This window comes from Poeciliopsis prolifica, unplaced genomic scaffold (genome assembly GCF_027474105.1).
Source record: "Poeciliopsis prolifica strain line A6 unplaced genomic scaffold, Auburn_PproV2 SCAFFOLD022, whole genome shotgun sequence".
NCBI lineage: Eukaryota > Metazoa > Chordata > Actinopteri > Cyprinodontiformes > Poeciliidae > Poeciliopsis > Poeciliopsis prolifica.
This window is the reverse complement of record NW_026562397.1, coordinates 2,079,426-2,183,419: the sequence shown is the minus strand read 5'-3', so window position 1 is coordinate 2,183,419 and position 103,994 is coordinate 2,079,426. Positions and strand designations below refer to the sequence as shown.

The following is a 103,994-nucleotide window of genomic DNA, read 5'->3' as shown; positions in this document are numbered from 1 at the left end:
CTTAACGAATTTGACTAACAGTATTTTTTATAGCACAACAAATGCTATGGCCAAAAACCTCACAAGGTCAGTTGTGTAGGAAACGTTTGTAACAAAGTACCGTTACTTACAAAAGCTGGCTGTTCAGAGTGTGATATCCAAGCATGTCAACTAGTGGTGGGGCTCCATTCAAATTTTCAATAGTTAATTGTAGAGTCTGTAATTAATTAGTTCTTGTAGCTATTGAATAAATAAATAGATGGATCAATAACAATTGTTTCTAATGTAAACTGGTGCAAAGTGTTGTTCTGCTTTCCAGCGTTTCATTCATGGAACTTCTTTATAGAAGTGGACTGTGATCTTTGACGTTCATACTGGTGACATCTGTGCTGCTGCTACATGTGTAGCACTGAGATGCCATTTTTGAACAACTTCACTGTTAGGGTAACAACAATGGTCTCTTCTCATTCCATCATATTGTTTTATTGAAGCAAATGTTAGCCCAGAGTGAGCCAAAAGAAGGGGCTTCGTCGTCTATTGCTGACTGCAGATGTCGGCTGTGCGTCAGATTTACGGACGTAGCAGAAACACACGAACACGAAGGTTCTCCTTGTATGTAAAAAGATGAATTGCATTAAAGTTTTTAAACATCCTAAAATGGATGTGATTGATTTATCTAAATGAATGCTTCAAAGTCCTGACTGTAACAAATGGAAAGAAAATGTCAGAAAAAAGGCTCACTAGTAAGAGGTAACTACTAGTAACTAGTAGTTATTAGAGATAATTACTAGTTACTAACAGATTGTGAAGCTAAGACTACTTCCATACATAACCAGGACCCAAGTTGCAACCAGTGCATTTCTTGCATTACGCAATTCCTGAACCAGATGCAAAGGGTTTAAGCTTGAAGTAAATTGTTTATGCATCACTCGGTGCCACATTTTTCCTTTCACTTAACCTTCCACTGCCAGGCTTTGATAAAGCACTGAGAGCAGCCAGCAATTAGCTTTTGAGACTCCATCCTACATTTGGGTGGCATCAATGACAGAATGGTGGGGAAAAAAAAAAAAGGATCTTATATCCTTTTATTGTGTTGGCCATGATGTAACATTTCCATTTTCAAACTGACTACATGTAATGTAATGTAAACATTATGATCTCAAATACAGAATTGAGGATTTTCCATTAGCTGGAAACAATGACACTGAAATTAAGTGTTCAAAATGATCCCTGTTAGTTCTTTTGAGCTTCACCTCTCAAACTAAATGTTTTGGATTTACTTTTCAATGCTAATTTAATTTAAATGAGACGCATAAGTAGGTTTCAATTAATTGAAAACTTTTTTTTTTAATCTTTGTTTTTTGTTTAATATAGCTGGACTTTAAAGCAAGAAAAATAACAAGCATCCAGCACGTTCCCCATTTTGTACAGAGTGAACAAGTATTTAACATTAAAAAAGAAATGCCCTTACCCTAAAATGTGATTGTCGTTTTGTAACATTAGCAGATGTGAATTCCATCCACAAGTCTTTATTGTTACACTTTGTCTAAATAGTAACATTTTGGTGTAGCCAAACCTCTAACTACCACTTCTGCTATTGTGTATTTAGTTCCCCGAAATGTATATATTCATCCTTCTAGACAACAAATAACAGAAAAATCAGTACTTGCCAGTTGAAAACAAAAAAAAAAAGGAGGAACAAAACACAAGAAACAGTGTGCATTCATTTGAATTCGTAGGCTAGACAGCTAGGTAGTAATCAAAGTAACATCAAGTTTTTTCTATGCTGGATAACAACACGAACCGAGCAAACACTAAGAGCATATCAGTCAAACAAAAGTGAAGACATGCAAAATGTCTAATTGTAGAACGAGGAAATAAAATAAAATAAAATAAAAAAAATCCAGAGGGAGAAACGCTTCCCTTTCAGACCAGCACAACTTCCTGCAGGAATAAATAATACTACACATTCCACTGTACAGACCTGCCCCGCCGCGCTCCGCTTCAAGCGCTGGACCGTCGAGCAGAGGAGGCCAGACGGTGGGTTGCTCCCACAGTCCAACGCAGGCGTCGGAACCTACAGGTAAAACGCATCGTGCCATCTTTTTGACCGTAATTAAACTCATGACATTACAAAAAGAAGAAGAAGAAAAAAAGACAAATAGAGGAATACAGTCAAGCAGCTTTGATAGCCTTTTTGGTTCACGTTGCTCATTTCTTCTGTTTCTTGAAGATTTTGAAGGGGTGTTTCTTGCGGATGACGGCGGAATCTGTATCTTCTCCTGTAGAGCAGCTGTCCTCCTCCAGAGGACTCTTCTTGGAGGACAGCTGCGGGATGCGACTGCTGCCCTTCCCCCCCGGTGCCATCGCTCCCGCCTGGCCACCTGTCGGAGACGGCGTATCCGGCTCGGTCGAGTTGGGGCTGAAAGACCGGGAAGACTCGGAGAAGTTGTTGATCTCTCCCAGGCTGGGCGACTTCTCCATGTGGTGGATCTCCTTCATGAGGATGGGGCTTCCGGAGACGTTCTCCACAGCGCCACCGTCGTAAATCCGGTTCCCTCCATTAGAGTGCAGGGAGACGGTGTCGTCCGCCCGGCTGGAGAGGCCGTACATCAGAGAGGTGGGCTTGATCAGATGGCTTTTTGAGCCGTAGGCCGAGAGCCGATCGCCGACTTGTGAGAGGGACAATGAGGAGTCAGAGTCGGAGCGGTTCAAGTCCCTACAGGGGGAGCCAAGCGTAAAATAAGAAAATTAGATGGGGTTGGGGGGATTGGAATAAGCATAGATTTTATAATTATGCATGTATTCCAAATAGGGCTGGGCGAAATGGCTTAGAAATAAACTCTTTATTTAGAGATGCACAGACAAATTGGCCTTGACTTACTTAATTTTGAGAGATTGGTACTCCCAAAAGTATTGATGCATGTATCAATACTTAAATCGATACTTTTAAGTATCAATTCGTCGATACTTAAATGTTCAGACTGTTTTTAGCAACATTTCAAACACTGCTGATTGGCCAGAAAACTGCAATCAGTCCATTCATAATTTTTTTCTTTATTATCAGATAGTATTTTCTAAGGAGAAAATTACAAATGACTAAATATTTTCAAAATCTGGCTGTTATATCCATCGTCCCTACAACAGCATATTAGGCCCAGGCTTTGAGAATTTTGATGTGTTTACAAGAATAGTCTCAATATTAGCAGATTTAAGACGCAATTATACATGAATGCTTAAAACTGACACAAGAAAGTCATTTTAATGAGAAAAATTCATCCTGTAAGCAAAATCTGATCAGTTTGTTTTGATCTTTATTTGAAATACTGCATGACGGTTTTAAAGTCCTGCTTGACAGTAATCTGACGCTAATGTGTTAAAAGATGAAGTATTTCCTTATCTGTAAAGCTAATACCAAATTATCATTCAAATTTTTTTTGGAATATTGGGTTCTCATAAAATTACTGCTTCATCTTCAAAAGATTACGACTTTATTATTTTCATAATAATATGACGTTATTCTTGTAATTAAGGAGAAAAATGGAGCCTGGTCCTAATAGGTCCTAAAGTCCTAATTAATAGAAGCACGTTTGTCAAATAAGATTGCGGACTTGGCTCTGGACTCTGAACTTGGAAACACAACCAACCCATTGGAGGGGAAAAAAATATAAGTTTTCCAAAAATAAAATCTTCAAAAGCCAATTTTAATAGAATAATAAAAATCTATCTTTCGCCCAGCCCTAACTCCATGCTTGGGTTCATCTGCACTATGTCTGCAAAGCGGCATGCTGAGCGAAGCCTGGGTATTGGAACTTCACGCTTGTTAATAGTGGAAGGCAATGAATGTCAGGAGCTCTGCAAAAAGGTTGAAAAAGGAGAGTAACTGTTTTAAAAGGAGCAGTGATGATAAACACAATGACTTCAACTACTGAGAGTGACAAAACCCAACACTCTGAAAAAGTCAGTCTTGCAAGAAATGTAAAAAAAAGAAAAACATGACCAAAGGTGGTTAGAAAAATAAAGAAATAAAAAGAACCACACACATGCATAGTGTAGTGTGAGACGGGTACCCGAGACTGTCGCTGCATGTGGAGTGAACTTTGGAGATATAATCAGGAATTGGGTCCATGGGCTGGAAAGCAGCATGATGTACATGGGAGGAATGAAGGGCAACACCGCCAGCAACGGTGCTGGGCAAGCAGGAGGAGGAAGAGGACAAGGACGGCACAGACTGAGGGATTGGGTTGAAAGAGCAGATGACTGACGGGTGAGACACAGCTGAGGAGAGAGTTTGCAGAGGAAGACATTCGAGTTGCCCGAACGAATGGCTTCGGGACTGTCTGAAGGCAGGCCTAGGCTTGGAGGGGTAAGGGTTTCCCTCCCCCTGCTGCCCCGCAAGCAGGGAACTCTCTACCAACCTCTGGGAACCCAAAGCCAGCTGGGGGTCAATGTGGCGTTGGCGCAGGGACATCATACTGGGAGCTGCAGGGAAAAGCCACAGCATTAGTAGCAAACACTGACAGGAGAGATTTTGATAAACAAGGGAAGAAAAGAAAAAAATTAACAGAGGAAAAGATTGTTGGGAGGTTACACGGCGATGCACCAATAAGGCCGTTGTTGGCCGATATATTTCTTTTTTTTTTTGGTCCAACCTGCAGATTCATTAAATAAAACAGAAAATAGAGAGAAGATGGTTCTGCGGGTTTTTTGATGGAAGTAACAAGTTTGTAATACAAAAAAAGACTAATGAATAAATTCTAAACATTTATTATGTTTAGGACTTTGTTTAATTCAAAGGTTTATTGGGGCTGGAAGAGATCTGTGGAGGGAAGCTGATGAATGAACAGATGACTGGGTGAAAATAAAGAGATGAAGGGAATAAATTCTTTACATTTATCAATTTTTTATTAAACTGACAAAAAAAAAAAGCATGATTGTGTTTGATGCATTTACAGAAAATAGGAAGAGTTCTTAGTTTTGATGCATTTAAAGAACAAAAATGCAAAAATAGAAAAAGGCCTATTTTTTTGTATTGACCAATAATAATTGCAAAAAAAAATGCCTCATGAGATTTTTTTTTACAAAATTTTAAGCTAAAACTAAACTTGAGTTTTTGTCAGAACTTATGTCGAGACAAAAGGTTTTTTGTGTGTTCATCTGAAATGCAAACTAGATATAGTGCTTATACAGTTTTGCTTACTCGCTGCTCAGAGTGCAAGTAAAAATACTATTAGTTTCAAATAACCTTTTTGAAACTATACTAAAAAAATAAAATCACTAAATCATGAATTTACTCATAAAATTTGTAAATTTAGTCATTTTAATACTAAATTTTATTACCAACTGAGTGGTAAGATTTACTAAATTAGTTTACAACAACATCAATAATTAAACAGGTGTTTAATCAATAAACTATTTATTTGAATTCATCACAATTAGTCCCATAAATGGCTTCATCCCTAAACAAGACCAATTCAAACTTTGCATCAACTTTTTAAATGCCTTATTAATGCATCTTAGGAAAATCGCAAAACAAATGTATCCTAGCATTTCCAAACAAGAAAAAAATATTAAATGGAAAAAACTGAAACTTTTTGAATGTTATTGAGATAAAACTACAGGAGTGCATCAAGTACAAGACACATATGGAGATGGGAGTTCATGTGGTGAGCAGGTACTAAGAAAATATTAGTAGAGTTCTCTGATGAACAGCATTGGTTGTTCATTCAGCTGTGGCCCAGAACATACAGGTAAAAAGAATTACAGACGGGTCAAAGGGAAAGGCAGTTTGAAGACTGAGTTTGGGAACAAATAACTGCCAACCAGAATACTTCCTTATGGACTGGCATTCTGAAGCACTGGGCCACAGGTCACCGACTCGCCGCCTCAGCTGCAGTGTGCTGTCTAAAGTGAGGTCAATGGGAAAGTGTTGGGAGCAAAACAGAAACAAAGATGGTGTGTAAAGAAAAAAAAAGGGGGTGGGGGGAGTGAGAAAGGGAGTGCAATTAATATTAATAAAAAGACTTGCATGTGTTAAAACACATGATGTAATGCTTAAGGTTTTGTCTAAGTAGTAACTTGAGACGTTTTAATAATGTGACAAAACACTGCAGTGGTTTGGGAGCCTGAAATGTAAGAATCTAATATCACACAGAAAATCCATGTTAGAGGAATAGATGGAAAGATGATGGACAGCAGGATGTGCAGTGATGATTACACTGGGATCTGCCACAGAGGCAAACTGAACATTGCTGCAGGATACATTAAAATATCAACACAAAAACTTATTCTTATAAAGTATATTTTTCTGAACAGTTCAGTTTTCAATAAAAAAAAATAAAAAAGTCACAGAAGGCCTCAGTGTTAATATTAGCCTAGAGTTTAAGTAAACACTTAGAATATTAAGAACATGACTTTCAAGGTCAGGGCCATTTGAAAGTGGCCCTGACCTCTGAGTGGCCAGGAAACAAGTAAAACAATCGGATGTTTTTTTCCGGACAGTGTAAATCCCTGTCTATGTACCTGAGAGCTTCCAGGTTGTGGTAACATCCCTCAGAGATGTTGTCTCTGCTTCTAATGTCAACAGTAATGACAATAATTAAGAGAAAACCCGCTGAAGAAAAAAAAAAACATTTTATGGCCACTCTTCCTATCTTACAATTTCTAAAGAGAAATCGGAATTGCTGAAAATCAGTACCAGAAAAAGATTTACTAAAACATGTGATTGGAAATCTACAACAGCGTGTTAGGGCCATTGTAGATACAAATAGAGTACATTTCCACCAATAGAACTCAGAAATTTTTAGATCAATCTCAGAAATTTTCTAGAAAAAAGAAGGACAAGTTTTAGCTTGAAGAGTCAATTTTTTGACTTTTGAAACTCAGATTTCCAAATTATTTCTAGAAAATTCCTGAAATTAATCTAAAAACCTTTCTTTCTAGCAAAACTACAACTTTTAAAACAGATTTTTCTTTTGTGTGGAACATTTCTGACATTATTCAAAAAAAATTTTTTGTTTGGCAGAAATGTACTTTTCTCTATCGACAGTGACCCTAATAAGTCACTATTGGTAGCATATTAGCCAAAAAATTCAGAAAAGTACAAAAATCATGTAAACTGCAACTGTTTTTAAGAACAAGACAGCTAAAGTACATGAACAAGTCCAATGGTCTTGAAAACAAATATTCACAAAACAATTAGTACATCACCTCCGTCACCAGTTTGAGATGGAGGCAAAGAGGCAATTTCTCCAATTGTCATGTGGTTGATTTTGTTTTCTTTTTTCAATTCCCCACCACGGTCTTTGGCTGTTTAGGGAGTCGTTTGCTAATCCCCGAACTTTGGGGAACACATTTGAATGAATCCTTACATTGGAGGATTCCAGACATCATGCCTTCGTCCAAGTCGTCCATGTCGTCAGACATGACGAAGTGCTGCGGTGTGGCTCTGCCGCCCATGAAACTGGCGTCGAGGTTGAGAGTGGAGACAAGCGAGGGAAGGCCCGGGTTGTTGACGATAGTAAAACCTGTGAGGATCTCAATCTTCTCCCAGCGGTGCAGCCTTTCCCTCAGAGCGGCAGTCACCTCACCAAGCGCTTGTCTGGCAAAAAAGTTACAAAGAAAATACATCTATAAGGATGCACAACAATCACTAAGATATTTTATATAGTTTTTCTGTACTGTTGTTCAGTCCGACTCACTTTGCAGCCAAGATTTTGTGGTCCACATCATCCAGTGAGGAGCTGTGAGCCACATGGAACGTCCCAAAGAGAGTGTTCCTCTTTTTCTTGATCTTTTCTGCCTGTGAAGCAAAATGCAAAATTTATTGCTTTGTTTCCATATATGTAAAGATGAAATTTCTCTTATATTTCTAGAGAGGAAACAGAACCAGAAAACAATTTTTGCTGGTGCTGGTCCCATTAGAATAATGGGTCTTGTATGGAAGTGGATTAAGGCCAATGAAAAAAAAAAGAATTTTGGCTTTTTTCCTCTGAGTCAGATTTGTTTGAACAGTTTAAACAATTCCGGCAAATCCATTCTTAAAAATCAAATTTATCAAATAAATTTTGGATGGCTATCAGTATGAATAATGTGCAAGTTTACAAATCCTACAGTAAAGAAATGTTTGTGATTATTTTGCTAACATAACATAATTGACACATAATCACAAGTTAAAATTCAGAGGAAACAAAAGGTAAAAGATCTAAGAATAAATCTTTTATTTTTTAGCAGAATTAATCTGGTCTGCCATGTATCATCATTTAAAAACCAAATTCAATAAATTCTACTGATACTGTTGTTGTGCTCACCCCCTCTTTGGCCACCAGGAGCTGTCGTTCGGCATTTTGCTTCTTGATGTTGTAGTACTGCACCTCTACCTCATGGGTGAGCTGCAGCCACTTCTGAAGAGGTTCTGGAGGAGACCAGCTGCTCCGAGACTCCAGTTCCTTCTCAGCTTTCTTTAGAGCCATGCGCACCTACAATAAGTTGTTCTCAAGGTTAAGACATAAATGTAGCACAACAATACATTAACAACAACAATCTGGAAACAACTAATGTTTACTGTTGTACAATTTTCTAATTTCTTTATAGTAGATATAAGATTTCATTACTTTAAAATGACTGTGCCGAGAATAGTTGGGTGACGAGTTTGATACGTGACTCATTAAAACAAACGTTAGCCTCTCCCAGTCTGTATTTTGGGGAATATGTCAGTAGCCATTTCTGCATTTATTCATGGGCTTGGTGACCTTGCACAAACAATTTGACAAATGGAGAAACAGTGCGTGGAAAAGAAAACATCTGTTAGTTTCCAAAAAGCCAATATTACAATAGCGGATTAAACACAAAAACTTGAATCCTGGGTTTTCTCACAAAGTCTTTTGATGTTGTGTAACGTCTTGGCCAAAGACGAGAATTAAAATAACAGAAGTGCTGTATGAAATCCTGTTTCATCACGCTGAAGGACAATAAACCACACTGTCGTGTGCAACGCTCTGCAGAACTGCCCCGATCATAATGTCATCACACACTTTCAGAACCAGAACCAAACATGGAGAAACAGCATTTAGTTTTTATGCTAATCCGGAACAAACGTTCAGAAAACTGCAAAACAGCCGAAACACTTCGATCAATACCAATTACTCCAATTGGTGTAGGTGATGTTATAACTGAAGCACTTATTATTTTTTTGTATATTTACTTGATAATATTTGTTTCTTGTTTCATTATTGGTAACTATATTATGTTTTCATAGAGTAAAACACTTTGAACTGCATTGATGCTAAAATGCACAACAGTACAGAACTGCTTCTGCTCCTCTGTTTAAGGAACTACAGATTCTGACAATTTAGAACATTATTATATTTCAAATTTGTGGTTTTATTTCCAAAACAAAATACCAAGTGCATTTCATTTATTATTTTAAATCAAATTTGCAGTTTTTTTCTTAACTCAATGCTTCATGTTCCTGATGATCAGACCAGCAGTTTTTTCAAACTTTGGAATGACTCAGTGAAAGACTGGCCTTCTGTAAATTATTAAAAATTATACTTAAAGTTGTGATTTAAGTACATGATATGAGTTATTGATAGAGATTTTATTCAAATTCTCACTCATTTTTAAAGATGTTTTTTTATTTTTTAATGGTTATATTTCATAGACTTATGATCAATTGATGAAGGATTGTAGTGTTGGACATTTTCCTGTAACATTTAGGTTTTATATAAAGGAGCTTTTGCCTCTTCTTGTTGCCAGCGTGTGCAGGGAACTTTGCTCTACAAAAAGGACATCTGGAAATGATTTCCTAATTACCTGAATGACTTTATTAAATCAGAGTTGCATCTGGCATCAATGTAGAAAGGTCACCATGATAAAATATGAGCATGTGTATGTATCAATTTCACTGTTATGAATTAGAAATAGCAATTATTTAATCATTGCTATCCATTTAAAAAATTAAGCTGAAGAATGAAAAGGGAATATAAATCATGTTTACATTACAGGAACTGGAAAGTACCATCTATACAAGGGAGTAAAAAAAAATTGTTTTTTTCATCCCTTGCATTGGACCTTTAATATGGTAAAACTCAACCTGACCTGAGAGAGACAGTACCTGTTCCAGCTCTTCTTCTGCATACTTCTGCCGACTCAGCTCGTTCTCGGAGCCTTCTCGCAGCTCTCGCAGTCGCTGAGCTTCTTGCTTTGCAGTATTTATCTCGTCTCTCAGCTTCTGCTCCAGGTTCACCTTCTCCACTTCAACCGTGCGATGTTCCTCCTGGGCAATCTGCAGCCTTCACGCAAGATCAGGGGCAAACAGAAAAAAAAGTTAACTTCCATTTAACTCATCTTAAAAACCAAGTCATCTGCATGCAAGTGCCACCTTGGTGTGGAAGGTGAGCAGTGAATCAGCCCTGCATCACCGGAAACAATGGCTGACGTGGAAAAGCAGAGCAGCACGCTGAGCTGCTAAGCTGCTCACAATAAAGTGACATCAGAGAGAGGCGAGCCAGAAATGACAACAGCTGTCAGTAAGTGGCCTCAGAATAGCACAGTGTAATTCCAGACACACCTGTGCTCTTTGATTTATGAGATAGGTTTTATCTCTGTTACATTCTCTAATCAAGTAATTTAAAAATATATATTTCAAAAATATTTAAGTAAGTTGCAAATGATAATTATGCCAAAAGTGATTTTGTAAAAAATAAAATAAAATAAAAAATTAAAATCGCTTTTGGCAAAAAGTGACCTATCCCATCATTTTAGAAATTTGCTAGTTGTATTAATCACGGAAGGTAAAGTCTTTAAAAAAGTATTATTTGAATCATCTTTGAAAGAGTGATGTAATTTCCTCTGTTGGTCACTAGGGAGCAGCAGTCTCGCCCGGTCACATTAAAGCAGAACAACAGAGTCAGCAGAGAACAGCAGACAAATGAAAGCTGATCCAGAACACCAGCTGTGGAAAAGGTGGCTGGTTGGCAGTCCAGCTAATAAACTCAACCCTGACCTTAACCACACTTTAGCAATTATTCAAACAACCTTTGACATCCAGAGAAAATCTGTTACTGTACACTGGTCTTAACTGTACCTAGTTAGAGCTAAGCAAACGGGGCAAAGCTGGATTTAGGTTTTTACATCTTACCAGGAAATGGTGGCATATATGAAAACATTTACATCTTACATAAGTGTGCCTGCCAACTGGCTTATGAACATCCCTCACAGCTAACGCAGTCCTCGTCTCCATTCAGGATTCGAGTCTGAAACACCAGAACCAAATTCTGATTCATATCTAAATGTGGGTGAATTAGCACTGCGGTGGCTACGCTTACCGCCATCTCCCACCAGAGCAGAGGAACTTTAAGGCACACAGGAAATCCTGCCCTTGTCAATGCCGCCAGTTTCCTGACGGGGAAGTCATGTTTGAGCCTGGCTACTTGATACTGCTAGAGGATCTGCTGCAAAGTATGGAAAGAGAGCAGCTGGCAGCCGGGATCAACTACACACAGAGGACATACCTCCATTCTTCTCGGACAGAAAAACACTCACAGCAAGAGATGCTTCTCAGAAGTCTGCAAATTATGAAGAGCAAAATATTACTTGCTCTTTGCCAAAATAAAATACTCTGTTGTAAAGTAGGGTTGTGCGACCTATGATTATTTTAGCAATTGATTAATCAGTTATTCTCACGATTAATCGGAAAGAACAAATGCCACATTCTACAGCTTTTATGTTTAATTACGTAAACCTTTTTGGTAAAATACAAGAAACAAGTTGAAAGATGCAAATAAATGGTCCAATTCCTTTTTTAAATAAGAAAAAAAAATTATGACAAATATGCAAAAACAGAGTTTTTCTTTAGTGAATCTGAAGCAGGTGAAGTTAAAACAATTCAAATTCAAAGTACTTTGTTGATCTCAAAAGGGAAATTAAATGTCAACTCATTCACTCAACATTCTTCAAAGAGTTATTATAGACGGAGAAGGCTGGGGCAGGAAATAGCTCCTGTTGCAGTCTGTATTACAGCAAATTTGAAGAAACTATGCCACTTTAGGAATTTTGGCTAAAACATATTTACAGACAGTTGTTTTTATCTTAAATGCAAAATGTATTGTTTGTACAGTTTTGGCTTAAATACCAATTGATTACCAAAGTAGTTGATGATCATTTTAGTAATCGATTGATCACGATTAAGCCAATTAATTGTTTTAGCCCAACAGTAAAAGTTGCAACACATGGAGTTACTTGAATTGTTTTGACCTAAACAGCAACATAATGAAGACACATTTCAAGCTTTGAGCAATTAAAAGGTTTGCATACGCACGCACACACGCAAGATTCAAATACTCACAACTTTGCAACAGACAAACCTTGACTGATATCAACCAAATGCAAATACTTCTGCTGCTGTGAAGCAATATGATTACAAAATGATTTTTCTAAAAAGTAGGAAAATCAGCCAAGAGTATACCACCTGGGTGGATGGCAAGTTATAAATTGCTCTTTGTTTGATCAGTAGCTAAAATATTAGCTTTTGATCGTTTGGCTAGTTAGCATGACAGCATAATTTTCAATCTGTCTGAGGAAGAAGTGTTGCACTGAAAGGAGAAAACAGCATTAGCAGTGCTCAAAACTAATAGCCAATCTATTAGAGGAGCACAGTGTGACCCAGCTGACCTGCCCTCCTAGCAGAAGCATGTGGCTCTCTTGGCAGATTGATGGGAGGATAATTTAAAAAACATGTTTATTTTTCTGACTGAACAGCTTAAAAAACAATGTCTTGTGATTACCATATGCAGAGTTAAATTAAGGTTGTCAGTGAAATCAGCTAATCAAATCTAATGTATTACATTTTTTTTTACAAAATTATTCCATCACTTAAATGCCACAATGCATAAACTTTCTATGCATAAATTATTGCACATTTGTGTTGGCAAATGTTTGGTTTACTAGACCAACACAAAGTATTCATGGAAGATTGTAGATGAGTACTGCATAAAAAAAATATATATATATTAATTTAAAAAAAACAGCATTTGTCATCCACTCCTCTAAGAAGTAATAAATTATTTTTAATAACCTATGTATTTTATGATATCAAAGGGCAGCAGCAATCTAAAAAACAAGCAATTATAATGGGTAAAATAAATTAAACATAAATAAATGTCAAAAATTTAGGGAAAAAGTGTACTCAGTGTCTTATTTCTTATTCTAAAGCAGCAGAACATGCTGCTGCTTACCTACACATTGTAGGTGTGTTTCTATCAGATTTGCACATCTTTGTGCTGAATAATGAATCCAGCTCAGACTAGATGAAAATGCATCTCAAATTGTGACACAGATTCCTAATTGTACTCAACTTTCATTTCAATGCTTTAAAAAAAAACATTCTGATGACCACATGATGCTGCCCCCACCAAGATTTTTGTACAGTGTGTTCTGCAACACGTAGCACTACTTTTATAGGCCCAATGTTTGGTTTATGTCTCATCTGACCGGACCGTGCTTTGTCACATGTTTGCCGTCTTTTACGTGCTTCACAGCAAACCGCAGATGAAACTTCAACTTACTTTCTTTAAAGTTTCTTTTTCCCACAGCTCTTTCTGAAAGCCATATATTTGGCCAAGCCTTTTGGTCTCTTCTTTCAAAGTTTCAAAGCATTTGAATAAAGAGGAACAAAGCATGGTATTAATCTAAGACTTCATTCTTTTCATAAACCTTCAACTACCACTGCACTGACAGCCATGTCAAATTAGGCATCTAAAATTAGAGATGGAAAATCTAGGAAAACAAAAAAAGCCTGACCTGTGTAGAAAATGACCACGTATCCTTTTAAGGTATAGGAAGATCAAGTGCAAGCTTTGAAGCACATTCTCAGAATTCCTCCAGGCAATTCAGAGAATTACCAGAACCAATAAGATGGATATCTTTTACAACATCTTTGCTAGATCTTCAAATCTCAAGTTGCTCTTGCCAATTAGGCAACTGCTATTTTGCTCAAATTAGGAACTTTATGCTGGAATGAACTAAAACACAACATAAAAGAATCAGAGTCATGTGCCAATCTCATTCCTTCTTCAGATCACATGAACAGAGGTTTAGAGCAAGCGACCAAAGAAAAGCTGAATTTGAGATGAAACACGGCAACTATGTTTACCTCGAAAGAAAAACTTGGACAAGGCCAGCGTTCTTGTATAGATTTTCACACTGTGTTTATAAAATATCCTATTATCTGAATGTACTATAAATAACTGCAGCCTTGTATTTAAGAGACCTTGTGATGAAGAAGCAAAGATCTGTTTAGATTTCTGATTTTCTGGTAGACAATAGCCCTGTTCCTGCTTTAAAGGTGCAGTATGTAACATTTATAATCACTGTGTTGTGATAGTATAGTGTGAAACAGATCATCTGTGCAATAAAAAAATAAATAAGTCGAGCTCCTCTGCTTCCTCCCAGTGCTTACTTTTAACAACCAATCAGAGCAAGGAGGCGGGTCTTAGTGCTGTCAATCACGCCTGTGCCAGAGTTGTTTGTCCGTTATTAACACATTTAGCACTGTGTTCACTAGGATGATTGACAGCACTTAAGCACGCGTCCTGGCTTTGATTGACCGTTTCTTATTTCTTCAGAAGGCAGCAGCAGCTCAGGGAAGACAGATTATCTGTCTCATTGTCTCACAACATGGTGGAAAAATTGGATTTTTTACAGAAGTTATGGACTGCAACTTTAAAGCTTTTGTCCCACAGACTGATTAACGGCAACAGATGTTACTCCAAGAAGAAAGTGGACGTTTTCTTTACCTGCTTTTTCTTACCAGAAACCAGAAGGATTTTGACCTGCAATTTATGATTATTATTTATAATCACAATCTCAAGAGTTACCATTTCACCTCAAAGCTCAATAGAACCAGGATGCGGGTAGTAATTTTCAGAAATGCAGACTTCATTTTGACCTAGTTTTTCCAAGGATTTATAATACACATGGTGCAGTTGTTCATTTTATTTACCAATTTAAAGAACAGGCTACGTTTCATTATTTCCTATTATCTTGTGTGCCTAATTGCTTATCTGTTGTCAATCATGACAACAGATATATAATTAATACTGTCCTCTAATCTAATACAATATAAAGCTCCAGCCATAAAGGGCAAAGTCCTTGCATCATTGAACAGTTTGTAGTGAGGATGGTGGGAAGAGCCCTTACTTCTGCTGTAGATCATGCAAACTCTGCTCAGCCCGCTGGAGACCCTCTAAGTCCTTCATCATTTTCTTCATGTGGTCCTTCGAGTAACGATTCTGGATGTAGGCAAACCAGCAGCCGCCCATTCCGATCACTATCGACACCACCAGCATGAAATCTTTCAGGTGGTTGTGTCGATTCACTGAGGGAAAGAGAATAAAACAAGGTTCATTTTAGTCTAGGCCTGTCACTATACTATGTTTGCTGCTCAATAAATTGTCCCAGTAATTATTCTGATGAGTGATAGCGATGCTGTTTTGGAACAATTTTCAAGTAATATATTTGAAATGGCATATTCACTCTTTCAAAGACCAATAAACTTAAATTTTGTAAAGAACATTTTAACTCGAAGATATTTAAAACAAAATGAAACACGACAACCAAAAACAGTAAGAAACAGGAATAAAAACTAAACACAAACAAAATGGCAATAAAATGGATATTAGTCATCAGAATGGAAACTCAACTAAATTTATTATGCAGTTAACTGCTTAATGCGACAGACTTAACACTGCAGTTTTCAAAAGAAAATGTTATCGATGGTAATTTTCAATTGGTTTTATGCATGCCGTTTTGTCATGGCTGCTGACATAACACTATCAAGAGGGGAAGTCACAATAGGTCATTCCTAATGGAAGAAAAATCATACAAAGTAACCATGAGGTCCTGCACATTTTATGCAGTAATTCCTGTAAGAAGCCTTCATGGGTATGGACTGCATATATGAACATACTTTTCAGTTGTAGTTAAATCATTTTCATATCATTTATGAAAATGATTTAATGTGACACCAAACCTTTCTGAAAAAAATAAACGCATTTAGATTTTTTTATTAGTTACAAACTGTAATCATCAAAACAAAGATGAATTAATCGCTTTGTGTTTACATATTGTATAAAACATTTTCAACTTTGTATAAAATCAACATTTTCAGTCACATTTTAATTTAGATGCAGCTGCTGAAGTATGAACAAAATCTGCATCATAAGTTAAGGCTTTTAAACAACGTGCAAGCTTCACAAGGATGTGGTGTAAAGAACATTTCAAAGTCAAAGTGCAACAAGTGTTGTGGATTGACACAAATGGGGTCAGCGTCACATATTTAGGTTGCGGTGACGGGGGCTAAATTAAAAAGAAAAGAAAAAAAACCTAGCACTGTCAACTGCAGATAACAAAGGCTATTTAAGTCCGGGAACCAACGCTTGCATTCAGCAGAAAACTTTTGTGGGTACATTTCATGAGCTATGAGCAAAGCTAGAATTTATCTAATCAATGAATGTGTAATAATTCTGCTAATATAAAGAGCCAAAGCCATCAGAACTAATGTCAGGTTAAAAAGTTAATGTTGCTTTTTGTGAAAAGATTCAAATTTAGTTCATATCAATCTTCTACTAGACACACAAGTGGCCTGGTTCGATCCCCATCCATGCAACAGTTACAAAGCCATCCACAAAAAAATGTCTACTTAATGTTACAAGTTGAGGCAAGCTTTTTTTCCCCTGGTAAAACCTGATAAAGGGCATGCAAGTACATCAAAACTATGATTTTTACTTCCTGGAGCAAGACGAAAGTCTAGGAAAGTCCACAAGTAAATCCCAGAATAAAAATAGATCATGAGAAATATACTTTGTTTGGTCTCTCAAGGAAACAGTTTTGGGTGAATGTACACATTGTATTGCGTGTGATTTAAAAAGAAGACCCTTCCTTAAAAGTGTTTCGGAGGTAAGCCATTAAAGTCCCACATGAAGCAACAAAACTTTTAAAACTGAGACTGAATGTTTTTTATACCTGCTTGTAATTCTAGAAAATAGACAACAAATAATGTGCACAGCAACCGAGCGCAGAACCTTATTAGCCTGGCAAAAAACTTCATAAAAGGGTCTGGAGTCTCAGATCTTCAGAAAGAATTGCTTCCTGGAGCCCTGGACTCTGTTGAAGTTTGAAACTTTAAACAATTGTTAACGGTTGGCTGTGATGCCAAATGTTATGCTAGTCCATGGTATGAGTCTTCCTAAAAATTGTCTGCACTGTCAACAACCATCCTCCATTGCGAAGAGAGAAGTGGTGAGCTGAACGTTTGATGTCGTTTCAATATTTGGAAGAGTGGCAAACACGAACTGAATGTTTACTTCCTCCTCTGCCTTTGTCCAATTGTAAGCAGACTACAATTATAAAATAGTGCAAAAAATCTTCCTCATCCTTCACAACTTCTTCTGTTTGCTGATTGGCCTGGTTGAAATTTTACCAGAAGAATCCAAGTTGATGGGTTAAATCCCAAATGGAGCAGTGAAGAGAAATGAGAATTGAGCAAAACTGCATAGGAAGGCAACGGCCAGGGTAGAAGCTCATGAATTTTAAATTATATAAAATTCCTCATCTTTAATAGCCGTAAAATGGGTACTGACTTTCCCCTTTTGTATGCTATTGGAGCTTGTGTTACTATATCATCTTAAAGCCTGTTATGTCTTTGAACAAACAGGTAGAGAAAACAGGATGATATTGCACATGGCTGACCTTACCAGGGATAGGCAACACAAAAAAATGCAGCCAGGATCATCATCTTTAGAGAATGTGGACGCTCAACCAAGCCTGTGTGACTAAGATGGCCTTTTTCTCACCCAGAGAAAACAATCCCTGCATTGGGAACACTTTTAGGTATAGGTTAATGAATCTGTTACAATCTGAGATTAAGGAAAGTCACAACCCCAATCCAAGGAATTAGTTAACAAGGCTCCACAAATGGTGTCAGCAAGAACTGAACAAATAAATTATGATGCATTAATATGTGTTGTGAGCACAAATGTTATGCTATAAGAAAATGCTTATTTTACAGTGTTTTTTTTTTCTCTCAGTGAACATCTCCTAAGCCTTTTATCCAGCATTTTTACATCACCACCATATTATTACAACAGGAACAAAAAGCCTGGACACATTCTACTACTTAAATCATTAGCCAACACTAACTGCGGTCCAAACAGTTCTTCACGATATACATATTGTGTTCAACATTGCAGCAAAACCTCGATTTGACCTTTCATGAGTCTACTGCCAATACAATGCATCTGCAGATGTCACCAGACTATGTTGAATCAATAACTGCCCTCTTCAAGTGAATCTCCAGCATGTTTAGTCACAGTAATTAGCTCCAGCTGTCACTGTCTATTTCCTCTGTCTGAGCAAAATGAAGGAGATAATATTTAACTGCAATCCCAGTCAGATATGATCACTACTTGCATTTCCCTTCCATGGAGAGTAAGCATGTAGCTACAGTTGTTATAGCTGGAAACTAGTAAACAGGTCTGAAACCTGGGTGTAGTGATGGAGTCAGATCTGAACCTTCAAAGACACATAAAAATAAGTGTAATGTCATCTTGCTATCACCTAAAGAGCTTTCCCATGACTAATGTTCCAGCAAGATTGAGAGGAACTCATCTGTTATCTTTAATCGTACTGATTAACGCAGCGGTGTTTTCACAGGTCTGCCTAAATCAATTCTCATTAAGGCAGCTCCATCTGATCCAGAATGCTATTGCTCTCAATCAGACTGAAACCAGGAAGATGGAGCACATCACCCAAGTTCTAAAGTATTTACACTGGCTCCCTGGAGCTCAGAGAACTTTAAAAAGTGTCTGTTTCTAAATCACTGAATAGATTAGCACCAAAATACATGAGAGATCTGCTGTTGATGTATCAACCCTCCAGACCAATCAGGTTTTCTGGTGCTGGTCTGCTCTATATCCCCAGAACGAGAACCAAACACTTATTCGTAGACAGAAGTCTGACTGCTTTTAATTAGTACTCTGAATGATCACAAAAAAAAAACAAACAAAAAAAAAAAAACAACATTAAAAGCACTTTGGATTTCAGCAAAAAAGAAAAAAAAAATTACAATTGAGCATCAAGACCTGTTTTGTGAATGTAACTTAAGACAACCACTACTGCTTGTCAGGCAACACTTCCTTTGATTTCCTTGATGTCACCGGTAAAAATTGTCCATTTATGAACTGTAATGGGGGCTGGACACTTTAATCAACTGGCAACTTTCAACAACCATGCTTCCCAGCATGCTTCTGTACCTATCATGAATTACAAACATGCTCACATCAGAGTGGAAAAGAGTAGGTACTCAATGACACTCTGTACAGAGGTGGAGCTTTGTGGCTGACTTAGATCAGTTTCTCAGCTGGTACAAGACAGATGTTTATACTACTCTGAGTAACCTGCCATCTGCCATTACATACAATCAACAACACATGTAAGCCCTATCTAAAAGGTCATTAATGCACAAATCATATTTAACTCACCCGCAACACGAGTGAAAACAACCAGCCCCAGATTTGTTTGGGTTGATCATTACCTAACAGTTACATAACAATCCAGCCCTTCAGCCATAACCTTTTGTTAAATATGTCTTATAATGCTGCTGCTCGCTACAGCTAGTCTGTCAGATGGACTATTTGTGGAAGCTACTTGCTTTGACACGTTGTCAAAGACAGACAGTCCTTGCTAATGTCTTCCTTAAGGTGTTAGGGGGATGTTAGAGGGGTGGGAACACAACCACAATAACACATGCCAGAAACAGACCATTACACACACAGTTCCTGTTCAAGCTTTGTCCAGGGCTGATGCCTGCTTTCTTGAAAGGCTCATTAAATCTTCTTAAAGTTCATTAGGGATTAGATGAGCTCCAACAGTTATTATATAAATCCAAAGATACCATCCTAAGTGATATTTTGCTTTTTTTTTTTTCTTAGCTGAATCATTTAACATTATAATAACAGATTTAAGCTCTAAGCTATAATGGCTCGAAGCACGCCCTGTTCAAAAGGAATAGCAACCTGAACGGTTTTAGTTTGTGAATGCAGAAGTAGAGTGACACCAGAGAGGAAGACAAAGGGGATGAGAATTGTGTTTGCCAATGAGAGTCAACTGGAGCACAGACAGCGAGGTTCATCACACCCTGAAACTCATACAAAGGGTATCACATATCAAAAGACGGGTGGTGCAAGAGATTAAATGATAAGGATGGCTTATAAATACATGGTTGAATCAAATAAAATCAAACATATCTTGAAGAAGCTGTTTAAAGCAGAGAAAAATTGCAATCATGTTTGTAATGCTGGAAAGTTCTTAATAAAAGTTTCAAGTTAATAAAGCCACATTGAGCTGATCACATGATAATTGTAGATTGTCCCAATAGAGTGCTCACAAACCCTCCTCACCCCCCAGTATTTGAAAAATTATCTTTGACTACTGTATTTTCCGAACTATAGCGGGCACCTCAATATAAGTTGTACCTACAATTTCTTTATTTTTTTAAACTGGAAACGCTGCACAGGGCTATAAGCTGCTGGTTCCTCCGCCGCTCTCGGTTTTCATACTTTATAAATCTGCTGGATTTATTAAGGACGCAGCCTCCGTCTCCCAATGCTGAACCATGGACTCAATCATGACAAGTTTATGTGCAGCGGCTCTATTTCCCTCTTGTACTGCCAGATTGATAACCCTCAACTTAAAAGTGGCATCTTTATCGCCGTGTTGCTTCCATGATGAGGGGGTAAGAGTTTGAAGAAATTTCTCCGTCTTGCCTGCTGCTAGCATGTGCTTGTTTTAAATGAAAATCAGCTCTTTCTTCTTTGATTTCCAATTTTGACTTCCAAAGATTCACTTCCTGCTGTAGGATTTGAGAAAAAATCCACAGGAAAGCCGCACCGGGCTATAGGCCAAATGGTTCAAAGCGGGGGGGAAAAGTAGCAGCTTATAGTACGAAAAGTATGGTAGTTAAAAGTACAGATTACAACAAATGACAAGAAAGCTACATACTGAGGGGTGGTCCAAAAAGCACCGTGTCCAAAGCTTTGAGCTGTAGTTTCTGCACATGGCTGCGGTCCAGAATCTTCAGAATGGAGACTGTCAGAGTGGTATTCTTCACAGCTAGCCTGAGAGAGAGCAGACACATCTTTACTGTACAGGAAATAGGAAGAAGGAAGCAAAAGGCATTATCCATTGTCAGCTATGTCAAGTGATTCTACACTACTTCCAAACTCATCCTTTTTTAAAGCAATGATTGTTAAGTAATCAGTAGTTTACAAGTTATTTTTTACAAGTCTAGTCTCCAGTCACCAACATTTGAAATGAACATTTTGGGATCAAATTCATAACAATTGCTGTGTCTCTAACCCTGTATCGCTCCAAATTAAGATTTCAAACTTGTACACTTGATTTCTAAAACTACATGAACACTAAAACGTCTAAAGGCCCCTTTCTAATATTTTGAAAGTGATGAAACGTCATATTTGCCCAATTGGAAATATCAATAGGCATTTATCCTCAAAGAAAATCAGTAGAAATATTCTAAAACTTGGTAATGTTTCATTTCTGGATGAATCAACCAGATAGTCATTGCAGGGACAAAAAAGAAAAAAATAGAAAAAAAAAATATTTATTATGTCCACTCAACAATATGTTGCACTTAATATTGTTTGGAAGCTTTTCTTCTCTTCACTCCAAGCTTGAGAATTTTCAGCAACTGAAACTGTTTTCTAAATTCACATTATAAGACCTTTATTGTTGATTCTACAAAGTAAAGATGTTGAAATTTCAGGTATAAGTGAAAACACAACAACCAAAGCAAGCTGTCAATACATAAAAGTGTTGAACTTCTGAGACTGAAGTGAAGTTTCGAGTCTTTAGGACACAAATTTGTATTGAGTCTAAAATCTAATCTTTGTGATTTAAGCTTGACTCAGCTGGCCTCCTCTAGTCTTACCTTGGCATACTACTTCCATTGAAAGCCAGCTTGCGAAATGCATCCACATACTGAGGTAATTCTACATAGGAGATGAGCCATTCCACCACTTCATCTACTGTCCAATTATACACTGAAAAGAAAAACAATGAGTCAGACGAAGTCGTTCAACTGATCCTGTATTTTATCAAATTAAAGTGTGAAGACAAAAGATGTTCCTGCAACCAAGAATTGAAAAGACATACAGAAAATCTTCAGCTAAAAAAATATTTATTGATGTCTGAGATGCAAGTTTTGGGGATTTTTTTTAATGATGCAGTACTATTATAAGATGAAAAAAAATCATATATCATGGATGACTATGGATAGTAAGAGGAATATAATATGATGGCCTGTTCAGGATAATCAAAACAGATAAAATTTTCCTTGCAACTTCTACACAGAACCAAAAATACCTGCTGTCTGGGCTGACACATTACATTTCAAGGAAATAAAAATAAACCCAGCCCAAAAGCTCCAGAGCATTATCTAGAAACTGCAATGCAGGGTAAGTGAGCATTACAAGCAAAGGAAAGGAGGCTCTGAGCTACATGAGTAAAAGATACAGCAGAGCTCTCTGTACCAGTCAGGAAAGCCAAACTGATAATCTCAAAGAGGAGAGTGGAAGTGGATTTTGTTCTGACAGAGTCAATGATGTCCACTCTGCCACTATCTGCAGCTGATAAGACCACCCGTTCCTTAGTCCACATGAATCTAATCAAGTGCTCTGCTACTTCATTAGGAGAGTGAGATGCTTCACTAGGGTGTGTGAGCTTAGCTGTGAATCTGTTAGGTTATTAAGGAAGATTCCTAAACGTCATTTCCTTAGCTGTGTTTCTACAACAAATGTATGCAAAACTTTGTCGATATTCTGCTAATGTTTGAAGAAACACAATTTTGCAACTGCAGTATTTCTATTGAATAAGAAATGCAATTCAAATTGCATGTTAATAAGTTTGTTCATTAAAAATCATGGCAGTGACTGATGTAAAGCATTACATGAGGTATATTCATATTCCAGCCATGGAATATGAATATCATCAATCCGCCATCAGAGGAGATGTGGGTGTCTTAGTGAAACGTAGTGACAAGTATCTTATATTTGGGAGTGGCATTTTTGTTAACTGTAGTCAGGGACTTTACAGATGAACTATCGATTCAAAACTTTCGAATGACAAACCCAACGTTTAATAAACTGTGTGTAGTTGTGGAGCTCTGGATACAAACTGGTGTGATTGTGAAAAAAGTCTTTCCTTGGCAGTTTTGCAAAAAACACACCTATTTTGATAAAGCTAAAATATTCTAGCCCATGCTCCCGTGCTGAAAATTAGCAGATTTCCACTAAGTGAATTTATTTTCACAATTCCAATTTGTGAATCTTACGGTCAATGGAAACACAAGTACCAATAAAAAACTGTATTAAAGGTCACATAGAGACAATAACAAATAAAACAGATTTTTTTCCCCCAGTCTCTCTTCTGTACACCATCCTGAATCATAGAACACAAGTTTCATCTAAGGACAGATGGTGCTGAAAATTATTCCAAGAGAAACATACAAATTAACTGAATGGTGAGCACTCTAGGAGAAAAAAGAACATAACTTAAAAAAAGGTTTTGGTTCTTAGTTTTGTGCAACTCCAAAAAACAATAGCAATAAGAACAAAAACAGAAAATAAACAAATAAATTTGAAGCACAGCCTTAAAGCAGTACCTGCAGAACCCTTCCAGGCGTTCCACAAGTCCTCCACACTGATGAACTGGTCATCTCCATGGAAACTGTTATGTTTGGCTTTGGGGTCATGGTAGTTAAGATCTTCTCGGAGGAACTGCAGGACGACAAGGATTTTTGGAGCCATTACAAAAAAAGACGTTTTACAACGTAAAAGCACTCTTAAGAATGAGTGAAATAAAAGAATTGGTCAGGGTCGCACCGATATAAAAATGTGACCAAAGCACCCCCACAATCCTGAGTTGCTTCTCTATTATCGTCACCGAATCTTTTTCCCAAAGACTAAAACAATCATACATGCCTACAATAAGAAGCTTGAGCCTAGTTTTCAACAGCAGCATTCTTCTTGCAGTCTCCTGGCATCCGATAAGTTTCTTTTTTTCTTCTTCTCTCCATAATGAACGGACATGCGTGCTGGACAGCCATGCAGTTTGCACTGCCAACCATAATTTCCTATATAGCAATACAATCTCCATGAACACAATTGTTGTGAGTTTTAGGTATCACCTAATGGAAGAGAAGTAAATCAGTTTTTTTTCTGAAGCACCACTTAAATGCAATACAAATGGAAATCTTAGAGGAATGGTTTGGGACATTCTCCTGTACACACATTCTCTTAGTTTTCTGACACACATTTCACTTGAATGCATAACGTCACACAGCTCAATCACCTCAAACTAACTGTTGAAGATGACTGTACTCCTGTGTCTCTGCAGCCACCAGATACTAATGTAACGGAGCCTCTTGGGGATGCAGAGAAGCAGGAAGCTGCCATCATGATGGCACTGGCAACAAATATGCAGCAACTGCATGGTGTCATCATGACAATGTGGACCAAAATATTTCAGGAATGTTTCCAACACGTTCTGGTGCGGTTAGAAACTCAATACTAGCAAAATGCACTAAAAAAGATGACTAGAAAGTCTATGTTATTTATTTACTCCTAATACGTTTTTGCTTTATAACAACTAAATTCATAGCATTCCTTTGATTTACTCTGATCCTGTCATGTAATGTTCAAGTTCATTTTACTGCAACTTTAATTTTACTCCAAAAATTGTTTTTTTGGAAAGAAAATTGGATCTAAAATTGATCATTTTATTTCACCAACTTATAAACACAACCACTTTAAAACCCACTAGAACAGTAGTTACCACCTGACTGGCTCCACAGCCTCACTAATGAATGTTCACTAGACTGTAGGCCAAACCACCCACTGAACCACCGACACTCTTTTTAAAATGAGCCCCACATAGCACTCCCACTGCAGTGAAGCCAACAGAGGTGAAAGACAGTAATAAGGACTGATGCTGTTCCTTCTTGATAACATGATGTAGAAATATTTTATGACTGTTTTGTGATTGTAAGATCACTGTGCAACAGAAAATAAATTCACTTCAAGCAATATGATCAAGATCTTCAATCTGTTCTTAAAATCCAGCTTCCTTAATATTGATTTTAAAAAAAAGCATTGGTTCCAGATTATTCCACTTATAATAAGAGAGCTTGAGCCTTGGGGAAATAAGCTTATTTCATCTATAGTAAGTGAAATAAGACATCTTCCTCCTTGTTGAAAATGAAAACAATCTCGCTGAAAAGTTATTTCTAAGTTAGATTTAACTTAGTCTAAGTGTACTGAGATATTTGCACTAGAAGCCAGACAAAAAAAAAGTGGTAAGATTTTTGCAGTATTGAGTACTTACACCATCAGTCTCTACTACATCAACGTTGCCGTTTGCATCATCATCCATCTGCTTATGGATATTACAGATGGCCTCAAAGGTGAGAACGGCGTTGTGGTCTTTGCATAGTGGTTCATCGATACGACAAAAATCTGAAGGAAAAAGAAGATTCAACATCAGACATTGGGTTGCACTCTTCCTCCAGGCCTATACTTTCATCTGAAAAGAGAACTTTTGACCCCTGAAGAGCCACCCAGATAAGGTGTGTGTAGAGTTCCTGGTTCAGGAGTAGCTTGATGCAAGGAATATAACAGTAATTCTCCATGTCTTTTATACACACTTATATGCAGAGGCTCTGCAGAAACAGCCATCATCCATAGTGGTAAAGAAAAAACATTTAAGGCTCTTAAACATGTTTTCTTTATAAACCCTCAAACGGCTGCGTTTATCACATTTACTTATGTATGTTTTTCCCCCACTTTTTCCTTACATTTAACTTTCCATTGGCTTAAAATTAACAAATAATATGCAAGATGCACTTATGCACTTTTTTTACTTACTTTTTGGCACTGAATAGAAATACTGAAATAAATTAATTTTAAATTACATTCTAAATTATAGATTAGGATCCAGACAAACCGAATATAAAAAAAATGTTTTGTACACCATTCATAGAGTATCCCGTCTCTTTGTTTTAAAACAATACATAATTCCACCAGTTTTAATATTTTTTTAACTTTGGAAAAATGCCAGAAACATCCCCAAAGAGGCTCTATTCTGCTAAAATAACTAAGGACTAAATTCCTTGGCTGAAGAGAAAGTATTGTTTATACAAGGCATTTCAGTCAAAGTCTCTGTGCTACAAAGAAACTAAGCATTGTCTGAATGCAACTGCCAGAAATAGCTGCAAACGAATCACTGTCGGATCTAAAATAGCCGTTGTTTAAATGTTTGGGACTTTAATAATCGAGTTTATTTATGAAAATAGAAGTTAAAGGCATCGAGGGAAAGGTTTCTGTGGGCAGAAGTTTTTAATTACCGCTGGATAATTCTCATAATTCTATGATTAGCCCCTCAACCCTCAGTGTCTTTGTGGTTCTTCCTGTGTTATTAGAAATCTTGAACCATCGATCTGAGAGGGAAAAAAATACATTTAGGCTCTTTCACAAAGACTCTTAGGTGTCGTTTGTTATGACAATGCACATTACAAAATGTTCCAATTATTGAGAACATTTTTGCATTCTCATAATGGCATTATAGTACATTGCAGTGCAATTCGAGATTTCTTTTGTTCTTACTTTTTTGATTACTTAAATGCTTCACGGAAAATTATTTTTAACATTAGTAAAAGAAAACTAACGTAAAAACAAAAATGTTGTTTCCAAATAGTGATTTTATTTACTGAAGGAAAAAAAAAAGTCTTCCAAACTAACCTGATCCTGTGGACATGTTGCATGTTATTGTTACATAAGGAAACTAATAAGGAGCCTATTTTTTACGTGGCATCCATAATCACACTGCTATGGCAGAACAATTCCATTAACAAAATGAAATCTGGAGATGTAGGTATTATTAACTTAGTGCAGCAAAGGGGTTAATACTACAGACAAACTGTTGAAGAGTAACTCAAACCCATTCATATTTTTTCTTTGACTCTCAAACCTGTTTCTGTAGAAACTGACTGACAACAGTTCCACTTATACATCAGAATTCAGCAGCAAAAACACACAAACATTTCCCTTCCAAAGACCAGAATAAGGTTCACCACTATTGCATGTTTTCTTTACTTTTTACTCGCTGATGTTAATTGGACCTCTGAGCTTTAGAAATGGCTGTGTAAGGTAATTTTAGACAAAAAAATTGTCACTATATCAATATTAGTTTTCCACTTGTTGCTGCATTTGTTTTGATCAGGACAGGATGTTCTGCTTTTGAGATCATTTTTATCCAACTTTATGCTGACAGGCACATTCTGTCTCAGAGATGTATTGATTCTAAAAGTAGGAATCAGGCATGGATATGCTTAGAGAAACAGACATTAACAAAAGTAATTATTGGTATTACAAGGGGGAAAATGCTTTTCCATTTAGAGTCAGGTTAGTCTTGTCACCTTATAACTTCTAAAGGTTTTTCTTTGTCAACAGGTGACCCTTGAAAAAAGGATGGATGTTTTTTTCCTAAGTAAATAAACCACTGTACACTAAAATGAGTTTGATTAAAACATTTAAGTGGGATGAAAATTATGAAAACTTTAAAAATCTGTAAGCGAGCAAAAACGTTTTCATACACAAAATATAGTTTACATAATATTACGAGTTTATAATGACAAATGGCTGCTTTCATCTTTGATTTGAACATTTTTATTTTGGTTAATATTTATTTGTACTTTTAAGAATCATGTTAGTAACATTTCCCAAACATCCTTGAACAAGGATGGGAAGGTCAGGGTCAATGAGGAGAGCGGCCTTGTCAGTGAGAAATGATGGTTTAGATACACACACAGCACCGATTCAGCTTCAGCAGTGACCATATACTTCTGCAAAAACATCTTCAAGGAGAGTTCTTCATTGCAATACTGCAGTTTATGATATTACATTTGAACACAACATTTTCCCTGATAACCGTTACTTTTAAACTCTTTTGAAAGAATCTTGCATCATTATGCCGTCACCTTGCTCAAAATAAATCTAACTTCCCCTTAGGTTTGTATTTGCCTGAGACAAGAGCTCCAGAAAGTCCCTTATCCTGGTTGTTTGTAAGTTTTTTGTTTCTCATAATTCTGCATAAAAAGCTTGATCAGTGTTTATTTAAATAAACAGTAATAAAAGTATGCAAAACAAAGTTTTATGTCTTTGAAATCAACATGTTTTGACAAAAGTTGAACAGAGAGCAAACAGTCTAAAATGTGTCATTGACTATTCCACTGAGAACACACCGGAAAACAGGACCAACTACATTTTCTTGTCGTTTATTGTGCCTTAAGTAAAACCACTCATCCAGAACAAAGAAGTTCACTTCCGTGTAGTGAAAAGTTAATTTTTGAGCCACAGCATGCAAGCTTTTCAGCCCCAGTAAACCTGCAAAACCACATACCGCAGAGGAAAAGACATCCTCTCTAACAGAGACTGAAAGCCTGGGAAAAAATAAAAAATAAAAAAAAAGGCCACCACCTGCAAAAGTCTCACACATGTAACCAGGTCTTTCTTCTCATTTGGTTTGCAAACATCCAGAGACACTAGATAAGGTATTTACATACCGGTTGGTCAGCTTTTTTTTGTAAGAGCTCAAGTTGCGAAAACTATTCTGTGTGCCTGCGTGGCGAGCAGCACACTGTTTGCCACCTGATAATGGCGATTACCGTAGACAATTCAGGATACATTTAGGACACTTGAACCTTTTCTTTTAAGATTGAAAACACATTTTCTCACAATAAGCCTGGTGAGATGATCAGTAACAGGTCTTTAGATACACTTCAGCTGGTGTGCAAGTGATGTGAACAAAATGTCAGAACATTTCTCACTCTAACCGTCTGCTCAGCAACAGTGAAAAAGGCCACAACCAAACGAGTTAGCGACGTGTGCAAACACGTAGTATAAAATCCTTATGGGCAACAGAAGCACAAGTCAGCACATTAAAAACCCAAATCAACACAAACTTCATATTTTACAGCTGACAGATCAAGAGTTTCTGTTGTTTAAACAAAGTTTCTTTATGGGCTCAGGCACGTTCAGAGATAAAAGACAAACCTGGGTTACAGAGTTCCTAATTTTCAAAAAAAAAAAAAAACTGTGCTACGCTATCAGTTTGCATGGCTTTGATGCCGTTTTATCTCGTCTACATGAGCTTAATTCTGTTGGGTTTGACTTGGTGCTTTGCTCTTCGCTGGAGGACAGGGCTTAATGGCAAATGCCAGCTGTACTATTCTCAGCACAGCCACATTTAGTGCCTGCACAATCACAAAGATGTAGCACAAACTATAACACTGTAGCACTCTATGGTGTGTGAGTGTCGGCTTACAAAAGATTCAAACGTGACGAATACACACTCACCTGACAGGCCGTTTTCACCATTCTGACTCTCTGGTGAAGAGAAACTTTGTTTTTCAGATGTACTCTCTCCAATTAGGCACAAACAAAATATCCACAAGGTCACGGATTTGTGAAGCTCCATGTCTGCTGCGTGCTGTCAGAAAAAGAAGATTCTTGTGAAAATCGTGACAATAGTAGAGTAAAAAAAACATTTCAGCATATGCTGAGCAGCTCAAGCATGTTATCATGGGTTTTTTTTCCACTTCACACCTTAGCAGTTTTGGTCTTGTCGTACTTGACTTTTTTTTTTTTTTTTTTTTTTTTTTTTTTTTTTTTTTTTAGTACAACATCATGTAATTCACAAGACATTTTGAAATGACAAGGTATTTTGTACTTATTTTGACAACCAGAGTGTAAAGCATGTTTTACATTCTACTGCACGAAAATGTGGCAATATGTCTTCAATATATTTTTATACACAGCAGAAGATCTACTCAGACTCTTTCGGTGGGATAAGAAGTTCTAATCTGTCAAATGGCCAAAGTGGTGAATACAATCAAATAAAGAGAATAGGGCATAACACAAAGCTTCTATTTACTGGATGCAAATTAATTTAATGGTACATAAGATCTCCACAAAATGTGAGCAAAAAAGGCTTATTGATCAGACATAGAAATACAACCTATTATGGGTTTCAAGCAACTCTCACAAGAATTAATTTAAAAACAGAAAACAGTGAAAAAACAGGTAAGTACACTCCATTGCACACTTAAAAAAGCAGATACCATGAGCTGTCTGAAGAAAATAACCCAACAGAAATAAAGGATATAATAAATTATATAATTGAGTTTTGTTGTGCAACAACACATTTCTTCAGTGTCACTGTAGTGCTGGTAGCTTGGCTGTCATACAGGAAGTCACTCAAAATTTTATCGTCCTGGCGTGAAGCGAGGTCTTTCAATAATAAATAAATAAATTGACACAGAAAAAAATTTGTTCCTAAACAGAACAGTTGTTGTAATTAGTTCCACTTTGAAGACATTTTTCAAGAGAGTTGGTCTAAAGTGAAGCTTTAATCTGACGGTTCCAATTTTCAATGAAATATCGATTCATATATTATAATGAAGTCAACAACTAAACCAACAGGAAAACTCACGAGAAGTAAGCGTGATCTCAATATGATAAGGTGATCAAACTGTTATGCAACACTGAGATCTATACTAAAACGTATTTGACCAAAGTTTGTACTCGTATGTAACTGATGCCAGTTTATCAACAAAACAAAAAACACAGCACGAAAATTAATCTGTGAAAGTATTTTTTACGTGTTTTGTGGCGCAAACACATTTCTTCAGTGTCACTGTAGTCCCGTTAGCTTGGCTGTCATTCAGGAAGTCACTCAACACTTTTATCTGCAGCGGACTTTTCCTGACGTGAAGCGCTGTCTTTCAAAAATACCTTACCTCAAGAGGGAAATGAGGCTGCAAAGTGACAGCAGCCTGCACCTTCTCGCTGGGTGTCTGTCAAGGCATCGGCAGGCTAGCTAGCTCAACAACTCGGGTAACGGGGAAAATACAAAATATCTTAATACGAAAAGAACGCCTTTGTTAGGCTTACGCCCTAAACCATTATCCTCTAGGTCTTTTCTTTATAAATTTATAACGGCGTCGACATGCTGCATTTTTCTGAGGATGTATAATAGCCACAGGTGACGTGTAGCTAACCACGAACGTTAACAAGAGGAGGAGCAACTATAGTTTCAGCTTGGCTAATATATACTGCTAAAACAAGACCATGTTTATAACAAAAATGCGAATAAAAGTTACCTGTCGTGTATTACAGTCAACAAATAGTGTTATTTCAGCTCAATAGCAACATTGCAGCTGATGTCTGGTCCCGCGGAGTAGAAGAGCAACGTTACTCCACCTCCTGGTTGAGCTCTCGGTCTTCAGACAGCCTACAGACTGAACCAAAAAAGCCGCAGCACGCTCGTCTTGTTCTGCGGAGAGGAAAACCGTGTAACGACCTACGTTGCCCCTTAGCGGCTGGAGTGTGTAAACGACATCGCTCCATGCATGGGCAGAGAAAGTGAGCCATCTAGTGGACACGATGAAGCGTTGCACAACCATTCGAGCAAAAGTAACAGTTTTCGGCATCCAGTCACCAGTGAAGGATGAGACTTTACTGATGAATGTTTAGGTTTAACAGGCAATAAAACTTAGACTCACATTGAGAAAAAGCTATACATTTATATTTGTGAAATAAAGTTTACAACTTAAGATAATGATTTTAGTCACACAATTTTAATTCAGCCCAGAAGAGGTAAATAATGAAAACACGGTAGGAGAGGCTGTAGAAAAGGAGCAAGATGGAGAAACTGAGGAGAAAACCCCAGGAGAGGAGCTCAGCAAGTCTGCACACTCTGAAGACAAACATGAACCATTTGTGTTGAAATATGTAGAAGTGGCTGCTTTCTCTCATTTCATAATTTAATGTGGTAATCAAGAAATGTTTCATTCATGGACTTCAAGTTGCAAGTAAACAGATGATGAAATGAATCACATTTTAAGTAAACATTTGATATCTAAAATGTTTCAGGTAATGAACATATACATTTTTAAATAAACATTTTATGTGATTAAAGTAAACGATTATTTAACCAGACATGTTATAGAAAACATTTAACAATCAAACCAGATGAAAGAGCCCATCTTTAAACATTTAATGTGTATTTAAACAGTTCAGAGTAAACAATAAATGATATGAAATTGATCACAATTTAAGTAAGTATTTGTTGCCTTTAACATATTTCAGGTATGAAGTGAACATGCAATGAAATAGATCCTGTCCTAGAATTTGATGTAATCGAATATTACAGGTAACAAATGTGATGATCATCTGAGGTAATACATTTTAAGAACATTTTTGAAAAATATTTTTAAAATATAAAATTAGTTAAAAAATAATTAAGGGGTCAAATGTAATAAATATGAGTGTGCTTCATCTATACAGTAGAACAATTTCACACTGATTTTGAGTCAATGCGGCACATGATTTGGAAGCTATTGAAGAAAGCATAATTAATATTAAAATTATTCAAAATGTTGAATATATTAGGAGACTTAGAATTTTAATAGATGATAGTGTGCCTCGTGTAACAACATGAATTATCACTTTTTGTATCAGTTGGTCTCAAGGCAAGGCGTTTATTTACAGGAGTGTTTGACAGAGCAGTGGGCCCCAACCTTTTCATCACTGTGGATCTTCTATTTGTTTAGTCCAAGCATTTGTATTAATTTTTTTGCTAAATATGAAATTTTTGAGATTTCATCAACTGATTAAAAAAAGGGTAATATTTCTACATTATTTTACTAGGAAGAATCCAGCTCCTCATCTCAAAATAACCAAATTCTAAAAGAAAACTAATCTAATTTTATTTATTAAATTGTACTTTTTCAGTATGTTATATACAATGTTTTTGAAGGCGATTGTGTTTGTTTAAGAATGATAAAAGATGAAATATTCTAATATGCTGAATGAGTGAGGAAAACATGAAAACTGACAAAGCTGGAGAAGATTATTATTATTTAATCTTATGTCTTGCATTTTGAGTGTTTCTCTTCACTATTCTTGTGGTGTTTTTCTGTTTTCCACATAATCTTTTCTGCTCTTATTCTATCCAGACGTTTCTGCCTGATCATGTGGCTGATGGCTCTTCAGACCAAAGAGGGTTTTCACATCCAGAGATGAGGTCATGTTTGTGGACTTCCTGACTAGAGTTCACTCATCTCAAACACACACCGTGTCCTTACATATCAACTACATAACTTTACACACACCTCAGGTTTTTATGGACACTTATGTGTCCATTCGTGTACAACATTCACATGTGGACAACATTGTTGGCATCTTCTGTTAAAGGCTGAAAAACCCACAGCGTCACTAAAACAACCTGAAACTGTGGCTGGGATTTACCACAGAGACCTTTGGACAGATGAGACTAAATGTCCATCAGCTCTATGATCACTGACACAAAAATGCTAATAAGTTTGAACCACCATCATTTTAATTGAGCCACAATCTAAATCAATTTGTCAATAAACAATTGTTTACTACTTTGCCAGTTTCAAGTTACTTCAGTTACCACTGAGAGCTTTCAGTTCATTAACAGCGGGTAACAAGTATTCTTGTCGCTTACAAACTATGTTCACAATTTGCCCCCATATTTCCAGTTTTAGTTTGTTATGACTTTTATTATTATTATTATGAATTAAAATAATAATAATAATAATAATAATAATAATAATAATAATAATAATAATAATATTAAATTATTAATAAATATGTAAATTTTAACTGTCCCAGTTTCTTCATTTTATTTTGATAAATTTACTCTTTCTTTATTGTTGATAGTTATTAAATATACAAATGCAAAGATTCAATATTATTGAATCATAATGCACAACCAATTTGCAGCTAAACTAATAAAAGTCTAAAATGTTAGGATAAAAAGGTTGTATTAATAATAATCAATAATACACATGCACAACTTTGGCCCATGAGGTCAAATGGCTTAATCATAGCACTGTGAAACATTTTTAAGGATCAGTTTATTTTATTATATTATCCATTATGGTTTAGTTGCTTATGAACATAAAAACATACACTTGAAATGTAATGTAAACTGTAAAAGACAATTCATGTTAGCTGTGAAAAGAAACTGAAGAAAATTTGGAATCACTGATGGCTCAGGTCAGTCTTCAAGCTGCGGAAGAAAAAGAAAAGAAAAGAAATCACTATTAATAACAAGTGGAGTTCCATAAAATAACCAAGCATGTGTTTAAAAAACAACAACAAAAAAACAGTACTGCAGAGTTTAGTAAAAGCCTAATGCTCCACCGATTAGCTGCTTTTCTACAAAAATGCCATATTGTGTTAGCTGACCTTGAAGGTTTCTAGAGAGAACAAAGCCAAAGAAAAATATAGACAACCTTCAATAAATCAAAGCAATTTCAATTCAGGAATATTATGAAAGATTTTCAATGGTTCTGGCTGAAAGTAGTTTTGAATTCTTGCTGGTTGCATAACAAAACCTGTCACTAATTTATTATTTTCTCTTGTTTTTTAAACCCAAACAAAACAAAACAAAAATAGCAAGTGGAAAGGGTTAACACAGTTCATTTACTTTATTTCATGGTACCCAACACTGGACGCCACAAATAAATGTTTTAGTCTGAGTCTAACCCTGAGACGTTTTGTGCATTTCATAAATGATGAAAGGAAAATATTTGGGCTATTAATATGGTTGATGTTAATTATGTCAGATATTTTTTGTACCTTGATTAGCCACATTGTATTCCCTCTCTGTCCGGTCAGCTAGAAGAGGAAAATAGTGAAAGGAAATGCATTATTTCATTTCTCTAAAAGGTGACTCAAACTGTGTTTTGTTTTGTAAGAGTATTTACTGGGCTGGTAGTAGTCATAGAGGGCGATCACTGCTGGTTTGAGGTTCTGAACAGGAATCCTCTGCAGGAGCTCCAGGCTGTGGTTGATCGGCGTCCCCTTCACAAGCTGACCAGAAGACAAAAACAGAGATTTAACAGAGTGACAAACTCATCTGTGACTATGGTTGTCCTGAGCTGCTGGTTGGTCTCACCCCCTCTAAGTACACCACGACATGGCCGTTCTTGTGTTCAACCCGATCCACCAGCAAAGCTTTTTCAAGCTGTGAGCAGAAGACATTCAGCGGCCTCATTATCTCTGCCACTGTGAGATCGGGTCCAGAGTTCTGCTAACACCTGGGTTCAGGTTGAAGTCGCTGCTTTACTCACGTTCGTCAAAGACTGCGGGTCGGGGATGAATCCTGAGAGCAAGGTGATATCCAGGATCACCATGTTGGTACTCTCCTCTTTCCCAATGTACCTGGAACACAGCAACAGACTGTGGAGTAGTTGAAGTGGAGGAATATAATCTATTTGTTTGCAGGGACTTCATTTTATGCTTAGAGACAAAATGTCGCAAAAAAGTCCAGAAATAACACAAAGCATTTCAGCAAAAGTAAAACGTCATTGGAATAATATTGGTTGAAATAAAATGCCAAACAGAATTGTGTCACTCAGCAGTAAGAAGTCAGATACAAAAACTTCTAACCTCAACTTGCTGTGCGTACAAAGAACATATATTGTGTTTGTAGAAGGCAGGCGAGGCAGCGGACAGCTTGGTGAGAAGTTGACAATAAAATGCAGGTGTAAAAAGTTTGAATACAAGATGATAACAAGAAAGGGATCAGCTCACAGCTCCAAGGGAGGAGCAAGGAGTAAGACTTCCACCATCACCGTTGCGCACGGTGGGGGAAGTATTGTGGTTTGGGGATGTTTTTCTTAAGGTGTGTTACAAATTCACCAGATACAGAAGCAACTAAACAGAGCCATGAACCCTAAAATCTCATTGAGGTAAAAATAAAAAGCTATTTGACAAGCAGAGAGTAGAACTGATCCTCTTGGGTGTTTCACCTTTTCTATTGTATTTACAAATCAATCATGATCAACCAAATTTGGCTTCGACAAAAAACAAAAGTAAAAAAGCAACTCTAATCTCAAAGTAAAAACTAATTTCTACAAAATAATGACTAAGATAAAGATACCAAAGCCAAAAAAAGTGGTTGCAACATTTTGTTATAGTCAAAGTTGCAGACCCAGAATCTTATCTGATGACAAAATAAAAGCTTCATGTTGGTCTCATCAGACCAAATCATTTTCCACCTCTTCGCCATACAGTCACCTTGATGGTTTTGGTAAACTCTAGTCTACCCCTTCAGCACAGTCATGGTGACCCTGTGTCCTCCCTCACTAGTCTCCTCCTTGATGATGGATTTAGTTGAACTCAAGGGGACGTTCGGGTCCTTGGAGATTTTCTGACTTACTGCGAGACGAGCTTCAGGTTGGCTTTGGGTGGTCTGTGAGAGGAGTCGTACTCCAGTAAAACCTCCACGCTCATACTGGTGGCATCAGGAGGAGGAGGGATGTTATAGTGCTGGGAGATCTGAGGAACGCAAGAGAGGAGAGTTTAATAATCCTTTTGAAAGTGAACATTTTACTTTTGGCTAATTTTGCACAGTCAAAAATAAAATCTATGAATTATGCATACTTGTTAATTGTAGTATTTGTTTATATTTAAAAAATAAAAATATACATTTTATATCTATAGTTTTAGATTTATTGAAATGAACAAAAGTCACTTTCCTTCATGATGGGAAGCTGCCACAGACCTGAACTGAGGCGCATCCAGTCCCCTTCACCTCCAGGCTGTACTTTCCTGCCACGCCCTGCAGCGTCTTCTCCTGGTAGAGCAGCTTGTTGTCTGGGGTCACATCAAAGGTCAGCGGACCACTGGGAGACTGAACTGTCACCGTGCTGGAACCTTCAGGACTGAACACCAGACTGGAGTAGAGGGACAGAGCCTGAAGAGCCACCACCGTGTCCTACAACACACAAAATATAAGACAATGACAGAACAAAGTGTTTGCCCAGAACTATATGAGTACTGATGTTGTCAAGTAGCGTTTGTAAGCCTAAAATGCAAACAAGGGCACGCACTGAGTGAACTGAGCGAACGTGTGAAAGATGTAAATACACACAACATATGCTGTTGTTTGTTCTAAAAAATAATATGATCTCATATCACTGCGTGCTCCAATCAAACCTCTGAAAGAGCAAATATGTTGAATCATATTTGCATTTTGCATTTACCTTGTATGAGACAAGCTTTTATCTCGCATGGATATTTCTGGAAGCTATGTTCAGTTGGAATATTGAAAACCAAACAAAAAGTATAATCACACACATTGGCTGCTTTTTCTTTCCCCAGTCAGATTAAAAATCTCATTGTCTTTTGAACATGTTATCCTTTGGATATGAGGTCAGACAAGTTTGTCATATGAACATAAAACCAGTACCTGAGTGGAGGAGAATCCTCCGTAATAGTTCTGCTGAGTCGTCAACCACCGAACGATCCCTGAGGCGTAACCCAGGTCTTCAGCAGCGGGGGAAGCAGAGAGTTTGGCCAGCAGCACATAGGAGCTGATCTCCACAGACAGAGAGGCTGATGTTTCTCCTGCTGTCTGAGACCAGTGGATGGAGCCGCCTAAAACCAACCATCCAGAAACAACATGACTCAAGACTGATCTAATCTGATCTGGTCAGCCGTTTCCAGCAAAACCTCGACTCACCGTCTTTGATGGCCACTGAGTCGAGGTGCTGCAGGAGGTGAGCTCTGGCCTCCATGTCTCCAGCCAGAGTGAAGACGTACGCCAGCAGAGCTGTAGTGTAGATGTTGCTGAAATCATTGATGGACTCTTTGAGGCACAACAGGCTCCGTCCCACCACAGGATCCTTTGACAAAACAAAATACAACAGTGTTGATAATTTCAAGTCTACTGTACATTGAATTTGATTGAATTTCACAGTTTTAACCCTCATTCTCAAATGTCTCTCACGTTGGACATACAATGCATAATGAACCAATCAGCAAACAAAGAGGAGTCTCCTTATAGTTAAATAGCTAAATCTCAATTATAACAAATGTTTACTAAATGACAGGCCAGGATTCAATATCCATAATATGACAAGATGTCAGGTAAAAAATGTGAAGAATTGTTCAGGTTTACTCACATCTGAGGATATTTTCATCTCCAAAAATGCAGCGGTGATATAAGCGCTTAGGGTAACTTCATCAGACACTCCACCCTGTGGAGACGAAACATCATTGAGATTTGGTTACGGGAGGCTACTCACAGATAGGCCAAGTGGTATGTTTATTACAGATCCTTTGCATGCTTAGCCAACATCTCACATAAAAAATACATTTTGGTTTCAGGAAAAGCAGTTGCAACAATCCTGGAAAGATGTCATTACATGCAAAAGGAATGAAGCAGTTTTCAAAATTTATCCAAACATCAGAGACATTTTGTGCTGTATCTCTGCTGTAAGCCACAATTTGTGAGTGGTCACATATTCACAGTATATTGTGTATATTGTGTAGCCTTATTTCCTAGAATCTAGATAGTTACATTTGAAATATTGAAGTTGCTGTAAATTCTATAATAATTTAATTTCTAGAGGACTTAACGTAAAACGCTCAGTTGTTATTCCTGCTTTTCTCAATTGAAAGTATTTATATCACATTTTGGGTTATTGTTAAAACCTCTGTTTCTGTTCTTGTCCCACATGAAATGGGCCAAGAAAACAAAACAAAGCATTTCCAATTTACACGAGAGCTGATACCGTCTTCCACTGTATCTCTGTGGGAAGCGTCTGCAGCCAGATGATCTTTGACCTTTCAGGGAGATACCTTCATACCTTCATTCTGTTGTTGAAGAGCCTTCCTGACTGCTGAAAGCAGCCACTGACATTTTGTTTTAGTTCCAGCCAAACCTTTGATTCTTCAAGTTTTTCTGGGTCGATGTAGACGTAAGATTTAGCTTTGGAGAAAGATCTCAGAACAAAAGCTGTCAGCCTGAGAAAAAAGACAAAGAAGTGTCGAATTTAATGAGTAAAACTGATGCAGTCATTAGAAAAAATGCTATACAGGAAACAGTTCCTTTTATGTGTGTGTGAAAATGTAAGGAAACAGATATCAAGACCAAAAGCCAGCAATGAAAATGTTTACGTTTATTTTTGATCAAAATTCCTCATTTCTCAACCCAGTTCTGTGTAAATGTCACGATTTGATCAGAGTAACAGAGCGTGGTCAGACTGGTCAGTGATGGTCTCACCAGGTGTTTCCTGGTCCGATTCCAAATGTGCTGTATGCACCGGCCGCGTCTTTGTAGTTCAGCTGTCTCTGGTAGCCTGCAGATCAAAACAAACAAGTTTACACAAGGTGTGAAAGTTGACCTCTAGAATTCACTAAGAAACGATTTATGCGTCTGCATATCTGTAGAGAAAACAAAGATACTGATACACACCGAAGCATATTCTGTCTGCAGTGTTTGGGTTCTTGAGTTGTATCATACAGCTGAATGAGACTTACCGCTGCTTAAGAAGTTGGACGCCTTTTCTTTAATGGCTGGGGTCAGCTGATTGGATTTTTCTAGATATTCAAGGATGTAGATGTTGGGAGCCAGTAGTGCCATGTTCTGCTCCCCACATCCGTACGGCATCTGCAGCAGACCGTCCAGGTTCTGCAGGGCGCGGCCAAGAATGTCACCTGTGATAAGAACGTGGAAACAAATTTCACTGCATGTGACGGAGATTTCTGTATTTGAAATATTCAGCAGGTTTAAAAACATGTAAAGAAGCCCATGGCAGTACAACAATATGACTGGAGGATCAGCTGTGTTTGGTTGACTGAAGCAGTTTACCCAGGACTGATACCGCAGTACGGCCTGATCCATCAATCACATTTTGAGGCAGCTGCATCTCTGTTTCCTCAGTCAGAACTTCTCCTGCGTTTACACAAAAACACTCATCAGCCAGGAGAGACAAACCTCAACAGAAGGCCAGTTTTAAAACAAAGAAACCATGCACATAGTCAGAGAATCATGAATCATGAGAGAATCAGGACAGAATCACTGAAACACTCTAATCATGTAACATCTATAAATCTGGTACCCCACTGTTTCCCTTCTGCTCATAAATAAACAACTAAAACTAGAATATTGAAAGGTCTATGTTAGGCAGATCTGGAGGTGAAGAAATGAAAGGGGTTTAGTGACAAAGTGCTGTCATGTCTTTAAAGAATGTGGTTCAGTTCTGAAGGGTTTCTGCATCATGCGCTTTTGGATCAAGAGTGTTGAATTGTTCTGCTGTCTCAGGGTGGAGAACTTTACTATTGATGAAACGTCACTGTCTCCTTTTATGTTGGCTACCATATTTATAGATCCACATACTATCTTAGTGTGAAAATGTCAATCCTGTGAGAGGTCAACAGGTCAGCTGTGAAACTAGGTCATGCTGCCTGTTTTACTCTTAGTTTTGAGCATCCAGGGAGCCCAGATGAGGGAATCTTTATCAGTCTGAGCCTCAGAGCTGTGGAGCTTATGGCAACGTTTTTTTAAAAAAAGAAAAGAGAATAGTTCAAACAAATCAAGGTAATAATAGTTTTGGATTTTGGGGGTTTTCATTTCCGCTATTAAAACAAACAGCAGATATACAGCAATGTGATGTGAATACACACATATTTGTGACAATCTGTGCTTGGTGAACATCACACTGACCTTTGGGGCAGAGCAGCCAGTTGTGTGTCTTTACTACTTCAACACCTTCAGCCTGACAGAGAAGAGAAATTATTTTTGTAATCATGCAATAATCATTGCATAATTAATTATGCAATAATCTGTTTTCAGCCATTTTATTGTGTATGAAGTGTGAGTGTAAACATCCAGCAGCTTATTTACATAAAAACGACAAACCCTTTTCTGCAAATAAGGTAACCATTTCAAGGTTTATTTTTTTTATGTAAATAAATCTTAAAATAGCTAACAAGCAGAACTCTTTATCTCAAAATGATTTTGTGCAAAAGAATCAATGGACATGTTTCATATTGCCCATTCATTTATCCTAACCTAACTTGTTTAAAAGGAAGCGTAACAGGTACCCTTTAACATTTTTAAAAGACATTCATTGATCAGACCAACCTTTACAATCAGAGGACGGGTCACTGTGTCGATGCGGCCTCTGTCTGGAACGCTCACGATCTCGTTGTCGCAGGAAGCGTGAGACGGAATGGCCTCAGCAGTTACAGTCACATTGACAACCCCTAAAAAACATCAACCACGACCATCTGTTTTCATTTTGTTTACAGACTGAGGATTTGATTCCTGTCTGCAGAACTATTTATTCTTACTGCAAAGAATAAATAGTTCTGAAGGGGAAAGTAGATCCAAGTCTATTGACCTTATGTAAGACCTAATATTTAAAGTTTGAATAATAGAATAAAAGTCTCATTCTAACCTAATACTGTGGGATTCATGGTCCAGCTCAGGGTCTTCCGCTCATTGGCACACAGACAGGAAGTGTACTGATCCCCAGAGAGGGGGGTGAGGGTGTAATCTGAGGAGGGGGCTGCAGTCACTTGAACCTGTTGAAGAAAAAGAGTTTAACACTCTGGACTCTGTGTGGATTCATCTATCAAGTTCTGCGTGTGCTCCAAACATATGCAACACGTCTTGGTCATGTTGAACAATCCAATAGCATTTTAGAACTGTCGAACATATTTCACCTTACAAACGCTTATCAGCTACATTGCAGCTGCAGAAGTAACTACATTTTGTTTTTGCAGTGAATAATGCCATTTTAAAATACTTTTGCAAAGGGTAACATTTCTTTTGGCACTGCAAAAAATCTGACATCTTCTGATACAGTGCGAGATAAAAACAAAGTCAGACCAAAGACAGGCATGTTGCTTGTTTTCACTGCCATTGAAAATGTCAAATACTGCTAAACATTGCAGTGTCAGCAGGTAAATCAACCCTTACCATGATGCATTTGGTCAGGTAGTTGAAGACGGTCGCCTTCAGCTCAAAGTTCTCCCCCCGGATGATGGAGTAAGGCAGGGTGAGCTCCAGGAAGAAAGGCTGGAAGACAGTGAGCTTCTGACGAGGAGCCAAACCAAAACCCTGAGGGGACAAACAGAAAGTCTCCGTCTCCCAGGTGGTGATGGTGTCTGGGACAGACAGGGACATCTCCTTGGTTCCAGTAGGCCTTGATCAACACATACACAAACAAACTGTGTTAAACTGTGGATCACACTTCATCAGGAGGAGGGATAACATACAATACACATATTTCTTGCAGTAGCTTCTACCATATATTTTAACCATATATTACGTTAATTTATTTTGGACATTTAAAATGTCTTCAAGCTCCAGTGGTAAGTGTTTATTAGAATTTAAAGTTTAGTGATCTTTAAGAATGTGTTCTTGCATTATTATGCCATTATCATTACTTTATCTGAAAATGTTCTCAAAACAACAATATCATCGTTTATCGCGATAAATCTGGGACAAGTTAGTTGTCCTGACTGGCCAGCCTACATTGCTGCTCACCTAGAGGTCAATAGTCTTGACCTACAAATTTTAAGAGCTAACCTAAAGGTGGCGCTGTGTTAAAAAAATGATCTTTAACTCAATAAAAGCCAATAGTAGGCCTCCACAACACAAGGAATGGGCATAGACAAGGATTATGACAATTACATATTGAAAAAATTATTTTTTCAGTTCTCACATTCATTTATCAGTTTAAAAGCTCCTTTTTCATGTTCCTCACTTGTTTTAAGTATCTGTGTCATCATTTAATGGTTAAATTTCAGATACAAACTGTATTTGTAGAGCTGTTTTGGTAAAATAACACAAATCACTGATAAATCTGACATTTCAGTATGCACTTTACAGACAAAGTTATACAGACATTGATGAAAGCATGCATGTTTTCAACATGACTGCCAGGAACACTGGAAATGTTCACAAAGTGATGGCAGGTTAGGGCGGCTGCCTTCACTGCCATGTTCCTTAACATGTTGACAGTGTTAGAAATTTTCAGAACAGTGCTAACTCTTTAAAGTTGAATGTATTTACCCTGTGGTTGCTGAACAAGCAAGTCTTACCCAGTTTCCACAAGATCCCATATCCAGGTCTCAGGGAAGAAGGTACGAACGGTTTTTATTGGTTCAGGAGGCAAATCCGGGGCCGCTGCATACCCCATACCCAATGAACCAGCGATATTCATTCTGCTTAACTGAATACCATACCCTCCAGATAATCCTTCAAAAAAAGCAGAAAAAAGTAAAACAGATATGAATGCAAATTGGCACACTTTCTGTTTCGAAGGTTATTTCTTCTGTTGTACCACTTGACAAGCCAATAGTTACCACGACGACACACCTTGATGATATTCTCTTCCTTTGAATTTGAGACACGTTGGTATTCTCATTACCAAATTGGTTGCTGTTTTCAACCCTACTTTCTGTACAGTTTTAGACAAACAGTAAAAAGTACTTAAAACGTCATTTTAAAAGAAGGTTGCATGTTTATATTTAATAGTTTGTTTTGCTGTCAGTTGGTACCTTGAAAACTGAAAAGGCGTCATCTTCTTCACGTGGATAAGGTGGATAAGGTAGAACATATCTCCTCGGCCTCACATGCAAACATCCGACAGGATCTTCAGTCTGGTATGGTACATATGATATTTTCCTGACAGGCAGCAAGGAAAATATCTGAAAAGAAAAAAAAAAGTTTAGAGACAAATTTTTTTTTCTCCCCCTTTTGTTTTTCTTTTTCCAATACTGTTTGTGTATTTCAAAACATTGAAGATATGCCTGTGAAGAATGCTAAATGTGGTTAGCTCTAACCTTGTCTTCATTCAGCGTCTGTTCAGGCTCCTTGATGAGAACGCTCTGGTCAACGGCGCTGATCCCACACAGGGAGTTGGGTTGAGACGTCAGCTGCAGCTTGGTCACCTCTCCTGGAACAGCTGGAGACGGAGATAAATCCACGGAGACCTGACAAGCACACATGACGTACAAATAACATTATGCACCCAATAATCTATTTTTATAGAGCAACCTTTGAGGTGTTATATAAATGTAACTTTCGCTTTGCAGTGTTTAAACTAAAACTATTGATGCAACATGCCTAACATAAAAAATGCTGCTTTTTTTTGAAGCACCATACTTCTAATAAATATGCTGCTTTAATATGCTATAAATCAATATCAAAGTGATTTATATTTGGTGCAACGTGTTCTCGTTTCCACTGACCTTAGTACTGAAGCAGTTTTCTGTAGAGAACTCGTTGCTGTGAGCGATCACGATCTTGCTGGAGAGGACAGCGTAGGCCACAATCTGGATCAACGGTGCCATGTCAGGAGACACGGTCAGCTTCAAGGACGCTTCACCCTCAGTCACTGGAAAAGAAAACAGTTTTCTACACGTAGTTACCTTAAAAATAACAATCCAGCCATTCTTCTACAGATCCGTTAAGTTCACTGACATATGAATTCAAATCTGACAGGAAATGATTTGATTTGTCAGTCTTCACACACCTGGTTTATTTTCCACTTGAACTTGTATTTGTCCTCCATCGGCGATAGCTCCTCTAGATACGACCTGAGGAGTTTTAGAGAAATTAATTAACTGCCGACAAAGAAATGACGAGCCAAACCTGTCTCAGTGTTGCCCTCCAGTAGTCATATCCAGGTTGGTCCAGGGTAGCATTGATGTTGGCAATCTACTAGTCACAGCTGTGCTGAGGCACATTGAAAGTTGAATGAAAACAAAACAGAAATGACTGTTTTTGACCCAAAGGGATAGCACAGCTTTAGCTTTTTACAGCTAGAAACTTTAGATAGCATAAGTTCAGGAGTTCAGTTTTCTGTACTCTCCATACATCTGCACTAAGCAGTAGGTTTACAAGACATAGGCCATTTTCTCCAAAGAAAAGGTCCAGAACTGACTAACATCTTACAGACCTTAAGGGGAAATGTTTGTGGTTGATCATCTGGTTCAAACCATAACCCAAAACACACCATGCACTCAATAAAACATGGTGGTGGCAGCATCATGCCCTGAGCATACTTTTCTTCAGATGTAGCTAGAGTTTACCCAGAACTACATCTGCGGGTTGAACTGAAAGGGGCTCAAGACCCGAGATCGCCTCACAATTTTAAAAACTTTTGCAAGGAATACAAGGTCAAGTTGTGAGACATTGACTCTTACTAAAGACTGAATGCTTACACTGACTCAGAAAGTCTTTAGTTTAGGTGTGAGCTATCCACCCATCTACTGTTTTCCACTTTCATAAGATTGCAGGGGTCCAGTAAGGAAACCCAAACATCTCACTCTTGGTTCAGGAAATGGGATTTTACCATGCTATTGAATCACATACATTGTATTGCTCCATAGCAACACGGGCAACACAAAATATGACACTTGCTCAAAACTGTGGAGATGACAGTGGACCTCCAGAGAACATCTACCATACTCTCTTCCTTCACCATCCTGAGCAACACTGTTTCTACTGTGGATCACATCTGGCTCCTAGGAACCACCCTGAGAGGGTTCCTACAAAAAGACACGGTTCAGAAGAAGGCTCAACAGAGTCTTCTTTCTGCAGCAGCTCAAGAGGTATAACCCTGCACAGGAGCTGCTGGTCATCTTCTACACAGTCATTATTGAGCCTGTCCACATCCATCATCATCGTTTGACTCATTTGCAAAGCATTAGAAAACCAAACTAACAATGAGCAATTGGGTCTGTGGAGAGGATCATCAGGGTTTGTGGTTCTTAGGACCACAAACATCCTGGTCACAAACTGTTTAAAATCCTGTCTTCAGGTTGGTTTCTGCACTACTCAACCTCCACAAAGACAGCATAGTCACGAAACTGTCAGTGGAGTCCAATTCAATACTCATGAGATAATCAATAATAGTGTTGACCAGAGAAATTACTCACCAGATACATAATATCCACAGATCCCTGTAGTTCATGCACAAAAGTGTAATCAATGGAGAAGTCCACCTCTCTGTCACATGGAAGTGGTGTGTCTTTGTTTTTGATCTTCAAGGAGCTGGCGCTTTTGGCTTCATCAGAAGGAGGCTGAGACTCCTGAAATCTGTGAACTGCTGTCTGAATGTGAGTCGATCTATAAACAGGGTACCTCAATGTTGGCGAGGAACTTATCTGTTTGTACAGAAAGCAAGATTTAGGAAGCGCTGACGGTGGTTGTAAGAGGTCGCTAAAGGTTTTGTTTTTTTAGGGGGACTTGTGTTCCAAAACCACTGCATTACAGCCTTCATTTACTCACAGTGAGGGAGACATCTCCACTAAACGTGTCTGTGCCGATAGAGAATGTAGCAAAGCCATCGCTGTCAGTTGTGAGGTTCTGTAGTAAGTTTTGAGACCAAACATTTCCCTCAATCAAGTACACCGGCATGTCAGCAATGGGTGTGTCATTGTAGTGAACAGCCTTAATCTATAGAAAATACAATTTTGTGTTAAAAATTGACCAACATGATTTAAAAAAAAAAAGAAACATTGTACAGAAACATAGTGTTGTGTAAAAACTATTTGCCCCCTTTTAAAAGCTTCTTTTGGTTTTGCGTTTTTGTCACATTTAAATTTGATCATCCAATAAATTTTAATATAAAAGACTATCACTAGACATAGTATGGTTGGACATCAATGGAATTCTTGTTAGCGACAGCTTTGTACTTGATTTGTGTTGCACTGACTTCAGACACGTTCCACTGCTACGATCCACGTTTTACTTCCTGAAACAAGGAGCACGCTTGCTACATGGGATGTTTTCAAGTTTTTTGCAGTTCACATTAGGATTTCACATACAAGTTTTAGATATTTGGAAAATCCATATCCATTTTCTGTTCACCCTTGTCCCTAGTGGGGTTGGGAGGTGCTGGTCCAGCTACGTTTCGGCCGAGATGTGGGGTCACACTGGCCAGGTCGCCAGTCTGTTGCAGGAAAAGTGAATAATACGCAAATATTTTTATTTCACATCGGAAGCTTTAAGCGCACTTTTTTCTGTAGGTCAGGAAGGGTCGGGTTATATGTGCCTCCAAAATTTTCTGAGGCAGAATTTATGGATCAATTAATTATGGTATGTCAATAAAGTGCTGAAAAAGCAAAGCAGGCCCAGACCATAACGTTTCACTGTTGGTGTTCATTTACTGAAAAGCAATTTGACAAATGTGAGATTGTCTCTGTGCTTTTCTTTGGTCAGCAGTGTTTTTTTCACTAGGAATTCTCTTGTGGGTCTTATTTCTTCCAAGTTTGTCATAGTGTTGAATCATGAAATATGACTCTAGCTCAAGCAATAAGGTCTGAAGTGCATTAGATATTATTAAAGTTCTTTTGTGACCTCCTGAACGAGTTCTTGATGCACATTTGTAGTGGTTTTGGTTTACCAGCCATTCCTAGGAAGGTTCAGCACTGTTCCCTGTTTCCTCCAATGATTTTAGCTGTGGTTTATGTGAGTTCCACAGCTTTACAGGGGCTGTATTATGAGTTTTCCAAGCACGTAGAGCCACTTCATAGCATAGAAAAATGACTGTTACAGTCAGTTGTCATAAAAATTATGTATATCAAATACCACAAATTTCACATCTTGATTAGATGCCTTGAAATCTCTTTCAAGATGCCTCTAGAAAGAGATTAGATCCTCTTTCTAGAGGTCTAGAAAGAGAACTCTTTCTAGGGAGCTCTCTTTGAAATATCTGCTCTTTTTGAAACTCTATCTTTTGGAAGTCATCACAACATGGTTCCGCTAGTGAACTTTTAACAAGCATCTTGTATAATGAGCTCAGCAGACGTGCAGTTCCACCAAACCTTTGCTAATTGCTGATACAGTTCAAGTAAAAAATAAAAACCTCAATTTTACTCTGTTCTTTTAAAAGTTGCTGTGAAGCTTTTTCAAAAGTGAAACGTGTCATTGATTTGTTTCGTCTGCTCTTGAACTACGTTAAACCCAGACGTGATTGGTTGCTTTTTAACTTATTTTAGTCCACTTTATCTTGTCAGACAATGTGTTTTAAAATTATTTTCAAGTTTTACAAGAGTAGCGGTAATTATTCCTTTGTGGGGCTGGGAAAATGTAACAGATAATTGTTTACAGATAATCAATGATTTAAGAAGTGGGGTGATCTTTTTTGTTTGTTTGTTTGTTTGTTTGTTTTTACACAGAACCAGGTTGTTAGAGATTTTTTGATATTATCATTTTGTTAAAGTGTCCTCTTCCTTATGTGTGTATGGGCTGACCTGGAGGTTACGACTGTCTTCATGCGAGATAGTAAAACTTTATGGTTCTCAGACCCTAAAGTTTTCTCTGGTGTTTATCTACCCAGTCTTAGGTGACAGTTTGACCCAGAGCTGAACTGGGCTCAGATTGTAAATTAGATATCACACCTGGAACTGAGTTGTTGGTCTGTTTGTGTTAAATGTTTTATGACCTCTGTTGTTTGATGCTTTGACAATAAAGAGGGAGCTCACGTGAAAGCAGATCAGAACTCTCTTTTGACCAGCCCGGAGGAGCTGTTGATCGGGATTTCTCCTTCTGCAGAAGCCTGACCATATTTAATTCATATACGTTGTCTGTGGTTATTTTATTGTAGGTTCGAGGAAAATACCTAACACAGGTTATTTTTCCCATAACACAAATTAAACTATAATTTTAAAACTATATTGTCTTTTTTCAGATTATCCTAGTCTGATATTAACATTTGTTTGATGATCTAAAGCAAAGATTAAGTGTAACAAAAAAGCCAAAAATGTGTAAGGGGACAAATACTTTTTGATAACTCTTTATCGTTCTTACTTTTCCTTCCAAATTTGAGCCTCGGTCATAAATCTTGGGAGGATCAACAAAAGCCAGCTTTCCAATTACATATGAAATCGCTATTCTCTTCATTTGCGAGTGAGAAATACCTGAATGTAAAAAAGATGTTCCATGTCATGACAGCCATCTCATCATTACGGTCATTGTGAAAACATATGCTTTAAACAAGACGTACCTGTTCCCTCCTCTTCCAAAGTGGCACTTACACCAAGTCTGTCATATGCTATCTTTTCGTCAACTTTGGTGAATCTTGACATTTTAAATTCAAAGGTAGCGCAGCCTGTTTTGTCCATCTGAAAAGTCCAATGACAAAAAATAATGGTGACCGATCAAACAGATAAAAAGTTGAAACCATCCATCGTTTTAGACTTTCAGATTTCTTTCCAGGGAGCTCCTTAAAATTACACACTGAATTGCACATCCCGTTCCACTCCATCAGTTCCAAGTTAGACTGCTCAAACTTGGAATTCAATTCTGGCCGGGTTGACAGGAGAAAAATATGCCAATCTATATTTTAAAAGCTGATCAAGTTTGACATTTAACCCAGTAAAAGATATACACGGGCTCAAAATCAATAATAGAAAAAGACTGACTCCTGTTAATGCTGATTGATTGAATGAGTCAAACAAAGTGTTAATTGATTCCAGCATACATTCAGGATGTGTAACTCTACCTCTTTTGTCATCTTTTTACAGGGATACATTGACGGAAAGTCTTCTAAAGTTCCGGGCGGCCCTAAATAACTTATAGAATAAGCCTGAAGATCTCGGCAGACATTCACTGTAACACTTCCTGGCACAGGCTGTCCGTATGTATACCTGGGTAAATCACAACAGATCAGAGTCACCTACTGTGAGGAACCACCTGAGACTGATTTATTCTGATATTTATTTGCTGGAAAATAAATTGCACTTACTTTGAACAGACTTTAGTTTCAAATCCTTCCTGCCCAACACTCACTTCGTCTCTTGCATCAATGGTTACCGAAAATTTAGGCAAAACTAAACACCAAGATGGAATGTGTTAACAAGAAGGTTGAAAGAAAAAAGACCCTGTTTAAAACAATCAAGAAAACTAAATATTCCTCACATACCGTACTTTTCCACTCTGAAGTAGTGATTGATCTTATTTTCTTCAACTCTCACAGAGACTCTGTACATTCCTTGACGGGCTTCAGAGTGTAAATTGTAGGAGAGCTGCAGTATTTTGCTGCTGGATGTTTCATTGAGCCACTGTCCAATCCTGTTGCCGAGTGGATCCTGTTTAGTCAAATTCATCACAATCAGAGATTTGTACCACATGTCGTTTGCACATCTCAACAGTAAAAACATCAAATTGGACTCATGTTGACTCGAGCTTCTCTGCACTGAGATGAACTTAACAAGGTTTAAAGAGAAGGTGAAAAGTTGTTTCCTGTTAAGTGTGCCCATGGTTGCCACAAATGGAAAAAAAAACTTACAGGTTGAACTGTTTATGTGCTTAAAACAATTAAATATAGTGTCTTCTTACCTCAAGTTCAATGATGTTGTACTGTTGGACAAAGGGAAGAAGGAGACTGAGTTAAACAAAAACCTGATCAACGTGACAAATTTCATCTTCATCCCATAGTGCCATGGTTATTTTATCGTTTAGAGTAATAACCTCAAAAGATTAATAGTTTTATTATTGCATGACGCTCCAAAGAAGATCCTTCTAGGAGCAAAACAGTGAATAGAAGACAAATGAACAATTCAAGACTGAACACAATAGTTCCCAGTTGAAAACGGTTGTGTCAGCATCATGCAGTGTGGGTGTGTCTGTGCATCAGGGCCAGTAAAGCTGTTCACAGCTGAAGGAGATAAATATGAAGGAATCCTAGAAGAAAACCTGTTGGACTGCAGAATATCGGGGCAGTAGTTCATCTACAGTGTTGAACCTACTAAATGGAACAGCTTAAAACCCATTCATGACCAACAGAGGCTCAAAGTACCAAATCCAATTGGATAACTGTGATAAACTATCAAATGATATTTTTTTACATCTCACTGAGTTTTATATGCTGTAAATACCCCACAAACATCAGAGGAGTTGAAAACTGTAATACAAAATTTCGTTTTTAGCCTCATTTCATCTTTGATGGAACTGATGATATTTTTTTTTTTTTTTACCATTTATTCACTGATTATATCTGTTGTGCATTTGTATTTCTGCGAGATGTGTTTTTCCAGATAACGTTTAGATGTTTTCGCAGCCGTGATAGCATAAGAGACCTGAAGACATCTCGGGTAAAATGCTTATCCTGGCAATTGTCTTAAAGGTCTGACATGTGGAATGCAGTTTGCATCCTTGTTTGACCCTGAACCCAGGAGTAACTGACAAAGAAGATTTAGAAGTTCCTCCTGAAATCCTTATCACACTTATCACAAAGTGTGTGAAATGAGCATAAGAAAATGTGGAAAAGGTTACAAGTCCATTTTCTAAGCTCTCTGTTTCCAGTGTTAGCTAACAGAACACAGTGCTAATATCTTCCAGAACCAGAACTCACTGCCACATGTTTCAGATAAATGACTATTAGTTTACATTCAACCGTTTAGTTTTAAATGTTTCCTCTGAACTCTTCATCCTACATTTTTGAAGGTCAAAGTTTTTCACTTCACAGAGGCAGTAAAGGAATAATCAAATTAACCTTTTGATTTGTTTGGACCCTAATTTTATTTTTCTAAAGAACTAAATTTATCCACTTACCCTCTGATTGGCGAGTCTGAACTTTGTATCCATTGAAACCACTCTGAAATGAACTTGGAGAAGTTTTGAGAAATTATGGGAGTTTATTTGATTAAGCATTTCCACTGAACTGCATTGTCTGCAAACATCAGTGGGTTTTCAAAGAGAACATTGATTGAAACAGTTTTCTATTAACCAGATGTTCCAGTTACCTGTTTGTCCAGGCAGGTAGATGGGTTTGTCTGTTTGGATGAAGGTCAGTGGTTGGTAGGCTTTGATCAGGACCTTCCTCTCTTCTTTTGAGTTAAACATGTTTCCTCGTACCTCAACCACAAATTTTTCCACCTGTTCGTTTTCCACTGAAGGGACCTGTAACACCAAGATTGTTTTTCATCCTTCCTTTTTAAAAACCTCTATTCACAATAATCAGTGGCTTGTTTTTATGTGTGTACATAGACAGAAAAAAGGTATTTCTTGAAAGTTGACCTGGAACTGGATGCATTCGAGAAACTCCTCCCTGGAAGTCTTCTCATGAAGGACTAGATTCTGTCCCAGTGATGTCAGAGTGACAGTCATGGTCAGAGTCTCATTGGGCTCCATGAGACTCGCACACAATTTGGTTTCAGCTCCAGCTTCCAGAATGACAGGCATGGTCACCATGTAGTGTCTGCAGACAGACCCACACCGGCAGCTGTGATCTCACTGCTCTGAATATCTGCAATTTACATCCAAACCCAGTCAATTATGAGCACTTGGCCAAAAACGTTCATATAAACTTACGGCTCGGCTGATATTGAAACGACCCATGTCCCGCAGAAGAAGACCCACAGCGTCCATGTCCACATCTGGCCCCCAGAAAGACCCATGGCTGACTGTGACGATTCTCTCAATCACTACCTATTAAGTAGCTGCAGATAACAGAGACTCCACCCAGCTTCACCCTCACAGCACAGAACTCCTACACAACAAACACGCCGACTTTGATCAGCTTTAACACTGAATAAATGCCTTGAGAAGAAGCTCCCTGACTTCTTATTGTAACTTTATTGTCTGTAGACTTTGTTGTTCTCTAATCCTGTTTCACTAAAATGTAAGTTTTTCATGTATTTTTATTGTCTTTGAATGGCATGCCTCTTCTTAGGTTTATTGATCGAAGCTGACCTTGAGTGCCAAGAAAGGAGCCTGAAAATTTAAATGTATTATTATTAAGATTATAACAGTTTGATGTAATTTATTCACAAAATTACTCCACACAACTTTGATTTTCTTGTTCACAAGTCAAGTTCAACGATTGAGTTCTGAACGCTGCAGTTATAACTTTAGCCTTTCCAAATGTAAAATCAGAGAGTTGAGCTCAGAGTAAAGGCAGAACCAGCCATCTGCTCGTCTCTGTTTGCCGTGTTCAGGTTACAAAGGTCACTGCAGCTCAGACTTTGTCTGCAGAACAGTCATGAGATAAAAAACAAGCTGTTGGCTGTTTATCAAACCTTTTTGAGATGTTCGGAGTAAATATGACATGATGCATGGTCAAAAATAAATTCACTGATCTTTTCAACCTCAGTGTATAAAGTCTATTACAAAAATGTTTTATTAATCCTCCATGATTGCTTGTTTAATTTTGTTCAAAGACATTTTGTAGATGCTTGTGACTGTGGGCAGGAAAACTCTCCTGTAGAGGTCTGTGTTACAGCGCACCTGGAAAGGCCTCTAACTAAAGACCGGGTTGGTCCTGAAAGGTGCTTGCTGTGTTTCCCTGACAGGCCAACAGGAGTCACTTCAGGACCTTGATGATTGAGGATGTGAATGTAACAGGTCCATCGTCATTCTTTGGCATTGAACCAAGGCAGGATGATGTCTTCCACGGTTCTAGACATGTTGGCTGAAGGGCTCAGCTCGGTCGGGCTGCCAAGAAGTCAATATAAATGGACCGGCCAAATTTGGAGCGAGCCTCATCCCCAGAAGACCACAGCGTCCATGTCCACATCTGGCTCCCAGAACGACCCATGACTGACTGTCACTATCTATTAAATAGCTGCAGATAACAGAGACTCCACCCATCTTCACTCTCACTGCACAGAACTCCTACACAACAAACATGCTTTCTTTGATCATCAGAGCCCAGCTACTCTAACAAAATTTCAATAACATTTCTGCAAAACATCGAAACCACTCAACACAACTTTCCAGGAGTTTCATGAGTCAAATCAGGAATCCAGAGTTATAAAAACTGTAGTTAATTTCAAGTAGAAAGTAAGGGAGTTGGACAAGGGAGAATCAATCATCATCTGCTCAATCAATCAAGCTTATTTGTGTTGCACATTTTCGCAACACTGCAGTTCAAAGTGCTTTACGAAACAAAAAACATTATGAACACATTACATAGTCAACATTTGTTGAACAATGTTGACTGTGCTCAGAGATTACAAAGGTCACTTCAGATCAGACTGTGTGCAGAACTTTCATGAGACAAAAAACAAGATACTGGCTAGTTGATCAAACCTTTTTGAAAAATGTTCTCTTTTTTAACCAATTTTATTGATTAGAAGGTTCTGTACGGATTAAGGAGTGAATCTGACATGTTTGGTGACATGTTGTCAAGTCAATTCTGCCTACAAGCAGGCACAATGGAGAAATTTCTTCAAACTCATATGATGCAGCTTTTAAGTTGAGGGTAATCAGTACAGGAGGGAAATAGAGCCGTTGCCCGTAAGGGTATTTACTGGGTTGGTAGTGGTCATAGAGGGTGATCACTGCTGGTTTGAGGTTCTTCAACCCGATCCACCAGCAAAGCTTTTTCAAGGTGTCAGCAGAAGACATTCAGCGGCCTCATTATCTCTGCCACTGTGAGATCGGGTCCAGAGTTCTGCTAACACCTGGGTTCAGGTTGAAGTCGCTGCTTTACTCACGTTCGTCAAAGACTGCGGGTCGGGGATGAATCCTGAGAGCAAGGTGATATCCAGGATCACCATGTTGGTACTCTCCTCTTTCCCAATGTACCTGGAACACAGCAACAGACTGTGGAGTAGTTGAAGTGGAGGAATATAATCTATTTGTTTGCAGGGACTTCATTTTATGCTTAGAGACAAAATGTCGCAAAAAAGTCCAGAAATAACACAAAGCATTTCAGCAAAAGTAAAACTTCATTGGAATAATATTGGTTGAAATAAAATGCCAAACAGAATTGTGTTGCTCAGCAATAAGAGTGCTGAGTAACAAAGGTTGCGTTCACACTACAGCCTGAAGTGACACAATTCTAATGTAATTGGGGGTTTGGGGGGTGTAATGCGATGTGTATCCAATCTTTTAATGACAATCTGAACGGCTCAGGTTGGATGGACCCAGTTTACTTGGATATCCGATACATATCCGATTCAAATGTGTCCTAACATTCAGGTCCCATTCTTCTGTCCTGAACGTCACTGATTCTCGGCAAATGTCACGATTCTGCATCCTGATAATCATGACGGACTATAATGAGGATCAAGTTGTTAATATGCTGACTCCGGTGAGACAACAACTTCAGATGTGCAATCCATGTTCCACTGTTAGCATCCATGTTTACCTCCACAAACACTGAGAATGCTGACATCTGTTAGAGATTTTTTAATATTATCATTTTGTTGTTACTTTAGTTTATATTCAGTCTAAAGTATTATTGTGATTTTAGTATAAACTGACCTGGAGGTTACGACTGTCTTCATGCGAGATAGTAAAACTTTATGGTTCTCAGACCCTAAAGTTTTCTCTGGTGTTTATCTACCCAGTCTTAGGTGACAGTTTGACCCAGAGCTGAACTGGGCTCAGATTGTAAATTAGATATCACACCTGGAACTGAGTTGTTGGTCTGTTTGTGTTAAATGTTTTACGACCTCTGTTGTTTGATGCTTTGACAATAAAGAGGGAGCTCACGTGAAAGCAGATCAGAACTCTCTTTTGACCAGCCCGGAGGAGCTGTTGATCGGGATTTCTCCTTCTGCAGAAGCCTGACCATATTTAATTCATATACGTTGTCTGTGGTTATTTTATTGTAGGTTCGAGGAAAATACCTAACAACATCATTGTGCCCTCTTCAGGTCGTTTGCCCGTTCACACTGCAGGACACATACCAGTCGCATTTTCTTGAAAGTGTGAAGAGTCACAGCAAAAAAAAAAATCCTTTTTGTTGCAACTAAGATCATAGTGAAGGTTTTCAAACAGACATGCGGTCAAAATCTATTTTGCATATGTTCAAATGTGTTTGTAATTTTATGATGTAGGCAATTTGTAGATATTGTATTGCTTCTGTTCAATTAAGTTTTTCTCTGAGTGAAAGCGATGGCCTTGCAGTGAGCAAAGTTGTGAAATTGTGCCCTTTAGGCAGGGTGGGTTGTTTGAGTTTCTTATGCAAACAGGAAACCCATTTTACGGGAAACCATGTCGATATTCTTTCATCAATAAACAAACCAGTTGTACTAATACCAGTTGTAAAAAAAAAAAAAAAGTCCTGTGTATTTTAGGAAAGCATGGTGTTACTGAGAAAAATGGATGAAACAATAATCAGTGAAACTGCATGTCAGAATCAGGGGCAGAGGACTGATAAAAGTGTTGAGGCATATTTTTTAGATGATAGTGATGTTGATCAAGCATTTTCCAGGGTTGTATCAGTGTTGTGTTATACAGTTATTCATTTCAGTTAATTATATTCAACTGGAGCAACATACATTGACTACATTGCGGATGCTTTCAAGCATTTAGTTTTTAAATACTAATGAAAGCACAAAGTTTAAGATTAGAAAATCACACCAGATCAATGAAAACATCTTGAGTGCAGAAATAGAACTTAATGGAAAGAATGTTTCAATTCTTTGAGCAACACATTTTACACACTCAGTGAAAATCCAGTTAGCATCATTCCAGGGAGTTTTCTTGTCTCTCTCCTCTCTTTATAATTACATAGCAAAAACTATGAATTTATTACTCATACAAATCTTGGCAATCTTTATCAAATCTTCCATTAGCTCCTCTATAAGGAAGTGAATGAGGTTGATTGACAGCGCTAACACCGTCCTCTTGGTTCTGATTGGCTGTGTTTGGTCAGCGAGGTGCATTTCTTTCGCCAGCAGCTGCAGCTCAGGGAGGAGATGGAAGAGATTGATCTTTCCACAGATTATCTGTTTCGTAGCAAACTGTCATGACATGGTGTCAGCGTTAACAAATAAGAAAAAAAAAACGTATTAATGTTATACTCTGCAGCTTAAACAAAATGCAATAAAATGGCTTTTTTTTTAGAAGTCTGGATTGCTTTCTGTATATTTTGCATGTTGCCTATGACTGTTGCTGGTGGGGAGAGACATTTCAATAAGTGATAAGCTTAAATTATTTTAAAGAATTTAAGCAACCTGTTTGCTGTATTTTATATGGACTGTTGCTTGTAAAATTTACTAGCAGTGAATATTGTGCAAGTATCAGAATTGAACCAAATTACCTTTATACCAGGTGAGTCTCTCTAACCTGAGAATGTGAACCTGTACTGGGTTGATTCTGTGCCTTCAAATAATTGAACAATGCTGCTGTAGAAGATTTATAACTTATAACTCATAATTCTGAAACAGGAACAGGTCTGAAAAAAACAGCCTGTATGCTGCACTCAAGAGAGAGATTCATTTGATGCATCAAAGAGTGATGTCATCACTGCTGAAGTCATTGTTACCATTGAAGCTGAACATTCTAATGATGCATTCACATCAAACATGTTTTGAGTGTCAGACGATTCTGGTTTATATTCAAAGTCTATGTGGAGTGTTGGATGTGTTAGATGTGACAAACCTTTCTAACGGTTAAAATTGCACCTCTTTCAATGCAAACCAGACATTCCTGAGGTCCAAAACAAATTTGGTGTGAACTTACCATTATATGTCCAGTGTCACATTAGATCCATCATATATGGACCAAAGCACAGTCCTAATATGATGGACTCACATTTAGAGGTAAGATGCAAGTTAACCTTATCTCCTAAAATAAGGTTAGGAATGGACTAGTAATGGTTAGTGACGTAGCTTAGTTCCACCTGGGTGTGGGTCGATGTAAAGGCGTAAAGGCAGAGTCGGGCAGAGCTTGGTCTTCATGCCATTTCCAACATGAAGGCCCTTCATGCAATCAGTGGAGGTTGGTCCCATGGAGGTCTGTCTTTCCTTGGTCTCCTCTGTTTGTTGGGAGTCTTCTGTTTGCAGGGGGGCCTCTGGTTGGATGGAGACTCTAGGATGGTTGTTTTCCAGAGCAAGTTTCAACTTCACCTTCAGGTCTGAAATCTGACCCTGCAGAGATTTCACTGTTTCCTCCTGTGCTTTGAATTTGGAAGCTTGCTCAGAGTGACTTTTGAGCTGCTCCTCATATTTAAGTCTCTCTCTGTATTCTTCAACCATTACTTCTACCAGACCTTTGTTGCGGGAGGCGTATTTTTCAGCCTCCCTCTTGAAGTACTCCAGCTGTTGAAGAATGTTCTTGTCGGCTGTAACTTTGGAAGAGCAAGAAATCTTTGACACATCTTTAATCTTTGGCACGTTTCTTCCATGTTGAAGTTTGACTTGCATGTGACGTTCTTCTTCAAATATTTTTTTGTAGTTTTTGAATCTCCTGCTGCTGTGATTTGACTTCAGCCTGATGTGCAATCCTTTGGTCTCTTTCCTCATGGAGATCAAAAATCTTACTCTCCAGTCCTTTTTTAAGATCGTCTACCTGCTTTGTGAGATCAATGATGTGTTGGTTGGCAGGAGTTGTTTCCTGCTTGACTTCCAATGATGTTGGACTCTCAAAGTTGCTGGAAGGACTTGATTCCCCCTGGATCTCTGCTGATTCATCTTCCGGCTCAATGGAATTCGTGTAATATCTGGAATAGATATCCCGCTTGTTTTGAACATGCTCTGAAGAGTGATCTGTCACGATAGAACTGTGGAACAGGTCTGAGAAAACTGCCTGTGAGTTACATTCAAGAGAGAGATTCCTTTATGGTATCATAGAGTGATGTCATCTCTGCTGATGTCATTGATGCCATTGGAACTGAACATTCTGACCTGATAATGATGCGTTCAGAGGGATGAACATGCAGTTAAAAACTAGTGATGGTGGAACAGCGAGTTACCTCAGTAATATTTAGAAATATATAAATATCACCTTGACGGAATATTTAATAAAGACAAGATGGAGAAGAGCAAAGGAAGTAAGAACCATCTGACTCATGAAACATGATACCCCTTAACTGACAACCACAGTGGACTGTTGAAATGACAGCATCACATACCCGACATAATAAAAGCCTTCATATTTTTCACAAAAGGTAGTTGCTATTTTGGTCATTATATGACTGGTTTAACCCACCACTATTACACATGGGATTCTTGTGCCCTTTAAAATGAAACTAACTGAAAATTTCAAAATAAAAGCCTCAATATTCCTCTCAAGTTAGTGCACTGTCGTAGCCTTTACCATAAAATAAAAATCTCCCAGGTCAGTGCACTGCCTTGCACAATATTCCTCTGCTAGAGTGAGAAACTCTGATCCCAAAACAGTTTTTAACTCACGCCCACAAATATGTTTCTATTTGTATGAAAGTCGGTCATGATGACACCATCTGTCTCTCATCGCTGCTATTACTGTGAGTGAGGTACAGATATGAATCTACTACTAACAAAGATGAGAAATAGCCCTCTCTCACGCTTCAAACGGTTTGTGAATACGTCTCAGGGTTCCTGAACAGGAAGTTGTTCTGAATGCTTTTTTCAGAAGAACTGACTGTGTGTCTCACAAAGACAGAATTCTTTCTCCACCTTTCTGTCTCACACACATGACAGTCGGCTGAAGGCAGAGCTGCCCTTTAGAACTACAATGATGGCTGAAGGTTAGAACTACAGTAATGGCGGAACGCTGACTTACTAGAGAAGGAGGCTGAGCAGAATCTTAGAACTACAGACATGGTGAAATGTTTTGGGCATTATATAACTGATTCAACCCAACCACTGTTACTAATAGGATGAGTTTAGCCATTTAAAATAAAGCTTACTGGAAATTTCAAAATAAAAGCCTAAGTATTAGTAATAATATTTACTTACTTTAATATTAGCCTTTACTATCTTTTTCTCTCAGTTAATTGTACTTATTAACATTAGCAAAAACATTAGCACAAACATTAGCATTTCATTGCTGCCCTATTAGCCTTTTCCCTAAAAAAAGCTTGTAGCTATTTTTCTTATTAGCCATGCTTAGCATACTAAATGGAGGAAGTCAATGTAAGACAACATGCTAATGATGCCCCATATGCTAATGCTAGCAATTTGGCTCATTTTAACTGAACACTTATTTCAACATACTGAATGGCGTAGGTCCGTGTTACTTAACATGCTTGTGACTTTTCTCATGCTATTGCGTACATTGCAGCTTAGTTTAGCATTGATGCTAATTTGTATTAGCATCAATGCTGGGTTCCAACCGACTGTCACACTTTGGCAGGGCCCTTTTAAATTTCTTCAGAAATTTTCTGGTTGCATTTCTTACTGTGACATTGTTCTCATAGATCTGTTAAAAAACATTGACGTAAATAAATAGAATATTCTCCAGCTACAGTTGACGCTGCTGCTGCCGCCGTTTTCATTAAAACCAGGAAGATAGAGCTCATCACCCGCTATAAAGTCCTTATAATGGATTTACAGCCGAATATTGTGTTTTGTTTTTATTATGCAAGGACTTTGAACTGCTTTGTTAGTGATGTGAAAAAGTATTTGCCCCCTCATTATTTTCTATTTTAAACATCTTTATTGGACTTGTGTGGTTCAGAACCTTAACCTCTGTAAAACTAGTCAAAGACAACAGAAGGAAACACAAAATACAGTTTCTGAATGGTGTTTATTATTAACAGAGAAAAAAATCCAGCCCACATGTCCCTGTGTGAAACAGTGAGATGACACAATGAGATTTTTTTTATTTAAAAGTCATTTTAAATCATGAAGCTTCACTGGCATTTCTCTTTCACAACACTATTGCATACTGACACTTGATTAACTGCTGACTCCTAATCAATGATGATATCACATTAGACAGATTCTACCTGTTTAAAAACTAAATTCAGAAGTCCGAGGACACTGCACTTTATTAAAATGTACAAAACATGTTGTGCTTCTCTGCTGCTCAGTGGCAACTATTTTGATTGAATTTTCCAATGAACACCAAATGTTTTGAAAGTCAGTCCAACGTTTTTTACCAACTAAACTCATTGGAAAAAAGCTGGATGAAACCCCATCTGACTGCTCTGAACAAGGGTTTTGTGTGCATTCAGATATAGACATGGATGACTCGGAGTCCATGTCAGATGAGTCAAAACTCACTTATCTTCAGAATCCAAGCCTCGTTTTGAGGAATTCAAAATTTGGAAGTACTTCAACATCATGTATATTTTTCAGTTTGATTTTCCTTTTTTCACTGTGGTCACTCTTTACTGCCTGGTATGAATAGCAATGTGAGGATATAATTATGTGTTTGAATCATGAAGATTTCAGTTCATTGAACTAAAGGACAGAGGATCCCAAACGGTCAAATCTGTCCATTTCCTCTGACAACTGTCACAATACGAACCTGACTAAACACAATATTTATATTTGCATGAATTAAGTTGTATAAGTGTAAAATCATTGAACTGACGTCAGTGTCTCCATGTGATCCTCACTTTTCATGCTGCAAATAGAAGAAAAAGAATTTGTGAAAATCTCTACTAATCACATTTAATATGAAACAAAATGGCTTTTAGAAATGTTTTTATTTTGGCAGAGAGAGTCAGAAAGCATTTTCTCTGTTTCACAAAATTAAGAGCTATTTTAAAATTGCACTTGGGACAAAATGTGCACTTATTGGGAGAACTGTGGTTTGTCCTCATATCCTTGATTTACTTTTAGCTTTATGCTCAGAATAATGTTCCAACAAAACCGTTAGGTTCAAAACACTGTAAAGTATTATTAGGATACTAAACAGTAAATAGAGCCAAGGAATGCTTAATGTGTCAAAACAATGTTGTCATTATGATGTGCCCAAGAAACTAAATTAAAGTCGCACGTGAATAAATTTGTTTACACGATAAATCACCAAAAAGCATTCTGCGCCATCATCCTGTAAATACTTCCTGTTTCCTTCTTCATGGTTTCCACCAGTGGCTACACCTGGTTGTTTATCATGTGATGGGGAAAAAATGTTTAATTTGCAGCTTTGAGAAATAAACCAGCTTCAATACAGCCAAAATCCCACCTCATGCTTGAGGTAAAACCTTTTATCAAAAACGTAGTGTTCTCGAAATTGTCAAAAACACTTTTGCCGAAAGAAGCAACTTTTTCTTTCAAAATGACAGCCTGTCCAATGATATGGTCAAAATGATATGGTCAATGGAAATGCAGCTAGTGAGAGCGTCTTTACCACTGAGTCTCGTAGATGAGGCAATATGCATGCAGCCATTTTTCTATGAGAGTGAGACAATGTTACCTGCAGCACAAGGGTAGTTGTATTCGGTCTCAGCTTGGTCACCTGTCAGAAAGGAAACACAATAAGTTAAAAGAGAATCACATCAGACAAAGCTGTGTAAAGGAATCAGGCTTTACTTGGCTGGTAGTAGTCATAGATCTTAATCACAGCTGGCTTCAGGTTCTGCACTGGGAGCTCCTGCTTGAGCTCTAAGCTGTGGTTGATGGCTACCCCTCTCTGTAGCTGATAGAAGAAGAACTGGTGAGAACTGGTTTAGAAATGTGTGGAGCGCCACCATCTGTTACTGCTGGGAACTCCTCTTACCTCCCGAAGATACATCACAATATGATCGTCCTTCTGTTCCACACGGTCCACCAGCTGGGCAGCTGTGAGCTGTAATGAAGACACCATCCAGCTCACTGTTTATTACTGTGACCATGACGACGCCTGAGACTAACTTTGACGGTCTGGTAGTAAACATTACCCTCTTCAGTGACTCTGAGTCTGGAGCAAATCCAGTCAGAACTTTGATGTCCACAATCACCATGTTTGTGGTGCTCTCCTTTCCACTGTAGCTGATACAGCAAACAAACAACCTTCAGTGTAAAACCGTTTTATTGCCAAAATTAGAGGCTTTTTGACGACTTACAGCAGGGATGTCAAACTTGTTTTTGTTTTGGGCCCAATCAAGGTCATACATGCTCTTAAAGGTCCAGTTGTGCCAGAATGTATTGGTAAAAACTTTTCACAAAGTGTTAAAATATCAACCAATTCTTAAATTTAAGTAATATTATTGAACATCTTTTCAGTCCTTCCAGGATTTTGTGGCACTAATTTGGAAATACTTGTAATATTTGTTCTTATTTATGGCAGTAAATACAACAGTTTATTACTCCCGGTATAGCTTTTGGACTACAATCTGATATCAATTCAAGCTGAAGCAGCTTTTTAGTATAATTAAGAAAGTTTTATTAAATTATTTGACAAAAATCTGCAATAAACTCCCAATTAGTGCAAAAAAGTGAGAGGATTTGTTCATTTTGTGTGAATTTCTATGACAATTCTCAAGCAACTGGAGGGACTGATTGAATTAGTTTGGCAGCAAACATATAAAACTGCATTGATGTTATTGACAGCATGATATTTAAGAACACTTAGTGTTTAGTCTAGAATCCATTTGGAGTTTGTGACTCACAGGGACTGCAGCTGAATGGTCAGTCTGGGTTTGTGAGGCGTGCCACTGCAGTTGGCCTCTAGTTCAACCTTCATTCTCAGTGTGGTGGCATTCGTAAAGGTTGGGATGTTGAACTGATGAGAAATCTGAGAAACATAAATATGGTCTACTTTATTGATTTAAGTTTTTATTTAAGTTATCCTGTAAGCAGCTGCTGATGAAATTATGGAAACGTCAAAAACAAACATGTTCTCTAAAGTTGTCTGAACAATTCATTTGTAATACTTTGCAGGGCCTAGTGAATCTGAGCAGGAAGTGAACAACACCAACCTGAACTGAGGCGCATCCAGTCCCCTTCACCTCCAGGCTGTACTTTCCTTCCACGCCCTGCAGCGTCTTCTCCTGGTAGAGCAGCTTGTTGTCTGGGGTCACATCAAAGGTCAGCGGACCACTGGGAGACTGAACTGTCACCGTGCTGGAACCTTCAGGACTGAACACCAGACTGGAGTAGAGGGACAGAGCCTGAAGAGCCACCACCGTGTCCTACAAAGGTTCAATGTGTCAAAAATCTACCCTAATATAGTCAGTTTACATGAGAACTGAAATAGGCAAGTCAGGCTGAAACGATTCATTGAACGATTCAAGGACCAAACCGTTTTAAGATCATCAAAGCACAAAATTAGTGTTTTCTCTTATTTGAGTTCAATAAATCTAAAAGATGAGCTCAACAGATCACAGAAAACCGAGCCAACCCTTCATCAGCAACAGTTCCATAGGAGTCTGGCATTCTGGGCATTTTCCCTGTGGACTGATGTCCTGTAGGGATCTATAGTCTCAACACTTCTCTTACTCACATAATGTTCTGACCTGCCCATCAAACCAGTATCAGCAGCCCACAGACTCTGAGCTGGCCCAATCACAGCAGTCCCTTTTCTTTTGGTCCTGTCCACATGAATTACTCTGGAAAGAAAAAGTCTGCAGAAAGGTCCACCAGCTCTTGAAGGACACTCTTGACATGGCTCTGGTCCAGTCATATCATAAAACATCTTCTCCTTTTGGCTTTATTAGGTGCTACGCGATGTTTCTGGTGTTTGATCCACCAGAAACATCAGTATGTCTTTATACATGCTAACAAGACAAACTATATAGTTTCTTTCTAGAATGTAAATACAAATTATAATTTGTTTGTTTTTACATAAACATGTGGAGGGTTTGAAAAACATAGGAGGGTTTCCCCCACTAAACTTTCTGAGCCTGGCGGTCGGGGCGCCAGGGCGGTCCACCAGCAGGACTCCATGTTTTTGTATTACAAAAATGTTTTGTTGACAGATTGACACATTTTTGGTGCTTCAGTACCTGAGTGGACAAGAAACCGCCATATTGGTTCTGTTGGGTCGTCAGCCATCTGACAATGCCTGAGGCGTAACCCAGGTCTTCAACAGTGGGGGAAGCAGAGAGTTTGGCCAGCAGCACATAGGAGCTGATCTCCACAGACAGAGAGGCTGATGTTTCTCCTGCTGTCTGAGACCAGTGGATGGAGCCGCCTAAAACCAACCATCCAGAAACAACATGACTCAAGACTGATCTAATCTGATCTGGTCAGCCGTTTCCAGCAAAACCTCGACTCACCGTCTTTGATGGCCACTGAGTCGAGGTGCTGCAGGAGGTGAGCTCTGGCCTCCATGTCTCCAGCCAGAGTGAAGACGTACGCCAGCAGAGCTGTAGTGTAGATGTTGCTGAAATCATTGATGGACTCTTTGAGGCACAACAGGCTCCGTCCCACCACAGGATCCTTTGACAGAATGAAGTCATCATCACTCTGACAGATACTTTATGCCAGAATGATACTGTCACTGTTGTACACAGATGTGCTTCAAAAATCACCATCATTGGTGCGGCTGAGGCTGCGCTTTAGCTGAGGAATTTGAATTGTGTGCTTTCGACTAAAGCAACAATAGTGAGACGTTGACAACAGAGTTTTCCCAAACGCACAGCGTCTGGTTGTCGGCTGTGTAGACACTGCAGGGTCAAACTGCTGAGATATTTCATGGTTTTGGGACTTTAAATGGAAACATGTTTGAGTCTTTGCTCACAAGACAGAGCAATCAAAACATCTATAGAACAGGAAGAATTTCACCAAAGTAGTAATCAGAAAAATAGTTTTTAAAGTTCAATTTTATTGTATGTTTCTTAAATGTACTTACATTCACAGAGATATTCATCTCCAGAAAGGTAGCGGTGATGTAGGCACTGAGAGTCACTTCATCCGACACGCCGCCCTGTGGAGATCAATTTACCACCCGTTTCACCTGTGCTTAAAAAATGAGTTTAACCAAATTCAAAGAAAAATCTTATTCAGTATTTTAGTCATTCTGTCTGTATTTTATTGGACCGTAGACGATGTCAACCAGGAGCTCTTCCAAAGTGTGCAAATTTGTCTGAGGTAAACCACTTATTACTTGTTTCCTGTCTTGCTGCGTGTGGTTCTACTGGTAAATTGTGTCTCGTGGGTCTAAATATGATGAGATGAAGGGTACTATGTGGAACATCATCTTTTTTCCATAAGCAAAGAACTCATGTTGATTTTTGTATGTAGACCCATCATGACAAATTTTTGCTGTATGACAAATTGTCCCACAAATTAATGCGATGAGTGAGAATATTGTTGTTTGGAGACTATTTTCAAGTAACACACTGGTAATGGCATATTGCAAGAAAACATTGTCAAAGATAAATAAACTTTCATTTCTAATGAACATTTAACACTCGAACTGGAAGATGTTTTAAAGGTGCAAAATACATAAACAAAAACTGAAACCGCAAATAAAATGGACACTCAGAAAGGAGATGAAGGAAACAGTTCTTATTCTATACAGTACAAACTCTACTTTGGCTACTGAGTGAACTTACTTTCATTCTGTTGTTGAAGAGATTCCCTATTTTGTTGAAACATCCGTTGCTCTTTTGTCGTTGATTCAACCAAGTCCTGGACGTCTCTATATTTACTGGATCGATGTCGATGAAAGACTGAGCTTTGAAAAACGATCTCAGTACAAAAGATGTCAGCCTGAGGAACGCCAATATGTTTAGCACATAATTGAATACAATGAGAAACAATTGCAGCGATTTTATTTTTTCCTGGGGCCCAATGATTGACTTGTGTGATTAGTTAAAATGTGGAATAGTGACAGCAATGAAAGTTGCCTGTAAAAATAGATAATATGTAAAGTTTCTGTTCCATGAATGGTGCCAGTTCAGTCATATGTAACTTTTGAAGTGGAATCTTTTATCAAAATTTCTATCAAAGAAAATGATGCAGATGGAAAAGTGCTCTGTTTTATGGTGTCTTGAGAAATATTGTAATGATTTTCCCAGCTTGTCCGTTAATCCACACAGACACAAGAACATTTATAGGAATATCCTCACCAGGTGTTTCCTGGTCCTTTGCCGAATGTGCTGTATGCCCCCTCAGAGTCCTTGTAGTTCAGTTGTCTCTGGTAACCTTAGAAAAAAAGAACAGCCATTATTAGACATGTTTCTTCGTGTTTGTTTGAACTGCACCATATTCTGGACAGCCACAGACGTACAGAAAGGTCAGACTATAACAGTCATTAAAACTGAATAAGCTACCACTGGACAGGAAGTTGAAGGCCTTCTCTTTGATGGCTGGAGTCAGCTGCTGAGTGTTTTTAAGATAATGGAGGATGTAGATGTTGGGGGCCAGAAGAGCCATGTTCTGCTCCCCACATCCATACGGCATCTTCAGCAGGCCCTCAAGGTTCTTAAGAGCGCGGCCGAGGATGTCTCCTAGATAAAAACACAAGATTAGATTACACCAAATGTAGCAAAAGTACCATTAGCAGCCAAACAACTTCCACAAACAAAGTGAAGTAGTCAACAGGTATGTGTTTTACATGAATAATCATTAACACTCTGCTAAAGCTGTGGGCGACCAGGCCAACATTAAAAGGCAGTTTGCAGCAATAGCTGCGTTTCCATTGACCTAAAAATGCATGCATTGATTTTAGACTGTGAGCAGCCAAAGAGGAAGCTGGAGAACACAGAAACTACACAAAACGGCTAAGGAAACTTTGCAAAACTATCTTAATGTGGCAGTATTATGTATTTTTCAGGCACTTAACAATTGAGTAATTATATTACCTTCAGTTGTCATAAAAATCCTGTATATATCAAATATGACAAAAGAAATTGACATTGTAATTTAATTGCTTGGACCTCTGTCTCTTTAAAAACTCTTGATCTTTCTGAAACTCTGCCATCAGATCATCACTCCTCCATTAACCCTTTGAGAAGATTTTTAACAGCGTTGCACTGAGAAGTTGTTATAATGAGCTCAGCAGATGCAGTTCCACCAGGTGTTTGCCAATTACTACTGGCTAGTCTGAAGGAGCTGAGAGGGGGAGTCCTGTTGGAGGCAGAACATGTTTGATCATTGACCTATCAGTAGAATGTGCAGCATGTATTTACCCAGGACTGACACTGTGACACGGGCTGAGTCATCAATCACATTTTCAGGCAGACGAACCTCTGTTTCCTCCGTCAATGTTTCTCCTGAGTACAAACAATAGAAATGAAATTTATAGATATTATGAGGTCATTGGATGGGGCTTCAACAGGAACACACAATGGTTAATGTTGCAAATAAAATGTATTTTCTTCCTTTACTTTAACCTTATGAAGTGAATCACACAAGAATAATTTTGAAGTGCTTGCTTCTTGATTTAATTTGCACATCAGTCTGTGTTCGGTTTGAAACACACGAACCTTTGGGGCAGAGCAGCCAGTTCTGTGTTTTTGTTATCTCAGATCCTTCAATCTGTGGAGGAGATGAAACCAGACAAAATATTTGACATCAGTTGCTTTGATAAGATGGTGTTGAATTGATTCAAATAATAAAAAAATATTATGCTTCTTTCATGCTTTTTATGTTTTACATTCAGAAAGCCAACCTCTACTCTGAGAGAGCGGGTCACTGTGTCGATGCGTCCTCTTTCTGGAACCTCCACGATCTCGTTCTCACAGGAAGCGTGAGACGGAACAGCTTCAGCAGACACAGTCACATTCACAGTGCCTTAAAAACACCAACACACATTTCACCAGGCAGCAGAAGATTTGGTTACTGGCCACAGGTTCCTTCTTCAGCCTCTCAACCTTTAACATCCCCAGCAGTGACAGCAGCAGTTCTCATCCTCACCTAATACTGTGGGATTTATGGTCCAGCTCAGGGTCTTCTGCTCGTTGGCACACAGGCAGGAAGTGTACTGATCCCCAGAGAGGGGGGTGAGGGTGTAATCTGAGGAGGGGGCTGCAGTCACTTTCATCTGTTGAAGAGATACAGCTTAGGGTGTTGACACTGGGCTACACTTAGTGAGTTGGTAAGGGCCAACTTTAAATCACTTAGTTGGTTTAAAGTTGGCCCTTACCATGATGCATTTGGTCAGGTAGTTGAAGACGGTCGCCTTCAGCTCAAAGTTCTCCCCCCGGATGATGGAGTAAGGCAGGGTGAGCTCCAGGAAGAAAGGCTGGAAGACAGTGAGCTTCTGACGAGGAGCCAAACCAAAACCCTGAGGGGACAAACAGAAAGTCTCCGTCTCCCAGGTGGTGATGGTGTCTGGGACAGACAGGGACATCTCCTTGGTTCCAGAAGGCCTTGATCAACACATACACAAACACCAAACTCAATACTTTGAGATTTCACAATGTTGTCATGTCGACATTATCAGCCAATAAATGCTTGATATCGACGATCGCCATTGGTTAACACATTAAAAGGTTCTTATTTGACCTGACTCTGGACACTTCAGATATTTGTCATCTGAAGATCCATATCTGTTGCAGTGGGATGAAGCATACTGTACTGTAACATAAAAATGAGTAATGTAGAGTAAATGTAGAGTATCTGTGTGCCAGGATAGATTTGCTGTACAAAAAGAATAGCTCAAATAGAGTTTAAATCAAGATTGCAAATAGTATCAAAGTAGGCAGTAGCATTTTCTGACTGTGTTGCCTTTTTTTAGAGGTTGGTTTGGCTCTAGTGGCCTTTATTTGATAGTGAATTGACAGGAAAGTGGGTAATGAGAGAAGTGGGAAGACATGCAGCAAGGGTCACAAGGCCAGGAATGGAACCTGTGACAGCCATGTTGAGGAATAAGCCCCCCCCCCCTCCCGACTGTATAACCTTTAACCATTCAGAGTATATGCATGTGTGGCCTGGTATTTGATGGAGCGTAAGAGACATTTTTCCAACAAATACTAAGTTGTGAGTACCGACTGCTCCTTATGGGGCCCAAAGGCCAGGCCTTATTCGAGGAGATTTGTTTGGGGTGAGAGATCAGGTGTGAATTGAGTTTAGGTTAGATTTACGTACAAAATAAATAATTCTGTGTTTCCACCATCTCTTTTAGCTAATTGCATGCCCATGTAAACACACGCACACACAGATCACATGCGATCAAAGCTAAGATCAAATGAAATGACATGCGAGGCAACGCGCTCTGTAAGGTATTGCTGAGAAGATAGAGGCCAACAAAAGGAATTAGAAACTATTGTTAGATGTCATTTTGCTCTGTTAGCCCATGAGGGTAGCATGACAATAGACCAGTGCTGTATTTTGGTATTGTTGAAATAAGAATTTTAAAGTAACACAATAGTACATAAGTTAACTTTTAGGTTAAGATAAACTTAGATACAGATCCAAACTGGGACAGCTGGTGACTCTCTGAACTTACATAAATTCCTAATCAGAATACTCCTTAAGGAACATTTCAGACAGGGAGTGTATTGGCTATCAGGGCAATAAATTCTTTACTCAGGGTTGAATAGTTCAGGCAAACATTAAAAACTATAGAAGTCTGTTACAACATATAATCAAACATATTGGTATATTTCTTTAAGCATTAAAAAGCATGTTTTTAATTAGTTAGTTTTAGATCCAACTTATCGTCATTATTTAGCATTACATTTTGTGCAAGCTTGGTTAAAAATACAAACTACTTTCTTGTGGAAGCATCTCGAGGCAGAGATAACGCTGCAGAACCACGCCATAAATCAGGTCGAAGCCTGGTACGAGAAGAGCTGGGGGTTTGGGTCTCAGAGGTAATAAAATTAACATTAAGACAGCCCACACAAAGGAAAACACATCTCCTAATGCATATATTTAAATGAGGAGAATACACATTCTATAAAAATGGGTTGTTTTACAGCAGAAGTTCGAATCTCTGTGCTGAGTGAGAGTTTCCCGGAAGATGCATCTTTTGTCTTTTGTTTTTCCTTTTTTACTCAGTTCTTTGTCTCTGTTTTGTCATGTCTTGGACTTTTAATAATCTAGGTGAGATGCTTGCTGTAACATTCTGTATTGCATTGAATTCTTTGGATAAAACTCTGAATATCTGAAGTCTGACGTCGTATGATTGCTCTTTTCTCCCTCCACATGCAGACACACAAGAACCTAGGACGGAGGAATAAATTAACGAGCTAAATCAAGTTATTCCTCTTTTTAAATTCTTAACAGTATCAATAAATGAAATCAATTAGTTCAACTCATTGACTCTTTTTCAACCTCATACACTAAGAATCTGTCTGGAGAAAGGATAATTCTCCAACAACAGCACATACAGGTAATTGTTAGGTTTAAGGTGTAGTAAATGTTGGACTATAGAAATGAATGAAATCTAAGAAATTCAGAGCTCTGTGAAGACAGAATGACATACTATGTGTGTGTTATCTGCCCATGCATGCCTAGAACAAGGGTCTCCTGTTGCCTTCCAGTCCTGCAAACTTTAGATGTGCCTCTGCTGCACCTCACCTGAAGAGAATAATTAGGTCATTAGCAAGGCTCTGTAAATCTTATCTACACAAGGACAAGCTAATTCAGCCATTTCATTCCAGTGTTTTGTACCAGTGGCACATCTAAAAACTGCAGGACAGTGGCCCTTGAGGACTGGAGTTTGAAACCCCTGGCCTAGAACAAACCTTGCAGCCGTACGTTCTCCCCATGAATGTATTCAGACAGCAAAATAGCTCCATCTACAGGAGGCCTTAGACATCACATCAGGACGCCTCCTAAGTATCTGATCCAGAAGTTTCTTAATCCCAAAGTAGGGAAATGTATTTTTTATTGTAATAGAAATACAGAGTATGGGAAGAAACCACAGAGGATCTCCCAGAAACCCTTTGGGAATGACATATCCCTTCTGGCATGGTGGACGCCTCGAAATTTCACAGAATTATCCAGATGTGTTACTCCTGGTCTTAGATAAGTGGAAGGCAGATATGCTTCATTTCAGTTAGGAAATCATTTCATTGCATTCAAAACGGAAACTCACCCAACTTCCACCAGATCCCAAATCCACGTCTCAGGGAAGAACATGCGAGCGGTCTGAGCGGGAGGACGGACGGCTAAACCACCTCGTAAAGAGGATCTCATTCCATGTCTCTGAGGGTGACGCGCTTGACTCCACAAAGTTCGCTCTATGATAAAAAAGTTTTTAAAAACAAAACAACACAACCTCTCCCCCCCAAAAAAAACCCAGAAAACATTACAATGGGAAATAGTTGAATTAAATATGCAGGTGTTACTTGACAAAAAGAAAAAATACAACCTTCTCGATAGAATATGTTTGTATAGAATCTTAGGCATGAAGGACGGATAACCAAGTTCGTTACCATTTTCAGTCCTATATTCTGTATGAAGCAGACAAAAATAAAAATGTGTTATGTAGCCTTAATTTGTCCATTTAAAAGGCAGATAATTACATAATGTTATAAATATTTGACCCCTGACAGATTTGTTCAGTTTTGTTTATTCTCTTTGTCAAACTTAAATGTTTAACATCACCAAGAAGTGTTTCATATGTGACAATAACCTGAGTAAATTCAAAATGCAGTTTTTAAATGATGATTTTTGTTCTTTCAAGAAAAACGCTGGTTAGTTCCACTTACCTCAATAGAAAATGAATTATTATTTAACAGAAAATAAACAATTTTTTCTCTAAAAAGCTCGTTATACGGCAGACCTCAGAGGTTGAGCCTAAAATGGTTTTCATTGTAAAAACTATTAACAAGGTAAAACTTACAAAACATAAGGCAAATTCTTATGATCAAATTTTGTTGTTCAGAGAATAAACTGGCAATTTAGGTACTGAATACATAATAGATTTTGTTTTACTGGAAGCTAAAAAAAAAAAAAAAAAAAAGTCATTTCCATTACAAATAAAAGCAAATAGATTCAGGAAACACAAAATAAAATATGTCAGCATCTAAACCAAAAGTAGCTAAGAAATTTTCACTTGAATCTTAATGTGTATTTAATTGTCCAATCATTTCTCAGTAATTTAAAACATGTGTTACTTGAACATTTAAAAATATAGGATACATTTCTTTTTAACACATTTATTCAGTGACCATTATGCAATAGCTCACGTCATAATTCTGTATCTTTCCCCACAAACGTTTAGAGCTTCTAAACAATTTTCTAAGGAGCTTTTTATAATTTGCTCTCTGATGCGTTCAGGCAGTCAGAGCTCAACGGGAACATGGAAACTATAGAAAAAAGAAAAAATATTTTGTTGAAAACTTTCTTGCTCGGATGACATGGTTTTTCAGATGCATCACGAATGATACCTTTAAAAAAACTGCAATGAAAACAGTGTTTGCATCACGTTTCAGCAACTGGATGTTTTACTGGCAGAAAACACAAAGAAGACGACAGGAAGTGGAAGGAGGAAGTGGAAGGAGGAAGTGGCATGTTTTCAGTGACATTGTGTGACCGACTTACTCATCTGATTTCAGTCGTGTTTCTCTTTTAATGGTAGACCACAATAGCACAAAAATTTTATTTTTAACATTAGTAAAAATTTTGGCGAAGTTTTGTGCACATATTTGTGATGACTTGAATGAATTTAAAAAATTAAAAAATTAAATAAAATATTCAGAGTTGAGATTTACTAGTAAGTCCAGACTTGGTAGACAACTTATTTTCTAAATATAATTTCATTTGAAAACTACATTTTGTAAAAATTTAAAATTTTAGGTGGAGTAAACATTTCATTGGCATTTTGGTGTTATTTTACTAACGTTCAGTACATAAAATAAAATAATAATAAAAAAAAATACCAGAAAAAGTGTGTCGGCATCATTTCTCTCTTGTTGAGTGCTTCTCTTTGGTCTCACAATCACACAGTCCATTGGGTCGTCCACGTCATACAGTGCAGTCGATACAATCTTGACTGGAAGCAAGTTAAATATCTGAAAAAGAAAAACCTGCTCACAAATAGAACTGTGCGTCTTTATGTTATGATGTTTTTGTTAATGATCCAATCACAGACATCTTTTAGCATTTAGGTCCACATTCCACTCCAGTAGATGGCGGTAATCCACAACAACATGTTTCTTTCCAACCGCCATAAAAAAAGAAGAAGAAATTTTTTTTTTGATTTTTGATTTTTACCAAAACATTTATTTACAATAATAATAAAACAATTTCCTTTTTTTTGTTTTACAATAATCCTATGTCATACATTACAAAAAAAATACATTATAATAAAACATCAGTATAAATTAGTTCATTATTTTCTGAAATGATGCACAACACTTTGTCACATCCCCATAACTCTAAAAAACCCTGCACATTCCCAGTGGCCCTGTGGAAAGCAAACTCCAAACTCAGCCTCGCCTTGATGTTTACTTTCCACAGAGCCACAACATCAACTTGAGGTCTATCCTGCATCTTGTCTCTTCGAGTTATATATATAGCTAATTTTGCCTCGGCTAATAAATATTTTAAAAGCCTTGACTTAAAACTAGTCGCTTTACTATGACGTACTCCGTTAATAAATAGTGCATCGGTAAAAATCATTTTAAAAAGACTAAAAACAGTCGATAAAAAACTAAAAAAGACTATCAAACGTGTGCAATCTATAAAAACATGAAAAACACTCTCTGACAACCTACAAAATGGACACTCATTTATAAAACCAGGACTAATCACCGATAAAAATGCGTTGGTGGCTATAGCGCCATGGAGTATCCTCCACTGGAGGTCGCCAATCTTTTTTCTAATCGGCGGTTTGTACATTGTCCTCCAGTGCATTGGTTGTCCTTTCAGTCTTTCAACCCACACGCTGACGTCCCTCTTTCGAAGTGTTCTCTTGTTTAGAATTTTCACACAGTTTTTATATAAAGTCTTTGGTGCCATTTGCACAAATCCATTTCTGAGTCTATGGTCTTTAGCAGAGGACCGCTGTCCTCTTCAAAGCTTGGACTCAGAAGAACCTTAGGAAAAGGATATGTTTCTTTTGGCAGGCATTCTCCATCCTTGTATGCCTGAAATAAACTCCTCTTTTCCAGTCAATCTTTCTCTTATTCTCATCAGGACACGTTCCATCATTCTTGTAGACCTTACTTTCAGTGCGGCAGCGACCTTCTGGGCATCGCCAAAGTCTGCTCCTGACGCTCGAATCAGCCTCTTTAAGGTCACCATTCCGGCTCTAGACAGCGTCTCTGTTAGTCCCAGGAACGTGTCCTCTTCAACATCCAGTCTTGCTCCGTACACCAAGGGTTCTTCTAATAGCCAATGCAGAGAATCAGTCATTTCCGCTCTACGCAATCTAAAAAGAGCACATGATTTAAAAACGCTCTGATAAAATTGCGGAGTTCCTTTAAACCTTAGAAGACTAAAATTTGTTAAAAACAGAGCAGCATCCAATCCAAAGGAATTCACGCGTCTTAGAATGCAACTGGCTACATCCTTCCACACAGGAGATCCTATCAGGTACTTTTGTAAAAACTGTATCCTAAACACAGTGACTCTACTGCCCAGGTGGACAAGGCCCTGGCCCCCCTCTTCTCTGGATAAAAACAACACCGACTGTGGCACCCAGTGACGATTGTTCCAGAAAAAATTAACCATTTCCGTCTGTATTCTTGCCAGCAGCCCTGATGGTGGATCTAGTACAATGAGCTTGAGCCATAGTTGTGATGCGACCAGATTATTAAGCACTAACACTCTTCCTCTGTACGACATTTTTTCATGCAACTATTTCCATTTCGCAAGTTTGTTTGATATTTTTTGTTCTAGGTTTTCCCAGTTTTTTTCAACAAAACTTTTCTCGCCTAAATACACGCCTAGATATTTTAGGCCATCTTTTCTCCAGGTCATGCCTTTGGGGAGAGCCGGGAGTCCGTCGGGCCACTCGCCAACAGCCAGGGCTTCACTTTTTCCCCAATTTACTTTGGCGGCAGACAGCATGGAGAACTTTCTTATGATTTCTGTTAAAACGCTGACGTCTTTTTGATCTTTAATAAAAACCACGAGATCGTCAGCATAGGCAGACAAAACCAATTTGTCTTTAAAACCGGGTAAAACCAAGCCGTGAATGTCTGATCGCATCTTCTTTAAAAGGGAAGAGTGCATAGAGCATTCCCGAGAGCGCGCAGCCCTGTCGAACGCCTCTACACACTCTAAAAGGAGCACACAGGCTGCCATTGATCTTCAGCACACTCTCAATGTCACCGTACAACACCTGGATCTTGGCGATAAGACCCTCGCTGAACCCAAACCTCCTCATTACTTTCCAGAGGAAGTCGTGTTCAACGCGGTCAAAAGCCTTTTCTTGATCTAATGAAATCAAGCCTGTCTGTAGACCCAATGAACCGGAGACTTCCAAAATATCCCGAATTAGGTAGACATTGTCCACCATGGACCTGCCGGGGACGCAATAGGTCTGATCCCGGTGGATGACCTGCTCCATGGTTTTCCCTAGCCTAGTGGCCAGGGCCTTGGAGAGGATTTTATAATCTGTACAAAGGAGGGACACGGGGCGCCAGTTCTTAATTTCTTGCAAGTTTCCCTTCTTAGGCAGCAGGGTGATAACTGCCCTGTGGCAAGACAAGGGGAGCGAACTGGTAGACAGACTCTCGTTGAATACGTCGAGCACGTCTTGGGCCAGAAGCTCCCAATAGGCCTTGTAGAACTCGACCGTGAGCCCGTCAACGCCTGGAGACTTCCGACCCTTCATGCCAAGGAGGGCTGTGTGTAGTTCCTGCAGGCTCAGAGGCCGTTCCAACTCCAGGTTGGTCTCCGCAGAGACCTGAGGTAGTTCCTCACAGAACTCCTCCAACAGTTCGTCGTTCTCTCTGTGTTCGCTGCGGAACAGAGAACGGTAAAAATCCACAGCCCTCCTTCTTATCTGCCCCGGTTCGCTCAAATGTCAAGTGTCCGACAGCAAGGAGTGGGTCATTTTCCTCTGTCCGTGTTTCCTCTCCAGGCTGAAGAAAAAGCCAGAGGGAGCATCCATCTCTGTGATGACCTGTATCCGGGATCTGACCAATGCGCCTTGGACTTTATTTTCCAGCAGGTTTGCTAAAGTTAGCTTTTTAGATTTGAGAGCTTCAAAATACTCTCGATTTCCTGTGGAGTTACTAAGTCGTTCTAATTCCACTATACTCATCTCCAGATCTCTGATAGATCCGGCAATATCACGAGTGACATTGACAGTGTGCTGTTGACTCAGCAGTTTTATTTGAACCTTTCCATAGTCCCACCACTGCCTAAGAGAGCTAAAATCAGCTTTCCTTTCCCTAAAACCAGCCCAAAAATAAGTTAAAACCTCCTTAAAGCTCTGATCATAAGTTAAAGCAGAATTAAAATGCCAGTACGCGCTTCTAGGTAAAATGTTTCTGATAAAAACACTACCTTAAAGCAACGAATGGTCTGTAAAAGCCACTGGTAAAATCTGGCATGTTTTAAACACGTTAAAATGGTGTTTAAAACAATAAAAACGATCTAAACGAGCTAAAGAGATTTTACTATCAACAATGTGGGACCATGTATACTGCCTGGCGCCTGCATGCATCCTCCTCCATACGTCCACCAGGCCATGAGACGAGACCAGCTGCTTCAAGACCTGTTGGGCCGCCGGATGTGGCTCTGCCTGATTGCGATCTAAAAACTCGTTCTCAGTAAAATTAAAATCCCCACCTATAAAAACATAATTCTCGGTCCCGCAATCACCCAGCCTCTCCCCAATTTTCTCATAAAAACATTTCTTCTCTGCATTGGCTATCGGAGCATAGATATTAATAAAAAACATATTTAAACAATCAAATTTTGTCTTTACTATAAGACATCTCCCTTGCACCACATGTTCGATTTCTATAGAAAGTGGGGTGAAAGCTTTTGAAAAAAGAAAACCCACCCCCGGACTCTTGGAGGTGCCATGACTTAAAATCACCTCTCGCTCCCACTCCTTGCCCCAGTCTGTTTATATTGTACAATCACTATGTGTCTCCTGTAGATAGACGATATCAATTTTCTTTTGTTTCATCATCTGATAAATCAATGCCCGTTTTTCAGCCTCCCTCCCCCCATTTAGATTCAAGGATGCTATTTTAAATGAATCCATCTTAGGTAAAAGGCTAAAACAAACACACCAAAACATTAAATAGATATTAAAAACTACTGTAGGCCTACATCATAAAATTGTTTTCTGGCTTTAGACATTATTTTCTTTAACCTAAAAATTTCTGTGTCTGTGAAACCTGAGTCCTCTTTATGTCTAATGTGATGCCTTGCGGAAAAATAGAAATTCTTAAATTTGGGAAATAGCTCTCAAGTTTTATCCCTCTGAGACCTTTTGTTTGTTTTAAAAGGTTCTAAATGTTTCAACCGGGTATCTCGGTTCTCTACTCGTCTGAGATACGGAAGCTTCACTGGTATCTGAGAAATAACTCTCTTCATCACTGCTGTCCGATACCTCCCTGTTCTCCACAACCGGCTTACTTTCCTTCTTACTGGCCTGCACAGAAGCCACCACATTTTTCCTCTTGCTGCGCCGTTTCACCGGGACACAAGCTTCCAGCTCCAGTTCCTCCTCCACCTCACCTGTTTCTCCCTCCACTCCAGCCACTATAAACGACTCCACTGTCTTTTCTTTGTACCTGTTTCTCCCCCTGAACCTCCCCCCTCGCTCTGATCTCCACACACTCGATGCTCCTCATCACCCCTCACATCCTCCTGTTCTTTCTGCACACCATCACTCTCCTTCCCTACACTTCCACCCACACCACCATTCACCCCATCACCACACCACCGTGCTCTCATCCTCTCCTATACTCGCACCATTACCACCGTCCTCCACCGCCTCTTTAACAATGTTTTCTGTCACATCCTCCTCCACCACCGCTGGTTCCCCCGCAGCGGCAGCCGCGCCAGCAGCAGCAGCAGCGGCAGCAGCAGCGGCGGGGTTCTCCCGCCGCAACATTAGCAGTGTCTCCCTCCACAACATTCACCTCACTATTTGTTTTTTTACCCTGCTCAGCGGCAACAGGCTGCTGCTTTGCCGAGTCCGGCTTGGCCAGTTCTGCCTTATCAGGGCACATCTTTATGATGTGGCCCTCCTGCCCACAACCAAAACATTTCATCTGCCCTGATGTGGCAAAAAACATAATCAAAATCATCCACTCTAACGTGGAAGCGCAAATTCATTTCCTCATCCTTTCTGTTCAGTATCATAAATAACTGTCTACGGTGAGAAACAACATGTTTCAACAGCGGTGATTTACACCCGGAAAGGACTTTTTTCCCCGGCGACACCACCTTTCCGTGTCTCGACAGTTCTTTAATCAAAAATTCATCACTGATGAAAGGAGGTACGTTTGACAGCATTATCTTAGTGGATGGTAACGTGAGCGGTGAAACTTGTAAAAACAATCCATTCACCGAAACACCCTTTTCCACCACCTGCTGTGCATGTTCCACCTTCTCAACAAACACCACTGCCCCATTCATACGTGCAGCCGACCTTATATTCCCGTGCCCAATGATCTCACCCACCGCCAAACAAACTTCCTCCATGCTGCACGGAGAACCAGCACCCACCTTAATGCCTTTCTTCCGTGTCAGCGTGGAGAACGACCCACCACCGACAACACTCACCATTGTTGCCGTCAGACGCCGACGGCCACACCCCAAACAAACGAACAAAAAAAACCTTAAAACGTGATAAAACTAACACAAAATTACAATTGAACAAGTAAACTAGTCACCCAGTGAAAAAAATAGTAAGAAAAACAAAGATAGAAAAGATACACAATCGCACTCTCACTCACTCTTCCTCTGCTCCTCCTCACACACCCTCCTCTCACAAGAAGAATTTTAATTTTTTATTTTTAGCAATACATTTATTTATAAAAAGACAATGACAAACAAATCAAAACAATCATCCGTACAATATCCAACATTTACAAGAGAATTTTGTTATACTCCAAGTTGTTCTGTTCTGAAATGGAGCATAATCTGTCCTCGAAACCCCACAGGTCCACAAAATCTTTGAGGTTGCCTGTTGCTTTGTAAAAACAAAACTCTATCCTCAGTCTGGCTTTCACATTGATTTTCCACACATCAGTGACACTCAATTGAGGTCCAGCCTGCATCTTATCGCGTCGAGTCAAATAAATAGCCATCTTGGCTTCGGACAATAAATAATTTAAAATCCGTGATTTAGAGGCCGTGGCTTTACTATGAGGAACACCAGTAATAAAAACAGAACTGGTAAAAGCTATACTAAAAAGATCAAAAAAACTCGCCAGTACAGTGAAAAAGACAGGCAATCGGGCACACTCAGTAAAAACATGAAAAACGCTCTCGGATAACCTGCAGAAAGGACACTCATTTACTACGCCAGGACTAATGATCGATAAAAAAGAGGTCGTGGCGATGGCGCCATGCAGTATTCTCCACTGTAGGTCCCCGGTCCTTTTTCGTATTGGGGGCTTATACAACGTTCTCCATTGAGGCCGAGAGCCTCTCAGTCTGTCATCCCACACGCACTCGGGTCTTTTGCACAAAGTCTTCTTATTCAGGACTTTTGTGTAGGCTCTGTACAATGTTTTCGATCCTGTCTTACACAGATCCAGGTTCTTCTCCAGGTCTCGAAGGAGGGGACCGCTGTCTTCCTCAAATCTCGGGTCCAGAAACAGTTCCGGAAAAGGGTCTGACGGGTCAGGGTGACACTCCTTTGCAGCGTGTTTACGCAGGAGCTGTCTGTCCTCCACCGTCAGGCGCCCCTTCACTTTTTCCAAAAAACGTCGTGCAAATCTCGCTGACCGGACCCCCAGCATCAAAGTGACCTCCTGACCGTTGTCAAAATCCAGTCCAGCCACCTGGATTAGTCGCCGCAGGGTCACTATCTTGGCCTTAGACAGCATGTCGGTTATGCCCGGAACGCTGCCGTCAGCAACATCCAGACGTGCACAGCACACTAACGGCTCCTCTAACAGCCAATACAAAGAATCACTCGCGCTTGATCTGTGTACCTTAAAAAAGCCACACAATTTAAAAACACTTTGATAAAATCGAGGTATCCCTTTTAACTTTAAAAGATTAAAATCGGTAAAAAAAACAGAGCCGCATCCAGCCCAAGAGAGTTCACACGTCTAAGAGCACAGCTGGCGCCCACCTTGACGCCGTACCTCCGCGTCAGCGTGGAGGACCAACCACCACGGCGTCCGAAGACGCCGGCCTCGCGGCCACACCCAATGCCCCCGAAAAACACCTTAAACCGTGACCAAACTTAACACAAACCAACAATTAAACAAGTAAAACAAATCACCCAGTGAAGAATCAGTAATAAAAAGCCAAAAGATAAAGAAAACCACTCGCTCTCGCACTCTCTCTTCCTCCGCTCTTCCACTCACGTCCTCCCCACACAAGAAGAAGAAGAAGAATAAGATTGCAAACCAGCAAACTGGAGAAATATGAATAATAAAGGAAGAAAGCTATAGAAAAAGTACATTTGGTTCTTTTTTTTTGTAGGTTATTTCACTCTGGAGTTAACGGAAACAAAGTGACAGATAATCCTGCAAAGAAGCCACTAGAAACACATTAGTGCAATTAGTTAGCTTCCATAAAACAGAAATAAAAAATCTAATAAAGCGAGAGACGTTGAACATTGCAATGGTAATGTGAGTACTGAGGAGATGATGAGACTACAGACCCTGTCACTTCACACTGTTAACATTATGGGGAAGAAAGAAAATAATTTATTCAAAACTTAAACGGAATTAAAGTTGAACTACATTTGGTTGATTTTCTTGAAAATACAAAATTAGAATTAAAATTATGGAGTAACATTTAGTAAATTAGCACATCTGTATAACAGAAGATAATCCTTCAGTGACGTTCTCGTCCGCACCATGCATCAGTCTGTTGTTTGCCAACCACCAATAAACACAACGAAGAAGAAAAAATCGACAACTAACCAGAGAGAGAAAGCTAACACTAATAAATCCATTTAAATAAACTACATATAGAGGAATGAACTGGCATGGCAAGAAACTCACAGGAATAGTAATGACATGAATATGGCAAGACGTATTGAGTAATAATGATTACAGGAACTAAGATCTAAGAAAGTAAACATTAAGGATCAAAAGGATCAAAATAGAAATGTAAAATGAAACCCAAAAATTCAGCAGTGAATTTGAAACAGTAACTTTATTTACTGAGGCATTCGAAAAATAAAGACAAGAGCTAAAGCTACTGGTAAGGTGTCATCTTTTCAGGCTGAATAAAAAGCTAGACATGTGTTTGTTGACACATTACCTTGTCTGCATCCAGAGAGTGTCCAGCCTCCTTGATGAAGACGCTCTGATCGATGGCGCTGACGCCACACACAGAGCCAGGCTGAGCCGTCAGCTGCAGCTTGATTTCTTCTGCTGGAACGGCTGGAGACGGAGAAATCTGCAGAGAGACCTGGTGCAGAGAGAACCTCATCAAACCTCTAAACTTAGTGGTATCCAATAGTTATTTACTCTGGGTTGTAAAAGTTTTTATTAGTGGAAACTACTTTTCTTCCTTTTTTGTAAGTTGCCACATCCGATATTGTTATACCAAAATATGTAACTACAAAAGATTGATCTCTGGATCAAACCTATCGAAGATTGGTTCCACCAAGTCGTTTTCTTGAACTGACCTTGTTGCTGAAGCATTCCTCGGTTAAGAAGTAAGTACTGCGAACAATCATAGCCTCACTGGGCAGAACAGCGTACGCCACAACCAGGACTGCTGGAGCCATGTCTGCAGACACCGTCAGGCTGAAGGACACTTCACCTTCATTCACTGAAAAGTCAAACCAGTTATCAGAACCTTTGGCCAGCCATACGTCACTATGACAAAAATTAAACACTAAAAATGTTATCTTCAAAGCGACTTTAAGAGTACAGTAAATATTAAAATATCTGAACACATCATTACCAACCTAACTTATCTTGCAAAACGATTTGTTTTTTCCCTTGCATGATGAAGGCTCCTCTGGATTGGACCTGCCCAGTTGGAGAGGAAACAGCACTAAGATGCTATAGAGTTTTTCGGTTTTGATGTGGTACAAAAATGTTTAGTGTGTTTAAATCATTTAGTGACTTGTTTTGGTGAGAAATGATCTGCTGTTACAACCTTGAGTCGGCACAACTAAAACACCCACCAAGTTCAGCTTAAATTGAATTGGCATCGGGTGTAACAAGTTGGTCCAGGTCCATTATTATGCAAAACATGTTGTATGTTTCTTCCATATTGAGATCTCATGCTTCTAGAAACTGTCCCAAAAAAAAAAAAAAAAACACAACAAAAGACTGGCATTTTCTTGGTGGTAAGTAAAAATGTTCAGCCTGTTTCAAAAACTTCTAAATAGTTATGTCACAATTTGTTTTATCTAGCAACCCCAAGCCACGCCCAGTCCCTCACTTGGCAACCCAAGTGGAGCTCCACCCATGTCATAACGTTGCAATGGCTGCTGGAAAAGGAAAATATTTTGCTGTCGGCTGCAATTCAGAAAATGCATCCATGTGTCCATGCATTTTGTCCCAGAGCTGCATGGCTTCATCTTATTTCTGCTTGTAATGTCCCTGAGATGTTGCCAATGAAAGTTGTTGTTTGTGCAGATCAGTTCAGAATGGAGGTTTATGGCTTGATGGTCGTTCAGGAGACTCTGATCCTCTGCTTCTGGCTCAGAAATGTACTGTTGTACCACTGTGTCATTTTCATGTGTCATGAGGTGCTCATAATGTAAACACTTAGTTAGGAGGGTGTGGCCAGCAGCAGCAGCTCATTTGCATAATTATGACATAGACCTATAATAGCACATTCCTTAATGCAGAACTGATTGGGTGAAATCTCAATATCTGAGAATGATTTTGTGCATTAAATGTAATGAACATGTTTTGCATAAGCAACAGAGAAGAAAGTAAAATATTTGGACATTAATATTAAATCTTCCGATGAAAAAAATTTTTTTTCACATGACAATTTAGAAATGTTTTCATTGGAATATATGTTATTCAAGTGTTTTTATTCCATGATACTTTCATAAAACATGCCGATGGCCTGCAGGGTACTTACCAGGCAGAACATGTCCACTGTTCCCTGGGTTTCCTTTACTATGGTGTACTTCACAGTGATTTCACTCTCTTGGTCACATAAGAGAGACATATTCTTCGTTACTTCCAGAGAGCTGCTTGTTCCGGTGTAAGGAGAAGGAGGTAGCACCTCGGACAAAGTCAGTCCTCCTTTCACAAAGGTTCTTTCATCCTCAGGCGACTGACCTAACTAACGTTTAAAGATGAACATGATGCAACATGAATATAATCGACTTGAACTTTGGTTCAGAAATGCACCTTTTAGAAAAATCAATGCATCAGTGCTAAAGAAGCGACCACTGTGAGATGTGAGGGAGATTAGGTTTACCGCCCAAGGCTTCACCATCGCAAATGTTTGTTTACAAATTAATAATAAGTTTTATTCATCGAGATTCTTTAAGAGATAAAAATCAAAAAGTGCTTCTCAAAGAGAGAACCAAAGTTAATCCACCCAGTGTCTCTACATTGAAGTATCTTGTTGCTGAAATAAGCAGATCAAATAAGCTGTTAGGATAGATATGATGAGGATGTGATACTTTATATTACTCAGTATTGTTTCTTCTGCCAGTTCAAATAACTGGGGTCTATGATGTCATGTATGAAGCTTGTGCAGACTTATGCATTCAGGGCATTATTTGTCTATTTTTTTTTAAATTATCCCACCTCTCCCAGATACAAACTCAAGTTGAGGTAAATGTCACATTAGAGGATAATAAGGTTTGGAAATGTTTTATCTTACTCTCATTGTTAGGCATCATTGCTTTAACTGAGATTTGGAGTCTTTCTATATCCACTGTATGCTCTGTGCAATATCTAACTGCAGATGTCAGGATTGCTTCACTATATCTGGCAGATGAAACGTTAGAAAGGGCAATGCACAGCTTTGCTGTCACGTTATGATGAACAAGGAGGTGGGCAGTTCAACAAGAGGCTAGAACAGGGAATCCTTCATCTCACAGCCACCAAGAGTCAGACAAATGTCTCCACATCAATGTTTGTCTTACCAAAAGGTCGATTTGCCCTTCAAATGTATCAGTGCTTATTGAGAAAGCAGCAACACCATCACTGTCAGTGATGAGGTTCTGTAGCAAACTTTGATCGTAAAACTTCTTAAACAGAAGCAGTTTCATGTGAGGAATGGGTCTGTCATCATAATCAACTGCTTTGACCTGTTGGTATAGAAAAGAACAGAAATGTAGCATATTTGATAATACTCATTGTGTAAATTGCTTTGGCACATGTTGAAAAACTAAACAGCATTTGTTCCACTTACTTTTCCTTCCACATTCGACCCTTTCTCATACAACTTCGGAGCATCCAAAAAAGACAGCGTTCCATATGACGTTACAAGATCTATCCTCTTCCCCTGAGTACGAGAAATACCTGGGGAGAAAAAGTCTCCCCCGTTTACTGACTCCATTTAATGAGTTCATGATACAAAGCACTTTAAAATTTAAGTATGGAAAAATAAATCTTTTAGCAAAGAGATATTCAAATGACCTGTCCCCTCCTCTTCCACCACAGCTTCGAGATCCAGAACATTCTCCAGTAAATGTTGATTGTGGTTGAAGACGGACATATTAAAGTTAAATGTACCGCAGCCTTTCCTGTCTGTCTGGAAAGTCAACAGAAGGTGAGTGAATATGTGGTAAAAGAAAGCAAACAAATATCTCTCATTGTAGATTTTGGCACATGTTGTTCTTCCATCTGGGTTTGATGGACAAATAATCAGTTAATGGTCATTTTCACCTACATGTCTACACAGCATTCTTTCATCCAACTGGTATCAAAGCAGTCGAAGTGAACAATATATCCATAACTCTACATTGTTGTGCTGCAGCTGTATAAACTGGAAGAGTCTGGGTGTGATTGTGTCCTCACAGGATAATTGTATTTACCACCGTACCTGCTTTGTCTCTGTTTCACAGATGGAAAATCGTTCATCGTGAGGTTGGCACACCTTCAGTGTAATACTTCCTGGGACAGGCTGTCCGTATGTGTACCTTCATTCAATGTAGAAAAAACTACTTAAAGTCTGAAATCTGCTGTTTGTTAAGAAAAAACTCAGTAGCACTTTATTTGACAGGGTGCACATAACACTGACAATCATAAATATGACATAACACCCATCATGAACATGAAAGAGCTTTTATGAATGTCTATGACTATGAAGTGTCGTTCGTCAAATTATGACACTTCCAATGCAAAGTTGCTCTAAAAGTTGATTTAAAGTCCAGTAAAAGTGCCGACTTTGCAGTAAAGTATCATTATTTCCACAATATCGCAAAGTTTAAAGCAACTTCTAGAGCAACTTTGCAATACAAGTATCAAAAAAAGCTTTACCAAAAACTTTTACTCACTGAGCACAAACTTTAGGATCAAACTCTCTTTTCCAGACATTCACTTTCTTCTTCACATGTATCGTCACATCAAATTTGGGTAAAACTAGAAACAATAAAAATAACTCATTTCCATTTTGCTAAATTTTCTGCTCACAATGATAGAAATAATGAACGACCGACCCATAAAATCAGGGCTAACTTACCGTATTTCTCCACCTTGAAGCTGTGAAATTTCCTCTCTCCATCTGTTTGCACAGTGATTATGTAGGATCCTTCAGAGGCCTCAGAGTTCAGGGAGTGGGACAGCTGCAAGAATCTGCTATTGGATGTTTCATTCAGCCACTGTCTAATCTTGTTTCTCCTAGAATCCTGTTCAGTAAAGCAAATCAGAAGAGCAGTTTTGCTATGCAGTGGATGACAGGATAAGATTTGAATATGCTCTGATCTTTAGTCTTAGACTCGTCTTTAGTTGTAATCACACTGTAGTCCTGTGATGACTCACGATTAATCACTATGCTCAACTTTGTAAACTTCAGAGGTATTTATGCGTGTTTAGTACAAAGCATCTTTCAAAAGCTGCCTGTGGAAATTTAGCTCAGAGAAATTAAATATCGATTACTAACTATCAGACATCAATATATGACTCATTTTCAGATTTCTCCAAATATATGTGCTCCTTAATTTGCATTGATTTGTGTGAAAATCAAAAATAAACTAATACTAAAACTAACAAGACATGCAAGTAGGTTTGCTCATGTTTTCTTACCTGCAGTTGAATGATGTTGTACTGTGAGAGAAAGAAAAGTGATGATTTGACAATAAAGAATTGTTTCTTTCTTTTTTCTTGTTTTCTTTTACATCAAAAAGCCATCTTTTCATTTAAGTAAACGTTTAAATAGTCAAATAATTTCGGCAGTGTGGAAGATTAAATTTCCAATTTCCAATTAGAAATCAAAGTAAAGTGTGACAAACCAACCACATTCATGGCAGAAGAAGAAGAAAAGCAACTAAATGTGAAATGCGTGATGTAATCAGGCATCACTGTGGTTACTTTGGCTTTTTATTTGACATTATCTTACAGATATCTGTATATAACATATAAGTATATATGTCCTTGTCTGGGGCAACATCAATAATGTAACATGAAGAATATTAAAGATTATCCAGTTTCAACCTGCAACAAGTCAAAATGTATAAAATAGTTTTAGATTCTGACACATTTTTTGTGCAAAGCTTCTCTTGGTTTCCAGACAAGAATTACAGCAGGACTCAGTGCTTAACATTCATTTACATCTGAAAAGTTCTCAATCTGTTATTTATACAGCAGACAGGCTTTCACTAGGAATTTTGCTGTTATTAGAAAGTGGAATGACACAAATTGCAACAGGGAGGAAGGATGGAAAAGAGGTGTGATGGCCAAATCCATGGCCACACCCTGATGTCAACAAGAAGTGCTAATTGGATTACACCAATAGTTCCTGCTGGCAGGGGGATATGGTAGTTTGTTTAGATAAGTTTTGTATTTAAGTAAATATTAGTATTTAAAGTTTGTTTTTGATTTTCATTTTTGGATCTTTAGTTTAGCCAAACTTAGCTGTACTATTTGTTTTGTGTTATTTGTATTTGTTTAGTTACCCCTATTGTGTCATGGTCTGATCAGCCAGTATATAAACCCCTGTGTGTCATTTCTTTGTTAGGTCAGTTATGTTTGTTGTGCAGTTAGTTTGTTTACACTTTTGCCTGAGTTCAGTTTTGTTCCTTTGACCTCTTTTATGAGCTCAGTTTATTTTTTGTCATTTATGATTTTGGGTTAAAATAAAAACCCTATTTTTCTAAATATATCTTGTGACTCCTCCTGTTTAACTCGGTCCATCACATGTGGTGTCAGAAGTGGGATTTTGAGTTGAGGAGCCAGGATTTTTTTTTTTTTTTTGCTTTTTGGGAGGATTTTTTTTTTTACTACTCCTCCAATACATTTTTGAGCCATGCAGAATGGTGTGCGCCAAAGGAAAGCAAACAAGGTTGAGACCAAAGAGGCTTCCCAGCAGTCAGACAAGGAGGAAATGGAAGGAGGAGCTTCAGCAGCAGCTGGAGACACTGAGCTTGGTGAGACCAGAGAGCCAACGCTGCATGATATTGCTGGAAGTCTTCAGGCGTTCATGGGACAACAAGAAGTTTGGGATAAAAAGCAGAGAGAGGTTTCTGCACAACAAGAACAGCGCTTCAAGTGTCTGCAGCACCAGTTTCGGCTTTTACAGATGGAAATGCATGCCAGGACTACCCTGTCCACGGAGCCTATATCAAATGACCCACAGCTTGTTGGAAATCAAGCTGATCATCAAACTCAAGCAACATCTCAAGCTGAGGATTTAGATTAAGCTTCCAGCTCAATAGGTCAGTCTGTGCATTTTCATCATCCTAAATTGGAAAAATTAACTGCTGAGGATGATATTAAACACTTTCTTACCACTTTTGAGAGAATTGCAGCTGCTTATCGTTTGCCAAAGTCAGACTGGATTTTTCACCTCATTCCTCTTCTGACAGGTAAGGCTCGCAGTGCCTATATTAACATGGATGTGGATGATTCCCTTGAATTTGAGAAGGTAAAAGTTGCCATCTTACAAAAATATGATATAAATCCAGAAACTTATAGACAAAGATTTCGCTGCCTTGAAATTCTTGATGAGAGTCCAAAAGAACTGTATTCAAGGCTGAAAGAACTTTATGAGAAGTGGATTCAGCCTGAAGATAAAACTGTGAAACAAGTTGGTGAACTGATTATTCTGGAACAATTTTTGAGAATGCTGTGTCCTGAGCTTCAGGTTTGGATCAAGGAGCACAATCCAAAGTCTGCTGCAGAAGCTGCTACTCTGGCTGATGTGTTTGTAGCTGCCAGAAGTAGGAGTCAGCCATGGAGCAACAGTGCATGGAGAGCTGCCAAAGACTCACATCGGTCACAACCCTCTCAGCCTCATCAAAAGCTAGCAACGGGTGTGGGTAAGCCTTTTTTAAGAGAAAATCAGCCTTCCAAGATATGGAAAGGACCACCAGTGTGTTACCTCTGTGGACAAGAAGGTCACACCAAGCCCATGTGCCCCAAGAATCAAAGTAAGCTAACTCAACTGTGTTTTGTGCCTCAAGAGAGGATGGATATTAAACTTGAAGTAAAGCAGTCAAATAAAATCATTCAAGTGAAGATTGCTGGACATAAAATGAATGCTTTAATAGATACTGGCAGCACACAGACTCTAGTACACAAGAATCATGTACCAACTAATTGCATATGCCCCTTAGAAACAATATCAGTTTGCTGTGTACATGGTGACGAGAAAGTGTACCCCACTGCTGATATGTTTGTTGAGGTGCAGGGGACTCCCTACCTGTTGAAGGTTGGGGTAGCTGATAACCTACCCTATCCTGTAGTTCTTGGGGAGAATCTCCCTGTCATTTATGATTTATTGAGGGATGTACAGAGCTGTAATGTGGCTGTAACCAGGGCACAAGCTAAAAGTCAAGATGAGCATGTTGCAACACTCAGGGCATTATCCTTTTTTGAGGTCAAGTTGCAGACAGAACCTGGGAAGTCTCGGAAGCCACGGAGCCAAAAAAGGCGTGAGAAATTTCAACATGCACTGTGTGAGAGTTCAGCTGAAGTGGCTCCAGATATGCCACTGGGTTTTTCGATACCCACAAACATCAGACAAATGCAGCAGAATGATCCAACTTTGTCTGTCTTGCTGCTGAAGGCTAAGGGGGAGGCCTCTGTAGGGTCTGACATAAATAAAGAGCAGTATTTTCTGCAAGATGGCATTTTATACCATAAACATGGCCAGTTAAAGCAGTTAGTTGTCCCTAAGAAGGCTTGTGAGACAGTGCTGACTTTGGGACACTCTATTCCTTGGGCTGGCCACCTGGGGAAGTATAAGACCACTGCTCTCATTAAGCGGTACTTTTTCTGGCCTGGTTTAAGATCAGATGTTGCTTTGTTTTGCAGAAGCTGCCCTGAGTGTCAGAAAACCTCAATTAGAGTCCCAACCAAAGCACCACTTCAACCTCTTCCCATTATTGGCACACCTTTTCTACTTCTTGGGATGGATATAGTTGGACCTGTGGAAAAAAGCAAATCTGGAAATCGCTTTATGCTGGTTATTACAGACTATACGACCAGATATCCTGAAGTTTTTCCATTAAAAACTGTTAAAGCAAGGCATGTGGCTTCCTCACTGATTCAACTTTTCTCCAGAGTTGGATTCTCACAGGAAATTTTAACTGATCAAGGCACTAACTTTATGTCCACACTGTTGAAACAGGTCTATAAGCTGTTGGGCATCAGGAGCATGAGGACGACACCATATCACCCACAGACGGATGGTCTGACGGAGCGGTTTAACCAAACCCTCAAACAAATGCTTCGTAAGTTTGTTAATGATACAGGATCGGATTGGGATCAGTGGCTGCCATACCTCCTTTTTGCCTACAGGGAGGTTCCTCAGGCTTCCACAGGTTTCTCTCCATTTGAGCTCCTTTATGGCCATGATGTGAGAGGCCCTTTGACCCTGCTGAGAGATGCATGGGTGGGAGATCAAAGTAAAGAAGATCCTGTTAATATTATCTCATTTGTTCTCCATATGAGGGATAAACTGCAGCAGATGAGTGAGTTGGCTCAGAGTCACATGGCAGCTGCTCAGAGACACCAAAAGGTTTGGTTTGATAAAAAAGCTTGTTACAGAAGCTTTGTTTCTGGTCAGAAGGTTTTGGTAATGTTGCCAACTTCTGACAGCAAGCTGCTTGCAAAGTGGCAGGGACCTTTTGAAGTACTGCGGAAAACTGGACCTATTACCTACCAAGTTTCCACACCAGGTTTCCAGCGAGGGAGTCGAGTGCTCCATGTTAATCTTCTCAAGGAGTGGGTTCCACGGAAGGAGAATGAAACTGAGGTATTGCTCATTCGCAGAGTGGACGAGGAGGAAGAGGTTAATGACTATTTGCCTTCAGTAACATCCTCTGGGCTGGACCTAAGCCATCTCACCCATGAGCAACAGTCTCAGGTAATGCCTCTTATTACTTCTGACATATTTCAAGAGTGCCCAGGTCGCACCGCTCTGGTGGAGCACAGCATTGTTCTAAAACCGGAAGCTGTTATAAAACGCCTGAGTTACAGAATACCAGAACGCTTCCGGGTGGAGCTGAAGGAGGAGCTGGACCTCATGCTGTCTCTAGGAATCATTCAACCTTCAGCAAGTGAGTGGTGCAACCCAGTTGTTTTGGTTCCAAAAAAGGATGGCAAGATAAGATTTTGCATTGACTTCAGGTACCTTAACTCCATATCAAAATTTGACTGTTACCCAATGCCACGTATTGATGACCTCATTGAGCACCTGGGGGAAGCAAGATATTTAACAACTATTGATCTATCTAAAGGCTACTGGCAGGTGCCTCTTTCTAAACAGTTCCAGGAGCTGACTGCATTTCGCACCCCTTGGGGATTGTTCGAGTTCACGGTCCTTCCATTCGGTCTGCACGGGGCCCCAGCAACATTTCAAAGACTAATGAATCAGGTACTCTGTGGGCTCTCAACATTCACCTGTGCATATCTTGATGATGTTGTGGTTTTCAGTGGAACTTGGGAAGAGCACGTTGACCATGTGAAGGAGGTCCTGGATCGGCTGCGTTCCGCAGGCCTTACCATCAATCCAGTAAAGTGTGCTCTTGCTAGGACAGAAATACAGTACCTTGGGTACACCATTGGAGGTGGCACTCTTAAACCTCAAGTGGACAAAATTAATGCAATAGCATCCTGTCCGCTCCCACAAACCAGAAAACAGCTACGGTCTTTTCTTGGAATGGCTGCATTTTACCACAGATTCATCCCCAATTTCTCAAGTAGAGCAGCATCCCTGACAGACATGACGGGTTCCAGAAGTCCCACCAAAATTCAGTGGACAGCAGATGCCATTGCAGCTTTTAAGGACATTAGCCAATCCCTGAGTAAGAATCCAGTTTTGCACTCACCAGATTTTACAAAAGACTTTTTGTTGCAGACTGATGCTTCTAAAAGGGGTCTTGGGGCAGTGCTTCTGCAGGGACCACCAGAGGACCAACATCCAGTTGCCTACATTAGCCGCAAGCTGCTGCCAAGGGAGAGGCGATATGCAACTGTGGAGAAGGAAGCCTTGGCTATTAAATGGGCCCTTGACTCATTCAAATATTATTTGCTGGGAAGAGGATTCACCCTTCAAACTGATCACGGAGCCCTCCAGTGGCTAGAAAAAATGAAAGACACTAATGGCAGAATCACCAGATGGTATCTTGCTTTGCAGCCATTTCACTTTAAGGTTCACTACATTGCCGGCAAAGACAACATCACTGCTGATAACCTTTCTCGGTGCCAGACTGAAGACCAGGAAGTGGGAGGGGGTGTGATGGCCAAATCCATGGCCACACCCTGATGTCAACAAGAAGTGCTAATTGGATTACACCAATAGTTCCTGCTGGCAGGGGGATATGGTAGTTTAAGTTTTGTATTTAAGTAAATATTAGTATTTAAAGTTTGTTTTTGATTTTCATTTTTGGATCTTTAGTTTAGCCAAACTTAGCTGTACTATTTGTTTTGTGTTATTTGTATTTGTTTAGTTACCCCTATTGTGTCATGGTCTGATCAGCCAGTATATAAACCCCTGTGTGTCATTTCTTTGTTAGGTCAGTTATGTTTGTTGTGCAGTTAGTTTGTTTACACTTTTGCCTGAGTTCAGTTTTGTTCCTTTGACCTCTTTTATGAATTCAGTTTATTTTTTGTCATTTATGATTTTGGGTTAAAATAAAAACCCTATTTTCCTAAATATATCCTGTGACTCCTCCTGTTTTAACTCAGTCCATCACAAGAGGGTTGAAGCATATAAGGAAGGAAATGAGGAAGGACACAAGGTCACAAAGGAGCACTGTAGGAAGAAAGGAAGGAAAAAGAAAATAAAGGTAGGACATAAGCAAGAGGGAGGTTGTAATCTCTGTCTCCCACACAGATCTATTGGTATGCATTAAATACTAAAAAATGTTTGCATTTTTTTGTAATAAATATGAGAGCCAATACAAGAGTTTCCATAAAAAGCTAGCTTCCCACGTTTGCCCTCATCACTCAATCCAGAGTCAGCTGCTTTCAGGCACCTTCAAGCTTCCATACTTTTCCTTCTGGGTAATTCCAAGCATAAAGGCTCATATTGTAGATATCTTACTGAGATCTTGAAATATAATCAGGTTTCTGTCAGATACCACAAGATTAAGACAATAGGAAAGAGAATTTAGCCTGAACACACACATACTTTCTATTCTCTCATTGTTTTCTGCACCTATTCAGACTTGGGGGAGAAAAAACAAATAAAATCCCAAACTTGTTTCAGACTGCTGGTGATGTCTAAAAAGGAAAGGCCTGCTGACCATGGTCCGATGCTGGTCAAAGATCACCAGCTGTTGTGTGCAAGACGTCAGTGGACTGGAGCACAGAATACATTCACCATCGGTCAGGAGAACTCACCAACATGCTGGCAGGTCTCAGCTTGGAGTCCAGTGAGAAAACTCTGAAACGCACTGAAGGAAAACCGATGAGTGTTTCAGCTGACACAATCCTAAATGCTCTCGCAAGATTGTGATTCAACCCAACTTTTTTCTTCCACTCAGAAAACATGCTAACTGCCTCACATGTGGACTCTCGTGTCCTGGGTTTCCATCAGAACAACAGCATGAAGAGATTCAGAGATCCATCTCTAATAACACGTTCAGGACTGAAATCCACAAATTATATAAATCTAACCATATGCAGATGACATTTGACTTCATCTGAGTGCATTTGGTATTGAAAAGAAAGAACTCATTCCATTTTATGATTTCAGCTTGGTCTTTGTTGAATAAATGATATGTCAGAATTTGTTGTGCATGATTTTGAACTCTGAACACTCCATAATATCACTGCAGAAATCTGACTTTAGAGCACCAGTCAGCAGTTTATATCTACCTGTTTGTCCAGGGAGGTAGATTGGTTTGTCTGTCTGGATGAAGATCCTGGATGATTTATAGGCTTTGATCTTGACTTTCCTGGCTTTTTTTGAGGAAAACGTGTCCCCTCGCACTTGCACCTCAAACTTTTGCACATTTCCAATTTTCACTGTGGGAACCTGTAGCAGAAGAATATTCAGTATAATTAAAATCAGACATTTGCATACAGATATTTAAAAAAAAACCCAAAACACTCTTTTCTTTCTGTATGAAGTTTGCTCAGATAATTTTTTTTTTTTTTTTTAGGTGAGTTAGAGTTATCAAAGTTATTTTGGTTTGCAAAACACCAGGAGGAAATGGACCAGAACTCCAGAAAATTATTTTGAGAAGCTTGTGGTAGGAAACCCAAAAGGTTTGATCCAACTTATACAGTTTAAAAAACATTTAATTCTGATACTGACCAAATCTGTGTATACTTCTCAATTTGATGGATGTTACAGAAAAAAACAAAAAAAAAACAATGACCTCTGGAATTAGCAACAGGAGTTTTGGGATGATTTAACTTCAGACTGTGAGAAAAAGTTGTATATAAACATATGGTTTCAATTGTATTTGGGATATCTATTAACACCATCATTTCTTTGTAAAAAAAAAAACCCAAAACATTTATTAAAGATACAGAAATCTGCACTGACACGTATGTAAACCCATTATGCGCTGGGTGAATTAAATTGCAATATTACATACATTTCGATTATGCTTTATGAATTTTCTTATGTCTATTCTCATTGGGTGTAGACAAAACGTACAATGTACAACAGACTGGATTGTTGTGTTTACCACCAAGGTGATTTTTATTTATATTTTGTTCAAACAAAAGATCTAGTAAAGATATGTTTCTTGATTTTTTGCTGTGAGGATTCAAGATGCTGACATGTTTAAATACAAGCGCGTGAATGAAAAGCTTTGCTGGGAGCCGACCTGAAACTGGAAGCACTCATTAAATTCGGTGCTGGATGTTTTCTCCAGCAGAGTTACGTTGCTGTGCTGCGACACCAGAGTGACCGTCATGAGCAGAGACTCAGTGGGCTGCAGGAGACTGGCACAGAATTTAGTCTCTGCTCCAGACTCGAGAACAGCAGGAATGACCACCATGTAATGTCTACAGACAGATTCACAGATACACACAGCCACTGCATTAAGTAATCAGACTTTGATGGGATCTGAACACTGTTCAATAACATCAACACATTATTGTTTATAAATGCAGAAAGACTCACGGTGCAGCTGATCCTCGGCCCACAGACAAGAGGACACACAGAGTCCATTTCCACATCTGGGTCCAGAGATGATCCATGACTGTCTGTGAATGTCCTCAGATTCAGTCTGTAGATGACAGAGGCCCCCCACTCTCCCTCACCGTGTTTCACCCACTCAGGCTCCACCTACACCCTTCGATTGCCTTTGGCCTCTGCACTTGAATGAATGTGGATCTATTCAGTGTAAAATGAAAAAGTTCCTCACATTCAGTTTGGAGACTAAAGTTTTCTAAAAGTTTGATCTGATGAATATCCTGCTATTTTTCTGTGTTTTACCCACCACTGAGAGCTCAAAGTTAAACAGTGGAAAAAATAATCAGAATCATGTCAATACTACTCTGTGGTCTGGTATCAGAGTCATGGTGATTTTACACAACTGCACTATAAACTGTGTAAAATGTTTGACTTCGTCATGCAAACAGACCGTGACCTCTTCACCACAAACAGAGACTTTTCCCCCTTGTGTGAATATGAACACAGTAACTCTAATGGATCACAAAAACATGGGAAAAGAAAACACATAAAACACTGACTTTTTGGTATTTTCGCTCATTTTCTGCTCTTTTATCCTAAAGATTTTGAGACAGTCGCTTGGCAACTCAAAGCACGCTCCATAAGAAATCTATGGATTTCCTATGAAAGATGAGTGGCAGAGATTAAGTCAGATTATTAAATCTCCTAAAGTAATTGTGATGAACGTGGCTCACCAGGTTTTTATGGAATGTTCTGCTTATGAATCAGAAAGAAAGCATTTCCAAAAAGAAATTGCTAAAATAAATATTCAACTTACAATTGATGCATTTTTAGTACTGATGTTGGTAAAGTAAAAGATCAAGTTGAGTTTAATTAAAAAAAAAAAAAACTGAATCGAGATAATTTAGTAGAATTATAAAGTTGATTTCACATGATTAGTTATTGTGTTTGTCTCCTCTCCACACTCCAGTACAGTAGATGGCGGTAATGTCACAGCTGGTTTGCCAAATATCATGAAATATAACAAAAAGAAGAAGTTGTCAATGTGTGAGTATGATTTGACATGATTTCAATAAAACATGCAGTTTTATTCTTGATAAAATTTCAGTTGTTAAATCTGCAAATATTGTGGGCGACTTTTTCACTTAACTATTGAATTATTTGTATTATTTGCTCTGACCCTTTGTGTGCTTTATGGTGTGTTTTATGGGTGTGTGCATGTGTGTGTGGTTTCGGGAACTGACGGTCTGATGGTCTGAGAGACAGGGATGTAGGTCCCTCTCTCTCTCCTAAACCCCGCCTCCCCGCTGTCCCACTGTGACATCACCAACCTTGTTTAACTGTCCATTAGAGGTTGGGTGGTTAATGCTTTTCCTCTGTCTACATTTCCCAGAATGCCAAGCATTTATTGTTTTTATTCCAAGTTCATTGAAGTTATTGAATATTTTATCTGATCATGTGTTTATCAACATATAGAGTGTTACTGGTTTATTCTCCAGGCCTGCTTAGGGTGGAACTCATGTGACATGAAAACTAACTAAAAGATGCAATAAATCTTTTGTCTAATGTTCCATATGCTTTCTTTCAATCGAAAATAATCTCTTTTAAATTTTATGTAGAAATAACATAAATCTCAGTCATACTAATTATAAATAAGTGATCAACTCTGCTCGTTAGATTCACTGTCAATGAATCAATAACATTAGAAATAACATAAATCTCAGTCATGCTAATTGTAAATAAATGATCAACTCAGCTAATTAGATTTACTGTCATGGGATCAATAACATTAGCAAGAACATCTGACAGAGAGAAAGAAATTAGACATAAGCCTGCACTCATAGCTTGGATGCTAGCATCTGGATGCTCACTGAGATGTTCAAAACTGTTCAAGAGGGAAAAAAAGAAAGAATCTTTTGCTATTTGATGACAGATTATGGCTATTTACTAATTTCCCTTGATTGTAATTGTAGATTTCTGTCTAAAGGGCTATAGTGCAGTTTACTCTTGCAGCAAATATAAAACTGTCATCACTCTACTCATCCCCACACTCACTGTGATCAGACCAGAGCAGCAGGTGAAGCTTGAAGCTGTGCTGTGAATTCAACACATTACATCATGCTAATTGATTTCAGCCTCACCTTTAGGCTGTGAAGGTTATGCCCCCCAAGAGGGTCGTCGCTTCCCTTCCTCACAAACAGGATGTGCACTGATTACCAGAGAGCCATGTCATCTGCAGAGGGAGCTGGAATCAGACTTTGAACATGTTATTTTTCATCTTAATTTTTCATCACTGGTACATGTGAATTGATCATTACGTCTTCATTGTGTAAAATTCTCCGTCTCTTTCCTGTCCCGGTGGAATCTCTCCTCCTCCTCATCACTCATTGATCTCAGATTGTCAGGAAACCGATCCAGATGTGAGAATAAGTCCTGCATTTTGATGCTCATGTTACTCCGTAGTTCAGAAAGTTGAACCGATTGAGCAAAACCAATGTGATTATTGGGTTCAGCTCATCAAAACCCCCAGACAATTTTCTGTCTGTTGAGCAGTGTTATGCATCAACATTATAAAATGACTTGTTTTGTTACTTGGTTTTAGTGAGGTTGATTTGCATTAAAGTATGTAACTTTGTTGAAGATATATTATTTTCATATATGTGAAAAATCTCACCATGTCCTGAAAATAGAAGATGAGAGTGTTAGATATTTTTTAATATTATTATTTTGTTGTTACTTTAGTTTATATTCAGTCTAAAGTATTATTGTGATTTTAGTATAAACTGACCGGGAGGTTACGACTGTCTTCATGCGAGATAGTAAAACTTTATGGTTCTCAGACCTTCTTCTCTGGTGTTTACTACCCAGTTTTAGGTGACAGTTTGACCCAGAGCTGAACTGGGCTCAGATTGTAAATTAGATATCACACCTGGAACTGAGTTGTTGGTCTGTTTGTGTTAAATGTTTTACGACCTCTGTTGTTTGATGCTTTGACAATAAAGAGGGAGCTCACGTGAAAGCAGATCAGAACTCTATTGAACAGCTCGGAGGAGCTGTTGATCGGGATTTCTCCTTCTGCAGAAGCCTGACCATATTTAATTCATATACGTTGTCTGAGGTTATTTTATTGTAGTTTCGAGGAAAATACCTAACAAGAGAGATAATATTTGAAAAAAGAACAAGTCCCCGTGGCTCTTCCTGAACCCCTGATGGCATTTAGAAAAATACGCCGCTCCCGAACCGAAGCAGCCAATAAGAGGCTGGAGGCGAATCTTTGCTCCGTCATTCATGACCATGTAAGGCATCTCTCTGCAGCTCTGGTAGATGCACCAGGATGTTTGGTTGGGGACAGGAGGTGATGATGGAGAAGCAGTACAATGGCTGAGTACCTCAAAAATCAGGCCTGGATCCCGTTCCAAACGTTGCTCCAACACTTGTTGTGTCTGCTGTAAATTTAGTTGCTGAATTGACAGATAAAATAGATGCTGAAGCTCATTTTCAACAGCTAATGTTGTGCTACATAAAATAAAATGTATATACAACTTATGATGTGCAAAGGGAATAAATGAAACAGAGCTAACTTACATGTTGAAAAGCAGCAACCTCTGATCTTATGTTCTCCACACGCCATGTTCTCTGCTGAGATGGTGAGGAGTTGGACAGGATCCATGACCTCTGACCCGTCTCCCACCTGCTCTGTCTCATGCTTCACGGACATGGCGTGCTCTTCTCCTCCACCGTCGCTGCTGGTGTAAATCCCTCATGGGAGCCCAGGGACTCCATATACTAACATACAGTGAAATACACTTTGCATTTTTCACTGTACAAAGTGAAAAATGGAAATTGCTAACTCACTGGTTTAACATGTTGCATAGACAGTGAACCTCATCTAACAATGAGTAATTACACATCTGAGTTGCTTTTATGTTAGCTGACTTGCTATTTATAACTTATAGAAAGAGAGCAGAGTTAAAATATGAACTACTTTTGAAATGTAAAGCATAGCTTTGACACCTACCAATAAGCAAGATGCATACCAGTCCCTCGGCAGTATTAATATTGATGCATATTTTGAAGTCTCAGTGAACAGTGATGGTTTCTCATTTGTCCACATGGTTTTACAGTTCAGTCATCTGTAATTTGTAACTTCTGTGAAACTGATCAGACGTACATAACCAGGCTCTTCTTTACTTTCTGTCTCTCCCAAAGACAAACTGAAGCCCTGTTCTGGAAGCCCAGGCCTGCAGCTTTACCAGACTCCAACCTTCCTGTGGCTGCTGATTGTTCTGCCTCTGTGGGGAGTCCTTGAGACAGTCAGGCAGTTGACATGAAGGACAGACTGTGGCAGATTTTATGTATTTGTCTTCACCTGCTTTCAATTTGGTTGTGTTCTTTGTATTCCTCATCTTCATATGATATCATACTGGGTTAAGAGTAAAGCATGTGACCTGTGTACAGACCCAGAGGTCACAGTCCTCTCTGCGGCTGTCACAGGTTGGAGTCCCGAGCTGTTGACCTTTGCTGAATGTCTTTTCTCTCTCTTTGTCTCTCTCTTTCCACTCGTGGTCATTAAAGGTCACTAGAGCCAGGTAAATCCCTTAAAGAGGCAGTATTAAGTATTTTCCAGGCATATAGTCAGATTTTATAGCACAATCAAGTCACTATTTAACCTTCAGATATAAAATCAATGAATCAATTATGCCTTGAAAAATTTTGCTTCCTAATTAAAGCCTTTGATTTGGAACTCTGTCTCTTCAAAAGCTTCTGCTCTTTCTGAAACAGATGATGGATCTAAAGACAGAGGAATTAAAGGAGAAAACCCATTAGAACCTGCAAAAACTGCAGAGTAGTGGAATTCATCTTGCCATGTGATGACAACCCTCAGCCAGAGCTACAATGGAACGGTTTAGTTGAGAGCATTCATCAGCTATAATGCCCTAGTCAAAGTCCAGACCTGATTTCAGCAGAAAATATGTGGCCAGAATTGAAATGCATTCCAATCTGACTGTGCCTGAAATAGCAGAGCCCTAAAGACTTGTTGCTGTAAAAAAGAAAAACGTTAGTCCTACAAAGTAGTAATAGCTTTGTGGAAAAAGTCAGCAGGGGTTATCTGCACACCACACTTGCTCTAGCCATCTTTTTCCCTCCATTCGAAATGAACCGTTTTGTGTTTGCCAATAAAATCCTAATGAAATATAGAACCTTGAGGTCGTAACACAATGTGGAAAAGGATGAGTAAGGTTATTTTATTTCATTTTCTAACACATGCATTGACCTTAAAGAACTATATAGACACCCTTCTATCAAAATTTAATCGGAGGAGTGATTGATGAGTGATTGATGACCTTTGACCCCTAATCAAACCCCCGCTACCCCCCTTCTGGTGTTAGGTTACAACCCCTCCTTAGACATCTGTTGTTTCCACCCTCCTCCCCCCCTCCTCTTTGTTTTCTTGAAACAAAAAGACCTGATCCTGCATGCCGATGCTCTATCAAGGAAACCAGATGTTTGCTGGCTATCAACCAACAATTCAATCAGTGATTTTTTTATTGTTTTTTTTTTTTAAATAACCCCTCTCACATCTTCTGACAACTAGCCCAACTTATAATAACATTAACTAAGTTTGCTATTGGTGCACTTTACCTAAAAACAAATATTAAAAAATAAAACATACTCACTACACAGCCATGCTCCCAGAGTTGGTGACAACATGGTGATTGGTTTTGTTTCCATTAAAATCATCTACAGCTTTTGTTCCTTTCTTCTAATGATGCTATCTGTTCACTAATGTTCACTAATGTTCACCTCTTGTAAATGATAAGCTTATTAATGATTAATATGAACCATCAGCATGCTTTGAAGAAGAAGAATATTCTTAATGAGTTTAAGAACATTGTTTGCCAAAATCACACAGTTTAACTACACTTGTATTTTATATGTTGCAGTAATTGAATCTTTTGAGGCATAAATTTCAGTAAATCCAACCTATTTTCCTGCTCTATATACAGTTAGCTTCCCAGTCTGAATTTCTGTGCAATGTTTTGATTCAGTCAACTCTTCCATCCTGTACTTCCTGAACTCTGATATTCTACATCCACTCTGTGAATGTTTTGCTTGCTTGCTTGTCTTCAGCATGCTTTGAAGGCAGTATCTGGTTTCTCTTACTTAAAACCGCCCAACTTGCACCTGATTGGCACTTTAGCCTTTTGATTCCCTCCCAGTGAGGCGGTGCTTCACAAAGCAGATTGTTTGTCAAACTGTTGCTCTGCCTCATGGTTGTTTCAGAAGATGAGGAAACATGATGACTGAGGTTTAGAAACAAAAAGCCATCTAGCTTTTTTACTAGATAGCGATCCTAAAACTACATACCTTTAAAATATGAACAAATACTTACAATTCATTAATTATTTGATTCATGGGTGATACAAGTTCAGTCATTTGGAATGCAACTCAAGGACTGTGGTTTCTTAATTTAAGTGTTTCTGCTACTGGACAAGAAACAGGGTTAAAAGATGACAGTTGTATTTACTGAGAGCAAAGCTGTGTCTAGTTATCAGGAGAGACTGAGACCTGTAAAACTGTTGGGTCCATATGACACAATTATGATCTTAATATGACAGAGGAGGGAACCGGTTATCTGCTCCAACAATGTTTTAGCGTTCAGGAAATAATTTTGGATACAAAGAGCAGAAACATCCCAACATCATTTCATTTTCACTCTTATATCAGTGATTTAAAGCATTTTTTAATTTTTGATACCATGTAGTACCATGTAGTCGACCGCAAAGTTGTGCGTGAATGTAAAAGTCAATTATTTTGTCACCCAGAGAAAATTGTAATGTGTTTATTATGAGTAGGATTAACCGAGCTGAAGGAAACCAAAGAAAAAGGAGAAATAAATATTCAATGATACAGAATTGACCCAGCAAATATGAACTTAGGAAACTATTGAAACCTTCAAGAATTTTATGTGGTGTGAGACATTTAAGAAAATAATCCTGATTCCATACTCATGAATTTCTTTATTTGGTTGTTATCTCTAAACTACGTTTTTATGTTGAACACCAGATCTCACCTTTTTCCCACAGTTTTTCACTTTGTTTCACTACTTATAGTCAATGTTAAAAAAAAACAACACAGCAGAGAGTTTGAAGCGATGGAGGAAATTTACGTCAATATGGAACCTGTTGGACAATGTGCATGTCATCACACAGGTAAGAACAAAGTTACAGAGAAATCTAGTAAGTATATAATTTAATTAAATTTTGCTAAGGTTCAGGTTTCTGTTCAGGTAGCAGCAGCTTCAAAGAGAGGCTCTACCTCGGTGTGGCCGTGTCTTTGGGAATCCTGAACGTTTTCCTTTTGACCGAACTCATCAGTGAACACAGTGAGTCTTGTTTCAGTCATCTTAACGATGTAAAATGAGTACATTTTATGTTTCTGTTATAAAAAATGTCATCGTTTCCTTTCTGAAATCTAACTGATGAAATAGCAAGGGTATAAAAAAGAATAAAGCTTGGTGACTCAAAGTGTTGCAGAGAGCTGAAACGTTACAGGATGTTATATGAGTTTGAATTCTTTTCAGCAATGCATTTGCAGCATTTAGGGTCGCATGTCTCCTCTTTTTCAAACGATTTTTTGTTCAGCGTTACCTCAGTTTAAATTCTACAGGCATAACCACAGTCATAAAACTATTTTATAAGTCTTAAGTGAAAATATGATGCAACTTGTTTTTTTTTTTTTGCAAACACGTTTGTTGATTTATTTGTTTTTTCCAGCTCTTGACATGACAGCAGATTTTTCTGACATCAGCGACATTCTGACTGAGCGGAACAGCAACAGCAAGTTTCCCTCCGTGAACGCTAACTTCACTGATAACTTCACTGATAACTTCACTGATAACTTCACTGATAACTTCACTGATAACTTCACTGATAACTTCACTGAAACGGATCCTCAAGAGCTCAAGAGACTTTAAGGTTGGTCAAAACTTTAAAAAATTTGGAGCTCATTAAAATGACTAAAAAAGTTTTCCCCTTTGAATTGTAGAGTATAACTACGTAATAACTTTCCTTTTTGGTCTAAGCGAATATAAATTGATAAATGAACACTTTTATTTAAATGTATCATCTAAAAACAATGACGTAAAAGAAACAAAACTTTGATTTTTTTTTCTCCTTACAGAAATATTTTGGTCCTAAGGAACAGCAGAGATCAGTTGTTGCTGTTATTCCAGGGGTTGCAGAAGAAGAGAAGAGCAGATCCAGTACTGATCAATGATTAGATGTTGCGTTCAGAGTGATACTATTAACCAACAATAATGTAGCTTATTAGCATAGTGTTACATAAAACCCTAAAAATAAAATGTACACTTTCAACTGTTGTGATTTATAAAACAACAATTTTACCGGTTGGACTCTGTGTTTTTCTTTCTTGTTAAAACTCTGACATGATAAACAAAAGTGGGAGAATGGTTTTGTGCAGAGCATCTGTTTAGCATGATGAGTTCTGATTGCGTCTTAATGTGACTTTTACTGCCAGACTTTATGGAACTCCAGTTGTGTCCAGTAACAGCGGATCAAGCTCTATCTTGGTAAAATGATATTTCTACATGTCCAGTTATTAACTATCATTTGTAATAAAGTGATGCCAACAATATGGATTCATCAGTGAGGAGCTTGTTCTAGTCATCTTAAAGATGGAAAGAGTCAATGTCGTGATTCTAACTATCTGAATGATTAATCGAATGACTTTTTATTCATTTCAAAGTTCAGTCGGTGAGGTTATTCATTTTGTGGTGTTTCTAGTCTA

At 38.7% G+C, this 103,994-nt stretch overlaps 3 protein-coding genes and 1 long non-coding RNA gene across 8 annotated transcripts; 1 reads left to right on the top strand and 3 right to left on the bottom strand.

The window, feature by feature from the left end:
• Positions 1 to 1,306: 1,306 nt before the first annotated feature.
• LOC129369780 (stromal interaction molecule 1-like) lies at positions 1,307 to 31,414 on the bottom strand. 4 transcript variants are annotated; one of them, XM_055045398.1, is made up of 14 exons: positions 31,268 to 31,413; positions 29,463 to 29,595; positions 25,435 to 25,565; positions 23,714 to 23,828; positions 21,983 to 22,094; positions 21,037 to 21,152; positions 15,178 to 15,355; positions 10,094 to 10,271; positions 8,289 to 8,456; positions 7,680 to 7,780; positions 7,350 to 7,579; positions 5,803 to 5,883; positions 4,398 to 4,461; positions 1,307 to 2,698 (listed from the first exon to the last, which is right to left on the bottom strand). In XM_055045398.1, the coding sequence occupies exons 2-14, from the start codon at positions 29,581 to 29,583 to the stop codon at positions 2,191 to 2,193; spliced, it is 2,103 nt and encodes a 700-aa protein (XP_054901373.1). In that variant the 5' UTR covers positions 29,584 to 29,595; positions 31,268 to 31,413; the 3' UTR covers positions 1,307 to 2,190. The 4 variants fall into 4 exon arrangements, with proteins under 4 accessions (XP_054901373.1, XP_054901372.1, XP_054901374.1 ...); XM_055045397.1 differs by lacking the exon at positions 5,803 to 5,883 and having other exon boundaries at positions 4,050 to 4,461; positions 31,268 to 31,414; XM_055045399.1 differs by lacking the exon at positions 5,803 to 5,883.
• A 2,620-nt stretch (positions 31,415 to 34,034) lies between these two features.
• LOC129369962 (alpha-2-macroglobulin-like) lies at positions 34,035 to 52,376 on the bottom strand. The gene is made up of 36 exons (XM_055045664.1): positions 52,267 to 52,376; positions 51,973 to 52,153; positions 51,699 to 51,855; positions 51,508 to 51,560; positions 50,293 to 50,313; positions 49,877 to 50,042; positions 49,700 to 49,784; positions 49,457 to 49,601; positions 48,959 to 49,076; positions 48,763 to 48,872; positions 46,240 to 46,407; positions 45,888 to 46,115; positions 44,480 to 44,543; positions 44,196 to 44,341; positions 43,788 to 43,937; positions 43,503 to 43,652; positions 43,321 to 43,402; positions 43,044 to 43,200; positions 41,917 to 42,142; positions 41,393 to 41,519; positions 41,077 to 41,198; positions 40,657 to 40,708; positions 39,802 to 39,885; positions 39,471 to 39,647; positions 39,214 to 39,289; positions 38,798 to 38,954; positions 38,111 to 38,185; positions 37,669 to 37,831; positions 37,396 to 37,583; positions 36,709 to 36,921; positions 36,364 to 36,482; positions 35,273 to 35,363; positions 35,098 to 35,166; positions 34,907 to 35,012; positions 34,779 to 34,817; positions 34,035 to 34,206 (listed from the first exon to the last, which is right to left on the bottom strand). The coding sequence occupies exons 1-36, from the start codon at positions 52,350 to 52,352 to the stop codon at positions 34,202 to 34,204; spliced, it is 4,356 nt and encodes a 1,451-aa protein (XP_054901639.1). The 5' UTR covers positions 52,353 to 52,376; the 3' UTR covers positions 34,035 to 34,201.
• A 7,965-nt stretch (positions 52,377 to 60,341) lies between these two features.
• LOC129369963 (alpha-2-macroglobulin-like) lies at positions 60,342 to 95,312 on the bottom strand. The gene is made up of 36 exons (XM_055045666.1): positions 95,172 to 95,312; positions 94,873 to 95,053; positions 93,911 to 94,070; positions 93,434 to 93,486; positions 86,672 to 86,692; positions 86,109 to 86,274; positions 85,924 to 86,008; positions 85,470 to 85,566; positions 85,064 to 85,178; positions 84,837 to 84,946; positions 84,568 to 84,732; positions 83,547 to 83,753; positions 82,411 to 82,474; positions 82,126 to 82,271; positions 81,756 to 81,905; positions 73,268 to 73,399; positions 71,755 to 71,836; positions 71,479 to 71,623; positions 68,578 to 68,803; positions 68,349 to 68,475; positions 68,104 to 68,225; positions 67,919 to 67,970; positions 67,622 to 67,705; positions 66,764 to 66,940; positions 66,560 to 66,635; positions 66,044 to 66,200; positions 65,338 to 65,412; positions 64,763 to 64,925; positions 64,490 to 64,677; positions 63,464 to 63,676; positions 63,155 to 63,279; positions 62,444 to 62,534; positions 62,284 to 62,352; positions 62,097 to 62,202; positions 61,981 to 62,022; positions 60,342 to 61,185 (listed from the first exon to the last, which is right to left on the bottom strand). The coding sequence occupies exons 1-36, from the start codon at positions 95,246 to 95,248 to the stop codon at positions 61,181 to 61,183; spliced, it is 4,254 nt and encodes a 1,417-aa protein (XP_054901641.1). The 5' UTR covers positions 95,249 to 95,312; the 3' UTR covers positions 60,342 to 61,180.
• Positions 95,313 to 99,035: 3,723 nt separating this feature from the next.
• Positions 99,036 to 103,596, top strand: LOC129369885 (uncharacterized). 2 transcript variants are annotated; one of them, XR_008606999.1, is made up of 5 exons: positions 99,036 to 99,772; positions 102,299 to 102,397; positions 102,475 to 102,570; positions 102,962 to 103,162; positions 103,368 to 103,596. It is a non-coding gene; the product is annotated as an uncharacterized LOC129369885 (long non-coding RNA). The 2 variants fall into 2 exon arrangements; XR_008606998.1 differs by lacking the exon at positions 99,036 to 99,772 and having other exon boundaries at positions 100,791 to 102,397.
• Positions 103,597 to 103,994: the final 398 nt, after the last annotated feature.

Bases quoted from the DNA above. Each gene is read 5' to 3' on its own strand.
- LOC129369963 (XM_055045666.1), bottom strand. From the start codon at position 95,248: ATGGATCATCTCTGGACCCAGATGTGGAAATGGACTCTGTGTGTCCTC. The intron at 85,567-85,923 runs GTGAGTAAAAGT...CATTGAATGAAG, and splicing joins GATCCTAAAGTTTGTGCTCA to GTACACATACGGACAGCCTG. The intron at 67,706-67,918 runs GTTCGTGTGTTT...GTTTGTACTCAG, and splicing joins CTGGCTGCTCTGCCCCAAAG to GAGAAACATTGACGGAGGAA.
- LOC129369962 (XM_055045664.1), bottom strand. From the start codon at position 52,352: ATGGGTCTTTCTGGGGGCCAGATGTGGACATGGACGCTGTGGGTCTTC. The intron at 35,013-35,097 runs GTGAGACCAACC...TCTTCTGGTCAG, and splicing joins TCGTGGTGTACTTAGAGGGG to CTTGTGAAGGGGACGCCGAT. The intron at 34,818-34,906 runs GTAAATACTCTT...TTCCTCTTCTAG, and splicing joins CTATGACTACTACCAGCCCA to CTGACCGGACAGAGAGGGAA.
- LOC129369780 (XM_055045397.1), bottom strand. From the start codon at position 29,583: ATGGAGCTTCACAAATCCGTGACCTTGTGGATATTTTGTTTGTGCCTA. The intron at 15,356-21,036 runs GTATGTAGCTTT...TCTTTCCCTCAG, and splicing joins GCTTTTTGGACCACCCCTCA to TGAATCGACACAACCACCTG. The intron at 4,462-7,349 runs GTAAGGATTCAT...TTTTCCCTGCAG, and splicing joins GATGTCTGGAATCCTCCAAT to CTCCCAGTATGATGTCCCTG.